This window comes from Haliotis asinina, chromosome 16 (assembly GCF_037392515.1).
Source record: "Haliotis asinina isolate JCU_RB_2024 chromosome 16, JCU_Hal_asi_v2, whole genome shotgun sequence".
NCBI classification, from domain to species: domain Eukaryota; kingdom Metazoa; phylum Mollusca; class Gastropoda; order Lepetellida; family Haliotidae; genus Haliotis; species Haliotis asinina.
This window is the reverse complement of record NC_090295.1, coordinates 2006165-2150343: the sequence shown is the minus strand read 5'-3', so window position 1 is coordinate 2150343 and position 144179 is coordinate 2006165. Positions and strand designations below refer to the sequence as shown.

The 144179-nt window shown below is 39.9% G+C and overlaps 1 protein-coding gene across 2 annotated transcripts; it reads right to left on the bottom strand.

The window, feature by feature from the left end:
• Positions 1–47662: 47662 nt before the first annotated feature.
• Positions 47663–86075, bottom strand: LOC137268613 (orexin receptor type 2-like). Of its 2 annotated transcripts, none has more exons than XM_067803188.1 (3): positions 86009–86075; positions 63479–63554; positions 47663–49817 (listed from the first exon to the last, which is right to left on the bottom strand). In XM_067803188.1, the coding sequence occupies exon 3, from the start codon at positions 49786–49788 to the stop codon at positions 48511–48513; it is 1278 nt and encodes a 425-aa protein (XP_067659289.1). In that variant the 5' UTR covers positions 49789–49817; positions 63479–63554; positions 86009–86075; the 3' UTR covers positions 47663–48510. The 2 variants fall into 2 exon arrangements, with proteins under 2 accessions (XP_067659289.1, XP_067659288.1); XM_067803187.1 differs by lacking the exon at positions 86009–86075 and adding an exon at positions 74479–74737.
• Between the last annotated feature and the right edge of the window lie 58104 nt (positions 86076–144179).

Here is a 144179-nt window from a genome sequence, read left to right as displayed (position 1 = left end):
TTTCAAAATCAAAAATGTTATATATCAGTTGCAGTAGTGCCAAGACCGAAATTCAAACAATTCCAAATCACAGTCCATGCACAGGGCTTGGCATGACCAGTTGATTGTTGAACCGGGACCTTCCAACCACCCGTCTAGGTGAAGTCAGGGCCAAAGCGGGGTGTTGGGCAATAGGCACAAGGTTCCAGGCCCTCAACCACCAGGATCTCTTCCTCCACCGACACAGGGTCGCAACCCACGGCAAACGGGTTGGTGGACCAAATATTCCCCCCGGATCCACACGGGGTGTTGGCGAGCATTTAGCGTTTCCCAGCATCCACCACGAGGACGTGGCTCGCCGCGGGTGCCACTTTTTACTAAGAAGTAACAAACGTGAAGTCTGCCAGGCACAAAACGGAACGGTGGGTGCAGTAAGTGCATACACATGTGCAAAAAGATCTAACAAAATATCACACAATTAAAAGTATGGATGAGTATTTATTGTGTAGTTTACCTTTCACCCTCTGGTGCATTGCGTAACTAACACTTGATTTACACTTGACTAAGAGAGTGTGTGCAACACAGTGAGTGAGTTTAGCTTTACGCCGCACTCACCAGTATTACAACTATTTGGCGACGGTCTGTAAACAGTCGAGTCTGGACCAGAAACTCCAGTCAACAACTGCACAGCATGCGCAACTGGGAACCGATGACATGTGTGAACCAAGTCATTGAGCCTGACTACCTGATCCCGTTAGCCGCCTCTTACGACAAGTATGAGTTGCTGAAGGTCAAGTTTCTAACAAGGACCTTCATGGGTCGTGTCCGAAACAGAAGCCTGGCGAGGAAGTTAGTTCATGTGAACCGTCCATGCCAATGTCAACAAGTTAAATACACTTCCTCCATTACTACATAAGCTTATATGAGAAGCTCCTGACAGCATGCACTATCTCTACAGTCTGAACAATTAACAGTTCATGGATGACATCAACAGGTCATTCCAGTTCAAGAGACAGGAACATTAAGACTGACATTAAGACCCTCCACTAACTGAGTAATGTGCTAAGCGCTGAAACTTGAACTGAAACGACCTGAATGTCACTGATTACATTCTGTTGATCGTGATGCTATCTGAAAATAATACCAGCACGCAATTTGACTGTAAATAATCAAATCAACAATATTAGAAACTTAGCTCAAAGCGAATTTGTTTCGCATTCAATCCAATTACAGGTCATTGATGTACAGACCCAGTGTTTACTTTTCAAACACCGCGGCCAGATAAGTGACCAGTAAAGAGGCCGTTACAAGGCCTGGGAGAACTTTGGTCATATCCGCCTGATGATATAGCCTGATGATATCCGATCGCTGTGTTGCTCAGTCCGGTAACTGATGGATACATTTCGGCTAGCATAAACACATCCTTAATTTAAACACTACTGTTTATGTTTATGACAGCTCCAGTCTTGTTTTATTCTAAAGAATTAACTGCTTTTGTGTTTTCAGGTAAATGATGAGCTAATCATCTAGTGATTTGTTTGATTGGCATTATTAAAAGCTGGTGAGTGATAGGAGGGTAAGATTCCTTATGGATAACAACTTCTTTATTACATATGATCCTTATACCGTTGTGAAGCAAGAGTGGAGTAATACATCACAGAACAGACTTATATACATGGACAGGGATAAAGCAATAACAACATGTAGGTATGAATCAACGGCGGAGGATTAACAACAAGAACAATGAATGGTAGTAATGATGTGGCAATAAGAGGAAGCCAATAGTGGCTGTAACAAAGTATACATGACTGATAGGGTAATTAGTGGTGAAAGCTGGTGAGCTCTAATCTCTTATTTTTATCAAGCTTTGAAAAGCAAGCCCTCAGCACCTCGACCATCAAACCTACTTGCTGGTACAGAAAGGTTGACGATACCTTTGTCATCGTATGTCAAGACCAAGACCCAGCTACCCTCCTGCAACACCTCAACCAACAGCACCCCCGGGTCCAGTTCACCTTAGAAACAGAAACAAATGGTCAGCTTCCCTTTCTAGATGTCCTTGTGACTTAGCATAAATTGCACTTTTACTATCGATAGTTTGGAGCTTCAAACGATCTTGAAAACTGTAGTTTGCAGTGTCAGTTACCTTAGGAGGGACGAGATCGCTCAAATATTTTGGAGTGAAATTATTAACCATCTTATCGAAAAATGTAAGTTTTTGGATGTGTCTACGAGTACATAGTGGTTGAAAATTTGTCTCATCATAAATTTTCTTATGACTCGTATCGCGAACAGCACCGCAAATAGTTCTAAGTGCATCAAGATTAAGTTTTTCAAGTGTTAATGCTTGCTGTTTGGTACAGTTGTCCCAGATGTGACAACAGTAGTCGAAAATAGGCAAAATAAATTGTCTGTACATTGTTTGCAAAGTTTTCCGTGTGAAACGATATTTAAAACCTCTAAGACAGTTTACCATGGGTGCGACCTTTTAGCGATGCAGTTAACATGGTCTCTGTCCAGGAGCAGTCATGCTGTAAAGTAAGTCCCAAATGTTGATGGCTATTAACACCATTAATGTTATAACCCTTCATTGTTAGATTTAGTTTTGGGCTTGGCCGCACTTACGAGAGAATTGTATAGAATCTGTTTTATTCGGATTAAATGTACCTTGCCATTTGTTGGCCCAATCAGAAATTTTACGAAGATCATTATTAAGACACAAAGCAGTTTTGGCAGGATCGTCTATTATAGCATAAAGTGATGTGTCATTTGCGAAGAGACGGATATTACTGTTAATTCCTTCAACAATGTCGTTGACATAAACTATAAACAGCAGGGGTCCTAGGACAGAGCCTTGTGGAACGTATAACCATTTATAACGACTAGGTTTTTTTTTCAGTATTCATAAAACACTAGCTATATTCAACCGGAATATTACTACATGTGACAGTGAGCAATAAACAGGACAAGTGCTTAGTCATATGACCCCAGTGCAAGGTTGGGAAGGAAACAGTGCAAAACCGTCCAAACGGCTGTAGTTCATGAATATGTCAAAGGCAATTCAACTATTGCAGCTTAAAACAGGTTTACAATCATCACAATCTGCAGCTGGTTAACATGATGTGTGTTAATGTTCTCAAATGGATACACGCATGAGGACATTTTCTGTACGATTCAGTTTAATTTGAAAATGAAGTAAAATATACTTAGTCAATTTTAAGATTTGCAGTTTCTTTTAAGAATATAGTTTTTTTCCAATATTCCTAATAGACTTACTTATATGAACTTATCGAAAAATGTAAGTTTTTGGATGTGTCTACGAGTACATAGTGGTTGGAAATTTGTCTCATCATAAATTTTCTTATGACTCGTATCGCGAACAGCACCGCAAATAGTTCTAAGTGCATCAAGATTAAGTTTTTCAAGTGTTAATGCTTGCTGTTTGGTACAGTTGTCCCAGATGTGACAACAGTAGTCGAAAATAGGCAAAATAAATTGTCTGTACATTGTTTGCAAAGTTTTCCGTGTGAAACGATATTTAAAACCTCTAAGACAGTTTACCATGGGTGCGACCTTTTAGCGATGCAGTTAACATGGTCTCTGTCCAGGAGCAGTCATGCTGTAAAGTAAGTCCCAAATGTTGATGGCTATTAACACCATTAATGTTATAACCCTTCATTGTTAGATTTAGTTTTGGGCTTGGCCGCACTTACGAGAGAATTGTATAGAATCTGTTTTATTCGGATTAAATGTACCTTGCCATTTGTTGGCCCAATCAGAAATTTTACGAAGATCATTATTAAGACACAAAGCAGTTTTGGCAGGATCGTCTATTATAGCATAAAGTGATGTGTCATTTGCGAAGAGACGGATATTACTGTTAATTCCTTCAACAATGTCGTTGACATAAACTATAAACAGCAGGGGTCCTAGGACAGAGCCTTGTGGAACGTATAACCATTTATAACGACTAGGTTTTTTTTCAGTATTCATAAAACACTAGCTATATTCAACCGGAATATTACTACATGTGACAGTGAGCAATAAACAGGACAAGTGCTTAGTCATATGACCCCAGTGCAAGGTTGGGAAGGAAACAGTGCAAAACCGTCCAAACGGCTGTAGTTCATGAATATGTCAAAGGCAATTCAACTATTGCAGCTTAAAACAGGTTTACAATCATCACAATCTGCAGCTGGTTAACATGATGTGTGTTAATGTTCTCAAATGGATACACGCATGAGGACATTTTCTGTACGATTCAGTTTAATTTGAAAATGAAGTAAAATATACTTAGTCAATTTTAAGATTTGCAGTTTCTTTTAAGAATATAGTTTTTTTCCAATATTCCTAATAGACTTACTTATATGAACATGTATGTCAGATTCTGATTAGGAAGACCGGTGATATACGTTGATTATGCAACCTGAAGCCTGATGAAAGATTTACATTGTTGTCATAGTTGATTAGTTTTTACATCAAACAACTCTCCACATAATCATTAGCTATATCACGGGGACCTTCCTCGACTTGTGCATCTAATATATATCAGTAGAGTCGTTTAATGCGTCAGATGTCTTTTTCTATCATGGATGAAAATAACGACGTAGCCTACAGAATCGTGTTCGGAGTAACTGATACTTATTCAGTGAATTGAATTCACATTATTTTCGTAAGTGATTTTACTGGACGTCCTGTAATGACGAATTGATCGAAGTCGACGACGAAGACAAAAGGCAAACCTACATTCCATGGACGAATGTAAATTCTATCCTTGGATTCATGCTAACTTTATAGGATCAACACAAAAATATTGTTCAGTCTATTGTCCCTATGGACCCTAGACTAAGTGTGGTGATCTTCTTTCTACTGTTGGCGATGTATAGTCTATTTTGATATTGCATTCTCAAAATATCGTTATTAGTTTCAACTTTCCACGCTAGTATTAATGCTAACTGTGATATTCTAGCTGTTTTACTGTCCCAGGTTACAGATTTGTATAATATACATATAGTCCATTTCAGTGTTAAATGTTCTCTATACGATATGGCTGAAATATTCCCGATGTGACGTTAAATAATAACTCACTCACTCTATTGTGTGGACCAATAACATTAGAGAGGTTTTGGTTTAACATTTTCGTTAGTAAATACGGATTAATGTTGATAATACATCTTTGCTGTATTAGGAGGGAACTACGTTACGTTTCTCGACAATTTGCCCTGTCTCTTTAACATACAAAATATGGCAAAAACATAGCAAAATACAGATTTTTTTGTCATCGAATTTCATCTAACTTTACCACCTAAAGCCTCACACGCTATATGATTACGCCCGACACAACCTGACAACTTGTAACCTGCGTTCCGCCTTCCATGTATTATCGGTACGCTTAGATGTTATGATGATCCACTGTTATTACTACTGACTGTTAGTATATTGATATACGTACATGAAAATGTTTCCTTTCACTTAATTTTCACGTTTTGCTTGTTCGATCCAATACAAGACACTATTATGGATGACAACTTCTTTAATTCTTTTAACACGACGTTTCAAGGCTAATTCTTGCCCCTTCGTCAGGTGGAAAATGAACATAGGTAACATAGCAGAATATATATAGGTATACATGAAGCCAGAGAGGTAAGATGTATATACAAGCACATAAATGTAATTAGGTATGTACAATCACAGAGGAGAGATGAAAGGAGGAAAGTTTTAACAGTACATAGTTGTTTACACAGCTGATAGATTGAGAGTCTATGAGTCCTTGTTGACACACCAGGCAGAGGGTAGGTACACGCCTTGATCTCTATTGATCTGAGGTTCTAATCTTCTGATGTTGATTGCTTCCCAAAGCTCCCTTCTCCGCCAATCACTGATGTTGGAAGCCAGGATCTCGGTGTTTTTCCAGTTGATGGAGTGGTTTGGATCGTTGACAATGTGTTCAGAGAGGGCCGATTTCAGATCTAATTTTCTTACTGAAGTTTGGTGCTCTTTGAGTCTGATGTTGAATGGTCTGCAGGTTTCACCTATGTAGCTGCTGCCGCAATCACAGTTTATCTTGTAGATGCAGCCTTTGGGGTTGGGGTTGGTTTGATCACTGCCTCCTCTTCCATTTGCTCTAAGGATGTTTTTCAGTGTCTTTTCAGAATAAAAGGTCACATCAACACTGGCAGTTTTTCTGAGGAGTCGGCTGATTTGATGACTTATCTTTCCTTGGTATGGAATGTTGACTCGGATGGGTGCAGGCTCGGGTTTAGGGAGGCGGTCGGAAGTAGAAGCCCAACACAAGCTGCCATTCCTAGACGTATCCCTTGACAACTCATCTGAGAAAATCGTTCCCACTGTCTATCGAAAGCCCACCCACACTGACCAGTATATCCACTACCTATCCAACCACCATCCACAAATAAAGCAAGCCATAGTCTCCACCCTAGCCAGACGTGCCAAAGCGATCTGTGACCCAGCCCACCTCCAAGACGAAATTGACCACCTCAAGAGAACTTTCATCACCCTCAATGGATACCCAAAACATCTCGTTGACCAGACTATAGCCACAACTCTCCAGCATCAGAACGACCGTCTCCCTAAACCTGAGCCTGCACCCATCCGAGTCAACATTCCATACCAAGGAAAGATGAGTCATCAAATCAGCCGACTCCTCAGAAAAACTGCCAGTGTTGATGTGACCTTTTATTCTGAAAAGACACTGAAAAACATCCTTAGAGCAAATGGAAGAGGAGGCAGTGATCAAACCAACCCCAACCCCAAAGGCTGCATCTACAAGATAAACTGTGATTGCGGCAGCAGCTACATAGGTGAAACCAGCAGACCATTCAACATCAGACTCAAAGAGCACCAAACTTCAGTAAGAAAATTAGATCTGAAATCGGCCCTCTCTGAACACATTGTCAACGATCCAAACCACTCCATCAACTGGAAAAACACCGAGATCCTGGCTTCCAGTATCAGTGATTGGCGGAGAAGGAAGCTTTGGGAAGCAATCAACATCAGAAGATTAGAACCTCAGATCAATAGAGATCAAGGCGTGTACCTACCCTCTGCCTGGTGTGTCAACAAGGACTCATAGACTCTCAATCTATCAGCTGTGTAAACAACTATGTACTGTTAAAACATTCCTCCTTTCGTCTCTCCTCTGTGATTGTACATACCTAATTACATTTATGTGCTTGTATATACATCTTACCTCTCTGGCTTCATGTATACCTATATATATTCTGCTATGTTACCTATGTTCATTATCCACCTGACGAAGGGGCAAGAATTAGCCTTGAAACGTCGTGTTAAAAGAATTAAAGAAGTTGTCATCTATAATAGTGTCTTGTATTACCTCACCAACTTCTATATGCCTTTGAAGAATTGTTCGATCCAGTTAACCGGACGTCTCGCTATACGGACGATTTTTGAGTGAAACAACAACGTCCGGATAAACGGGTTTCAACTGTATAATAAATTCTTAATGCCCAAAGCTTTTACGTTAGATTCGACAAAAGAGAATGTATCAACTGGCTAGAAAAGCGTCCTGTTGCCTCTATTACGTTTATCTTTGCTGATGTTTGTTTGATGATTTGCCTTGTCTAAACTTGGTCACTGACAGGCTCCTTGGCAGGTATTACAATGCAATGTTTGTATAGATTCGCTGCTTGCATGGGAGGAACATTCACGTTTTGTGTAAATTGTTAACTTATTCATTCAAATCCATGAATGGTCCACTTCTTTACAAGAGAGTTGTTATTGTGTGTTAGTATAGCGTCTTCGATATGTGCGTGAGATATTTTGTTAACTCGTCATGGGGTTAATACCGGTGCATATATGATCGAATATACATACACAGATGCTATATTTATCTGATGAAAGTATCTGAAATTATAATAAACCACATCTGAAAGTCTGTAACCTATACAATGTTACCGGATATAAATCAGTTTTTGCACCGCTCTCTCGGATACTTATGTGTAGTCGATATATATTTCGAGTGAGTGTGTTTAGTTTTACGCCGCTTTTTAGCACTATTCCAGCAATATCACGGCGGGCGACACCAGAAAATGGGCCTCACACATTGTACCCATGTTAGGAATCGAACCCGGGTCCTCGGCGTGACGAACGAAGGCTTTAACCACTAGGCTACCCCACCGCCCCTTTATATATTTCTAAGGAAAATACTACATTAGCAAATACATGAGACAGGTATATCCATGGCTCTATGTCAGTATGGAGAATTTGAAAGATGGACATATTTTCTTTTTTCTATGTTGGAACAATACACGTCACACTTTTAGTGTTTATGGTGTGTGTGTGTGTGTGTGTGTGTGTGTGTGTGTGTGTGTGTGTGTGTGTGTGTGTGTGTGTGTGTGTGTGTGTGTGTGCGCGGGCGCGCGCGCGTCTGTGTGTGTGTTCACTGCCCAGATGTAACTGTATTTGTGACTGTAAGCATTGTGTCTGGTTTGGGTCACTGCACGGTTCAAGCTGAAAATCGATCGACATCGTTGTAGTTCATCTCAGTCTATAGCACGATAATAACATTTTCAAATCGAGTAGATTCGAGTAGAAATGAATTTCAAGTCATGTTGCATATATGTCGAATAAATCGTTAAGCTGTATTGTTGTGCTGTCCTTATTTAACCGCTGAAACATGATGTTCAGTGCATGCCACTTGCGTACAGAAGCTCATGTAAGCGCTACGTTGATATTTCCTGGACAATGTCACAATCCCGACTTATGACGTGTTCGGAAGTTGTTTACGACATACTTGAAGCAGCCATTACATGGCGGTGACCACGAAGCATTTGCGTCAAAGCACATGGTTTTATTTGAAAACCAATTGAAGACCATAATATCGACAGCAGTGATCTCTTCGACAAATGTCAATTGTGCAGAAACGTTGTTGATGTCGATGAAAGCTCAGTTGAATCTGCCTACGTCAAACTCAGTTTCCAAGTGTCCTTAAAAGTGAATTGGATCTAATTGACGTACAGCAGGGACACGTCGGTCTAAACAACAGAGTGAGTGAGTGTCTAAGATGTTTCACTTTTCCAGTAGTTGGACACTAATACATGTTTCTTATGAAATCGATTCAGAGGTCTAGTTATGGCGACTGGACTGTCCAGTTATATATACATATATTTGCGAACTGATTCTCACAAATGCCTCAAACTGTGCAATACTAAGACCGGTACTAAAATGTACTGTAAAAATGCAGCCTGTTACACACCCATTGCAAAGCTAGATTTAACCGGTCATATTGTTTAAGACTTTCTAAAATAGCACCCAAGTGAAACGCCTCCACATATATGCCTGATCTTAAACAAAACAAAAGCTGATAATGACAACATGAAATGTTTTATTGTAAAACACAATTATTCAGCAACAGCATTTAACGGATAACAACAGCATTTAACAACAACACTTAACGGATAACGAGAAGACGCAGCTCGTGATCTCCTGTCACATGAATAACGTTTGGGTGCAGTATCCACTATTCGATAACCAATGCAGAATCAACTCGGAACTTTTACAACTTCATAATCCAGTATTCGATTACCAATGTAGAATCAACTGGGAGCTTTTACAACTTTCTGGGCAGCACATGTTGTTCAATACTAGTTGTAGTCAACCCTAGCAGTAATGCAGGTCTGAGCTTGGTGTCGAAGTAGCCGAGTCTTCCGGCGTCTTGATTAGGGATCCGACGTCATTCCTCTTACTGGGCAGCTGCCAAAGCATTCCTCATCAATGGGTCATTTTGGCGTTTTAGAATGTGATGTCCCACTTGGTCCCAAAGGTCCCCAGTTGGGGGCAGATTATGAAGTGCTGGGAGCTGCTTTCGCCACTAAAGATCACTCTTTGCCAGGTTCAGCACTGGCTGTGTGGTAAGTCCTTGTCCATCTCAACCTGACAATCACATCGTGCCAACGCTATGTACTTGAATACCATGATGGCTGAGTCATCTGGTCACGGTTTGTATGCTGACAGGATGGCCAAGTTTGTTGTCGCTTGATGACGTCACATAGACGTATCGCTTTCACAGGTGAAACAGCCGTAAGTGCCGGTCTTCTTATTGGGTAGTGACTTCGGTCTACCACTCTTTTTACCTGTCTGCAGTCCTGCCAGTGTAGACGTATGACAAGTCTGGCGATGGTGGATTTGCATCATGCCATGGTCCTAGCCACATGCACGTGTGTTGCTTCCATCTGAAGCATACTGATTGCTCTCTCACTCTGCCCTGTTTTTAAACGAGGCATGTCCCTGGTTGTCAGTCGAGTAACGTGATGCAAGGGAAAAAGGCTGCTGGGCTTTTTTAGCCTAATTTGACACGTTGTACACAGTTTCCATCTAACGCGTGTAAATGCGTTTTTCTTACAAAATAATTCAAGTGCACGTGTTCACTGGGAAAAGACATGTTGTGTTCCACAGATGTGTTTAAAGATGTGTTTTAGGTATTTTCAAACATGCTGCCAATTATTTTGACAATTTGCAAACTTATTTATTTTTGTGATGTTTCCTTGGGACATAAGTAGTTTTGTGTTGTGTTGCCAGAAACAAAGCAAGTGAATACTGAATAGCACGATGCGACTGTTATGGTCACAGAGAATATCGCTTTGGAGGTTATGCTGTGTATTTTGTTAATGTGTACTGAACGAGACAAATTCAAGAGGCACTGGTATACCTAGTGCACCGCTGGTTCTACTCCTATACATTGTGCTGGTCGATTCAATGGTGTGCCTTGTTTAGACAGTATGGTATAGACAAGGTCGGGAACCTGGTAGAGGGAACTTATTACAGGATCATACACAAAATATTTATATACATTGACAGGCCACAGGTCTGTAGTACATATATAGGGGCTGAATCACTATTAGGCAGTACAGAGAGCATTTATCCTGTGTAGAAAGCCATGGTACTGAAACATTGACAGGTGTTCATTCCTACGATATGTTAAAAGGGATGTAAATTTATAAATATTGTGATGTCCGCAGTAAAATGTCTTTTTATACCGATTTCCCAAATCGTGGTAGGCTGGACAGACACAAAGAAAATTGAATCTCGTTTCATCATGTCTCAAGCCACAAAAAAACCCCATCTGTATGTATGATGATTCAGCCCTCTCCTCCACGATGGAGTCTGTTGCTGCCTCAGCCTGATCTGGTTCATACAACCATCATTGCCATCATTGCTATAATCACTGCTCGTGTATTACATGAACTCCAAAACGTACTACCTGTACTATTGTAACATCATTATATTGACTTGTATTGATTAATGAACTTAGTTACCTTTAGAATGCAATTCCTAATTGCAATATTTCTTTGCTGTATGCTGGTTTTCCAGCAAGGGAAGAGATAGTAAACACCGCATAAGAAACTAAAATGTTCATGTTGAGAAACAATATTGGTGGACATATTGCTGTGCTTTCGACCCCTGTGGGTCTGAGTTCCAAGTCCGGCCGCTGTCTTACAGCGACATCTTAATATGACCAAACTCAAGGATGTAAAATCAGCCATGAGAAGGCGAATGACATGCTTGGTTTGTAGCATCACTAAACCATGTACCCTTGGTTGTCGCAACTGCTACTGCTATATGATTTGTGCTTCACTAGGTGCAGTAACCCTTGGTTGTCACAATTGCTGTTGCTGTATGATTTGTGCTTCACAGCAATCCTTGGCTGTCACAACTGTTGTTGCTATGTGATTTGTGCTTCACTAGGTGCAGTAATCAATGATTGTGATGAAGATGAGTATCATGTGTTGATGAAACGTCCTTCATATGCATCGGAAAAACACTACATACCAAGCAGCTATATCAAGAACCCAAATAAACAACAAATCGTTCATCTCCTAAAACTAAGAACCATAACATCCGTCTAACAATTTTTGCAAACAAAATCCAGGCGTTCTGTCAAAATGTAATTAAAGTTGTCATTTTGTACTATTGACCTCATGGACACATCTACGAAATAAACCTGTCGGTCTGTCTGTCACATGTTTTGTTGCTCTGTGATTTGTGCTTCACTCGGTGCAGTACCCACTGGATTCCACAATCATTGCTGATTGATTCTCATATAAGTACAAAAACCTTGTCAGTACAGACTTGAACTGCCATTACCTTCTCTCGATTTGAAATATTACGTAATAAACCTGCGCCCATTAATGCCATCACAGGTGTTTTGTTCTCTCTTGTTGTGTGCCAGAGATTTCACTTAATGCTCTGTTATACGACAAAATGTTATGGATGTCAACTTCTTTTTTGTTTTCACGACTTTTCTAGGCTATTCCTTGCCCCTTCGTCAGGTGGATGTTAACTAACATTTAAACAGGTCTTTGTTGGTGTACGTCTGCCGTTGGCCTTCAGAATGGTCTTCAGTGAAGCAGACAAGGGCAGCAACAGCGAGAATTCCCTTTTCATCTGCTATGTTTAAACTGTATATACATGCTTAAAATCATCGCTCGGGCTTCATGTACATTACTAGTAGTTAGCATCCACCTGACGAAGGGGCAAGGAATAGCGCGTGAAAACAATAATAAAGAAGTTGACATCCATATCATTTTGTCGTATATTAGAATGCCAACTTCTCAATGCCTCTGAAGAACCTAATGTTCTGTTGTTAACCTAATGCTCTGTTGTTAACAAATACGTGTTTGTGTACCAGGGACGATATACACTACTAATCGAGACTGCCAACCGTTCGTATAATCTAAAAACATTTCAGTTCTTTTCGAATTCGAAAATGAAGCGTAAAAAGTGACATGTGATGTCTTATAATGTAATTAATAAGTTCCGTTTCTTAAATTACGACTGCAATGTGGTTTTAAAATATATTATTGTCAAGGACATGTTGCGAATCTAATGACAACCCAATTCACAAGGAATGCATTTACTTGAAACGAAACCAAATTAAAAAAATGTTGTCTTTATAGCGTGTTTGTGACACCAACACTGCGTCCCACATTTTCATTAGCTATTTGGAACATCCGCAAACGTTTCAGACTTATTATAACAGGATTAGCCTTGCCGTAGAACCACACGGAGACTCACAAAAAGTCACTTTCCATTTGCATCGAATTTAGATTTCTATTTGTATGTTGCACTTAAAAACATTAAACATATTTTAATACCACATCCACAAGAGACTCTACTTAATACGAATGATTAAAGGGATGCTGACATTTACAGAACGTCAGGTGAAGAAGTGCAACAGCGCGAAGAACATTTCAGTATAGAGATGTGTGATGCATTAGCGACCTAAAGTGAGTTTATAAAAAGTATTATATGTGAAAGATATCTAATAATTGTGTTTTGCTAACCCTGGACAATGTACGTTGCCTTAGATGACTCCAAAATGTGAATTTATAGAAAAAATAATCTGCGATATTACACTTGCTGATGCTATGTCGTGATATGCACTCTTTCGCATTTACTCATTGTAATACAGCCATGCAATGTAATTGAATTGGACTCAACCTACTTAGCTGGATGTAAACCGCAAGTAAATGATACGCTTTCCATGATGTTTTATATACTGACTGGCATCAAAGGGACATCAAATGTATCTCAACTCAGATATGACATCAATCTTCCGCTTCATGACAACCTTCCTGAAAAAAGGAAATACACAAACAACGGTTGTTTGATCTTACAACATTCGAGGTCGATGAAAGGTTTTCGTGGTAGACATATAGAAGCTGTAAGTCCATGGATGGGGAATGCTTCTTTGTTACTAAAATACAGAGGATGCATTAACTTTTTCAGATTCACAGTTTGTTCATGTGTATCGAGGTCTACCTCTTCATCTTGTGTGCTAGACGTTATCGAAGCAGGATTTGGGACAAAACTTTTATAAAAGTGGAATGTTACTGCTGAATTCTTTAAAGTTACTCCTTGTGAGAAAACACTTCTTAACATAAAATAAATACATCAAAATATCTGAGACAGACAGTATTTATTGAATGTTTAAGGCTTATTTCATTTCATGCATATCTACATGTAAATAATAATGTACTGTTCGCAGTAGAAAAAGTTATCAGTTTGGAACTTTAACTAGGAGATACTCATATAGAAAACTTAAAAGTGAATTTAATGCAGAAAGTATGCCTGGAAACACTGAATGTGTCCAGAGTACCCCATTACTGGTCTTAAGAGGCGACCATACTGGGCTACCTGTTTGCCGTGGGTTACGCACCTGTGTCGGTGGAGGACGGGATCCTGTTGGTTGAGGGGAATTGAGGCCTTTAACCGTGCTCCATTTGCCCAACACACCACTTCGGCCCTTACATCACCTGGACGAGTGGTAGAACTGGCCCGATTCCATCGATCACGCCGTGCCAGGAGCTTAAATAATTATACTTCCTGTACATACTGAGATTTCATGTTGTTACTATGGAAACCACCAAACTCCGACTGTATCACACTAGTATTTTGCTACTCCTGTGTCAGAAGGCGGTGTCTCATGGGCCAATCCGGCATTAATGACCTCCGGGTTCTATTTGTCATCGGGTAATTGTCTAAGGCCGGACCAGCCTGACCTTTCACTCTGCGTCCTTTCTGCTGGAGTATAGCATCCTAGTTGCCCTGGTTGTGTTATGCTACTGCAATTCCGTCCCTGTTCACACTCCATGGTGGGTGGGGAGCAAGGGTGTCGAACATATTTTTCATTAGGACTGCCCAACTACCCACTGGTTCCAGATCAAAACCTAAAAGAGGGCCCATCTGATGAGGAATCCATAAACAGCATTGATTCTTCGCCACGATTTCTTGGTGTCGATGGAATAGATCGTACCCCCTCCCTCAAAGTCAAGCCTTTCATTATTTCAAAAACAACTGAAGGCATTTGTGGAACTGTTATAAATATTACACGTCTCCGGTCCGGTTCTCTTCTTGTGGAGGCAACAGTCTCAAAATCTTCTCAAGGCTCATCATTTTGCCAACTCTGAATTGTTGTATCAATCCACAGGGCCCTAACTGCAAGTAGAGGCGTCGTGCGTGATTCTGCCAAGTGCCTCTCAGAGATTCTAAAGACGAGATTGTGGCAGAAATGAAATTTCAAGGAGTAATGTCTATAAAGCGGTTTACACGGAGAGAAGGTGTCAACAGCATTAAAACAAACACCTATTTTCTCACTTTTGCTCTTACAAATATTCCATCTTCTATGAAAACAGGGTATTTCAATATCGGAGTTGATGTGTACATACCAAAGCCATTCTGTTGCTTCAAATGCCAGCAATTTGGTCATAGTGCTAAACACCCAAGTTTAGTTCCGGCGTAGTAATAAGCATGATGTCTCAGACTGCACTGACAACTTGATGCGCAAAATGTAAGGGTGATCACATGACATCTTCCAAAGCATGTCCTTCTTTTGTGAGACAAACAAAAAATCTGAAAGTCAAGGATAATAGCGACATTTCCCGAACGAAATTGGTTGATAATGAAGCATCTGCCTCATCCACTACTTTCACCTATTCCGTTGCAGTTTCCTCTTTCCCACTCAAAGTTGATTCTGGTTGTTAAGCTGCTATAAGTCGGACCTCAGATGAGCAAATTATTCTATATGAAATCAATACTAGAACTGCAAACACCAGAACAGCAATAGATCCTTTACCAGAACCTAATATGAGAGCCCCAGTCCACTCTTGTGTAGTACAACTACTAATTCTAAAGGTAACTACTTGAAGAGTTGAGATAATGATTTATGCATATATAATGACGGTTCCAACACATATTTAAATCCTGGTACGGAACGTATTCAGCTGCAGATGTATCAATTACAGACTAAGACGTATTGAGTGAATTTGAATGGTCAGTCCATGTTGACCTCTTTGGAAGTGACCATTTTCCAACAGTATTAAAACCTGTGAACCCATCTCATAGTACCTCATCCTCGAGATGAAAATTTAAAAATGCTAATTGTAATTTGTATCGCACTGTGTGTAGTAACATACTTAAACCTGAACATTTTGTAGAGGTTCCTGATGTCATAAAGTATTTCTCCGATGCACTCAGTAATATAACTGATGAGTGTATCCCAAAAGTCCTCTGCAGTTCCACACATACGAAAGCTATGCTTCACTAATGAGTGCAAACAGGCTAGGAATGCACGGAAGAAAGCTGAACTCTATTTCCGTCGCCATCCTATGGTGCATAATTTACATAAATTTAGAATTCTAAAAGCTAAAGCACGGCGTACCTTTAAACGCAATAAACGCCAGTCTTGGCATAGTTATGTAGCCAATCTAAATTCCTGAACGCCTATGTCCAAGGTATGGAACATGGTCCAGAAATTGAAAGGTAAAGGTTCCAAATCTAGCGTCCATCGATTATCATATTCAACACGAAGACCAATTGCTTACCGATAAATCAGATATTACGAGTAAACTGGATGACACTCTCGCCAAACACTCTTCCTCTACTAGTAATGTCCCTACATTCCAACAATATCAAAACAACAAGAAAAGAAAACTATTCATTTCAATTCAGATAATAGGGAAGGTTGTAATGAAACAGTTTCTATTCATGCACTCCATACCGCTCTTGATCAAGCTCATGATACATACATACATACATTATGCACTCCTGAAGCATCTACCAGGATCCTGTTTAGAGACGCTTTTATACATTTTGATGATGTTTGGGCATCAAGGAAATTTCATTCTTCATGGCGTGACGTTATAGAAGTGCCAATACCCAAAACCTGGACTTGATCATGCGGATCCGATTAACGATGGCTTTCAATAACTAGCTGTATTTGCAAAACCATGAAACGCAAGATATATAATCGACTTGCTTGGTGTATGGAAACAAATTACCCTATAACAGATATACAGTGTCGTTTCCGTAAAAACAGAAGTACTGTCGATCACTTAGTGCTTTTGGAATCATTTGTTAAAATCATTTGTTTTTTTATCTTAAAGAAACATATGACACAACCTGGAAATATGGCATACTAAGAGATTTACATGACTTCGGTTTACGAGGTCGTTTGCCACAATTTCATAGCCATTTAATTTAATTGACAGACAATTTCTAGTCCACGTGTGGTCTATCCTGTCTGAGCATTACAATCAGGATCGTGGAGTCCTACAAGGCAGCACTTTGTCCGTGAAATTATTTAGTATCAAGATTATCAGTTTGTCAAAAGATTCAAACGATTCAATCGATAGATTATTATTTGTGGATGATTTTGATATTTCTTGTCATGGGCAAAAATATGCATACTATTGAAAGGCAACTACAGTTGTGTTTAACCAAAATAAATAAATGGTGCCTTGGAAAAGTCTTTAAATTATATAAGAAGTTGAAGATACACTTCTGCCGTAAATACAAGCCCCACGAAGACCCAGAACTATTTTAAGTGGCAGCCCATTAATGTTGTCAAGGAGGCTAAGTTCTTGGAACTTATTTTCGATACACATTTGACCTTATTGCCACATATTAACTCCCTTGAAGGAAAATGCAACTCGATTTATTAAAGGTTCTTTCTAACTTAAAATGGGAAGGGGATCAAACTACTCTTCACCACTTATATAGATCACTGGTGCGATCTAAACTTGATTATGGGTCCATCGTATATGGTGGAGCCTGTCAATGCAACCTAAACCTACTTGATTCTGTCCACCACAAAGGCCTAAGATTTTGTCTTGGTTCTTTTAGAACATCCCCTATTGACAGCATTCACGTTGACGCCAATGGGCCTTCTCTCAATGAACGCCGTAAAACACTGCATTTTACTATACATTACAAAATTTTCGTTTAATGAGTCGGATCTTGCATTTAATTGTGTCTTTAGTCCCCTTCATAGTCCGGCGGATAATGGCCTGACAATTGTGCATTTTCATGTTACAACTGAACGTTTAGTTAAAAGACTTGATATTCGCTGGGATCTGTATAAGACGGTGTGCAAGAAGTAGGCGAGGCCATGGAGAGAGAAAGCGAGTTGAAAGTCATTTCTTCAATATTCATAATACTGATGAATGATAGAACAAGTGACGATGTGAATCTGAACAAAGCAAGAAAGTTCATGTCCTCTTCGAAGGTTAGAGCAATAGAAAAAGTACCTCCAACATCTGCATCTTTCAGCAAACATGCTAAGAGAGGGAGGACATATATGGTAACACGAAAATGCACAATTATGCCATTATCCGCTGGACTATTCATGAGAATTTGTATAACAAAAGGTATTCTCTTGTCCCTCCTCTTGGGCTCAGAATGAAACCATTCATTGCTGCTGCCGGCATTGAACTTAAACATTTAGCTCCTTCCCGACTTGGCAATTTCCTCCTTGGCAATTGGTCAGGCCAGTGGATGACCTAACATTAACTACATTTAAAAACCAGAAACTAATGAATTACAGTATAAACAAGAATGTGATCAGTTAAAAAAGGTAAATATAGCAAATTACAAATCCTTCTGGGAATACAATGGCCGATCACTCAACAAATCTGTGACACCACTTCTTATTCCTTATTCTGACTACACCAGTGATCTGATGCAGAAGAAGTGGGTCACCCATGTAGGTATAAATGCAATACATGAAATAAAACCATATATTGGTTACAGCTAATTGGGCTGTCAGTCCAGATTTGAAGAGGTTATTTTACGACGATGGCGTATTGACCGTACAATATATACTCATGCATACCTTTAAAAGGTGAGGATCCTCCTTTTTGTATCCCTTGTGATGAGATAGTCACGGCCAAGCATATCCCCCTTGACTGTGTTGAATTCTCCATCATAAGGGATAAATGTTTTACTGCAAAAACAGTTAAGGATCTTTTCAACACAGTTAGTGCTCATTAAATGATTGTTTTTTTTAATGGAAATTGATTTAATTCTTGAATTTTGAGTAATATGTTCTGTGGATAAATGTATTTTAATGATTAATAACTAGAATTGTTAGTGGCTGTACCCTGTGGAGGATGGGGGGTGAGGTATTATAAACTTATTGTAATCCTAAGAGGTACGTAAGTCCCTTCAATTCAAAGTCAGTTTAACTGTACCATACTTTCAATCGTAGTATATTTGGTATTATAATATTAGCTTAAAGTCACGGAAATCGCCAGCAGCTGAAGGGATGGTGTAAATCCAGCTAGGGTCCATGCAGGTAGCATAAGTACTGTAAGTCCCCATGTTCGCTGGTATGGTGATCTGTCAGTTTTGACGATCTATAGCCCGTGTTTTATACCGTATTGTCTTCTTTAATTGCAATGTTTTAGTTTTATATGTGGTGTTCGGGTATTTTTAGTGTCCATCGTCGACAGGTTTTACTCTTCAACATTTTTCCATGTTTATTATATGAATTGTTTTCGTCACGGTATGGCCGACATATTACCGATGTGACGTAAAATATTAACACACTCACTCCAAATTGTGGGGTTTTTTTTGCTAGTTTTATTGTGATAATTTAGTGTTTTTATGTCCTTCGATGACATTTACGTTCTTATTTTATTGATCATATTGATATGAATTAGATTGTTCCCGCCACGATATGGCTGCACTATTGTCGATTAGACGCTAAATATTAACTCACTCACAGTATGATATTTTGGGGCACCCTTAATGTTTTTGGTTACGAAAGTGAATCTGACGTGTAAGACTCGTCGTCTAGTCGATTGTTAAGTAATTCGCTCTCCATATTCTCCTTCCTTAAGAAAACATGATTGTGGGTTCGACTCCGGATTCGTCGTGGGTAAGTTTCTGGCTTTGTTACCACCATCCCCTGAGTTTCACCAAAGTGGTAAACATCTCAGACCTGCAGACAAGCAATGTTTAAAAGCGTGAGTTGTTGATATCATAGGAGGCACCATGAACGTTGTTGTTTATGCAAGTGTTTGATCGTAGGTAACAAAAAGTGATTAGTTATCGATGGAGATGCGAGGGTTTGCCTCATACTATAACCAAGGACTTTGCCACAAGGAGAGCAAATGTTCACAAATTACCTAAACTAGTATTCCGTATATTATTATATTTTATCAGACGTAGTACCGTTTTATGTCAATAATTATTGTTTAATGTCAATAAGGTCACAACAGTAAAAGTCACTTATGTTTTAACCTGAATGTTCTGTACAGGATCAGAAGACAGTGAACGTTAATTTACTATCATTAATGTGTGTCTTCATGCATGATGTCAGATTGGCTGTATCTGCTTGTTCAAGTTATCGAAATGCAACACTCCACACTTGTACCCCAACGAAAGATGCTTTCTGAGCCTCACATGGAAAGCATAACTAGATGATTTGGACGTTGTTCCATTTCACACTATTAAACGTTTTCGAACGATTTAGAGATAATTTAAGCAAGTTTAGAGGAAATCTTTCTTAGGCTACCGGAACACTCTTTGTCTGTCTTGAATTCATCGTCTGGATCGTCATGAACTTTTTCACGATAAGGTGGAATAGTGTTGACTTAATATAACAGTTCGGTCTCTTGTCTGACCTATGAAGATTCTACCATGATGCCATCCCTTGCATACCAGAACAAGTGTCAATAAGCATTCCATGCATAGGTGATGAGTGAGTGAGTGAGTCAGTTGCATGTCACGCCGTACTCAGCAATATTTTAGCTATATGGCGGTCTGTAAATATTCGAGTCTGGACCCGGCAATCTAGTGATCAACAGCATGAGCATCGATCAGCGCAATTGGGAATCGATGACATGTGTCAACCATGTCAGCAAGACTGACCGAGCCCACCCGATCCTGTTAGTCGCCTTTTACGACAAACAGAGTGGCCTTTTACGGCCTGGGTTGCTGAGGCCTATTTTACCCCGGGACCTTCATGGGTCTCACTGATGATGAAGTCGCATGCTTCGTTGTTAACTCAAGGTGGAAATGGTGGACCAAGGTTCCGTCCGATGTCGAAATCGATTCAAGAACATGTTCATCCCGGTGCACTGTTGATCAGATATCGTAATCCTTTAAATACATGGAGCGAATAACTTCTGCATTTTAGCACGGTTTATGTAATACTGTTGAGATAGATTGCCTGATGTTCTGCAGTTCATTCCATTTAACTCCCTCTAAGGACACCCCAAGTTGTAATGACATCATTGAACTATGTATTTTCATAACATAATGTTGCTACAGGAACGGTATACAACGCCTGGCCCATTATTTTGCTGTTGCTACAAGAACGGTATACAACGCCTGGCCCATTATTGTGCTGCTGCTACAAGAACGGTTTATTGTGCTGCTGCTACAAGAATGGTATACAACGCCTGGCCCGTTATTTTGCTGCTGCTACAAGAACGGTATACAACGCCTGGCCCATTATTGTGCTGCTGCTGCAAGAACGGTATACAACGCCTGGCCCATTATTGTGCTGCTGCTACAAGAACGGTATACAACGCCTGGCCCATTATTGTGCTGCTGCTACAAGAGCGGTATGTAACGCCATTCGTTTGGAATGGACGCTAAACATGAGACTCGAGCACGTGCTCTATCGCGGTATAATTAATATATTAGTTTAAATTTAAATTGCATTATAATAATTCCTAAAGTCGCCAACGGTTACTTGTTACTCTATACCATGACCTCCTGATGAAATTTTAAACATCAATTTCTTCTCATGTAATTTGTTGCGTTATATTCTGTAACCCAAAAGACAATTTTCCATGAACTGCTATAAATGTCAGTTGCTGTTCACATGTCGTTATTCCCAAGGGCAACCGGAACATTTCACGAAAAAGTACTTTGGCGACACGGCCAACGTGTTATCTGTTCCCCACGTTTGTATACATGCAATTTGCTTTCAGAGGCCTTGGGAAATCATTCCACACGAAAATGTGCAGTACTAGTCACTAATTGCTCTTCCTATTGATCCCAGTAGCAGCGTTTCTGTTTTTATGCTGTAAGAAAGTAAACCAAAACTCAATCATCAAACCGGAGGGCTATTTTTGACATTGCGTTTGCATTTTATAGTTCGTTGGTTTGTTGGCTGGATGGTTCTTTAAACGCCCCTCTCAGCAGTATTCTATAGTTTGTAAAGTGACCGGTTGTAATTAAAGTAGCCGCAAGAAAAGAGGATATACACACATCTGAAGCACAGGCAATGATTCCCATTAGGTACCATCAGTGGGTTAGTATTGTGATGTACGTTCAGTTGTTGGCGATCTATAGTCTGTTTTACATTGTATCGTCCTCTCTCTACATTTGATAGTCTACTTTATTTTTCTGTCCCTTGTCGACGGATATTTGAAATTGAATACCTTGTTTGCATGGCTATGCGGCTGTAATATTGCCGATGTGATGTAAAGGCTTAACTCACTCATCATCAGTGGGTCTTAACTTTGATAAAATTCATTAGTTTCAGTTCTTATACACATGTTCGCTTATGAACGGTGAATAATCCAGCCCAAAGAGTGAGGTGTAATTGAGGTTTATTTCATTTCCGTCAGCTTGAAACGAAAGCCTAGTTACTGTTACAGCAACACAACCACCTGCTATAAATATAAATGATACTCAGAACAAGTCAAACATAATGGATCCGTACAATACAACAAATGCGCCCAACAAACAATGTTGAAGAGTCATGGTAGAAGCACAAACAGGTTGTGCAGTATCTTTCCACGGTGATCATCATACACAAAGGCTGAAGTCATTTAGAAATTGAAGTATGGAAACGTCAATACGACGTTTCACAAACGGATCAGTGGTTTCAGTGAATTGTTTTATGTATCAGGATTAAAGACATCACACTACTAAAACTTCCATTAAGTACATGTTTATCTTTACCTGCTATCCTTTAAATGCACTGTAGAATTAACCCTAAATTCACACTTGACTTATGGGATGTGTTAAACGCATGCTGAAGTAACCTGTTCATATCAACAGTTTATGGCCATGTCACGAGTTGGATACACAATTGTTCCATTACAACGGATGTCTATACGGAAATCCCACAAAAACGTACAGCCTTTTACATTTGGAAACCTTTTCAGTTAATTAACAAATGAATGAATGGCGTTGTTAGCTGTATTATATACATTTATATCCATCTAGGAAAACAAAAACGATATTTATTTCTGCGACCATTCACTGATTCGGAGATGCACATGAATTCGGTAATGAAATGATCTGAAAAATGATCAAGGTTATTCCATGTTGATTGTGAAGCTTCCACTATAATCAACCAACACGCGTACGCAATGCGATTAAAAAGATTACAATAAACAAGGAGATTGGAAGCAATGTACAATTTGAAGTTTATTTACAATCGTATCATCGTCTGTAAGCCATTAATCCTTTCGTATTAGCGCTTTAATTCATAATGAATTTGTTTTATATTATAGATTCCTGTAGCAAGCCACTGGTGTACTGGGATTCTCATCCACACGCTGGCGTTACATGTAAGGAGGTCGTGTACATATCGGAATGAGCGTTGATGATAGCGACTCCAAACATTGTGATCTTCCGTCTGGAAACTGATAGATATATTTCGGCTGGCATTGCTGCATACTTACATTGGTGTGTATTGCTGTAAAATTCCCAAGGTGACATAAATTACTTTTGTGTTTTCAAGTCATTTGTGGTTTAAACGTCTGAGGACCCACGGCTGTTTGAATAGAGCTTCATCCCAATGATCGTCAAGTCACCTCAACGGCATGGCCGCTTCTCATGACATCACTGACTGAATTTCAATATCAAGACTCAGTTACGTCCGAAGTACTTTCAGCTGGAATTCAGTAAACAGGGCAAGTGTATGGCTATCGTGACTGTTTGAGCCTTACTGCTTGAGCCTGTGCTTTGCTCATCTCAAATCCAGAATAGATTATAACTCCCTTTATTGCAACTCGTTGAACAAACCGGTAAACAAAACTGAAAACAATTTCTTTTCGGTATTACTAAAGATAGTGTGAAGTGGCGGCAAACTTCAACAAAAGCAAATTTGAAGCGATTACTTGTTTACGCTGTATTTCATGCAGTAATTACCGTGTCTTTATTGCATCAGTCAAACAAGAAGTTCAGTGTCAGCCGTTACGACTTACAATCGGCTGGAGAAGCTATATCTCTATAAGGTGACTGGCGGACTGCATTCTCCCAGCGTAATAATACGTATATCTGTCCTTCTACTCCTGTTATCGCGCGGATGAAGTAGATTTGAAACCAGCAATGACGCTGTTCTTGGCATATCACGTATTCGACTCAATATTAATGCCAGAGAGAACCGATATAGGGACATTATACCAATGTACATGTAATGACATCACTTTTGAGATCTCAAGATATTTTTAATTCGGTTAACATTCCGTCCCAATGAACCTTGCTGAAAATCTTATGCACAACACATGTTGGGGTTGGGTTTTGTGATGGAGAGGACGCTGCCTAATATAAATATAATTGTAAACTGATAAACCTTTTATGTATTAATCGAACACAAACGCCACCGTTGCAACTACGGAAATGGTAGGCGTGCACTTACTAGTATACTTCATCCTGAAAGATTGACATATTTCGTCTTGGATTTACTAGTATTTGAATGCGCAAGATACAGACATTCGTCAAAAACGAACATGTCGTACAAATGGTCTCATGCTGATCTGGAGCTCTGTGGGGTAATGCCCGTGTTCACGGAGGTTTTAATGTGACCATTTGTATGTCTCCGTGAGTTGACAGCACGGCTCGATGTTCCACCTCAGAAAAATAAACAGCTATGGTTCTGAATTTCAAAAAAAACCTATTATTACTTTTACATTTCAGCATGTAAACCACAGTTTGTCCATTCCGATCTGAGTTGGATTATTGCCTTTCTACAGAGACAGCGCGAGGAAAACAAGGTCGAATTAAGCATTTTGATTTTGAGCTGTTTAAGAAGTGAACATCAGTTCATATTACAGCCTTTTCCAAAGGAATCGATAATTTGTTCAAGCTCTCAGTGCCTTTATTGCCTCGTTTGAACATGCTGTTCAGTGCATACAACTACGACTTACTATCAATCACTGAACAAGTTAAATGGCTTGAGTGAGGGCAACATGGATATTTCATGGACAGTACCAAGAAGCATTTTATATGTGCTTCTGTAAACACGTTTTCAACAGACATTAAAAAGCATCTTGATTTTGAAGCTACCATGTCTATGAATATGTGCGCATAATATCTTCCACAACACAAACATCCACATGAAAGGCAATGTTTTTTCGCCGTTATTATTGTTTCAAACCTTCTAAGCCATGGTCAATAGTGTGGTGATCTACCTTCTGTTGTTGCCGATCTTTAACCTGTTTTCATGTTGTTTTGTCCAAATAGTGCCAATAGGTTTAATTTTACACGCATTTTTCTATTCTAACTGTGATATTCCAGTTGTTTTGCATGAAAAACATATTTCATTTCAATATCACGTACGTTCTCGTCACGATATGGCTGAAATATTGCCATTATGACGTTAACTATTTACTCACTCACTCACATCTACTTAAGAGCAACGTTGTTGATGCTAGTATAAGTTCAGCTCGGTTTCCAAATACCCTTCAAACGACACGTGAAGTAAATATTTTCTAAGTACGGCAAGCTCAAGAATCAGGAGGAAGGACTCCATTAGATGTTTGATTATTCTAGTAAAGGTGGATTATTTAATGGTACCTGCGTTCTGGTGCGGTTTTGCGAAGTGATTCCGAACATTACCACAAACTGATCAGTTTTATTAAGACAAACACAATCGGCACTGAAAAACAAGGTTTCTTCAAAGAAACAATGCAGTCCCATGAACATGCATATGGTGACATCAGTTACTAATGGAAATGTCATCAATGTTGTTGTTTTCTAAAAAGAATCGAACAATATTCAATGTATTTCAACTTCCATTCAAAATTGAAGATTCAGAGTGAAATATAGCGCCATTGCCTTTGAAAAAGTTCAAACAAACCTCGTCCTCAAAATAGATTGCCGATGATAAGCAATATGGCTTTGTTAGACATATCGCAATGAACATTGTAGTCGCTTTCGAAGCAATGATGTGATGTTAATATAGGGAATTATTCAACTTGAGTCTCACAGAATGGTGTTCCACTTCAAACAAACACAAATTCCAAAATAGTTGCCCTGCGAGTATGCGACCCGATGCAGCCTGAAGAAATGTCACATTTCCATTACTAAAGAACTAGTCTGTAAGTTGAAGCGGATTGAGACATTCATTAAAAGTCTCTTCCCTTTGCATCGAATTTAGATTTCAGTTTATATGCTGCACTTGAAAATATTAACCATTGAATTTCTTTACCATTCACTTAATGCAATAGACTAAGGAGAGGTCAACATTTACTGAACGTCAGGTGAAGAACATTTCAACACAGAGATGTGTGATGCACGTGTGTTGCATTAACGGCCCCACGCTGATATATAAACTTTTAATCTGTGTCAGATGAAAGAGCTCTTCAGGTTGTATGCAAAATGTCCAATAACTCATTTCTTATGAGGCGATCTTGAGTAATTGGTATAATTTACAAGTTACATTTATTGAAAACTGTATGGCACAAAATAATGTATTTCCTCTTGTATGAAAATATCAAAGTATCTGACAAAAACATAAGAAGTTACTGCCTGGATTTGCAGATCAAGACTCTATTATCTAGAGAACAACATGAGTATGTTTAGTTTTACGCCGCAATATTACAGCTATATGGCGCAGCTATATGTAAATAATCGAGACTGGACTAGTCAATCTAATGACCAACGGCATGAGCATCGATCTGCGCAATTGGGAACTGATGACATGTGCCAACCACATCAGCGAGCATGACCACATGGGTTGGTGAAGACCTATTCTGAACCGGATCTTCAAGGGTCTTCAGATGGCAGTTGTGTCTGCACTGCAATGGACAAGTGTCATGTCAAGTGCTGTGACGTTGTAGTACCATTTGGACGTGGTAGTTTCCATGCACTTACAGAAAACGCGCATTGGTGACAAGGCTAAAGTGCTATCTGAAGCCTGTAGTCCACGTTTGTAAAACATGCAATTCGCTTGCGCGCGGATCTGTAGCCCTGTTCGCATATTACTCTAGCTATTTATCTCAATTCATACGCCCAGTCTGTTTCAAGGCTTATACCTGGTAAAACTGTAAATTATCCCTAACTTGTTTTTGTAGACCACAGTCACGGCTAAGGTATAAATCATCAACCACGTCCTTGAAAACAGGAGACAGCTTCCCTAAATCATGACGAATCGGTTCCTAGCTTTACAAGGTAACCCAGACAACCGGTTATACAACACACGGGCTCAATGAACCCTGAAAGCTGATTAACTGTAGGGTAGATTAATGTCTTCTGCTAGTGATGGCTGTTAGCGTGTCAGTTTGGTATATGTGACACTGCATTTTCTAGTTTGTAAAGTCCCCGATAGTAATTAAAGTCTATTGACAGAAAAATGGTGATGGATGTGGTGTGTTATACTTGTGGTGTTATACGCACATTTGACATGAAGAAATTCATTCCCATAAGGTGCCATAAATCTGTCCTCACTTTAAGAATAATCTTTAGTTTCAGTTCTTTTGCACATCTTCTTATATGAATAAAAGAGTGATCCGATCCCAAGAGGAAGGAAGGGTAATTGAGTTTCATATAAATGGCCAATATTGGAAAACCGCCCATGGCCAATTTATTTCTTCCAGATCATGTCAGACTCTCAGATGATGCATTGACTCAAAGAAAGAGATGCCATCAGAAAAGTGAAATTTGAATATCAGATACTCCTTTGATTGTCTCAAACGTTTTAAGCCTTTTTGGGTTCGATTATTGTGGAACGTGAGGACAAGTTACGGCTTTGAGTATGCTAGGATCCCATGTGGTCGATGTTGAATTTATTCGTTATCGTATCCCAATTGCACAGATCGATGTTCATGATGTTGATCTTTGGGGTTTCTTGTCCAGACATTTTTATTTACATTACATTTATTTTCATTTACAGACCACTATCATACAGCTGGAACATTCCTGGGTGCCCAGTAAACCTAACTTCACTCACTCACTATTCATCATCGGGAGTTTATAAGAAACATTTGAACACAATAGAAGTGTTACCAACAGGCTTACCTTTAACAGATGTAGCCACTACCACCACCACCACTGCTGCTGCTGCTGCTGCTACTACTACTACTACTACTACTACTACTACTACTACTACTACTACTACTACTACTACTACACAATGTTTTGTATCATTACAGAATTACAAGTACAGAAAAAACGGATTTTGCATTTCCTTCTGATCAAGCATAAATGGTAAAGTCAGATAGCACTGAAAACGAACAATAAGCATGTTTTATACGCAGAAAAGTGGTTTCAGTAGAAAGAAAGTGCATGGTTATGATTACGGATCAGAGATAACAAAATATGAGAGAAACTACCACACAGCTAAAAGTTTAATACGGGGATATATCTGTTTTCACCAGTTATCTTTAGCACGCCGTATAATTAACCCTCAGTTCACACTTGACAGAGGAAGTGTCTTAATAACGGAAGCGTGATGAAGTTATTGAACTCACTCGTCCAAACAGTCGATCCATGCCTGTCACCAAGTTGGATACACAGTTCTTCCATTACATTGACAGTGTGCATGAGAAGCTCCTCAGATGTGTGCAACATTTTACTTTCGTAAAACTTTGTAGTTAATTAACAAATGAATGAATGGCGTTATTAGTTATGTTATTTTGACATCCAACAAATAAATGATGAACATCATTTCCGAGACCCTAATTGAATCGTAACTGCTCTTGAATGGTTATGAAATGATTTGAAAACATGTTCCTGGTTACTTTCTGTTGATCGTAAAGCTATGTGAAATGCTATCCAGCGTAATTAAAGAGCATACCATACCACTGAAAAGATTCAAATCAACAACAAAAAATTGGAAACAATTTAACATGTGAACGTTATATCGAATCTCACAATCGTCAGTTAGCGATTTATCGTCTCGTTTTAGTGCTTCAATTCATAGCAAATGTCTTTCCTATTCACTCCATTTACCAGAACATCAATGGACAAATTCAATCTCTGTTTTTCATAACTCAAATGGACGGACGAGTAAGGAGGCTTGCGTGACCTTTGATGATGATGATGATGATGGCGAGACCAACCACCCAGATGGTCCGTCTGGTAACTGATCTATATATTACGGGTGGCATAATCGCATATTTGGTTGAACCATTGATGCTTATGTTTGTAACAGTGTCAACTTTGCCTAATCAACTTTGCTTAAGCAGAATGACGTGCATTCTTTGAATTACTTCTGTGTTTTTACGTCGTTACGGGAGCATTGTCTGGGGACCCGCAATTCACTGTACGGAATTGAATCCCCATCTTCGTCTTGCATGATGGCTCGCTGTTCTACAGTCACATCGACGGCACGAAAGTTTCTCAGCATATCACTAACTGGATTGGCAGATCGAGATTAGGTTATTTATTGTTGAACTTTATTTAGCTGGAATATTACTTATTTTTACAATAAACTGCAAACACAAGAACCACATTGCGAAGACAATAAGTAATCTTAATGTAAAACTGACATGCTCACAAGTGTCAGGGCCTATGATTTTTATTGCATCTAGCCTAATTTAGGTTATTACTCTCATTGTTGCAATTCTTTGAACAAACTACAAAACAACATCATGAAATTAAGCCATTTGTTTTAGGTGAGAGTAGTTAGTTATGGAAGCCAACTTCAGCGAAGGCAAAAGCGATTACCTGTTTAATCTGCATTACATTACATGCAGTAATTGCCATGTCCTTATTGCATCAGTTGCATCAAGGCAGTTAGCTTTCGTGTGTTGGTATTACTGAGCTAAAGAGTAGACACCTGTTGATGGTCCAACAATATTAAATTGTAAAACAAACGTCACCGTGTTCTGTAATCTGATTGGTCGAAAAACATGATCAAAGGGTATTAGATTCCCGGAAACTGCAAGACTAGTCACTGCGTATTGACACGTAAACAATTGTTTTGTTGCGTCATCAACAGTGGTGACGTCATTCAAATCATATTGTGACGTAAAGTCAGAATGACGTCACAAATGAGCAACTCCAGACGTTACCATGGGAACCAGCTGAAACGGCCTGCTGATGACACTTCACTGCTGTACCCGTGCTCGATGTAAACGAGTGCAGACAGTAAAACCCTTTGGTTTACTTTTGTGTTTACAATGTCGATAAACATCATGTGTTGGCCAATTTTCGGGTATTATTGAGTATTTGAAGCACAGGAATATTTCATTTGAAACCTCCGGCAGATGCTGTAGGTTCCGGAAATTGGCCAACACATGATGTTTATCTCCTAATTAAGACTTTGCATTGTCATGCTAATGCAGCAATATATGATGCTATTGCAAGATGACATGCATGCCACTGGTAACAAGCTATTCTACCATGACTTCAGTAAATAATGGATTGTGACTGGTTAATCAACGTCACTCAGAGGTAGATAATCACATCATTTACCTGTGGATTTCTATCAGTATCAGGGGCGTTGGTGATAGTCTGTTTACTGGTTAAAGCGTTCGCTCGTCATACCAAAGACCTGGGTTCGAATATCCTAGTAGCTGTACATTAATAAATGGGTATTATTCATCTTCAATAGGACCCGCGTTCTAGTTCTTCAGGCTAAACTCTCAAGCTGCTCACACTACTTTTTTTAGCAAAATGTATTTGCAAACTGATTCGGAACACCGCCTGAAATAAGTCCAAATGGGCAATGCAAAGATGCTCGGAACTTAACAAGTAGGTTTCTGAGGAATATATATATTATATATATATGTGTGTGTGTGTGTGTGTGTGTGTGTGTGTGTGTGTTAGTGTGGCAGGCACGAATTCAAATATTAATGGAAACTCCATTTGCCGTAAGTATAATTCGATAAGTGGAATGCAAACTCGTGAGTTCAAGCAGATACTTCTCTCAAAATAGATTGCATGTATTAAACGGTATTGCTTTCATCGGAATGTCCTAATGAACATCGTGGGGACTTTCAAACCCAGTTTTCATGAAATAGATCTAATACAAGTAATCAATCTCACACAATGTCTTCTACTTCAAACGAAAACAAATTCCAAAATACTTGCCATCTGAGAGTGGTTGCAACACCGACAAAGGGTCAACGACTTCCACATTTTCATTAGCTATTTGACGAAAGAAAAGCCGTAAACGTTGCAGACTCATTGCAAGAGGATTAGCCTTGACGCAGAAGCAAACTGAGACGCTCACAAAAAGTCACTTCCCCTTTGCATTGAATTTAGATTTCAATTTATACACCTGGAAATTAATCAAGCAACACCCCAATTTTTTCTATTGGAGCAACTTTGAAGTGTTCTGACAATCAAAATATGCCGGGTTGATATAGTTTGACACTTTTTTATTCAACAGACGATCTCTGACAAACAACTTAAAGGGAAAAAGTATCAAGACTTTGCTTTATTGCAACGAAATCCAAATTCTTAAAACTGTCTTAAATTCATGAAAAAATGGACACAATTTACTATTCATCCACAGACGTTGTTGTCAGGTGTATTAACACAAATGTCACATGGAAAGAAAGAACAGTCATCTGAGAGTCTGCACACCGACTTTCATCAATATCTAGTGTGTCCTCCCTGCGCACGCACCACCGATTCCAGACGCCTCCTCATTCCTTGGATGAGTCTCCGGATCTGATTCTGGGGGATCCTGTTCCACTCCTCATGCAGGGCAGCCGTCAATTCGTTGAGATTATGGACTGGTGGGTCTCTCTGCCTCACACGACGGCCAATAAAGTCCCACAAATGTTCAATGGGGTTGAGGTCAGGGCTCATGGCAGGCCATGGAATTCTGTCAATTGCATTTTGCCGCAAAAAATCATTTACAGCATGCGCCCTGTGAGGTCTAGCATTGTCGTCCATAAATATGGGTCTCGTTGCCAGAGGATGGTTCTCAAAATGAGGTACCACAGCCCTGTCAAGAACCTCCTGTTGGTAACGAACACCGTTAAGGTTGCCACGGATGGTAATGATATCCAACTTGCAGTTCATGGAAATGCACCCCCATACCATAACGGAACCTCCCCCAAAGGCCACAGTCTCCTGGATGTTCCGTGGAGCCATTGCTGTGTTCCTCTGCCTCCAGACCCGAGTACGACCGTCCACCATGTGCAGCAAGAACCGGCTCTCATCTGAGAAATGGACCTTCCTCCAAGAGGCAATGTTCCAGTGCAAACGGTCATTACACCAGGCCAGTCGGGCTGCCTTATGGGCTGGAGACAGTCTGGGTCGCTTGATTGGCCTCCTTGCCCGGTATCCTGCAGCTTTCAGACGATTCCGAACAGTCCTGTTCGAGATGGGTCTCCCTGGAAGCCACTCCTGTCTCAACCGAGAGCTCGAGTCGAAGGACCTGCGCCGTACAAGTCTCAGTAAAGCTCTGTCCTCCCGGACTGTGGTCTTCCTGGGTCTTCCTGGTCTAGGCAGGTCTTTAACTTCATTAGTGGCCCGGTATTTTTTCAAAAGTTTTGAAATTATGGAATGATGTCGTCCGATTTGAGTCCCGATTTGTCTTAGAGACATACCAGCATTCCTCATGCCGATTATTTGCCAACGAGTGGCCTCTGATAATTTCCTACGTGCCATGACATTGAAATGAATGAAAAACCGAATGCAATCGACAACCTGCGCTTGTAAACACCCCAGGGAAAAAGTGCATTTTTCGAAAGTTGAGGTTAAAGCAATGCACGTGCGCTGTGCAAGCTTCACGCGCGTCATATCAACCCATGAAAAGCTCATGCTGTATGTCAATACATCAAAATTGAATAATCAATCATCAAAATTACTTCGTTAAACTTTGTTAAGTTTTTATGTGTCTTTGAATTTGGTGTTGCTTAATTAATTTCCATATGTATATATGTTGTACTTAAAAACATTAAAAATGTCTTAATACCACCTGCACTACGGGACGCCACTTAATGCGAAAGATTAAAGAGAGGCTGACATTTACTGAACGACAGGTGAAGAAGTTCAACAGAGCGAAGAACATTTCAGTGTGGAGATGTGTGATGCATTAACGGCACCGCACGTGAGTGTATAAAGTGTTATTTGTGTGACAACATGTTCTTATGGCTAGATGTAAAGATGCCGAATAATTCATATCTTATGTGGAGATGTGTCTTGACTGATTCCGAATTTTAAATTTTATGTGAAAATATTCATGATATATCTTTGTTTTGGTCTGTTTGTATTACGGCCTTCGGACTGAAGAAAATCTGTTTTGTTTCACACGTAATTGGTGTGTTTTAACTTCACTAAATGGTGTGACAGATATTGACTGACATCAAAGGGACATTAGTTGTATCTGAGCTCACATGCTCTATTTCACTCTTTACCTTCATGTTCGCGTATCAGAAGAAGACAAAGCACACAAATATGTGATTTGTCACAGAAAATACAAGACTGTGAGGCTGTTAAACGGTTTTCAAAGTTGTAGAGCTAAGTCCACTGGAGTTCCCAGTTTGGATTTGCAATGTGTGCTATCACTCTGATGATGTTGTGTGTGTTGTTTTTTTTTTCATTTTGAACTGTCCGGTATGCCAAGTTTCAGGGACATAAGACATCAATACCAACGCCTTGTGTTTTCAAGAGCACATGTGAAAAAGAACAGGTATTTATATAGTAAATGCTTCATCTTAAAGTCACGGAGATGCTCCATATTTTTCTTTTACTGTACACTATTTGGACTTGGCCTCTATACTTCATCAATTGTGCATCTATTGTTATAAAATTATATATTAGCAATTCATGTCTCATGTTATCAGGCAGATAGAGTATTATCTGTTGGGAATTCCACGTTGGAAGGAATGATATATTCAGATGAAATAATCAATCAGAATGAGAGGTGAAATGAAATGAAATTAATTCTTTTCAGTCACCATACGATTTACAGAAAACAATTAAGTCCTTTGGAGAGTGTACAAATTTAATGTTTTAATTTACACGATATTTTGTCATATCAAGTAGGAAACATATATAAACACGGTTTGTATAATAATCATATTCACTATTTCACGTTCGAACAGAAACACAGATCGTGATTTTGTTTCTTATCACCTGTAGATGAACTGTGAGAAAAAGACATCAACTTCTTTCCACATTCAGTTTCTGTGACCTCAGGGGCGGCTAGAAGTGGGGTCAAGGTCATTGCTGATGCGGTGCTTATGCATTCACAGCTAATTCACATATGTGATGGTCCCTACTCCAATACTCATGGCCACTCACATGTTTGGAATAATACTGACTATGACGTACATGTAAACTACACTGACAAACTCAACAAAACATCACCTTCCTCGTTCCGCACAGCACTCATACACACACTCTATTTCCTTGAGAGTCAGCTAGCCTCTTTTTGTACTTAATGTATTGTAACAGATGTTATAAATCAGAGGAATGTTAAAAATTAATACTTTCATCGTATTCATTTTAGGAGACGGTTTTGGCAATAAAACTCATAAATACACCTAATACATTTTAGAACCCTTTCATGGACATTTCCTTTCATTATTTGTTCATGAACGTTAACTTATAAGTAACACCCTCAATATGTAGATGCGGACATTTTAAAACGGAATTCCACACAGGAAGAAGGCCTGGGAACATTCCATAGTTTAATTAAAGCTAAACTAGAATACTGGCATTGGTCCTGGTGTACAATGTGCGTGTGTCCATCGATGTATTTGAAAAGAACTAGCTTCATCAAAAAGATAGTTCTGATCTATTTTCGTCGAAAAGCGTTACTGCTGAGAGCACTTAATATTCTTTTCTGGGATTATCACATCCATTTGACACACGAAAATTGAAATATCCCATTTAGAGATATCGTTTGACACTGTAAGTAACGGAGAGGGAAATTGCCATGGAAACCAATTTGTGCACGCGTGCATTCATCATGTCAAGTTGAAGGTTTAATGAAACAGGAATTAAAAGTTGCTGTGAGTCTTGCCGTTTTAGGGATATAGGACAGTCGTTTCTTGTAGTCAGAGGAACGCAGTACAACTTACGTTACCGCACATCAAATGAACTCTTGTTCTGTTTTTCCTATTTGTTTGTTGTTTTGAGCCACACCCAGCAACATTCCAGCCATGGCAACCGTCTGTAAATAAACACGTCTGGACCAGACAAACATGGCCAAGGATAATAGAATGAGCATCGATCTATACAACATGGATACGATGACATGTGTCAGTCAAATCAGGGAGGCTGAACACCCGATTCCGATTCTTACGACATTCACCGGATGCAGAAGACCAATTATGACCCACACCTTCACAGGTAGTGTGCTTGTGACGAATCTAGGGTGTAATGTACTGAATTTGTCAACTGCATGAGAATTAGACCAACGCATGCGTTACATATTTTTAACCCGTGAAGATCTGTGTTAGAATTGATCTTCAGTAACCAATGCTTGTCGTAAGAGGCGACCTATGGGATCAGGTGGTCAGGCTCACTGACCTGGGTAACACGTCATCGTATTCCAACTGCGTAGACTGACGTTCACGAAGTTGATCCCTGGATTGTCTGGTCCACACTGGATTACTTACAGATCGTCGGACGTTTATATCGGGAATATGGATGAATGTAGCGTAAAACTATAGTCAGTCACTCACATGTGTGAAAATAATTAAATAATTAGTTACACGTTGTTAAACGCGTCATTTCGGGTCCCCTTGCCATATTAAAATTGTTAACAATAACAATTCAGTTCATTACCAAGTGACCGCTTCCTTAAGTAGTGGAGTGTAATGTAGTCTGGGTATCCAAAATCAGTGTTTGTATACATTCTAAATGAAACACGTGGCAGCAGAGAGCTGTGCGTATTCCATGACTAGGGTATGTCTTCCTTATACTACAGCCATGACGTCATTGGCACTTTGCCACAATCTCCAACATTAATGTGATGTAGAAGGCTACGCTGATATGTAACTCAATCATTTAATTTTATCTATTCCAAACACGTGCGTGTTTAAATGTACATTATGAATCCATGACATGCACACGAGTAATGACATCTACCTGTGTTCAGCATTACTTCTTTAATGCATACAGATTAATTATTGCATGTGAATAAGGTCACATAATGACGTTATAACCTCTTACTAATTAACCTCGATGTTCAGGACATCAAAGTGGTTAAGAGATTGTGATGCTAACAGTCTGTTGGAAGGGATGCAATTCATCACCGACCAAAACATGTTACTACAGAGCCCAAATCAGCAACCAGTAACTGTATATACAATATCATATAACATTATTCTTTGCTGTATTTGTGTCTTTGTAGCATGATGATCAAATATTTATATCTAAAAGCGAATATATAAGTTTAACACGACGCCACAGTAACACACGTCTATCAATGTCCAGCGAGCATCTCCTTCCCACTAATGACGCCATAATAAGAGGAAGCAATGGCATCATAGGAAACTGAACAAACATTATTGGCGTTGTAAGTATATGAAAATTGGAATGGATTGATGTTTGTCCATGTTTGTTACCGATCACTCAAGTTTGCACTGTTATATCTGGCATCCTTACTAAACCATTGGTGTCAACGGTTCTCCGATATTCGACAGTTTGTGATCCGTGAAGATCCGGGGTCTGGCCACGAAAGGCGACTCTGTTTGACGTAAGCGACGGCTAACGGGATCGGGTGTTCAGACTCGCTGATTTGGTTGACTCCTGTTGCGCAGATCTATGTTCATGATGTTGATCACGGGATAGTCTGGTGTATCCGTTTATTCGACAGTCGACTTTATCCGACGCTTCTGTTAGTAACAACGTAATACACGTAATTTAGTCTCATTCATTTAGTCAGATATCTCCGTTAAACCAAACCAAAAATTTGCTGTGCAACGGTCGATGTCGGATTAACGAGATTTGGCTTTAGCTGACATACCTGTGAGTGCGGTGCGAGTGATTTGTGGTGTGACCATTTGTGACCCTGGTTTCCACATTTCACCATTCACCTCTGGCATTTGAAGATGCTGCTATTTCGAGTACTTTATTCATATTGACATTTCATTGTCTTCTTTTCGCCCTTTTTTGGAAACTAGAAACTTGACACGCTCTGCTTCTGAAGTTTGCTCATTTTGAAAAAGGTCAATGAGCCCTGCATATTTTACTAAATAGTCCCAGCGAACAGTTTGTTCCACGTACTTCAGAATATTTTATGCAGCTTTATACTATCATCTACAATTCCCAATAAAAGATTTAACTCTCATGTATGAGGAACACTACTTCAAGTTGACCCTTGTATGTAATAACCTCCACATATTCCTCTCGATAGCAATGTTTTATCTTTTGGAAGCACGTTACATTAATGCGATTACTTTCTTTATCGTGTGTGTTGATAAGGAAGGCATAAAATGACATATCAAGGTGTCTGTTATCTGAATACATAGAGAGCAGCAGCGTGTGTTGTCATGAAGACGATTTCATTAGAGTTTTATTATAAAAAAGACGAACATGTTGGAAAGTTTAAACTTTTAAATATAAAACCTGGAACGCATTTGATCAGCTGTGAATAAAAAACGTATTTTATACATATACTGATAAAAAAAAGATTTATCGCGATATCTTTTTCTCTAAAATAATAACCATTGATGTTCTCAGATATTACACATTGCATATTTATAGTTGTATTAACTTCATTTTTCATAATTTTGTTGGTTTCACATCAAAGCATATTAATAAGCACTGTTTGCGGAGATCGAATGATAACTGTTTCCATGACAACGGTGTCCGTGGCTTTCTTCATAAAAAGAGGCGGCTGGAGTAGGCGTTCCTGTATGGGAATGTGTCTCACCGAGATAATTTCAGTACTCTTGAGTACTATTATCAGGCAAGTATATGTTAAACCAGTGTGGTGATAAATACCACTCAAAGTGTATCGAGGAATTACCACACAGATAACGAATTCAGTGTCAGATTCGTATATAGAGAAACTAGTGAATGTTTTACAGATTCAGAAATATTTCCTTGGAAGGATGTTATGATCAATAGTGAAAGGAAGGATGAATTTCTTTTCGCAATGTCATTTTAGAAAACTGTCATATGTAATTGTTCCGGCTACCCACAGGAATCAAACTACAGGACAACCCACCAATATTACAGTGATTTGCTCAAGTACCTACGTGAGAATTAGCAAGACTAAGCTAATCAATGCATACAATGCGTATATATATCCAAAGATGAGGCACTCGTGATAGCTACAGACTGTGACCTTGAACATCATTTGTACTCACCGGATTTGCCATTCAGCTTTATGTAAATGACAGTGGCGTCGTTCATATCGTGGATGACTTTAAGGGGAATACTTCTAATGTCTGCAAGATGCAGGAAATCTCATACAAAAATATGAGGCGAGCGTTTTAAAAAATATGTCAAGTTTGACCATCGTTGGTAGGTTCACAACATTTTAGCCTCTCATTTCAGCTTACCCGACACATCTGTATTGCCGTTTCCATCATTTGGCCATGACGTTCAAATGTTAATACAACTGTGGCCAAGTATCCCAACAGTCCGCCATCATCCATTACAACTTCACCATGGTCGAATTTATGCACGATTTATCCTTCTCAATTGTATGGGGAAGAGAAACAGATCAATACAATAATTCACTAATATAATTAATATCACTAATGCCATTGCTGTCATATCAGCCATACAAAGTGATAAGAAAAAATGTTTAAAATGCTTGAAAAGGTCTGATGTAAGAGGGTTGTATGGATTGTTTCTCTCGAACTTCACTAAGTTTTTTCTCGAATCTGATCTTTCGAAGAAACCTGAAAGAATTGTAAAGCTGTATGGTATAACCAACCGCAGTTAAACACTGAAATCATTTCATAATGACTGGTAAGTTACATACCAGTTTCAAAATTTGAAATCGTTCTGATCCTACGTCATTCAGTTTTATGATTTGGGTGACGTGAATGTACCTGATGAATACTCCATATTGCAAGTTATAGTTTCAGATGCTCATGACACTGTTTCCACGTTGGTATGATGGTATTGCACACTAAAGTAAGTGCGATTTAGCATCCATGGGATATAAACCATTTGTGAAGAAGGATCGACTTCGCCGTGCCAATAAAACACCTTCATAGCCAACTAATATCAGTTGTACTGACAACCTTTTGATTCGGTTATCTTAACTCCACATACAATGCATCGCACAATTCGTCAGAAATCATCAAATTTACACAAGTACACATAAACACTGCAACAGTTCTGAGATAAAATCCAGTTTTTCATCAACGGTTGACATATATTGGCAAATCGACCACGATTGCAAGCCTCCTTAAGTACCTGATCAGGCCAGATTTAGGATAAAGGATTAAATAACGTGTTATCGTCTAGTGGATCTTAATGGAACCGTTTTTATCGAGTGTTTATTTGACCAGATGAAGCAGGTTCGCCCCAGCCCCTATCTCTCCGTACTACCACAGACATAGATAATTACCTTACTGCATTGTGTATAAGGATGTTCATAATCGGTTTGGTCTACACTGCTGCAGCCAGAAGTAATTTGCGTTTTGGATGAAGAAGACAGAGCATGTAACACCTGTTCTAATGGCATTGCACTTTTTACCCATGCGACAGCCTCTTCAGTACCAAGTATTAGTACTAATGTCCAATGCATTGCACAACACCAGTCTACGTCTCATACGTTGTGCAAGAATATCAACCAACTCGTCACCAGACGCCATCACAACAATACATGCGACTGTAGTCAGTCGGAAGAATCCATTTGATGAAAGGTCTTTTCAGTTTGTCGGCCCAACTTTGTGGAACATATTACCCGTCTCTCTTCGACCAGTAGAGGCATTTAGTACATTCAAGTGCATATTAAAAACTCACGTGAATACGGAGTTCAAAGGCGCTCTCAAACAGTCGTCTTGAGACCGACTATCAGCGGTATGCATGGGTATATACCTTTAATGTGATGTGCTATCAACACTGGCCTGTTTTCGTTACCCTGCATGCATGCGGACTGGTCAGGAGGTATGTATACAAGGATATGTGGTGTCATAACACGCAGATACTTAATATTATATGAAAAACACTTTGATTCATGCAGGTTCTGGTATTACATGTTCGAATCCAATTCGACGAAGATTCGAATTAGAATTGGTCGTTAGCACCCCATGCTTGTCGTAAGATTCAACAAACGGGATCTGGTGTTCAGGCTTTTTGATGTGGTTGGCACATGTCATCGTATCCCAATTGTGCAGATCGATGCTTATGCTCATTTCTAGATTGTCTGATCCAGGTTCAGTTATTTAGAGACCGACGTCATATGCTGAGCTGGAATACTGGTGTGTCACACATCGTGTCCAGCTGTGTCCTAGGTAAGATATCATCTGCTACCTTGTCTCCACAGAAGTATGAAAACAATCAACTATTGTTTTCGGCCTTGAACAATACAAGACTCTTTGCTATGTAGCTAGAGCTGCAGGTTCATTACTTAAGTACCTGATTGCTTGTCATATCTCTGTCGGCAGTAAACACCAGTCAAAGCTTGCATGGCATTAGCAGCAAAGTATATGTTGATGTATTTAACAAATGTTCGGCATAAACAGTTTTCTGTTTTCGACATGTATTAAACCTAAACGAGGCAACCGATCTGCGCGTTTTCTCAACACACGCGAAGAACCTTCCTGCTAATTATCTAAACAAAATCCAAATGTATATGCTAAGAAACTAAATATGTCTGGACATGTGTTAATTGTTAAAACGTGTTTTGGACATTTTGTGTCGAAAACGAGAGAATGTTATTATGTCACATATACCATGATTTGTCGACAGTTTTACAGCTTCGTACAGACGGAATAGCAAAATTGTGACATTGCTTCGTTTGTGAGGCGGTAAAATAAGCAGAGGTCGGTGACCTTTACAAAGTGAACAAACTTGAGGATCAAAACATTCAGGAACGGGATCAAGGGAAGTTTTTCAGTTTCTGTGTTACGTTGAAGAGGTGAACAGCTTGTGTGACGGTGACAAGGGACGTCTATAATTAGTCCGACCTGGGGGATCTGTGTCGTCATCAATACTAGATATGAAGAGAATTCACAATCTAGCGAAGTCCGATGGTCGAATGATTTTGTAGAAAGTTCGATACATTCCAATATCACATTCTGTAACGAAAGAAACGTGAAGAATGAGCAACTCTGCTCCTACCAAGAAGCATCACTACAAGAGGTCATGTTCATTGCAGACTTCCCCACCACTGGAATGACAGTTCCGTGTACCCGAAAATGTCGTTACAGTGGTCTGTGTTCCCAAAAGATCAGCATCAGTAAATGAAGCATACAATGTATTACATTTATTAAAATTAAGACTATCAGATGATGAACGAGAGTGCTCTCTTCTGATTTTGTCGTCCCGTAAGTTGATCATGACTATGACTAAAATCCACGCCATATAGCTGAAATACTGTTGAGTGCGGCGTAAAATTAATTCACTCACGCTAATACCCATGGCAGCTTTGAGCTCCTTCTCCTCATCCAGCTCAAACATGAAGAAAACTGCAAGAAAACACATTTCAACTCGCACGATGACTTCAGCTATCGATAGGATTTGGGACATTCAACAGAACTAAAAAATGGTTAACGATCCTCAACCTCAACATAAAAGGGTGCACTATTGAACCTTAATCATTGTAATGCCATCGGGTATTTCAATGTAAATCACAGACGTCCGTGTTGTCAAAATACACAACCATGTGAATCTAAATTAACATCTGGTGAAAAAAGTCCACTGCTGTTGACTCCGACTGGAAGAGCGCATTCAACACTTATTTGCACAGTATTTCACGGAGAAGAACATTAAAGCCATTGGTACTGATATTGATATATGATAAACTAAACCTTGTATTTTGCCATGTTTTATTTTCTTTCATCGTGACATATAAGGTATTGTATTAAAATGAGTAAATATCGACGTGTCGGCGTTACTGATCTATAATGTTGTATAACATCAACACATTTACAACCCCCATTTACGTCAAATGTATCAGTTATGCCATTACGCCTAATGATGAAGCGATTCCAATGGCTACACTGTATCCGATCCTCGACAGAAATACATAGTCCGCCACACTGGAATGCGATCATATAACATACAAAACAAAACGCCTTGTTTATAAATCAACAAGATTTATTCAAGTGCTGTAGCAAATCACAATTTGTGTCCGGAAAAAGGCGCTTAGACAACACATTACAGGCAACAAAAACATGGATATCTAGTTAATATAGCCATACATTGCCGATTAGTACAAGCCTCCACGAGAGAACATCCCAGAAAGATAAAAGGAGACTAGTTATCGGTCATTAAACGTAACATAACACTTTAAGAGACAGAAATAGCTTGCGGTATCAATTTTTTTTCTATTAGAACAGTTTTTGTAGTCTTTTAAAACATTTCGTTCATGACGTAAGTGGTAACAACAAATTATTACCACGTGATCGGTTGTCAGTGTCTGAGACTGTCCACATGGGTACAATGTGTGAAGCCCATTTCTGCTGTCCTCCACTATGATATTGCTGGAATATTGTTAAAAAACTATCCTCACTCACTCACTCACTCACACTTTGAGACTCTGGTGACTGAACGCCATCGTGAAACAATTCAGTTGAACGTTGCAGTTTGAAACGAAACACACTCAATGACTTTAATTTGAAAGTGCTTCAATGCTACATTGGCCCGTGGACAAGAAACGTTTTTCGACGTTAACACGTCGCATCTTGTTAATTGAAATTCAGCTTTCCTGACATTGCCCCTCTCAAATTGCGTTGTAAAACATGTATCAAGTGAACAAGGTGTAACTAAGACCTCGTGAAATTTTCATGAATTTACTACAGTACCTAAAATTGTTTGTCACTTGGTTCTTACAACTCGAGATGAGTTGTCACGGCTACAATGGATGTTTTTCATGTTTTACGCTCGAGCTCACAAGCCTTAATTCCATTCTGACATTAAGCGAACGCTCGTTGTGGGATCAGATAAAATGCCTAATAACCCAATCCTAGAAATTATTCCGTTATACACCGTGTGTACAGTCCAACCAACAGTTCAAGATATTAAAACTTTAAACTGAAATAAGCATTCAATCAGAAACTGTTAACTGAAACGTTAAGTATTAATAATATATCACAAAAAAGTTACTTTGACACATATTTTTTTTATTTTCTTTATCCGTTTAAAGAATCTGGGTTAGTTAAGTAGTAATATTGTTCACTCGTTCAACTCGGGTTCGATTCCCCACACGGCTACAATATGTGTCCCTGTTTGTGATGTTGCTGTAATATTGCAAAAACAGCACTCACACACCTGTTTTCAATGTTTTGTAATATTGCTTTGAATAGCTTGAATTCTCAATATTTAGTAAAAAGTAAATGGATCTGACATGATAAACTACTAAAACAAATATGCATAGGTAGTATTATTTCATGTAACTTTTCGAATTTGAATCATTGTTGTCGATGTAATCAGTATATCTATGGTGAACGTGCAATGTGCAAACAATTCCGAGTGAATCCATTGTCATTGAGGACAACTCGCCTCAAAATATGTTTTCTTCAATAAATGCAATAAATTGTGTACGGGAAGAAATTCATGCGTTTCCTTTTGCATTAAAGATTCCATGCATCATTTCCAATAAAAGTCCGGGGGTTTCAATGCTCTTGCGACAGTTGTCAACCTTAAATTTGGTTATAGTCTAGACTTACTGATGCAACGCAACAATGCGATTGGTCATTTGGAGGCTGGGTGAACTCTGTCTGCGATTGCAAGGCAACTGAATGAGTCAAAGTACCATAGCAAGACTGCGGCATTGTTATCAGCAGCAAGGGACAACACGTGATCGCCCCAGGTCAGGTTGACCCCGTGTGACCACGCCCGCTCAGGACAGGTTTACTCGGCTTCGACATCTGCGGAACAGGTTCACCATATCATCCTCCACAAAGTCGGTAGTGCCAGGACTCAGAACAATTTCTGATCAGACTGTGAGGGACCGCTTACGTGAGGCTGGTATCGATCCAGAAGACCTTTGCGAGGACCTGCCCTTACACGTCAACATCGGCAACAACGCGCACAGGGGTGTCGCCAACATCTCCCATGGCCATTGCAAAAGTGGGGAACTGTTATCTCCACGTTACATGCTGCAACATTCCGACTGAAGAGCACTTGTATATCGACGTCGGAACGAAGGCTACGCTGCAAATTGTGTACGGGAAGTGGACAGATTTGGTGATGGCAGTGTCATAGTTTGGGCTGGCATCTCATACAGTGGCAGGACACATCTCATTCAGTCCGGGGCAATTTGACAGCTCGACGTTACCGTGATGAAATCATCAGGCCTCATGTCTTTCCTTTCATGAACCGTCAGAACGTCATTTTTTCAGCAGGATAACGCTCGGTCGCATACAGCAAGAATAACCAGGGAATTCCTTGCCCTGAACAACGCTCAGGTTCCTGATTGGCCCTCACGATCACCGGATTTTAACCCTGTTGAACATTTGTGGGACGAATTGGATCGTCCTGTGCGACAGCGTGACCCTCAGCCACAGATGGTACCTGCTCTGTATGTGGCCTTGAAAGAAAAGCACCAACTCATTCCCAGACACTTCATCCGGAATCTGGCCCATTCTATGTGACACCGATGCCAATCAACCATTGATGCTAATGGTGGCCACACAAGATACTGACTGCTCTGCGACCTTGACCTTGGAACACTTGTCATTTGTGACGTACAGTTTCTTGCAGCTTTGGACCGTTAATGTTCTTTCGGGTTTTCATCATGACTGCCCTCTATTACTGAACCTTAATTGTATAAATTTTCAGCTATGCGTTTCCTTTTTAATAGTATATCTACAATACAATGTTTTGCTGAAATGACGCCATGCTGACATTATCCCGATGTGGTACAATATGTTGATGCATTTACCGCAACGAATAGCATCAGCAGAAAAGCATCGCATAAATACTGGGTTTGATCTTAAAACTTAATCACGTGTATAGACATGAAGTTGCCATTTACGAGTTCTAGCTTTTGTGATTGAATTGGTGTACTGGTGTGACGCGTTACCCCACAATTACACCCATTTCCTGCGCAATCAGAGAATCTGTGACAGACCCTTACAATTCACCGCTTCCATGCCATTGACATTTGCAGTGACCGGTACCGTTGGCATCCATTAATCAGAGTCTAACAATACCAGTGAAGGGCCTCCTCAAAGGCTTCCAACGCGTAAAGCAACCCGAGTGTTACATTATCAACGGATGATTCCTATAATTGGAGCCACGGCGGTATGGTTCAGGATGTCTCAGAGATACTTCCAAACGTCCAAACGTCTTCACGACATGACAAAGCACTGGCGATGTTTCAGTGGTTCCACTGTAGCAAAGTGTAATATCCAGTGTATATTGCTGGAACACTACAACTGGCGACGCTCATCAACAAACTTTTAACAAACCAAAGCCATCAATTTCGCAATAACATTCGACGCGCCGTTTCTCGAAAACTACCAAATAACAAGAAATACCTAAAATGGAATACTTTGTTGTTCTGATTGTTTGTTCGTTGTCTACCACCGCAGTCAGCAATATTCTAGCTATATGGCGGAGCTCTGTAAATGATAAAGTCTGGATCAGACAATCCAGTGATAGACAACATGACCATCGACCTATGCAGTTGGGATAGGACTAATTTCAGTTATAGTGATATTCAGGCTGAGGTCGCGGGAGGAGGCTATTCAGCTTTTCAGATAGGTTTGATATGCACTCAGTATGAGAATCAGTCAAAACGATCGTGGCAGTGTCATGTTTGTTCATGAATCATCAGTATTATTTCAAACATTTCAAAAACTGATCTATGATTTGTCGTTAGTTTCAAACATTATATTAATATCACCTTATTACATTCTAACGTTACTTAATCATGTATGTTATTAACCACGAACCTATATCACGTTATGATGAAATAAACAGCGAAAGTGTGCACTTATTCGTGTGGTATGTTCCAACTGTCGTCTGTATACTGATTTATTGTTTTCAAAGTCGAATCGACCACACCACTTCTATGCAATACAGTATGTGATGAGCATTGATGAAAGCGTTGCTCGATCTGACCTTCTGATTTCATTCATGTCTTTCGCTTGAGAATAAAATGGCACAGTGAACTGCTTCAGAGTGTATAAAGTTTCTTGTTTCCGACTGACATTACAATAACACAAGCAATAAACATGTCTCATGGAGAGTCTTGTTTTCCGACACTTACACAATATTCCGGCAATAACACAGCAGGGAACACAAGAAACAGGGTTCACACAATGTACAGATGGGGAACCGAATCCGTGTCTTTAGGGTCCTAACCACTTGGCTACCAAGCAACTCCTTTATCATATGGGTCTCTGCTTAAACAAAGACGCTGAATAAGGTATATTCACGGGCATATTTAACATGTAGCACATATAACTCATAACCGGAAAATGAGTGACAATTCCAATTGATGTCAGCGCCTTCGCAAACAATAACAACAGATTAACCAGCGTCAGTCATCTACATCATCATCAGAAGCCGCACATCTCAACACTGTTCAACTGACATCACAAATAGACCATATAACGTTGACGCTGACAAGGAATATCAAAGAATATCAATATTCTGCAGCATATCAAATATATAGCACATAACACTCTATCCCAGTGTGTGAAATATTGACTAATGGACGTCTGTGACTTCATGACAGCTGCAAGAAAAATCCGTTTGAGCACATAAGAGGCTTAATGGCACGAGTAATCGACACATTATTTATGGGGCAAATGTTTGATCTCTAATGAATAATGTGTTGACACCTTTCAAGGAAAATTGCTTTGTTTATAACATGTTATACCCAGCTAATCTGTTTTCATAAAGAAAAGTTCAATTTAGTATCAAACGTTTGAAAAAAGATTTCTCTAATGAATAATGTCTTGACACCTTTCAATGACAATGGCTTTGTTTATAATATATTATATACAGCTAAACTATTTTGATAAAGAAAAGATGAATTCATTATCGTCTATCAACATGTATGAATCAACAGAAGCGTCAATATAGTGTGACAGATGAACGTCTCAACAGGAAGTGTTTCGTGACAGGAAATGACTTAATGGGCAACGGAGCCTGTGATATCAGTAGTAATGAGGAGCTGTTGCGCAAAATAAAGATTCTAAAACAAACGATTAAATGATATCAGACACCACCCTAACATTAGGTGCAGATTTCATGGCGGTGTTATTGCTTACTTCCATTTACTGACAATCTAATGATCCACAGTTATTTCAGCTAAAACAATCTCATAATTAGCTGGAAATGAAATGTCAGTGCATCATGCCCAAGAGCTGTAAAGTAAAGATTCCTTTAACGGTTAATTCTTCGTATCATGTTTTATGGCCCCAAATTAAGTTTGTTTGCATATTGGCAGATATTTTACAGTACACTTAAAGTGTTGAACATCGCTTTTAACAAGATGCATGTTACGTCAACAGTGCATGTTACGTAAGATCAGGTGTGATATTTGAGAAATGTACATTATAAATCACAGAAACATTGAATAACAGTACTTATGATCCATACATATTTTCCTTTTCCTAACTATTTACATTTTGTAAATGTACATTCAAATATCAAAATATACATAACACAGCAGGATAATTCATCGGTGGTTTTATAATTCTGTGGAAATAAAATTCGTAAATGGCAAACAATTATTGGGTAACATATTCAGTTAGAAATCCCGAATCAGGAACGAGGAATATAACTTAATTATTGCAGTGATTTACCAACCTGGTCGGATAAATAAACATATACACAACTGAAAACTAAAGGGATCGTAATGACACTAAGAACATAAAATAACATTGAAAAACATTTCACACTCTGAAAGCGTGATCATTACAATGTATATTTACAACAGTCGACGTGTCACTAAACGGAACATCATCATATCCAGAGTAGGGGTCACACACTGGCAATGTGATGTTAAATTTAGTAACAATTTCATTTTTTCTAGCATTTTTGGAAAATATAGATATGAAACAATACAAATGTCTCTAGTAATGAAGTATTTCCCTACAAGTAAAAGTGATTCTACGTGAGAAATAAAATTATTCCAGTGATTCTTGGTTTATACAATCATGCTCAGTCAAGTGATTCGTAACACCGATTAAACTCAGTGATATTGTATAATAGCAGGCTTAATGTGATATATACAATAAATGGATCCATTTAGTTATAGAAAAGCTTTGGTATGTACATCAGCAACCGCCTAGTGTCTAAGAACAAAAATAATATTCAGGTTCGGACTCTTTTCGCATGTCGCGGAACAGAGTGATCCTTGTCCATTCCTGGTCGAACTTCGCAGTGGATCCAGATCTCAGCGATGAAACACAGCTAAGTCCGTAACGAAAACATAACAGACAATCATACAGGCCACATAAGCCAGTTAAAATCTAAGAGTTTCGTGTGTCTCATTACACAGTTTTCTCCTTCCTGAACCTATTTACAGCCTCTTATCAACGCCCTCAGATCATCTCTGAATGCCCGGTTCATGAAGGCATAGATTATCGGGTTGGCTACGTTGTTTAGGAAGTACAGGTTGTATACAATGACACTGAACTGTATAATTTGCAGTCCCATCAGCCATGATGGTAGGAACGAAATAACGAAGACAACGGTTACAACGAACAACATCGCGGCAGTTTTAATATTGGCATACAGAGTCTTCTCTCTAATGGCCGCTTGGCGGCTCTGAAAGGGACGTTTGGACTTCTTCTCGTCCGTTATTATGTTGTTTCCATTGATCGCCGTCAATTGAGTCTCCTCTGCTGCCGTCTCTACGCCGTTGACGCTGGTGTAGCAGCTCATCCTCTTCCTCTTGGATCTCCAGCGTCTTCGAACTAAGATTGATCTGTAGATGAGCGTATAAAGGATTGCCACTGCTATCAAACACAGTAGAAACGTTCCAGCGTAAAGTTTCTGGTAAATCCTGGTAAAATCCATGCTTAGTATTATGGCTCCGGGTACACACACGCCCAGGTAGACTTTGTGTATTTCAGTGTCTCTGGTCTCATTGTATTGAGGGTATCCAGTACTGTTTGTGACGTCGTAGCTGAGCGAGACGTTCATCACGTCGTAATATGTCTGCCTTGAAACGTCTGTTTCGTTTAACGTTTCGTTAAAGCTTGTTCCATTTCCTGGAGCTTCTAAAGGAATTTCGAGCCTTTGGAGTTCATAGACTCCGAAATTCAAAGCAGTCATGACGCCAAGGAGAGCACTAAGAATTGTCAGCGCCACGCAGGCAAATTTTGCACGCTGCACGGTCAGCACGTGCAGAAATGGATGACAGATGCAGCAGTAGCGGTCGAAGGCGATGGCCGTCATTATGAACGCAGACAAGGGAACGTTTGATGTTATGCAAAACATGTACAGCTTACAAGGGATATCGTAGACAAATTCATATTCCACCGATTCAGCAATGATTGTGTACGGTACCACCACCAAACACACGACAAAGTCGGTCGCAGCTAACGCCAGAATGAACACGTTTGATGTAGTTTTGTCCCGTTTCTTAGAATAGATATAAAACGCTAACGCATTGCCAATGACTCCGAACACTGTAAATAGTGATAACATAACGATCACGATGATGAAAGTGGCTTGAGAAGTTTCAAATTGGGAGGCTTCGTCACTTTGTGGCACAGGCACCGCTGACGTCGTTGCTGACAGCAGCGTCGTGGCGTTGTTGGTCATGTTGGAGGCTCCGTTGGTTGCCATGGTGAAAGATCTTGCTTACCACATGCGATCTGCAACAAAAACATAATAGTTACAGCTGTAAACCAACGTTGATGTCGTATATTTCAAGTCAACGTGGAGAGACAAAATGCTCAGTATTTAGTTGTTAGTAGCGTGTTTGACATATGAAAGATAGAGGATTTTAAGTCTCTTCTTGCAGTTATTTATAAAAAAAAAATATGAACCAATTTCTTTGACCCTCAGATTACTTTCAAGATCCTATTTATATCATGAGAATGCTTATAAATCATTATCAATTCGTTTAGATATCAAGTTTTCGTCAAAGGGTAAGCGTATCCTGGCACACTGGTTGCACCCGTCACCCACACACTAAAGTGTAAGTCAACTGTTCATATAAAAACTTTTAGAAATCAGTGAGTAAAGTTAGTTTTACGCCTGTGGGATACGATGACACCTGTCAACCAAGTCAGCGAGCCTCACCACCTGATGCCGTTAGTCGCCCTTGATGACAGGGTCACTGAAGATCAATTTATGGGTCAGTGAGTGAGTGATGTTACTAGTTTTACGCCACCTTTACCTATTTTTCAGCAATATCATGGCTGAAGACGCCAGAAATGAGCTTCACTTATGATATATACCTGGAGAAACCCACATGCCGAGCGAACGCTTTCACGTAGTCATGAAACTCGAGAAATAGATTAAGCGTTTAGGGGATAATTGCCACTTGGCTTGTGAGATTTGTGGTACAAATACAGCCTCAGTGTTTAATGCACGGTAAAATCGTTATCAGAGTTTGATGTTCAAAGATTTATTGAGCATGATCTCAGCTATATGACTGATCATCCGGTCCCGTTGTTCGGGCCATTTCTAACTCAGGGAATGAACCGAGATCGGTGAGTAAGTGAGTGACTTTCGTTTTCCCTGCTATATATTCCAGCAATATCACAGCAGGGGACACCAGAAATGGACACATGTGCCCATGTGAGGATTTGAACCCGGGTCTTCGGCGTGATGAGCAAAAGCTTTAACCACTAGGCCACGTCCTCTCACCCGAGACAGACATGGCAGTTTCAGAGACGTGACAATACCACTAGCTAGATATCAAACGAATTTTCTGCTTCACTAATTACACTCGACGTCGGAACACATCCATGCCCTGATGAAAATGGAACGTTAAAAGACATATTCTGCTTTGTTGTATAACAACAACAAAAGTAGATGCATAAAGCAAACTGAATATTTATTGACTGAATTCTTGAACTCAGTTGAGCGAATCTGTAATATGTTTTTCCCCAATGCAAACAAAATACCCATTACGATACCATGTTCAATTTTCTGCGATCATTAAGACTACAAGTATGATTTGATTTGCTGGAGTAAAAAGAACTGTGATGACCATGTACTAATTACCAAACCATGCTACATCGGAGAATCAATGACGACGTAACTTTCTGTCAGCGAGAAACAGTTTCAGCACCATACTTTCGCCCCCATATTGGAAGAAGATTGCGAGGGTGATTAAGAGAAATGCGATGTGGCCAAATTCATGACAAGGGCAAATTCATGGATGTGAAATCAAATCTGGAATGTATCGTATTACACAAACTGACAGGACTAACACAATTAAAACTCATGGCATATGCTACATACATGAGTCTTCCCGATCGCTGTAAGTCCAACTTATTATGCATGATGGCGTCCATTAGTAGGCTCCTGCGTCTAGACTAACTACCGGAGTAAATTGAAGATGCTTGTATCAGAACTTGACTGTCGTGTTTTCAGATTATACTAATTACACACCATTTCTGCCAACTAGCCAACGCCGGGCGACGTCTTGAGACATAGCAGCAGCGAGAACAGACTGAGTCAATATTGTCAATAGGTTCCAAAGCACTCTGAATATTGCGAATTTTATTGTCGATTTCGAGTGTGCTTTAGAATATGGTATTGGAAGGGATCGATTAGTGATGGCCTTAAGCAATGCATGTGAATTTGTATTATTTGGATAATTTCATCATCATCATCATCATCATCATCATCATCATTCCGCCTTAGAGTGTACGTAAATCTAAAAACTTAAAAGTGAATTTAACTTTACCTTACTTTTAATGGTAATTAAATTTGTCATGTTAATACTGGCTAAAATTGTGATGGTGATGCACCTTCAGTTGTTGGCGATGTATTAGCCAGTTTCTATATTCTACTGTCCAAATAGTGCCACTAGTTTTATCATTCCATACTAGTTTTAGTTGTAATTGTGATTTCCTATTCAGCTTTCTGTCCTCTGGCGACAGTGTTTTCTATCCTACACATGTTACATGTCAATGTCCAATATGTCCTGTCCCTAGTATGGTGATCTACCGTCAGTTGTTGACGTCCTATAGCCCGTTTTTATATTGTATCGTCCTCTACACTTAAACTGTTTTAGAGTTAATAACTAGTTTTCTGTCCGTGATAATATAGTTGTTTTACTGTCCTTCGTTGACAGATATTTTACCACTCTCTCTTATGTATAATATTAATGGTGGTCATCACAACATGGCTGAAATATTCCTGGTGTGGCTTTAAATATTAACAGCAACAACAACAACAACAACAACGTCAGTAGCAGCATGCACTTCCTTATGAACAACAAAACCATTTTCTCACTATTTTACACTGCATTGCACATATCTGTGTCAAGGTCATTTTAGATGATGCTTGTTGTATAGATGCCGAAATAGTCTCATTTTTATGACGTCATCAAACACCTGCGTGACCTCATTTCGCGGAAGTCAAAGACCGCGTACCCCTCATGGGAATCGGTATGACACATCGCACCATCATATCACGCCATTCATTTGGACCAGTCACCGTACAGTATCGAACTCACTCAGGCGCTCCAATGACCTAATTTTAACACCTCACGGCTCACACCCCGCCGGTATGACACATCACGCCATGGCATGACCCCATTGATTTGGACCAATCAGCAAGTGTCAATACTTACTGGTCTACAAACCAGTTTCATCCGGTTTTCCTTTGAACTCCACTGACAATAATCACCTGACTTGTCTTTACACCATGTTTACGTATTGCCCAATCACCTTTTCTGTTGCATATCTCAAAGTGCGCGACGTTGAGGTATGGTGCAGTCTCAGCCTGCAGCCGAGAGAGCTCACTCAGCCAAGTGGTCATGATATCTCCTCAAATCGTTCTCTCGCATGTCATATTTTCTGCCTGCTGTGGTTTGTTTGGATCCATACATATTCAGAGATGAAGCATACATAGATGTAAAGGACACATTTGCCATACTACATGTTTAAACGAATCAAAATGACTTGCCGTTATGCCATGGTTACTTTCCGTATCCTTATGGTAGCCTGCCTGGGAATGTCAACATGTTTGTTTCATGCTAAACCAGTGTATCCAGTGCGGGAGATGCGAATTCAAGGATGATATTGACATGTAAAACCCAAACCTCATATGTTTGTGATTGTATGGAATGACTAAACCACCAAAGTACATGAAATGAAAATACACATCTGTGCATCTCTCAGTCACTGCTACATATTAGCACCGACAAGTCTTGGGTAGACAAGTTTTATCACAAACCGTTCATGCACTGCCCCGAGCTAGACTAACTGGACAGTATTGCCATACAATAACGAGTTTCAATTAGTTTAATCTTTAGGGTCGGCTTAAAGCAATGCTAGGCTGTATTTAAACATGTGGTGACCCACATTGCTCTAGCGAGGAGGGGCTGTCGTGTTTCTGTCGACTGTTACACTGGCGACAGACAGCATTGAGTGTATGCGTATGAGGCCGTTCGCAGTGTTACAAGGATAGAATTATGAATTTTCTCTGGCTAAATAGGATTGAATGAACGCCTCATGATAAGACATTTTAAAACAAATATAAATGGATCAATTGAATACACTCATATAGTGATGTATAGCTTTTGTTGTAACTCAGTCCTATAGCTGCCGTGTACGTGCGCTTCCTTAGATTTCCATTGGGAAAAGTTTTATGGTGTCAGACAACGCATTGGTGTAAATAGTTGCATGTTCCCATGCTCAATGGACAACTCCATGGGGAGCATTCACTTGGCACACACCTTGTGACTAAAGATGGGTACCACACAGAAACTCAAAAGATATATAGATTTCGTGGTTTATTAGCTCCGTTTTCAAATGAGTAAAACTATGGGATAGGAGCACGCCAAGTAGTCTACTGTACATGTCATTGTCCTTCATCATCCTCCTGTCCTTCGCTCTCTGTCTCAGATAGGGTGTCTGTATCATCATCATCCTCAGTCAACCCTTCCACCCAAGCCTTGTATTTGAACAATTTGGAAAACACATCATCATACATATTATTGCTATCTTTTACTTCTGTTTATATTCCTTGGGCCCCACTGCATATGATACAGATAAGTAATAAAGCGAGCATACGTCTCCTAAAACGTGATCCAGGTTAATTTTTTCAGCCTGGTTTGGATTACGTCCTCGATAAAACCTCTCTTCGCGTACAGCTGGCGTTTCTCATCCAGTACATCTCTATTCAACTCACGTGTACGTGAATACATTTCCCGGACACCTTGCTCTTCGAGATCAGCCATCTTACTTTTCCTGTTGTTGGCATTGCTTAATGATTCATCATCATCATAATTATCTTGTTCTATTTCAGGACATTGCTTGTCGTGTAGATGTCGTTGTAAGTTATGGTTACTGCTAAACACTTGACCACAATAGTCACATTCTGACAGAGAACGTGGTCTCTTCACATCAGAGTTGTCTTCCTCAATTTCCTTTTAATTTGGGGTATTCCAGGAAGGCCCCTATTGGACTTTTCGGGACACCAGTTTCGCCTGTGTTTTTGCAAATCAGAAGGATCTTGAAACATGAGTCCGCATTCATCACAAGATGGCATGGCTGAGAGTTGTTCTTCGCGCGTCTGCTCACGATGAACGTCGAACTCTGACTGAATCGTCCTAGCTCGGAGGTTTACTTTTAAACTGAACACATTAGGACGAAGTCGCAAATGGGGAGGTGTTTGGGGTTTTAGATCAACCAGCAAGTGTCCATAAGGCTTCTGGGTAGCCCTTTGAAACTGGTCCATGAAATGGTCTGTGTTTCCTGGATACATCTGTCTCGCCAAAGTCATGATGGGTTGTTGATCAACAGGATTATTGAACAGAAGTAGATAGTGACAGTTCCTTCGTTGTGTGGGATCCTTACTATAATATAAGTTTTGGTTCAAGGCAAGTACTGAGAGATTCCGATGAAGACTTCCTTTCGTAAACAGATCGGTAATGCGTGGATCTTTGCTGACTGTGGACATTAAGTCATCAAGCACAACGCCGTTCACCACCTGGGGGTCCAGAAACGCATCCTTTTCCAGGTCAGAAGGAATGCCTTGATGGAATTCAACGTAGGGATAAACACGTCTTTGAATGACTTTATACAAGGGAGGACTGCCATCCTTTGTAGAGCCATAGAATACTTTCGGGATATGGTTTAATGTTCAATCTTTCTAGAAGCTGCTTCACCAAGTAGGTTTTTCCCCAGGAGGTGGGCCCAGAAACAATCATGGTAAACGGGTGTTGCAACCTAAATTCATCACCCAGCTTTTTCTTTTGCTGCTGCTGCTGCTGCTGCTTGAGATGATCTCCAGAATGCTTTGTTCGAATCTGGCGGGACAAGTCATGAGCCCAAACATATTGAGCATACTGGACAGGAATACATGTTCACACGGCGATAGTCCTACTACAAATGACACATTTAGCCTTTTGTCTCTATTTAAAAACCTGTTTTCATTCGTTTTGTGAGCACTGATTCCATGGTGTTTTCCCTATGGACGACACTTTTTTCCTTCAACTTAGCTTTCGCCTGTTGAACGACTTGTGGGTGGGAGACGTGAGAGCAAACGTCTGTAGACGTGGGTAGGTCCATCTTGACCCCTTGTTGCTCGTAATAGATCACATAGTCGTCTACATTGGTCCATTTCTTAGGGTCATCCAGATAGGGTCTCCAGTATCTCCTGTCCATTTTCTTGTTGCAGTTGAATACTGGCGGATGAAGTGTCAGTATCACAGGTCCACAGCTAAATGAAGCTAGATTGCCCTCGTAACCCTTTATGTAGAACTCCCCTCGTGTTCAAAAAGGGTCAGAGCGTGGTTTCAATCCACGTTCCTCTGGGTTATGAGCCTTGTGCCCTTCCACTGCGCCACTCTGCTGTACTTGCATCTACCTTGTGTTAGGACATTTATATCAACCAATGACAACCAAATAGTCACAAATACATCCAGTCTATCTCTTAAACACGTAAATCCAAATGACTACCCCAGCGGGCCATCTCTTTTTGAGGGACTCCTACCAGGGCCAAGTACGGACAGTTTGGAGACCACTTTTCATGTTCACTCCAAGGATCATCATCGACTTCCCAGTTCTTGAGAATGACGCCACATTGAACACACTTGCAAGCATCTCCTCCGAGCAAGTACAGCCTGGGCCATGTGACTAGGACTCAGTTTCATCTTACAGGCCAAGACTGAAAAGAATTCAGCCGTTCTTGGAACTGTGTTTGAGGTTTGAGAGAGGTACTGTCCGTAGATAGGTAACGACCATCATCACATTCGGTCTTGTCTGTCTCTAGTCCCAGCAATGCCATGGCCTGTATCTCTCCGCATTCCTCCAGGGCTTTGCAGAACAGAACGTATGCTTGGGGGCCTCGTCTAGGTAACATGGACAGGAGTTCTCTGACCCGATCAAAGGACTTCTCAATAATCTCAGCTTTCATGAAGATGGTAAGCACTCCAAACTGTACCAGTCTGTCGACAACTTCTTCTACTCTCTGTATCACTTGCACGAGGCCAGAATAATTCTTCCTCAGAGTATCCCGGTGAAGGACTTCCATTTTCAAGAGGGATAGAGAGAGACCTGGATGTGATGTGTATTCAGGAATGAAACTGATATATGATCCAAAGGTGAAAGGGGTTTTTATATTCTCACTGTCAAACCGTATGAAACCAGTTCATCTATCTGTATGGTTGCTAGGTGTCAGAACTAAAACTATACCCCTGACTGTGAGGACCGCTCAAGGTCGTGGTGAAAAATAAGGTTAGTGTTTTCCAAGGTCATTGACGACATGAGGTCACGCAGGTGTTTGATGACGTCATAAAAATGGGACTATTTCGCCATCTATTCAACAGATGCTGACAGGCAAAGAAAAATCCCCATCTTTAATTTAACAATTAATATTTCATTCCATTTTCAAATATAGATTGCCAATACGCATGTGCAGATCTTCATTTCAAATTAACCGAGTGCTTTGAAAATCTTGAAGTAAATGAATCATTTATTCGTAACAAACATTTAACATTTCTTAATTGAACTATTAGCTCAGTTTATGATGCATGAACAAATAATGCGTGCATTATTCATAGTCCAGCAAGAAAAGACCCTAACGATCATGATTGCAAGTCGAGTTTAATCAAACATACAGCTGTCGGGATTATTAGAGGTTGAGCTAGATGGATATCGACTGTACTTCACCACAAGATTAAGGTAAATAAATCAGAAGATAGAATCTGATAATACAAATTTGGCCATGATTATTTTCAGAAGCAAATGAATTGAGCTGGTTAGCTGCGGTCACGAGTACACGAAACCAATATCAACTTTATTATATTCGCGGCCACGGCCGTCAGATTGCATTTCGACCGCAAGTGACACCGATGTAAATGTTAAATTTTTATTATTTATTCAGGATCCCATTGATCAAACTGTCGAGATTTAGATGAAAAGGGTTTGAGATCAAAGACAACAAGCTGGAGACTGAATGGTATGGTTTGTAGAGAAGCGAAAAGACCGTAAGAGACACAGGTAACGTGCGTGAGGACAGGCGAGACTCCCATTTGTCAAAACTGACAGAAATGCGTTATGAGGTTGAAGAAACTATATAGCCTATGAATAGGCTGGTTATCTTGTGTTGGTTATCACCGCTCTCAGCATTTTTCAGCTGTTTGATGACGAATGACACGTGAGGATTAAAATAAGCCTTTTGTGCTTGTTATAAGAGGCGACTAACAGGATTAACTAATTATTAATTATTGTTTACTAACATCACCATAGTGGGAATAATGATGAGTGAGGCGTTACATAAAAAAAAACAACAACAAAAAAAACAAGCCATTGATGGCAAGGTGAGGTATTCTGGAGTGAGTGTGGTTTTACGAGACATTTAGAAATGTTTCAGACAGGAGACACCAGAAATGGGCTTCACACTTTGTATCCATGTAGAATCGAACCCAGATCTTTATCGTGACAAGCGAACGCGCTCGCAGCTCGACTACTCCCGTAGATCTAGAGTGAGTAAGTGCATTTAGTTTTACGCCAATACGATAGCAATATCACGGCGGGGAACACCCAAAATGGGTTTCATACATTGTACTCATGAGGGTGGAAACAATATAGAGAGAGGGTTTACGCCAATTCCAGCAATATAAGGTAGTTGGCACCAGAAATGTGCTTCACGCATTGTACCCATGTGCGGAACTGAAAGTCTTGAGTGAGTGAGTTTGAACTTAGGCCGCTTTTCCAGCAATATCACTAGAAATAGACTTCACACATTGTATACATATGGGGAATCGAAAGTTGATTTGGAGGAAAACAAATGATACAGTAAGTGAGTGAGTGAGTGAGTTTGGTTTTTCGTCGCGTTTTGCAATATTCCAGCAAAATCACGACTGGGGACACCAGAAATAGAGCTCCGACAACCAACATTAGTTGCTGTTGACCAATTCTTAAGCAGAATTCCCAACCAACGGGAGACGTATAAATTATGCATAACAATAAAGAAAATCCCCTTTACATTGCAACAATCAGGTTGTCTATCAATGGAGTTTTTTAACATTTAACCATTGTTACAAGGGGACTCAAGCAAATTGGCAATCCTAGCGAGTTAGATTAAATTCGCTCAACACCACACACGTGTCAAACGCCTCAAATGCGAAGATGTAGATCAATCTAACTGTCAATAGATATCCTCATTAAGGAGGGACAGTATCACATAGGGGCCTAGTTGAACCATCTGAGGAGCACAATCCCTCTCTAAGGCACTCATGGGAAAGTAAGCACAGAGTCCAGTCGCGTGAGATGCCAGTGGTCGTTGTGAAGATTTGGGGCCCATAGGGAAACCAAGGACCAAAATCTATCCCAGGTTGCCCTGATTTTGTTTCCAGGTCTTTCATACATCATGCCGACAAAGCACAGTTTGTTTATATACATACATACATACATACATACATACATACATACATACATACATACATACATACATACATACATACATACATACATACATACATACATACATACATACATACATACATACATATATACATATATACATACATATATATATTTTACGAAACACAAAAATCTCAAACCAATATATATTTTTTTTATGTCAATTGATGTGTAAATACATATATGTTATGCATCATACTCTTCTTTGGAGAAATACAACTGAACACACACACACACAGAGGGAGAAGGAGAGAGAGAGAAAACTGTTTCATGACATGTGACTTTCTTAGCTTCGATTATTCAGTAGATACCTTAACGTTAATGTTTACACTAACATGTTTGAACACACACACATATACACAGAGAGAGGGAATGTTTTATGACATTTAACTTTCTTAGCCGCGATTATTCAACAGATACCTTGAAGTTAATATTTATTAATATTTATTTACTAAGAATATTTTTAACATGTTTGACCACGATAACATACATATTCGTTCATATGAACGAATGTGACCAAAAAGAGTCAGTATGTTTGATGTAACTGAGCCGTACGTGACAAAGAGACATCTCTCCATCATCAGGGGTGTCCGTGATCTTGAACCAAAGGAGAACAAGTCACGTATGGTAACAAATACCTTGACGTAATCCAAACACGTAACAAGTCAATAAAAACTCACTAATCACAGGAAACCGGAAACTGACAAAATGCGGCCATAGCGTGGGGAAGAAGAGAAGCACAAACATTTGAGGGAGCAGACGACTTCCGGCCAACGATTTTATGGGAAGGACAAAACGAAGCAAAGTTCAACTGTCAGTGAGACAGAAGTTTACTACCGACGCAAACGCATTACCAATAAATAACAAGGTCAGTTTTCTTGCAATTACGACAGATTTAATTCCCTTTCCTTCTCGAAAGTGCTTTTATTATTACGGGTATAGGTTTTTCATTTCATTTGATGGCCGGTTCTGTCCTCGTTCGGCTTAACAGCTTTCCGCCCGAAGGCATTGAAATCTGCGTGTTTCGAAGCGTCCAGTGCTGGAGGACTTCCGTTTGTCCAACAGTAATGAGTCCAGAACATACACGGATCTTGAATCACTTGTTAAAAGCGATCATAAATTGCCTCTTGAGTTAAGACATCCTCTAACACATGTTTCCTCCACAAGACCTTTTATAATATTTATTTGATGAGACTTTTGTTGAGTGTCTCCACATATGGCTTTAAGATAAATATTTCTACACCAAACAAGCTTCCAAACGTTTCTTCTTAAGGAAAAACTAAGTTCTTTCAATTTCTTTTCGATTCATTACATCGATAATCCTGACAAAAAGGAGTATTTAATTTTTTTAGTTGATATCTGATAACATTGTTACAAGCCTCAATCTATTGTATTTATCGCGACATCTTTTCATCGATTTTGAATCTGATAAAGAAAATAGAACCTTTGATGTCAACATTCATGACAATTCTTATTCTGATGCTGATTATATTCAGGTTTTTGGTGCAAGCGAAGAAGAACTGTATGGCAATATCATTAAGAACATCCGTGGCTGGAAACTTTCATATACTGGATTTCCTCTTCACAGCGCATATTGTTAAGGGAAGATGTCAATGAAAAAAAACAGAGTAATTATATTGTTCACGCGTTACATCCTGTTCATAAGAATGCGTTACAGTCATGTTTGTACGGCATCCCGGGACCCGTTTCACGAACCTGTCTTAACGCTACGACTGCCGTACCTCCCACACTGTAACACACGATGGCTTTGTGAAACGGTAGCCTGTCCTGAAACAGATGCCATTTTTTCACAATTGAAAACTGTGGTATAGAAATATAGTTATAATACGTGCAATAAGTAACGGATGTACGGGCAAAGAAAGTTGAAGGCTATTCGCGTAGCAAGCATGTATCAGAAAAATGTGATTCCCTTGGTAAGTGTAGATCGGCTGCGCCACTTCGACCTTATCACAACTAAACTAGCGGCCAAAAGAAACGCCACCAAAATAAAGACGACTGCAAATTGTCAAATTAATTGAAAATAGGTAAAACACTTATCTCGAAGACAATATGGACCATGGGATGCTGCATATCCAACATCTTAAGACTTGTCACATGTCTACGAAAGAATGACAGAACTGCAGACAGGCCAAAGTGTGACAGACGGAAGGTCTCTAACCAACATGAAGATCGGTGCTGCGCTTGCTGAACCGATACGTCACTATGTCGTCATCAAACGTTAACAGTATTGGGCATCCAGTCAGCAGACAGCTGTGTGTGACTCCGCATACATGGTCTCTCTGCCGATAGACCTTTCAAGGGTTTCACGTAGGCGTGCCAACACCGACGTGCCAGATGGAGAAGAACCAGTACTGTGCCACTCTGGCAGCAGCGAAACTAGCGAAGAGTGAACTTGGGTGACCAAAGCAAGTTCCAGCTCTTCAAGATCTGTCCCCATTTGAGCACCTTTGGGAACAACTGGGACGTCGTATTCGGAAACGTCAAAATCAGCGATTGACGAGGAACGCTTTGGCAGCTGCTCTACTAAAGGAATGGGGTCGGATCCCTAATGAAGACGTCAGAAGACTCGCCTTCTTAGTTCGACACCGGGCCCGGGCCTGCATCAGTGCTAAAGGTGGCCACACCCGGCATTGAACAATATGTGCCGCCCAGAAAGCTCCCAGTCGATTCTGTATTGGATAATGCACCTCAGTGTCATTCATGCGAGGTTAGAGCTGCGTCGTGTTTCTTCTTGTTATCCATTACGTAGTGTTGCTAAATGATTGAATTTTGCAATAAAACATTTAATTTTACCATATTTAGCTTCAGTTTTGTTTTAGACCAGAATATATTTGGTGGCGTTCCTTCTGGACGCTAGTTTATATGATGACATGCCATCGTACCCCATTTGCATAGATGGGCCGATTCTCAAGCTGTTTATCACTAGATTGTCTCGATTATGCACAGAACGAGACCGTATGGCTGGAACATTGGTGAGTTCACAATCACAATGTGATAAACATTTAGCCATGATCCCCAGTAATATATCAGCTTGACACATGTGACATTCTATACGAAGGGTCTCCATAGATACCCTGGGAGGAGGATGTAATTATGAACTGTAAGATAACTGGTCTTCTAACTTACAAAGTTATATCCTTAAAAGGCGCGAGGTTACAATGACTCTGCACCCAAACAAGGCCTATAGAACCAATTCCCGTCGTGACGATCTCCCATGGGAGAGCATATGTACTCTTCCTCAACAAGGCCGTGCTGCGCGGAGACTTGACAATGAGTCCGTTCAGTGATGCTGCGGGGTACTTGTTTATCGCTGAGTGAACGTAGGCATGTTCAATCAAAGTCAATGCGTACGATGACAACGCGAGGCTTTGATGTTCAGGAGAGATTCTGTTGAGTGGACGACCTTGAATTCACTCGACACGGACAACAATCAACGACCAGGTCCTGGGGAATGTCAGAGTCATACACTTTGCGCTGCTGCAGTGTTACAAGTAACTTGAGTGGAGCAAGTACTCTGCTGGTTCTAGGACAAGAATAATTACATATCGACCTCTAGCTATTGGTATTGATAAACACATAAAGCTTCACATTAGTAGAGTGCAATCAGAGTATCACATTACTGTTTCAATACCTAGGACGAACTGGATTCATACAACACTCCCTCGCACAAATAAATGTGGAGAGAACTCATTTTACTGAAGTACTTGGTGTAATATGGCTTGTTTTGTTTGTTGTCTAATGCACTCTGCACAATTGCAGATGTCACAATAAACAATGGAATGTTAAGTTTGTGCCAGACAATCCGGTTTGATGTTTTGAGGCACGATCTTTACCTATTTGTTATTTTATATTCCTTTGTCCAAATAGTGCTACTAGTTTTAACTTTCCACGCTAGTGTTAATTGTATTCCAGTTGTTTAACTGTGCTTTGACGACAGTTTTTTATATAATATATACATATTTCATTTCAATATCAAATATATTCTCGTTACGATATGGCTGATGTGATGTCAAATATTATCTCACTCATCCACTTTGCCTATTTGAACCATGACATGATGTCAAGGAAACAAATGGAGTCATAGTATTCGATCTGTTCTGCTTTATCATCATCATCATCATCATCATCATCATAATCATCGTCGTCGTCGTCGTCAACGACGATACTGTCCTCCTCAATATTATTATCATCACCGCATCATTATCGTCATCATCACCACAACCTCTCCGCCGTAATATTGCTGGAATATTCCTAAAAGTCGGCGTCAAACACGACTCACTCACTCTTCTACAACCATCGTCATCATCGTCACCATGAGCAACAGCATCAGCATTATCATCATAGACCAACACCAGCCATACATCGTCACGACGTCAAAATAGTTACATAAACATACTTACCAACAACACTTTTTTCCTCCAGCTGATATGGTTTCCTTAACATCCACTTTTATTGCCATCCCGGTGCCAACCGTTGCTGCGAAACACAATTTCAAGGTGTTACAATCATAAAATAGCGTTAACAGCTTTCTGTATTGTATGGTGCACACATCATTACACTCATCTTTGAGAGATATGTCAAACTATTTTGAAGTAAAGAGCTGTACTGATCCGTGGATATTTCATTTCCGATTTCTTGTTTTGTTGTGTGAAATACAACAGAAAGAAGCCTATCCATTTTAAATATTAATAGCTTTGTCGGAGAAATCTGAATAACATTATAGTGAAGCAATATTGTTAGACGAACATTAGGACTAGTTGAGTATGAATCAGGAGGGAGGTATTAAATCAAAACAACAACGTATTTGAGTTTTGAGTTATGTCTGTCTCAGTTCAGTCGGAGTATGCAGGCCCATAGTTACACGATAGAGGCAGCTGCCAACCTAGATTTCTTTTTCTACAGCTTTTTATGCATCATATTATTGACACTCCTTTAGCATTGACAGTAACTCCCTATTTTAAGAAAATGATCGACGACGCTGGTATGGTTTTACCAAAAGTTTTACAGTTTAGCCATGTGGGGAATCTTCAGAGTGAAAAGTGAGTGAGTTTAGTTTTATGCCGCCTTTACCAATATTAGAGCAACATCACGACGGAGGACACCAGGTGTTGCGGGTTTTTTCTTATCTAAACATGAAATGTCAACGCATTTTAGACAGACAGGTTATATCAACGCATATCTTCCTATATGTTCAATGTTAACGGGCATAACCAGTCTACAAAGTGATCCCACTGATCATAAAAGGAATACAGTGATCCACTAAAAATTAGTGACGATAAGAGGGTACCGCATCCTGCTGAATCGACACTAACCAACCACACAATAAGCATGACATAATCGGCCTTTGAAGTGTGAGTGACTGAGTTCAGTTGTAGGCTGTCCTCAGCAATATTCCAGCTATAAGGCGCTGGTCTGTAAATAATCGTCTCGACCAAACAATCTAGTGATCAACAACATGAGCATCGATCTGTGCAATTGAGAACCGATGACGTGTGTCAACCAAGTCAGCGAGTCTGACCACCCGATCCCGCTAGTCGCTTCTTATGACATGCACAGCCGTGTTTTGTGGCAAGCACGGATTGCTGAAGGCCTATTCTACCTCGGATCTTCACGGATTCGGTCTTTGAAACAAAAGGGTCTCGACCAGACAAAGTAGCTATAGGTCTGTACCAGGTCGGAATACGTGAAGATCTGGGTTAAAATTGATCTTCAGTAAGCCATGCTTGCATTCAGAGGCGACTAACGCGATCAACTTCACTGACACGGTTGACATATGACATCACATCCCAAATGCGTAGATTGATGCTCGTGATGTTGATCACTGGATTAACTTGTCGAAACCGCTGCCTTATTGCTTGACCATTACTGAGTGCGGCGTAAAGTAAACTCACTCACCCACTCACCAATCTGGAACTGACAAGCAAGTAACATGAATGATATCGATTGGTTTTGTTGAAACTAAACATGATACTATTAATTTTGAATCCACCGAACACAGTATAGACATTCCGTATCTTCAGGGGGATCATTCATTGATGTGTACATTCCACTTTCTTCATGACAGCTCATGCTGATAGTGATAATCGATACATTACAACACATATGACTCTACCAGTGAAGTAGAAAGAAATCAATGCATGTAGATATTGATCTTGTGCTTTGAAGGGATACTGAAGCGTGTGAAGTTGTTTGGGCATAGATAACTCGACAGCTGTCACAGTCTCGATGGTTCTCACTTACATCAGCAGGTTTATGGTGGAGGGCTCTATCATTACCATCGGTGCCCAGTTATGTTTGGTATGGCATGGTATAAGAAGACTGAACTGAGAAAATACTACCCATGTTTAGACTCATCAGTGTGATCCGTGAAGATCCGTGAGGGACTTGATCTTCGGTAACCCTTGCTTGTCGTGAGAGGCGACTAACGGGATGGGGTGGTCAGTCTCGCTGACTTGGCTGACACATGTCATCAGTTCCCACTTGCGTAGATCGATGCTCATGCTGTTGATCACTGGACTGTGATCCAGACTTCATTTTCTGAACCATACAACTGGAATAGTGCTGAGTAAAACTAAACTCACTCATCCACTTACTCACAGGTGTTGATGTCGCCATTTATTTCAGTCAGTTGTTCTAAAGCAGATTTTTCAAAATAGTTCATATTGTTTAAAAGTACTGTTTACGCATGGACTCATGTATTGTAAAATAAATTCGTAAAACATCATTGTCATGAGTTCAATAAACAATGAAAATCCTCGAAAAATGGCGAAACATGCACAGTATTTGCACATGCTTTTCGGCAGAGTTGATGAATGATCCTCGTGTAATTCTTATGCATACGATTTGCAGTTGGTTCCCCAAAGTTAGGGGCGAAATTCATCTTCACTATCACCATATGAATATATACACATTATATACAGTGAAAGTTTTAAGTGAGTCTAAACTTTTGATGGGTAGAATATATTGTGTCATCGCTCTAGTTTCCATTGTTTTGGGAGTGTGTATGGTTTTACGCCGCTTTTAACAATATTCCAGGAATATCACAGCGGGGAACACCAGAAATGGGCTCCCACACACTGTACCAAGGTAGGGAATCGAACCCGGGTGATTGTCGTGATGAGCGAACGCTTTAAACACCACGCTTCTCCAACGCCCTTCACCTATTTGTAATGCGGTGGCGTAAATCAAGTATCGCTGCGATTATAGGCAGTCGATCCCTATGCTCACCTCGTACGGCAAGCTTGATTTGCTGAAGACGTATTCTAAGCTGGATCTTCACATGGGGCTCCGACGACTAATAATACTGACCGGGAAAAACTAATTAGGTGATGACGTAATGACCTATCAATAAGCTGATGGGAAAGACCAGACACAAACTGATAGCATTGGTCTAACACAAACTGATAGTGTTGGTCTAACACAAACTGATAGTGTTGGTCTAACACAAACTGATAGTATTGGTCTAACACAAAGTGATAGTATTTGTATTTGTCTAACACAAACTGATAGTATTGGTCTAACACAAACTGAAAGTATTGGTCTAACATAACCTGATAGTATTGGTCTAACACGAACTGATAGTATTGGTCTAACACAAACTGATAGTATTTGTATTTGTCTAACACAAATTGATAGTATTGTCTAACACAACCTGATAGTATTTGTCTAACACAAACTGATGGTATTTGTCTAACACAAACTGATCCGACATACACTGCAGCTAAAAGTGTTGTTCTGGAGCAGACAGGCTGTATTGGTCGGATACAAACTGATAGTATTGGTCTAACACAAACTGATAGTATAGATCTGACACAAACTGATAATATTGGACTGACATACACTGCAGCTAAATGTATTGATCTGGTACAGACTGATAATATTGTTAGACACAAACTGACAGCATTGATCTACACAAACTGATACTATTAGTCTAACACAACTTGCTTGTAACCCGCTGGTAGTGACATGATATGACTTGCTTGTAACCCGCTGGTAGTGACATGATATGACTTGCTTGTAACCCGCTGGTAGTGACATGATACGACTTGCTTGTAACCCGCTGGTAGTGACATGATATGACTTGCTTGTAACCCGCTGGTAGTGACATGATATGACTTGCTTGTAACCCGCTGGTAGTGACATGATATGACTTGCTTGTAACCCGCTGGTAGTGACATGATACGACTTGCTTGTAACCCGCTGGTAGTGACATGATACGACTTGCTTGCATGTACAAAACTTCCTACGAGGTGATAATAGCTTATGGCAGTTGTGGTGCGGAGGTTGTAGAATGGCACCTATCTGATGGCATTGCTGTAACACAACACAATGACCTGACACCACAACCTGACAGCTATACAAACCTGTCTCGACACACGTGGCAGGTTTAGACCCGAGGCAAACTCATGATAATTTATTGGCAGAACAAAAAAAAAAAAAAACAGCGAGAGATTGAAATAGGCATATCGCTCCTTTGAACAGAAGATAATCAGAACCAACATGGGATTGGAACTCACGATCAAAGGTTTCTTTCTCACCTAGGGGAGGCAACTCTACGCGGTACAAAGACGACGCCGGTGCTAACTCGACACTTCTTCGTCCAGATGACATGAAATGCTTTGGGTTCAGCAGAGCGCAGACACACAGACAATCAGAAATGAAAAATGAGATGGTAATGAACTGACACGAATGCCAGTAATGAACTGGCAATTTGGAAGTCAGAATAAATTAAGATGTACGACATTTAGTGATGACCTGGTATATGCTGTTTGGCGATGCATGGGATTCGTTTCACGCTGATTTTACCAGTGTTCCTGTCATTATATATTATTATAAGTCGTTGTTGTGAAACACCCGTGCACGATTTTGCTGCTGACACATCCAGAAATTGACGGATTCGAACCCCGGGTCAAAGATTAATTCCATGTCCAGGCATTGTAAGGCATTGTATGGCGTCCCCTGAGGCAGTTAGGCCACCATTTTCCTCGATTTAGCAACAATTTAGTTAACTCATAGTTAACTTAGAAATAAACTACTTTTGCTATTCAGTTGCGAACCGACACACATGCTATACAGTAATGATCTATAGGAAATGTTATCCCGTGATGAACTGACATGTTATTTAATAACACGTGGTATGTCAAGATAAACTAAGACGTGCCTTGGTGGCGAACTGAATCTGAATTACTTAGTATTGAACGAGTGAGGGTGTTATCAAGAAATGAATTGTCACATATGTCAACTAGTAGTCACATACGTATGATTGATTGATGAACTGACACGTTATTTAGTGCTAAACTGGCACATTATACAGCAAAGAACTGATTCGAAACTTAGTAACGAGCTGACACATTATTTGATAATGAAGCGACATTATCTAGTAATCATGTGTCACGATATTAGGTAATGAACTGACACGATACTAAGTAATGAACTGAAACGACACTACTGACACAATATTAAGTAAGGAACTCACACGATATTAGCTGATGAACTGATAGCATATTTGGTAAAGAACAATGAAATACATTTTCACGTAAAAACGCTAGTGAATGTGTTATTCATTAATAAACAAAAACCGTGTTATCATTCATACACTGACATATCAGCTCATGGGTAGCGACACGGACAATAATTACAGACACTCTTGACACAGCTGATGCAAAATCAATACTTGCATTCTGCTTATGCAATACAATATGCAGTGACAAGAGACGCAGACTGAACCTGTTTGTTATTTGAAGCCGTACAAAGAATACTAGATCTGTATAACGGTCTGTACATACTGGAGTCTGGACTTGACTAGCTACTTGAGCATGTATCATCGTATTTCGATGGTCACCATGATGTCTTTTAACACAGGCGACCTGGAGTTTACCGGGACGAGTGAGTGAGTTTAGTTTTACGCCGCTTTAGCATTATTCCAGCAATATCACGGCAGGGGACACCGGAGATTGTTTTCACATAGGCAATCCAAGTGGGGAATCGAACTCGGACTTGTTACGTGATAAGTGAATGCTTAATCCTCTAGGCTACCCTACCTTCTCGAGGGGTACGAAACCTAAGTAATTGGCAATGTAATGGTTGAGACACTGGAAGCTGAAAAGATTCAATCAGACAGTCACTGTAACTGGAACGACACCTCGAATTGAGAATGAAACCTGGAGCTTCTTTAAGACGTCCAGACCAACAAATCAAGATTGAAACTATTACCCCCACGACTACCATCAATCCCGCTCATCTAAGGAAATAAGAACTTTAATTTGCCGCTTGGCAATACTCGTTCCTGCTCACCTCGGTACACTACGCCGTTACTTTCAGACACACCAAACACAACTTCCATCACAGTTAAATGCAGGCACATACAGAAATAAGTTGCCCTAAGGTTTGGGAAAAGTCAATTACCATATTCATGTGTGTCGCGACCGACCCTGCATTGGAAGACATGCTTATCGCGCCATTTACTCGGATTTAATGAAGATGAACACTGACTTGAAGTCTCCAAACAGTTTAATAATCTTATCTATCATTACGACATCACGCTTATTTCATCCCCTCGCGTCTCAGTCAACCGCACAAATTTCATAGTCTCTCCCTCCCAGTTTACGAACAAGGGAGGTTTATATATCGCCTCTCCATCACCCTGCTCTCTCCGCATCAAGGGCTGTTTCCACAGTTACGGAGCCTCAAGTTCCTAAACGACTGACATATATCTCTATAGCTCACTACGCACCACCACTTCCATGGTCGCGGGTTAACTCGGGAGGCAAAGTGTTGGCAATTTCTGTCTGTTTTTACACTTACAGGCGTCTTCAGATCGTTGGAATGGCTTATTTATCTCCTCTTCAAAGACAATACTGTTTATTTTGAGAACATCTTCCAATATTTGCTTTTGAGGAGGTCTTGTTTGTTTTTTTCACAGAGCCATTAGTTTGTAAACAGGTATTCTTTACCTCGGTCTTCGTATACAAGTTAACATATACGTATAAAAACGTAATCTAAAAAAACTCGTTATTAACCACATGACACTCAACAGCCGGACAGAAAATAATTTAAGAGACCCCCGCGTTGCATGAATGGTAGATGTGAAAGCAGCATGAACTGGTCTCTGGATAGTGGTGTATTCGACACAAACGATGTTCCATGACCTCCCAAGAGGCGACGGTTTTAACACTTGACCAATCGTAATTCGTTCATCAAAAGCAATTATTAAAAGTTACTCATGAAAGCCCCAGTTACATTTGATCTTCAGCAACCCATATTTGTCGCAAGACTAACGGGGCCGAGTGGTCCGGCTTGGTTGACACATGTCATTGTCCCCCAATAGCTCAGATCGATGTTCATGATGCTGATCACGGGGTTGTCTGGCAAAGACTGTTACTTTACAGACAGCAGGCATGCAGCTGGAATATTTCAGTTGAGTTAAGCGCTAAACAACATTGATGAACCTTTGTTTGGACCAGCAGTTTATTCACATGCACAGAGAAACGTGTCATTTTGAACCCGGGTCTTCGGCGTGACGAGCGAATGCTTTAACTACTGAGCTACCCCACCGCCCCTGTGCGACTGGACAATGAACGGGCAACTGTATTTCAGGTTATATGACACAGACTGGGTCCAAATGAGTGTGTGCGGACAGAAGACCGCGACAATTTGGCAACAGGTGTTGCACAGGGTAAGAGTAGGTATCGAACTTCGTTCTGTACGATTTATTTGACAGGCTGGTGATGTATTAATACTTTGTAACATGTGCCCTGCCGCATACATGTTCTAAAGGCAACTAACTGGCGAGGATATGATCGAATCTACTCAAAGCTCGATTCTCTTGCTAAAGTTACCCGGGTAGAATTTGGCCTAGATTTTCAAAGCTCTCTTAGCGCTAAGATAGCCGTAAGTTAGTGTTAATGGTACTTGGTGTAGCACTGGGGGCTAGGAAAATCTAGGAATTCAGAAACTAACGGGACTGGATTGTTAGGTTCACTGACGTGTTAGACACAATCATGTCACCGTATCCCCATTGCGTAGATCGATGCTCATGCTGTTGATCACTGGATTGTCTTCCAGACTTGATTATTTACAGACCGCCCATATAGCTGAAATATTGCTGAATGCCGCGGTACAAGACAATCCATTCAAAACAAATTCTTATGAAATCCTGTAGACAGTGTCGCATAAGAGATGAAGTGAGGTGAGGATAGAACGGCTGTGTGTGCATATGTGTGTGATTGTGCGTATGAGTACGTATGTGTGTGTCTTCGCCTTGCTGCTGTTGCCAGACGTCCGCTGGGGCATTTATAGTGGATACATGCTGCAGGTTAACATGGACACTCCACTCAGGAATACTACCCTCTACCGTCCTGTCGTTATTCCATTCCACCCCTTTAATGGACCACCAGGAAGGGTACGAATACCTATCACGTGTATCCTCCGTTGGTATGACGCTGCGGGGATCGAACTAACAATCTACTGCTCTGCTAGCAGACGATTTGTCGACTGAACAAAGGAGACGCTCAAATGAATGTCATGTTTTCTCGTCATCGTATAAGTTCTGTGACCAGAATTTTCCTAAAACATTAATATACCGTAAACTGTAGACACTCGGAATATCCCCTTTAAAAATTGGGTTGGATATTATTCCGCAAGCTGTACGTGAAATCTGCAAATGAGTGAGTATGGTTTGCGCCGCTTTTATCAATATATCAACAATATCACTGCAGCGAACACCAGAAATTGTCTTCACATATTGTGTGTATGTTGGGAATCGAACCCGGCTCTTGATCGTGGCTAGAGAACGCATTAACCACAAGTCTGCAACTAAAGCTTGCTACGACTACAAATTTTCCAAAGCATACATCCCTTTAAATATACTGTCGACGTTAGAAACAAACAGTTCGTGAATATTTTGTTATTTAGAGTTGGTTGTAAATCATTAACAAAGAAAAACGAATGATTGTCATATTTGGCACTTTCAGGATACAAAGAGTCTCAAACGAAATAAGCATATTGTAACCTTGTTTCCAAATACAAATAAATCACTCGTACTGTAATCCATCTAATCTATGTAATCAGTAACAATGTAATCACATGAAATGAAGAATGCTTCACTGAGCATATTGTAAATGAATACGGATTGACCTCGATATATTTTGTAATTCCTTTAAAGTCAATGGTCATTGTAATTCGCATGAATAGATGTTGTTGTTTTACTAGCATTCATCAATTCATGTTAGAGGCCTCTACCGCCTGACTTTCGAGAGTGATTATTATGAAATCCCACCCAAACTCCGACAAAAACTAGTCGTGGTGTCAATTCATCAGGGGGTAGTCGAATCTGGTTTAATCACGATCAGAGTGCGACAAATTGCATTAAGAATTCTTTAAAAAGAAACTGCTTAACTGCCACATATCCTGAAGATTAAGCTGTTCGTTGCTGGCTATTGTCTCTGTACCTTGCAATATCGTTTACGATCAGAAGTTTCATTCCGTTGTTGCCATACACCGTTCCATTATATTGAAGCCTACATGCCCGCGTCTCCAATCTAGGGCGTCCCAGCAATGGTGGCAGAGTTTTTAATTAATTTCGTTTGATCCTCAATACCAGATGTTCGATATGATATGGTGATCGTCATGGTTAGTACCTCGGGGTTACAGAAGCTGAGGGATACAGGTCGTGATACTCTCTATATAATTATGTCCCTTGGCTACAGTAATTTTAGTTTTCGGTTCCGTGGAAGGCAGATATTTTTTTCATTTTCTAATCTTCCTGTTGAGTAACTTATCACGGTTATGGTGGAAATGTTACTGACACAACACAACACAACACAACACAACACACCATAATACTATAACACGCATTCCATAGGGCTACAAGGTATTGGTGACGAAACCATCTCGTACAGTAGCGAGAATTACATGATACTATATACAGCATTTCATTACTGACTATCACACATTGAACAGACACAAATCATTTTCCGTATTTTCTAACATGTTTAGGTTCAAACATTGACACGGTTTACCGCAAGTTGTTACTAGAAATGTACCATTTCACACTAAAGTATGTTTGGTGATGTGTTTAAATAGGTTGTCTAGTAATATCAAAGAAGTTACACATATTCTGGGTCATAAAGGACTTTCACATTTTTATGGGTATTCATATTTACATCACAAAAAAAGTTCGAATGTCTTCTGTAGATATTCACCCAACCGAGCATGTCTGTTCATGCAACCACGGAGGTGAATTAGAAACAGAATGAATCTCATTTGGTTCTATTCATGAGCGGTAACAGGTGATGGTTGTCTGTATACACAACTGTTCTCTTAACACCAAGGACAGCGTCAACAACAATGGACGCACATGCATAACTGTAACCACCATTCCAGCGCAAATTGTCTATTCAATATATGTCGACTTATTCATGAAAGCAACAGGAAGAAAAAACCGTGTTATATAGTACATGCATATCAATACGCTTGGCGATAGCTCCCGCCCTGGGTTAATGTCAGACGCTAATTATTATCCTCATGAGTCGATAATGAGCTCTGCAAGATGTGATCAATGCTTGGCGATTCTTGGACGCAGATGGCTGTCTGACCTACGAGTTCATGTTCTATGTCGTAGATGACATCTACAGCTGAGGGAGCAGGTGCTCGTAGCTCCTTTATCCATGGTACAACCTTCCACCATCACGTTTTTCTCATACAGATTTTATTTAGAACTCTTTCATATTTGTACGACAAACATCTATTGAACATTAGACACCATAATACCATCTGATTATGATATTACTATATACAACAGTCACAGTGTGGGTGGAAATCCCATCCCCAGATTCATAGCACTGAGAATAGCTATATGCTTTTATAAAAAGAATTGAGCATTTACAAATAAATTCATTCCAACAGGGCTTTGTAGACTATGCGTATGAACAAATTGTTTAAGCGTTGATGTTTCTTTCATGAAAAAGAATGTTAAAATAATAAATGTTACTAACAAATTTTCTGTTACAGCCATATGATGTGAATTCTTTATTGAAACTGAAAAGCTTGATATTGTTGAACTGGTTATAACTCTGCACAGTTATTATACAAACAATGGAGAAACGGATAACAATATTTCTTGCATTCACAACATCAACAATGTTCTTAGTTGCATGAAGACAATGCGAGCGTCACTTTACAAGAAGTTCAACCATACCTTTCAGCGTGTACACCAAGCATGCGTAATTCCTACCCATGTATTTCAAAGAGAAAGTAAATACACAGTTTATATGCACAAGAGATGATAAACCTTATTTGAAACTCCTTAAAGAGTAATGCAGGTAATGTACGTGGCATAAGTCACTATCCCAGCTCAAGAAAAGCTTTTAGTTGGACTGTATTGTCCATTGTGTTTACATACCTTCAGCCCAAACATTGCCAACATTAGTAAGCTCCGAATGAGAATCCATTAATTCCAAGTAAAGGGAAGTTGTAAATTCCACTGATGTGAGCCGATCGGGATAAGGCAAATTAGGAACAGTCTTGATAGTCCAACTCTGTACAAGAGAATAAGGCTCAACAGCCGGCGCTCGGCTGCTGCGGAACGATCGATGCCAGTCATTCTATAGTCAGAGGGATTTGGTGGGAGGTTTCATCGTAAAGAGAAACTTGGTTTCAGCATAGGGCACTTTACATTTGCACGGAGAGAGGGACGAATCGGCGCTTAGAGTGATACTTGACTATGCTAAGGAGCGTCTATTTAAACATACTGAGTACTGAAATGAGAAGAGGCGAGCGACTCGACTTTGCGAGTTACTGGTAAGATAATTAGGGGTGCTGGATCATAATTGTAGTTTGGATTTGAATAATAAGTACCTGTTCTCTTTGTTAAAATGAATTCCTTTTGGGTAGCGTATATTTATGCTGTTGATCCAGTGGAAAGAGTTCAGATGATTGTCGATTTAACCCAAAGATAGTGCAATTGATCACGGGGTGTTTCAGCGAATTTGCTATTGTAAGCGTTTCAGGATCAGCTTTACATGAATTAGAAAAAGTCTACAGGTATGGTGATGATGGTGACGACGCGGATGGTTAATTCTGAAAGTAAACACATTTCCACTTACCGGTGATTGATGAGGTAAAGAGTTATTATTCATAAAGTCAATGCCCTTTATCCTTAGACAGGTCTTTGTACAGACAAAACATACTGAATATTCATAGATTATAATGACACACCCGTTCTTATAAGGCGAAGGCTGTCTAAAACTGTAAATGCGGACAATTCTCATCTCTTGAGACTCTCTCTCTCTCTCTCTCTCTCTCTCTCTCTCGTCTCACTCACAGTAGATACTTACCTAGTATAACAGAACTGTACATTCATATCGGCCTTATAGTGATTGGTATTCCTTTCTCAGAGGCTGGGCATGGGGGAACCTGTTCATGGTGGTCTTTCGTGGCATTGAATAGTTTTAGCCCGCGGCATAGCAAAGTGCTATGGTTTTGATCCATGATTTGCCTTAAAATCTATTCTTAGTCAACTTTTTTCGCTGATATGTTGTCACTTTGTCTGAGCCCGCCAGTTATACACGTCTGAGATATACATCAGTGGATGCTGCGCAGAGCTAGGATCATGATAATAATAATAATCGTCATGTGAATCATCATATGACTCATGTGAATCAGCACGTAAATCACTGGATTGTGTGGTCCAACCTCAGTTATGTACACCGTTATCGGGATGAATCAGGGCTTAAATTCCATAGTAACCTGATCCTGACGCAGATATAGGAGGCAACTATGTCCAGCCAATAGCGTCATATCAGACTACAGGGCAGCAGCACCTCTTTGCACTGTGTCCTTGACCTCGACATTGCACGCTTACATCACCCCGCCCCCCAAAAACCAATAATAATACCAAATACAAATAAAACATAATATGTAACCTGAAAATCAATTTCGGTGTAGCATTGGATGGATATAAGTTCGTATTGCATACTGCCAATTTCTATATACCTTTCTAGTGTTTGCTCATTTGTATCAAACGAATACGGTGAGATTTACAATAGCCTAAAATGTCTGGCTGAGAGTGTCTGAGCTTATCATCTCTTTTGTGTACATTGTTCTTTATGCGTTGACGAAATCAAGCAAGATATTGAAGATTGATGGATTTCACAATGATTTCGTAATTAACAGTAAATAAACCGCTGGTGGTGAAGATGAAATTATTTCATTACGGATGCAGCTGAGACTATTTGCTCTCGACGAGATTGGACGAAATGAATTTGAAGATGAAACGTTTATTATCAATATATAGGATAGATTTGTATGAAAAAGAGATTTGTTTTTAAAATATTTATGGGCAACTTGCTATCATTTCACAGTAATTCACGAAAGGATCAATCGGTTTGCGATAGAATGGAATTATTCAGATAAGGACTTTGAACAATCCAAGGGATTGGCCACGACTGTGTACAAAGTTATGTGTCATTTCAGCGCCGTGACTGGGGCTCGTTTAGACCAGCGTGTTCGATCTTACCCAATGTGTGGAAATACGGGAATCATGCTCGTCGGTACGGAATGACGTGATGCAGTTTTTGTTGATATACAGTTTTGTGTTAACTCATCACCTGCTAATACAACTGACCTGACACATCAATTTTTCTATTTTAAGTACTGTTAAGATACAAGTTTAACATTTCGTTTTTGTAGCTGATTCCGTCTTTTGCACTCACCAATCAGTTTACATTACAAGGGAAAACGTAAGACGGTCTTTGCATAGTGTGAGTGCATGATTTAGTTTTTGTTTCGTCACACACTGTTTTAATATTAGAACAGCGGTTTGTAAATAATCGAGTCTGGACCCGACAATTCAGTGATCACTAGCATTAGCATGGACTTATGCAGTTTGGATACGATGACGTTTCAACCACGTCGGCGTGTCTGACCACCCGATCCTGTCTGTCGCCTCTTACGAGGTTACTGAAGACCAATTCTAACCGGGGTCTTCATGAGTTCTGCATACTGTGAGCAGGTGAGAACAGGTATCGTTTAACACTGTGCTCCATTTAACTGGTATAGACTTGCAAACGACAAAAGGTCAAACAAACGAATCCACACCATTGTTCACTACGTGATGAGTAGAACAACGCCTTTGAGTAATTGTTAACCTGTCTAATGAAGTGTGGATTGAGTTGAAATAAAACTTAAACGTGCTGAATTTGAATCAACAGTCAAGTCATGGATAAAGTATATTCACATAAAGTTTTAGACTAGAGTACATACACAAAGTGGATAAAGCTACCTGTATCTTTAGGGACCTATATCACGACCTAATAGCCGTATCTGGAGGAAATGGACATGGTTCGCTTCCTTCTCTTTGTACCCGCCGTGAAACCCTCGACCCGTGAGCAGGAGTTGAGTTGACAAACCGAGAAGATCCAGGTTAGAATTGGTCTTCAATAACCCATGTTTGTCGTAGGAAGCGAGTAACGGGATAGAGCTGTCCTGACTTCGTCGACAAATTTCATCGTATCCCCCTATACGAAGATCGATGCTCATGTCGGTGATCACTCAATTGTCTGGTCCACAACTGATTGTTTACAGACGGAATATTATTCACAACAAACATACAAACAAAATCAAGACGAATAAGACAAAACAAATGCGGCGTCAACCAGTATCAATATTCTGACAGTATATAACATTTGATCTGCTGTGAGTGAGTGGGTTTGGATTTACACCGTTACCGAAGATCAATATTCTAGCCGGACCTTCACGGGTCTGGTCAGCTGTGACCATCTGCTAAGAATATAAGTGTTTAGCTACTGACATTTGTGCAGATATGCTTTAAAACCTCTCTTCCTCGACGCTGAAGCCATCACCAGGCTATTTATCTACATGGTGACAGATGTCATGTACGCATGTTTGTTTTATCGGTTCTACATATAATGTCTTATTTAGACATTAATCAAATTCATCAGTCCCCGCTTCCCTATCAGCAGGCACCAGATTGTGATGTTGACGTTGACGTTGATGTTGCTGGTCAGGAGCTAAGCATCCTATTCAGATAAAGCATACCACAACAACCTGTTTCACTACTAACTAGCCCTGCACATGTGTCTACGGTAATATTGATAGTGGTACTGATAATGTCGTAAAACCAGAAATAGAAATAACACGTTGTCCCTTCACCAGACTGGTGTTGCACTGTCTTCTTTGTAAATAGAATTACTGTACACACATGACCTTCACCTTCAGTACAACCTTGGAGCAAGGTTAAGTGCTAATCTTTTCAGTTACCTGTATCAATACATTTACGTCTTTCACTGTTAGGTCGCTTCCTTCCCACGTACTGTTGACATACTGCCCTTCCAGCTATATCATCATTCACTCAGTTCAGTTGTAATGTGTCTACTTTATAACATGCCTAGAGAAAGTACTGTAGGCATATTAGTATTACAACCTTTATAGTCTCCCCGCTGTGCTAACAGATGACCGTCAGCATCAGAATCTAAAACTTTGGTTGTCAACATATTGCCACATTTCTAAGGTATATACATTACCAGGCTCTTGAGCAACTGCTTGTCAACAAAATACTGAGAGGAAAATTGAAATGTTATTAATGTATAAATAATTATTAATGTAATCAACAACAGCATGACAAAGAACAAACCAATTAATTAATCATGTAAATCAACTGCATTGGCGATTGTTGTTGTATACGACCAGATGGCGGCTTCATTGTCCAATTAATATGGACAATTAATATCTCCCTTTATCATACATAACCATGTTCATCTGTGAAGCACTTTCCATGCATCAGACCATGCCATTTCATTATTTTCTTGCATGCATATTTCGGTTGTTCCTACACTGGAAGACACCTTTCAATAATTCGTGACTGCAAGTATACAATATGTATTTCATAAAAGAGTATAAGGACGTGTTCTCGTCCATCTGAATGAGCCAAATTGCTATGGCCGTTCTGTCTGCTAACAGCGATCAGATATCTGCGAAGACTTGACAATGTTTAGAGTATGTAATCATTTTCAGTCAAGTACATCTGCCTAAACCGTTCTTCATTCATTCCGTGCACAGGTTAATGGATTAAGGACAAAGATATTACGTAACTGATGCTCTATAATCAGGTACATTTTTCACACATGACTTCCGCAAGTTCGGTAAACAGCTCATGTCGATAACCTGATTACTATAAGTCTTGTTTATGATAATCATGATTATTAGTTAAACTCAACTGGATTATAATCATCCTTGCATGTTGACTATAGCCTGCCTCATAATTCACGGGCTTTTCTTTATAGTTTGTCAGATATATCATTGATGTGTTGGTTGGCGCATACAGTTTACACGCAAGCATACTTTACTAAATGATGAATGTCGGCAGTCAAAGTTTTCCCAATAAAGTGATCGCAATTTAGCGGTAGGCTTGTGGACGACATGTTGAAATTTGGGGTATCACTGAGAAGCAAATGTCCAAAACGATTCTGTATGTTCACTTGCGTAAAAATATATTATAATTATTGACTGGTTGTGTTTGTTTTGTATTTGTTGCTTTTTATTCTTCTTTTTTAATATGTTTTTATTATTTTTTTATTTATTATTTTTTTTATTATTGTTTGTGGTTTTGAGGGTATGTATTTATCTGGTTTATTATTTGTTCGGTGTTTGGGGTGTTTGCTGATGTTAAATTAACGTCTTGCTCTCTCATTGGTGTCAGAGAGTAATTTACAAAAGGAACATTCTTTGTATATAGGCTTAGTGGTTTAATTGAATTGCTATTGTAAGCGGCTGAGAATGATCACATAGGCTTTGTCACCTTCATTTTTATTTCTTATTCACACAAAATCAAAGATCCACTGATACTAAATGGTATGACATATTGACGACATACTGGTTTGCATCAAAGTAGCAAATAACACGGGACAATGGGGTCATTGACTCAGTTACGGCTAATTGGAGTGTAGGAAAATGGGATTCAATTTATTGGATTTACGTTATTGCTACTGATGCGTGCACAGACTCGTCTTAACCGAATCTATCGATAATCGATCGATATTCAATGATAATCGAGCTATCCTTGAGAATGAAATCGGAAATACCTTATTCCATACGCTTACATTGTGTTTTCTGATGAGACGACCCGTGAAGATCCGGGTTGGAACTGATCTTCAGTAACCCACGCATTGCGTAAGGGGCGTCGGACTAACGAGATCAGGTGGTCAGACTGGCTGACTTGGTTAACACATGCCCTCGCATTCCAACTGTGTAGATCGATTCTCATGTCGTGGATCATTGGATTGTATTATCCGGGTTCTGTTACTTACAGACCGACTCCATGTTGGTAGAACAGCCCTGTGGACGGCGTATAAGTAGACTCATTCACTCGGATGCGTCCATGATGACCTGCTTTCATTTTCAGCCAGCTGGCGTTAACGAAATTAGCGGCGCCCCGAGGAACGCCCAGTTTACCTAACACTTGGTCATATTGTTCTAATACTGCTAAGTGTGCAGTTGAAAATCAAACCGCGATAGGAATCGCCTTGTAAAGGTTGTGTAGATTTTAGAAAATTGTTTCCATAATGTCTTATTGAATAGACCACGTCTACTTGAAGGCATGATTTGATAAAAACCGGGACGGTGGCACTTCTTTGCTTGCCCTGTTCAAGTGATTACACTGAACAAGCTCTGTACCTTCCCAGTGGAAGCAAATGCCTATCAAATAGGATTTACTTACATTTACAAGCGTTCCAGAGGTCATAATCAATGACAAGGCGTTTTGTGAGAGATGGGTAACTGCATTATGTGGCCTTGTGCCGTCAGGATCCAAGCCTGGAGCTTGTAAAGGGCAAGTGCCTATGGTCCAGGTAGTGTCTGCAGTGATGTGACAATTGTAATCTCATCAAGATGTCTGAGACAAACACAAGTACCACGGTATCGGTCCTATATTATTCACTCCATTATTCAGGCTTTAAACATTCATAGTTCGCTCGTGGACTTGACATGTTTCTGTTTGTGTTGCTTAACACTGTGAAAAACAACCCGTTTGTGACAGGGAAGTTGATCCTCTAGTTGGCATCATGAGCCGGCGTATTGCAGCGTAATGCATGTGTTCCAATTTCAAGAAATGTATTTTAGTGTGTATTGTTCAATCTGGATTGGACTGTCGAGAACCACCACGTCCAAACTCGCCATATGACATACTGTTTAGTTGATAACATGTTCTACTATGAGTGAGTGAGTAAGTGAGTGAGTAAGTGAGTGAGTGGGTGGGTGAGTGAGTAAGTGAGTGAGTGAGTGAGTATGGTTTTACGCCAGTATTAGCAATATTCAAGCAATATCGGGAGACACCAGACATTCGCTTCACATATACCGTACCCATTTGAGGAATCAAACCCTAGTCTACCTGGGATGACGAGCGAGCACTACCCAACTGCCCCACATGATATAAATGTTATTTGTTTGGGGACGGGGATTGAGAAAATAATCCTTGAAAATCTCAGAAACGATTGATACGCGCGATTCATTTACTTTTCATATGGCCATATTTTTGCATTCTGGATGATAAAATATACGCCTTTAATTCACTAAATCTCTGTAAATGGTATGAATAAAATTAATGAATGTATTGCCAAGCAATATCTCAGAGGTCTGTATGTGCATGTAATTGACGCACTAAGCCACGCACTAAGTCGTTGACTGAACGAGTTACAAATTATAGACTAAGTATAATGATATTCTAATATTAGGATAGAGGGTAGCACAGTGGTTATCTCGTTCGCTTGTAAAGCTGAAAACCCGTGTTCGATTCCCCACATGGGTATAATGTGTGAAGCCCATTTTGGTGTCCCCCGCCATGATATTGATGGAGTATTCCTACAAAGCATCCAAAAACATATTCATTCACGCACTCGAATCTACCTTTAAGGGGATTCATTACAAAATGTATTTCAAAAACAGGTCATATTCGGCTAATGAACAACTGAAATAGTTTAAGAAAATAGTTTTCTCTTGAAGTTGGATGGAACAGCTCTAATACGATGTGTGAACCACAGGTATTCGAAAGCACCGGCATATATTTCTTAACCCCTATGGGACGCAAGTAAACACCAACAATTATGGCGGTTTGCCGACAACGCACAGTTGGAATGAGGGAACACTGTCGTCAGAAAAAAATTCAGGTTATAATTTTTGGATTTTAAGTTTCGTTTAGAAACTTATTCAAAACGTTTCAGTATTGTTACGATTACATAAAGAGCGTTATCGATATTGCATTGCTCTATTATTCAACCGTCGACAGATTTGCGGTGATTATTGACATAAAAGACTGATGAAATCAATCAAATACCAATCAAAATGTATGCTCAGGGACACAATGGAATTGAAACTCAGTATTTTAGAATCTTCCATCAATCCTGCTTTTTGATTGATCCTTAAGCGGAGGTGGGTCTACATTAAATCTCAATTTACAACGTTATTGACGAGCACTTCCACGCAAATGAAATGTTACACTTTCTTAATGATATGATATAAGGACAGGGTGGTAAACATTATGGCTTTGGTACAAAAACTGGATCGTGAATTAAAGGTAACAGCAATTGATCCCGATACTTCCCCCCGCTATTTCACAAGCATCAGAGGGATCGTCAAATAGTTGTCAGATTGTATGTTCCGGGAGTAAGCCATGTGCTTTAAGCGTACGCTTGACCACGCCGAAGAACTGGGTTCGAGTACTTACGTGTCTTTATATACTTGCTTATTTCAAGCGTACTCCGCCGTGGTATTAATGGAATATTACTGAAATTACGGTTGGATTTTATTTATTCAAACATACACACACACACACACAGAAGCACACACACACTCACTCACTCACACACTCACACACTCACACGGACACACACACACACTTTCCGATACGTTTGGTGTGTTTGTTTGTTATCTAACGCCCTGCCAAGCAATTTTCCAGCTATTTTGATCTGTAAACAGTGATCAACAGCAAGAGCATGGATCTAATTGTGTCAGCCATTTCTGCGAGCCTGTTCACGCGGTGCCATTAGTCACCTCTTACGACAAGCATGGACTGCTATTAATACCCATATCTTCACTAGTCCTTTCCCATATGTACTTTTCCCAGTTATATCAGGGAGTGTCAGCTTCAGGGAAAATGAAGAAACTATGTTCTCAATTAAGATTAAATTCAGTTAAGATTAAACACAGGTTCCAGTTTAATTGCTGGTAGTACGAGAAGACTTCATGAAGTGGATGGTTAGGCTCGATTATTGTTGACTGCGATGAACCGTATCCTGATCTATTTTATGCTAATATCAACCACTGGTTTGTGTGGGCCAGACTAGACTATTTACTAGCGAAACGGTCATGAAGACTTTTTCTGAGCGTTCGCTCGTCACGCCGAAGAGCCGGGTTCGATTCCCCACATGGGTACAATGTGTGAAGCCCATTTTCTGGTGTCCCCCGCCGTGATATTGCTGGAATATTGCTAAAAGCGGCGTAAAACTAAACTCACTCACTCATTCACTCACTCCAATGAAAGAGGAAGTGTCTATCCCCGAACAGCTGTAGTAGGCCAGTGGTGGAAGTGATGACTAGTCAGGCCGGAGACCCTGGTCCCATTCTCACATGTTTACTATATATGAAGCATATAGATGGTGTTCCCCGCATTTATATACTGGAATGTTGTTAGAAGTGGCGTAAAACTATGCTCACTCTTCCATTTTGAAAATTGAAAACGTTTAAAACTAAGGCTCAAGGTCATGTAGATATTTCACCACTGGGAACTAAGAAACGACAATGGACGTGAAATCTGCCAGACCAGACGGACTGCAGAATATGTTCATGCAATTGCATATAATCCAATATCTGACATTAGACATATTTGGCGCTCATTATAGGAATTCTCTAAGGAGATATAATATAATGGTGCCTCTGTCCCCGCCAATACAGATGAGACAAGTCCTCGTCAGATCCCGGTACCTTTGAACTGATTTATATCTGAGAACAACTGTCCTTGACTTCTGCATGGATATGCGAAAATCCCGGCTAATAATGAATCGATTAATATTTCCGCTTCGTAAATGCTGGCTCAAGTCGTTTTTTCATCTATGCAATGCATTTCCACCTAACGCAACTGAATTAGAGAATTAGGTATAGACCGTGAGCTAAAACCCTCTACCGTATGTGCGGCGTTACCTGTTCTCAATCTTTCAATAGACGCCAGGCATGTAGCAAGTACTTCTGGGAGTACAATGACGTCCATTTGCGACCGATCTCTCTGTTTAGACGCACTTAGACCCAAATCCGATGCAATGCCTAAATACACCCTCTATACCGAAGAGCGGTTAGGTAGTCCTGTGGTTAACGCGTTCGTTCGTCACGGTTCGATTCCCCAAATGGGCACAATGTTTGAAGCCACTTCCTGGTGCCCCCCGCCCTGCTATGGCTGGAATGTGGCTAAATACGTCGTAAAACTAAACTCACTCACTTAAAACAGACGACTATCTCCATTCTACAATTTAATCAAAAATACGTAAATCAAGCTGGAAGTAGCTTCCACAGCTGAGGCCATTAAATTTTTGTTATTTGAATCGGATACTAGAAGTGTCGAAGGTCATTGTTATTATCCTAAATTTAGGAACTTCCATGTCAGATATGAAGGCAATGTAAACAGTAAAACTTTAAGTAGAAAATGTAACTTTTCTAGTTTCGTCAATCCTTTGTTAATCAAAATGGTGGCCACAGCAAATTTATAAAGCGTCAAATACCCTGCTGCAAATGGCTTTAGATAACATAATCCGGTCAGTGAATCACTTATAATTCTCAGCTCCCTGGGTTCATATTGTATCACATCCCAAACAGTACTGGAAAGTTAACACGCCCCTTCACCCCACCGGGTACCCATACGCTGCCGTACGATTCCTGGTATGTTAGTGTTTTGTTTGACGCACAGCCGAAATGGCACAGGACAACAGTCACATTATTCTCCACCCTCCTTGGAACCTATACACTAAAGAGTAACGGAAACATGGCACTTGTCTGGGGAACAGTCCAAGCTGTACTTGTAAGTTAAAAATCACACTACCCGTCATCTCACCAGGTTCCCATTCACTGCTAGTAAACTTAGACATATTGCAAAGAAGTCTCTTGTCTCAGACGACATAACAAATATTAGAAGTGTTTCAATATGGGCTGCCTCGAAGGCCAAGAAACTCTCAGGTCCTGTTATGCAGAAACTAGTATTTGAGTCATCTTTGGGGGCTTCCATGATGTACAGCAAGACCTGCTCCTGGTAACGCATGTTTAAAGTCTGTATTGCTGTTACCAATAACAACGTACAACTGAGAAATGACTTATTAAAATATCTTTACTCTCAACCTGAATAGGAACTGGTAGTCAATATGGTCAGGACAAAACCATGCAAGGTTGCCTCCCTTAGAGTAGCAGAATACTATGAGAATCATAGAATTATTGATTGTCCACACTATTCCAATACCTGTGTTCTTAACCAAAGTAGTAAACGTCAAAGCTGTACATGAACATGGAGGAGGGGTGTGGTGGCCAAGTGGTTAAAGCCGTCGCTCGTCACACCGAAGAACCGGGTTCCATTCATTCACTCAGTCATATGAACATGACCATAATCAAATAGATACAAAGGTACCTATTTGAAGAAAATCTGACGTTTCATCTAATGTACAATCATATTTGAATATATTGTTATCTCCTTTCATAATCTAAACACATAGCAAACCTAGGCAGACAATAGGCCAGGATAAAAGTGCTGTAAGAAATAACGACAGCACCAGACCGGCAGCATCTCCAGCGACGTACGACGTCATGACGTGTAGTCGCGACAATACAAGCGAACACGGCAGTGATTAGAAAACCGGCTTGTTCCCGAATCAGTGGTGTTTACTCACATGTTGAAGTGCCGCACTTTCAGCAAAGCCTTGTGAAATTCATCTGTTCAGTTGAACCTAAATGTCGTTTACTTCCATCGTTGGAACTATTTCATGGTGATCGGCTCTGGAAAATAATAACACTACCATATAGTAGATGCTATACTTATTATATTAATAAAAACACCATAATACACGGTGAAGTGAAAGACTATATGCATATGCCGATACCTATAAAGACGGAAATAGACTCAAATCAGTAGTAGTTGAACATTTAATCATAAAGCTATGAATATGGACTTTATATTAATATTCCAAAACAATGACGAAAAAGCAAGGGAAGGGTTGAGCTCGTCTAATGTCTTAAGATCAATATTCGCCAAAGCAAAGGCGCGTTTCTGTCGCTATTAATTCCTTCTAAAAGGGAAATAGTTCTTATCAAAGAAAGCCACGTTCTGTTGAATTACAACAAGAAGTGAAAGCGGGAAATAAACTCGGAAAAAGAACATAAAAAGTATCAGCGCTTTGTCTTGATTCCTTAATACCTAAACATATTGGCATGCAATGCATTATATGCAAAGGAGAGTATAATTAGTTAGGACCGGTCTTACATGTGCTTGTTTCTCACACGTTCTTGCCCATACGTCATTGTTCGCTGACCTACTCTGCGGTTTCTTAAGTGAGTGAGTGAGTGAGTGAGTGAGTGAGTGAGTGAGTGAGTGAGTGAGTGAGTGAGTGAGTGAGTGAGTGAGTGAGTGAGTGAGTGAGTGAGTGAGTGAGTGAGTGAGTGAGTGAGTGAGTGAGTGAGTGAGTGAGTGCTTTAAACAACATTCCGTTTCCATCATACTTGGACTGATTCAGGTTCCAGATATTTTCTTCACAACATCGACCAAGGAAAGGTGCAGGCGAAACTAAAACGATATTGCAGGAAACCGTTCCTGTATGGCCAGTCCTTACCTATTGTAGTTAAAGCATAAGGACGTATCTTTCTTCCTGGGATCGGGCTTACTATACTAGTTTCTGGGGTGACAAATGTAAGTCTATCTTTGCCTTTTAAGGAGATCAATCAGGAGTTTAAAATCAAACCCGAAATAAGAGGCGAGATCACTTGAAAAATCCTCGAACAGGAATTATAATATATATATTCCACCTGACAATCTTATTCCATAAAATCTTATGTTATTATAAACAACGCTGCTACAGACTGTAAACGGTCGAGTCTGGACCAGGCAAACCAGATACTAATATCAAGAGCATCAATCTAAGCAATGGAGCAATGAAGGTATGCGACAACCACTGATGCAAACCATCAGTGAACTCGAGACTTATAATGTTTCATGTGTTGCAGGAGAACAATTCTTACCCGGATCTTTACGGTTCTAATCATCGGTAGTTCACGCGTGAAGAATTCCATTCATTACGTTTATACAATACGAGCCATGCCTGACTAAGGGCATGTCATTACAATGACAATCACCCTACAACACACGTTCATGCAGATCAGCGTATCTAGCTTCACGGCTCTGTGCTGTAGATCCGTCAGCCAGGAAGGTTTGATTGTCGTCAAGAGTGCAGCTATAAATACATTTACACAATACTCATGATCGGTTAAAATCCCTTTAGACTCCAGGATCTATTTTCAATTCTGAAGTTGTATATCTTGCAACAAAATATCGATAGAGTTATTTAACAAAATCCCTCCGCAAAGACATCAAAGGTTCGTCTAAGCTTCACCACAGGCACTGTGTGGTGTGGTTATCAGGTTCACAAAGGTACCGTATGGTGTTATAACTACTCGAGTCTGATTTTTTAGTTAAATCCTTGCAATTCCGATGCCAAGTTTTGTAAGTGTCTGGAGAGACAATGTTAAGACAGAAATGTCACTCAGTTATATGTAATGAACATGTCAAAATTGCACATGCAATCAGGGTGAGTTAGGTTTTTCGTCGCACTCAGAAATATTCAAGCCACGTGATGTTCGCCAATCCCGTGATAAAAAAAATGAGCATCGATCTCTGTAATCAGGATACCATGACATGTGTCTACTAAGTCGACAAGTCCGACCACTCAGACACATTATTGTCCGAAAGCCTCGTAGACCTACGATATTCGTAAGTCTATGGTGCGACTTGTCGTAACGTTACGAATGCCTTGTGGATCGAAACACAGCTCTTAACGTTGGGTGTTGAACAGGGACTTATTCATAGACTCAATAACAATGGACAATGACGTATAATTATGTTATGGTTTAAAGAACGTAAACATAACTGAGTTACTAAAGGTAACCCTAACTTCAGCTAGATGCATAAAGACTCCTTTAGTCACATATTCTGTAAGGAGAGGGGGCTCGAAAATAATGTCCACAAATATAATAGTCATACGATTTTTGTAATGTGTATGGTACTGGTAATTGGTAAAGTTGATCAAATTGAAGTCACACTGCAGCTGTAGCGGACTTAGTGACGGTAGATGTTACTACTGACGACGATCACGAAGACGATGAAGTTGACGAGTCTGGATCGCTATTATTTTGGCGTGACGGGCCAACCACAGTTGAACCACAACCAGTTTTACAAGCAAAGGCAGCAGCAGTAGCAGTAGTAGTAGTCGTTGTTGAGGTTGTCTCTGAAGATGAGCAGCGAAACATGTGTATTTCCCTGCCCATCTTCTTTGGGTACACAATGACGATAGCATATGGAGAAGATACATATCTGACGAGTATTGACGTGGCAAGAACCAGCCTGCACCACGATAGTTTACAGCGATGTTCCAGACACTCTGTAGAGAATATATACAAAATACTGTTTTGATCATGAAATGATACATGTGTGCGTAACGACCTGTATCTGCACGTGACGTGTGTGGTCTAGAAAGTGTGATGTAGATTTTGTTGTATTTTTTCCACTGCACCTCAGTGAAAGGATGTTTTGTACACCGCACACAGAAAAATATCGTTTTCGTCGTAACTAGTGGTGTAGCCTGGTGATTAAAGCTCGTCACGCTGAAGACCACGTGCACGGGTTCGATTTCCAGTGAGCACAATGCGTGAAGTCCGGTTCTCGTGTCACTCTTCGTGATATTGCTGGGATTTCTAAAAGCGTCACAATATGAGAGTTTTTTTTTTGTTTTTTTTTTGTTTTTTTTTTGTTTGTTTGTTTGATTTGTTTGTTTGTTTGTTTCGTCTTTTTTGTTGTTGTTTGGTTGGTTGGTTTTTTATTCTTCTTTTCGTGAAGGTGTTTGTCCCCAATGACAGATTCGCAACGCCCCCCTCCGTCAGGAATAAGGAAAAGTGTCTCTGTCGTTAAGTCTTTAGTTCTAACAAGAACATTCATATTTCTCTTCTCTATACATTTTTGTTGTTCTGTTTGAATGATTCTCCTCCGCTCCCAGCCGAAAACAATCCTTGCTTTCTTCATCAACAACATTGAACGTCATCCCCTTTTTTAATCAGGTCCGAGTTATGGTATGTTTTCCTGACCATGAGGAATTTTACCATCAGTGGATGAATTGTCCAGCTCGCCATTAAATTGTGTTGGAGTTGTTTATCGCTAGCTGTAAATTGAATGTATATTCTTTCCTTCCTGAGGAAGTAGTATGTCAGATGGGTTGTTTACTTTCCAAGATAAATACGTCTTCTTTCCTTCTTCAAGCAGACGATGTTGTTTCTCTGATGAAGTTGTTTTGTCTTCTCCTCCGAAGTGAATATCTTCTTTACTTCTGGAGGTGTATATCTCCACGTGTTGTTTTGAATTACGCTCACTGTTTCAAATGAGCTCATTTTTACAGCAAGCATAATGTACTGACAATTTGTTCAACTTCAAGTTCAGTATACCCTCGTTTCTTTTTCAGGCATATGTATTTTTCTTGGAGTTGTAGGTCTTCAGCTGCCAGTGAAACAGACAATCGTATTTACGTGTCCAGTCAACAAAGGGGTGTTCTGTTACACTGTAAAACATACCTGCCATTAATCTTAAGAATACTTTCACTGGTAAAGCCACGTTATTGAACTGCCGAGATGTCATTAGGTTAAGTGTTGTGTAATACAGCCGAATGTGCCATTTGATCAAATGTAACAAGGTAACCCCCTAGGAGCCAGAGCTGTGTCGGTGCCGGTGTCGGTGTCGGTGTCGGTGTTGGTGTCGATGTCGGTGTCGGTGTTGGTGTCGATGTCCATGTAGGTGTTGTTATACGACGACATACCTTCATCTGAACAACATGTCTCCTTTTGCACAGCTGCTGTTAGCAATACAATATATGGACTATGTATGTTCATATTTTCACACGTGAAAACAAAACCTAAATGTCCTATTGTGATGCTAAACTTCTATACCGAGGGATTAACGACATCGTCTAAACAAGAAATGGACATTTGCAAAGGATAGATGCAGAGATGTCACTGACCTGTTAACACGAATCCATGACCAATGTTATACACAACAATCTGTAACTAAGCTCTCTGACGTGGTTACACAATTTCCCTCTCAGTATAAAATGCACCTAAATGAGTATATCTTAACCTTGCGTCTTCGTATAATACGCGATAAACATGGCTCGTCAGTCTGGTAGGATTAAAGCTAGTTGGATGATGGATATTTCCGTAGTTCTGATCGTGTTTGATCCCGCAGTAGGTTACTTTGCTGTCTGGAAATACAGCCAACATTGAGTTTCCTGGTCGATTTATATCCGAAGACACATAGATTAGGTAGCCTCAAGAGACCAATCGCCCATTAGAAGCTTTCTTGTAGTTCATCATGTAATCTTGTTCTCCTTCTATTCGTTATTATACATTCAAACATTCACTTAAAACCAGAACATAGATCTTACGTATCCCGTGCTCCACATAACTTATCCAAAGGTACAGGCAAACCGTACTGTAAATAATGGACAATTAATGTTTTCCTCAATGCATCTTCATCTTGCTAATGGTTCCAATGGAGCATACACGTCCGTAGATACAATCAAGGCCTATCTTTACATCGGCCCTGGGAGTAGCCTGTAGCTGTGTGGTAAATGACGTCCGGAGAATGTTGGTACTGCAATATCCTGCTCATCGATACAACAACTATCTGTGTTCATTAATTGATATATCATAAAGGGTCTTGTTTAAGATTCAGGAAGGTGACGGGATGGTGATTTATTTCAAAGCAATAATCAGTTATGATGGTAAATTATTTGTCTTATGATTACATACAAACAAATCCGTTCACTCGACATACAGTTTGATCTGCGGTGTGTGTTCCTGTGCATAGAGCTCAGGTCAAAAGTCTGTTCATGTTAATCAACGTTGAGCTCGGACAGTCCTTGGATGGGTGCTCGTGTTTGGCAGCTTGACTCCTGAGAGTTTACTGAGGGTTCCTGCCCCACAACTAAATACATGTGATACATGTGGTCTCACCTTAGGCAAGTGAGTTTGTTCAAAATTGCCTCTGTTCACCCAGCAGAAAATGGGTACCCGGTGACTATAATCATGTGGCGTCTAACAAGCAGCTTGGGTTGTCCGGGGAAATAATATGCCCGCTTTGACTGTTAGCGCTGTGAGCCTTCACCTCGTGAATGAAGTTTGGCGCAATATAAATGCACATATTATTATGATATTATGAATCGTGAAAGGTGTATGTTTTGAGTGTGTGAGTATGGTTTTATGCCGCTTTTAGCAATATTACAGCAGTATCACGAGAAATGAGCTTGGGAACAGAATGCGGGAACCGAACCACGGCATTCTTCCTAACTAGAGAACTCTCTAAATGAGCACGAGGCAATTACACCGCCCCTGCATATTTTGAAATATTGACGTAGCATATATTCTGTGGAAAACAACATCGCCTCCTCTACCAGATTATCATACACTCAACAAACTATCATTCATGTGCATTTGTACATGTATCTGATGTCTGTTGATTAAATAAACGTTAAACAAATTCGTGTCATAGCAAACATTTAATGAGGGCACGGTATGGTGCTGTCAACAAGAAGTGACCTTGAGCTGTTACAGTTTTATACAAAAGTCCTAGAGGTGTGATATGTTTTGCATGAGAAGCTCATCCCCTTCAAGACGTATTGCACTTATAAACCAGCAACTGATCTGAGCACAGCTGAAGAAAAATACTATCATCGTCAAAAAACATATTCATTGCTTCGTCATAAATCCCTTTTCAGATGGTGTTGCCAATATCATTATTAAGTGGTTTATGTGTGTGCTGTTCATAACCAGATATGATTCCATATAAAACTGATTGAAAGAACGCACAAACTGCATTTCGTTTTGCCAAATAGAAGATAAAAAAGAAATTAATTGCATTTCTTTTCACGTTTTGGCACACAGACACTATAATGAAACACGATGGTAGAATCCTTCATAAACACATCGTGACTTCTTCAACATCGAGCAAAAAATACTGACAATGTCAAAGAGTTCTGTAAACCTGACTTGGGTAGGACTTTCCAATCGCATTTTTATTGCTTGTTGTCAGCATGGAGACGAAAGATCGGCTGCAGATTCATTTTTGTACAAATCATGCGTAAATCAATTTATTTCTTTGTGTGCAATTATCCGCTTGTCTGCATTTGCATCAGAATCCCCATCTGTTGAACGCTTCTCAGTGGGGATCTTTCTAGAAATTACGGTCTATTCAGCGGCTCATTCTTACTTCTGTAACATTTTAGCTCAGCAAAATTATACGTCTGACCCATTCCATGAGACACACAATCCTCATAAACAGCGAAAAGGAAATATAATAGCGTATCATCAGTAGAATGGTCACATACGGATTCTGACTAGGTCTGAATATGATCTCCCCATCATTTGCAAGGTCTGTTAATGAACACTCCCTTCCGGCGTTGCGGTGCCACCGGACATGTTTCGAATGTAAATGGCGCGGTCACAGACAGCCGATGGGCACTCTGAAACCATACGCTGTCGCGCAGGTTACGGTTCAACAAAAAGGAAATTACCTCTATTAGTTTAAAGTTAGATGCAATCAAACCTTTCCATGTGTCAAATTTTCAGACAGGTATGTGATTATTTCCACCATGATGCTAAAGTGCAAGCAAGGCTCCATCACTTCCTCTATCCTTTAGCCAACGTCTTTTGTGAGGCGTTAACTGGCACAAACACGTTATTGGAACGTCGGTCCTGAATGAGACCCGGAGCATTGAAAGGACTCCCTTCCCCGAGGCGCTAGTGTTTCTCTGATCACTCCCCAGACACCTCTGGAATCCTTTCCCCTAATTAAACGACAAAAACGCGACAAATTTTCAATTAATTAAATCCTACTTTACCCTAGATATCATTGCTGGCCTGGAAAGAAAATCAGCTGTATGCTGAATACTGTGATTATTTGAGCGAGATCGATGCTTCATTAAGCCGGCGTCTATCTCTATGATAGGCTCTGGACTTTAACACACTTCTTCAACCACCATACAAAGGTCCTCCTTTTGCTAATGGTTGACAGTGCCTAGATCAGTTCCGATTCTATGGACCATCAGATCTTTTCCTTCTGGATTGTTTGCATTCTGCAGTGTGTACTAGATATTCTTTGATGATAACATCTAAAGGATATACGATGAAAAGACACATGAAATTTTCAGTAGTTCCGATGTCAAATTGTGATTCAAACAATCTGAAAAAAGCAATGTCGTAAAATCAGCATTACTTGATTACAGCTTCTTTAGGGAAAAAACAGGTATTCTAATTTTAAATGTGGCTAGCTGCGTGTTTGGGAATTGAAAATAGGGTCAGTTGAATCCTTTTAAACATTACCATGCTGCTATAATCTGGCTCATCTTACTTAGCATCTCCTAAAATGGAACACGTGTGAATAAGAAAATATGATAATTTTAAACTTTAATTCAAGGCACAAAAGGCCACCAAATGTCGAAATGTCGTTCTTTATGACGTTAGTTGATCTTGCTAAAACATCGGATCTGTGTGTCTAGGTCACACACGAACGAAAACAGTCACCAATTTTGTTTCCATGAAGCAACGCGCACTTACATACTTGTATCACTTTGTCATTTAATTGATGAAATTTAAAGTAATTTATTTTTATCATTGTTTATTTTGTTTTAGCCCTATTTGTGTCCCAAACACAAAAAGGTTCAGCGAATGCTTTGAAATGTGTTTTGTGCTCACCAATTGTATAGTCGAAAATTAAACGTCTAGAAACATTGAAAGAAATACGATTATCTCCCTTTCACAATCCATCAGGATCTCGATTCTCGTTTCTGAAGTTTTTGGCTGATTAACGGTCTGAATCCAAACGTCTCCCCGATCTGGCCATTAATCTTTCCGTAGTACTGATGTATCTTAGACACTATTTAAAGTGACCTATATTTAGAAATAAGTGACTTTTATTTCACTATAACCTCTGTACGGATAACAACTAGTCGTGACTGTCTCAAGAAACATGATTCAATTATTGTAAGCGTCGATGAACTTACTGATGGCATCAGGTGTTGTTGAGACTAAACTCCACAAAACCAATACAAATCTATACGTTTATTGTATGCCAAGGTGATCCATGATGAACAACGATATTAAGAATCATTATTGAAATTTTTCATCTTTACAAAGCAGTTTTTCACGAGATATATTCTTCACTTTGAAGAAATAGCCAAACGTTTTTGTGCAGCTGCATTGTATCAAAAGGATACATTCTGCTGTTCAAGTATTGACCTTAGCTTCTGGCATACGGCAACATTTCGATATCAGCATTCAATATTACAACGGATATATCAACGCGCAGTGTGTAATATTCCCCTCCGATCGGTAGTATCCTGAAAAGCATTATTTGATTTTTTAGAAGGAAAAATACAGGCTTCGTGTACTTATTTACTAATAACAACAAGAAACGTGATGATTAGACCGCATTGAAATGTCAGTGAGAAAAACAAGTAGAAATGTTATCTTGAAAAACTACATTGCTTCAAGAAATATGGATGTTAAACGTATTCCATTGATGCTTTCCACAGAGACGTGCATATGGCTGTGTTAGAGAGATTTACCAAATGGAACTGTCTTTGATTATTTTCGCGTTAAGACATTGTAGGAAGTGATCAATGTTATTCAGGGGGTCAGTGAGTGTATGGGTCTTTAATACTGATACTTTGTCGTAAGATAAATAGACATTGCATACTCCCAAAGATTAAAATGTTCTTGAACTTCGCGTTGACCTTCACATCAGTACGAACATTCGATATCTATACCTTTGCCTAGACACTCAAGTCGGATTACAAACATGTTGGACCTGACGTATGCCAGTAAAGACGAGTCGTGACGGAAGTTTAACTCAGGATATTAGAAACTTGCGTAAGTCAGGAACAAAATATTGATCAAAGAGTGGTAATATTTTCAAGTCTTTCGAGGATCATTCGTGTAATAGTTTAGTGTTCAGTCTTGTTTACAGATCATCTGAATATTAAGGGTAATATTTTGTGTTGATAAAGGCATCGGCGCTGTTTGATTTGGCATGTTTTAACATGGAACACCATGTTGTTGACCAACAGATTTCAGATTTCAGGGGTTTTTCTGGTCTTTGCAATCACAGGTAAACAAGGGCAGGTGTTCGAACAGATGTCAAATTTGAACATTTTATTGATCTAAGTACCTCGAAGTTGTTTTTTCCACTTTGTTCATCAGAAGCGTTTGTGGGCATTAGGGTTGGTTAGTGTTGTTTAATGCTGTAGTCAGCAATATTCCTGCCATGTGGCAGCGGTCTGGAAATAATCGAGTCTACACCAGACAATCCAGTGGTCAACACAAGGATCATCCCCCTACGCATTTCGGACAGTGTGTCATGACATCTGTCTGCCAAGTCATCTAGCCTGGCCACCGATCATCACATTAGTGATATCTTACGTGAGTGAGTTTAGTTTTACGCCGCACTCAGCAATATTCCAGCTATATGGCGGTGAGATCTTACGCTAAACATGGGATGCTGAGGGTCAATTCTAACCCGGAATTTCATGGTTTGGGGGCACATGAGATGCCTAGTGGTAACGGAGTAGCCGCCCCTTAAATTTGGATTCAATTCGCCGTAGGATTGCAGTGTGTCGTTCATTTTCTTGTACCGGTAATGTTGTAAAGGTTCAAACATATATGCGCTCACTTTACAAGTACTTAGATCACATTTTGAGTTTAACCGCTTGTACAAACAGTGTTGCCACCTACTGTCAAGAGTACTAATTTTAAGCATGGGAGAGTGAGTGAGTTTAGTTTTACGCCGCGTTTAGCAGTATTCCAGCAATACTACTGCATTGGACACAGAAATGGGCTTCAAAGATTCTACACGTTTGGAATCCATCCCGGGTGTTCGGCTTGGCGGACGAACTCTTTAACCACCACCACCGCTATTCTGGACAAGAGCTCAGGCTAATTGAAGGGGTGTTATGGTCAGATTTGGTCGTTTGGTTAGAACAGTGTTTTCAGTTACTGGTTGCGTGTATGTCATTTACCGGAATCATTCTATTGCTCACAGTGGTTTGTTGTAAGAGGCGACTAACGGGGTCGGTTCCCAGTTGCGCAGCTCGTAGCTCATGCTGTTGATCACTGGGATTGTCTGATCCAGCCTCGATTATCTACACACCACGGCCATATAGCTGGAATATTGCTGAGTGCGGCGTGAAATTAAACTCACACAGTGGCGTAAAACAGCCTGCATATAGTCACTTCATTGCACCTATTGTAGGTATCTCATTATTTTAGTTTTATTGAAGTATGCATTGTTCTGAAATTTACACTGTTAGCAACAGGGTCATTGTGAACTTGGGTTTGTGAGCTTTGATTCCGAGAAGGATTATTGATGACTATCTCAGCGTAGTTTCACCTTGACTACTTTTCTACACGGTGCATCAAACCGGGTGACCTCATCATGTAATGGAGCATGGACGCAGCGGAATCTTTTGAAACGTGAACTTCCTATGGTTCATTACATTTCCCCTTTAATATTTAACAGTTTTGGGTACACGGTAACGCTGGGGTCGTTAACGAGATAGTATGTTAGGAAACGTGACAGTTTGTGAGTGAGTGAGTGAGTTCAGTTTCACGCTGCACTGTCATGAAATATTTCACCGATATGACGACGGTCAGTAAATAATCGAGTCTGGACAAAACAATACAGTGATCATAGGAAGAGCATAGATTTTCGCAAATGGATGACATGTGTCAAACAAGTCACGAGCCTGACCACCCTATCCCGCTGACCACCCGACCTTGCAAAAAGTATAGGTTGCTAAAGATCAGTTCTAGCCCACATCTTCACGGATCTGGGTTCAAAGAATGCCTACACTTGACTAACCCCCACACAGATTCAGTTTTAGTGTAAAGGAAAACCAGTATCAACAGCCATTCACTTTATTTGCCTTAAAAAGGAATTTACTCCCGACGCAGCCCAGCAGTTCCTCTGCGGTTGCCCGTGAAAACCAGACAATCAAGTGATTGATGATATAGATGGCATCTCAATGTTCGTCTCAGTTTACCAGGAGTCTGGTTTATAAAATGATAGAAGTATAGATCATCTTTTCTTCCGGCACGGTGTTTGTGTGGGAGTGTTAAGCCTCCAACGCTCGCTTTGTTATGGACTCTTGGGAATACAATTGATAGCCTTTACCCTTTTCCACGTTAGATCTACTTCCGCATTTAACGGTTGTCTGATGACATTACTTCTCAAGATCTTGAGTTCCGGCTGGCCACAAACTAAATATGAACGTCTAAATGCACATGTATCTTTAGTACCACAAGATCAGTGGGTTGATGTCCAAACCATTTCCATTCTCAGCTCCTTGCGGAGTACACAAATAACTGTCACTGAGGCTTGAATGTTAGCAGTCACATTACGATCTCAACAAAATCTTTCTGTATTGGTTTCAATACAATAAACATACTAGAATTAGCATCAGCTCAACAGATACGTATAGTTTTCCATGTGTTATAAGGAGTAAAAAATAACATCAGCGCAAAGCAGGTACAGATAAAAAAACACTGATTCTGGATTTATGGTAAACCCACAATATGCAATGAATTGTTTGTTCACATATATCCATAGCAATGACATATTAGCTTAGCAATGGAACTTTATTGGATTGTCATATAATTGCTAAGAATCGAGGGCTGAAAGCCAAAAATGCAGGGGGCTTTTACCTTTGGAAAACTGAAAAAGATTTTTGAGGATATACCTCAATAACATAGTTGTGAGCAAGTGATAAAACCTCGTCCAAAACCCAACTTGGATTACCCAAACCTGTCAAGGTCTTTCTGTTGTCCCTCGCCACGATAGAGCAGGGATAGTGTTAAAAGCGAGTGAAACTACACTATCTTATTCTCTAACAACATGTGGTTCTCTTACATGTATGAGTGCATCTTACATATATATATAATTTTTGTATCAGGGTTTATGTATATATACTGAGCCTATATATGTATATGTATATATATATATTAATTCCACTTTTCATATAAACTTGAATTTTCTCAACTAAACCACACTGTAGAATATAGATTCAGTACATGGACAATCTGAGTACCAATAAGGAATACAATGCCTTCGAATGGCAATTTGTACCTAATCATTTCCCTTGTTTTCTCTAAGGTCCTGACTATTGTTGACAGCAGGATTTCCAACCATGGAATCCTTCAGCTGGTTTCAGCGTTCGGCTATAGCAGTCCAATATTTGTATTGCTTTTCAATAACCGCAAGGAGATAAATATTAACTATGTAAATACTGACCACCTGATTATTCTGTGGACGATCATACAATCGATACCTATCGCCAGAAGTGCGTATATTCTTTCAATTAGGAATGTTTAACCGAAGACGATGGCAGAAGAGTCAATACAGTTTGTTTTCAGGATTCTGCCCCATTACAATGACGATATTACATTGCTTGAGTTAACAATTTCTTGTGTTTCCTTCATTAGTCTCAGATAGGTAAGATGTATATATGACTGATTTTATTCATAACACTTTTCAGTTTGGATAATTGTTCCACAGATTTTTATATTTCAGAAATGTACTACATATATCAGTTTCAATATTTTTGCAAATTGCAGTCAGACTGTATGGGAGTCATTGTGATAGAAATGTGTCAATGTCGTCAAAACAGACCACCTATAAGTCCCAGTCCAGTTATTCCATGATATGGACGCCTGTGCTTAATGTTTGGCATATGAAGAATTGGGTTAGAATAGATTTTCAGCATGCGACATTAGCTGATTGGTGCTTGTCAGAGTATCCCGAATTTACAAAATCGATATCAGTCAAGTTTAAGGGATCAATGATGAGACTACCATGAAATAGTCGGATACTGCAGGTGCTTGAATTAAACAACACAAACAGCTATTCTTTAATCTCTCCATGTATAAATCACCGAGGCAAAATAAACTTCTATTCATACCACAGTCTGTTAAGTGCTACCTGCCAGCACGACATCAGACACAGTGGTCATGCACATCAGTGTTTGGAGTGATGACGTTCTCATGTCTGAGTATTCGGTTTCGTGTACGTTGTATCCTTACAATTAGGCTCCATGCTGATCTAGTAATTCATCAACGGTCATCAATAATGATGCAGTAAAGCAGCCTCCCTGGTAGGAATAAATGAGAATATGAAACTACACTGAAGAGGCCACTCCAACAAACAATCCAGGTTATAAATTGCATGTTATCGTCTTCCAGTGTCCATACGCAGTGTATTAACTTCAATGTGTGGGCAGCAATTTTCAAAGCAATCTGGATTCAATTACGTTATTAATGCATTTTTTTTGTTTTGTCATTTGGAGTGGGTATTGCCGATTTAGTTTCCATATAGTCATAGTCTCATGATATAACACTGACTGAAGGCTAAGGTCATTGGGAATCCTGTATTTCATTATACACATTAAACATGATGTGCTTCAGAATGATTATGTGGTGTTCCCGACATGCTAAATCAATGAAAGCTCTCACCTGATAGCATATCATAACGTATTTATTTATAAAATGAAGTATACTGAATGAACATCATCTATTTATCGGTAAATTGGAATGACATATATGGTGTCACGGATGCGACAGGTAGAGCAAGACATGAACATCTGATGGTCCGTAATTCATGGAATATATTTTAGTCCTGGATCCAGTTATTGGGTGTGAAACTAACTACGGCAGTTTGCTCTGCCTGAAGGAACGTTTTCAATATTTCAAGTTTTGGCATACAGTTAGGATTCTGTAAAGGTGCTTCACATATCAGCACACCAAAGTAAACAAACACATAGAAAATCACTTTAATGAGGATAACGTGTGTCCGAAAGCACTTCTTTTTTCAACACGAGCAATATTCGATAGTTCTTCCAGGAGAAGCTAATGCAAACTCGTGCATTTATAACAAATCAAACTTGGCAATGGTAGTACGTCGGATGAAACCTCCGAATGAAGTAAGTGTCAGCATTGCTATTTCCACCCAGGATCTACGAGAGAACAATCTGCAAATAGAGCGCTAATGATTTCTCAGTTATCCAGAAATAAGTCAATTTGTTGAACACCGACTATAAAAGAGACCAATAATATCATTACACGAAAGTCAACCCCTAGGATCGTGACTAGCCTGGAAGGGCTTTTGTAACAATGGCAGATGACTGTGTTATTCCATATTCCGTATTAACAGTCTATACGTGGCATTGCTCGCACGTCAAAGGAATTCCATTAGACGCAGGTCGACCTTGAATAAGCCTTAAGTGACTACCGTATTGAGAGGTTTCTGGAACCTCAGAGCAAATATACACTCTCTGTATCAAGATGGCATTTTGCTCTGAGCAAATTTGTCGATTTTTCTGATTTACAGAATCTTTAGCTCGAACTGGAAGCTGAAAACTTTACAAACAATAAACAAAAAATATGTCAAAGAGGTGAGGATTCGTTTTTGATTTAAATTAATTACTGTTAAAAATGGAGGAGTTTTCTTTCTGTTCAGATAAAGGCGACTAAACCCTTTCATATGCCTTTTACATGAATCTCTGCTAAAAGTTGAGCCGATTGTGCAGTTGTGACTATATCATGAACATATATTTCATCAGAACTATTCTAGCTGTGTGATGTTGTTTGTAAACAAATCGGGTTTGGAGCATACAATCCAATGAGAATTCATTTGATGATCAGACTGTTGTTGTAGTGCTCTTGGAATATCTTGTTTATAAGCTCTTAACATGTATCAGATATGCTTATTACAATGTGAATAAAAACAGCTCGATGTATATGGAACATGATATGGAAATATACAAACACACACATGTCAGCTGGGCTGTCCATGGAACACACGCATCTTCTTTGAACATTTACGGTTCACGACAGATTCGCCCATGGCGACTCTTGAGGAACAAAATTATCTGACCTTTGTTGGAGCATCTGTGCAGATAATTACACGGGGAACTCTGACTGGACAGTAACCCTACAAGTGACCCTCTTAAGGCGCCCGATGCAATCATCCTCCTTCAAGTTTGAAAATGAAGACAACATCTGATACCTTTTGATAGAATGACACTTGAGTGTGTGGGAAGAGATTACCCTTCGGGAGAGGCGTGTGTACAGTTGGGAGGGTGGGGGGTGGGGGGAGGGTGGGGACGGTGTGTTGCCATAGGTCATGTTGTTTGTTAAACAACATTATTACTGGTACAAAAGATATCCTGCACGTTTCCCCACGGAAATTATCTTCACAAAGTTCCGATTCCAAAAATAAAAAAACGCCATTGCAGGATAGGCTGCAAGAAGAAGCGATGGCACTTGTCATACAAATCTTTTTCTTTCCAGTTTTGTAAGGTTTCGCTGTTGAAAACTGCATATGTCATTTCGAATTAAAACAGTTTCTACTTCAACAGCATTTTAATGAAAGGTGAGAATTCGTAAAACTTGACGTATTTGAAACTACAGATTGGAAGTACGTTGAATTCCACATGTCCTGGGTCAATATCGAGTGATAGATTCATAAAGTCTCATTGTTACACCAATGGCCGCAGTTGGATGACCCTGGGTGTCCCAAAGTCTTTCATGTCCCAGTCCTCCCACGCATTCCCCGTAAATGAAAACATGAACCTACACGTACCCAGTGCCCAATGCAAGTGGGAAGATCCTACGTCCCAGTGCCCAATGCAAGTAGGAAGATCCTAGGTCCAAGTGCCCAATGCAACTGGGAAGATCCTAGGTCCCAGTGCCCAATGCAAGTAGGAAGATCCTAGGTCCCAGTGTCCAATGCAAGTGGGAAGATCCTAGGTCCCAGTGCCCAATGCAAGTAGGAAGATCCTAGGTCCCAGTGCCCAATGCAAGTGGGAAGATCCTAGGTCCCAATGCCCAATGCAAGTGGGAAGATGCTAGGACCCAGTACCCAATGCAAGTGGGAAGATCCTAGGTCCCAGTGCCCAATGCAACTGGCAAGATCCTAGGACCCAGTGCCCAATGCAAGTGGGAAGATCCTAGGAGCCAGTGCCCAATGCAAGTGGGACGATCCTAGGTCCAAGTGCCCAATGCAAGTGAGAAGATCCTAGGACCCAGTGCCCAATGCAACTGGGAAGATCCTTGGTCCCAGTACCCAATGCAAGTGGGAAGATCCTAGGAGCCAGTGCCCAATGCAAGTGGGAAGATCCTAGGACTCAGTGCCCAATGCAAGTGAGAAGATCCTAGGACCCAGTGCCCAATGCAACTGGGAAGATCCTAGGACCCTACGAATGCAGTCAACATAATTAACTCCACAGCCCCGCATCGTATAACAAATTCAGCCGTTGCACGTTCCACAGTCGTCACTGACATTAACGCTCAACAAACGGGTTATCGCCAGAAGATCGTTAGACACTCGAGCAAAGTCTAAATATTTATCAAGTTATTTTCATGATCCATTGCCCACGAATTAAAAACAAATCTAACATTTGCAAGTGTACATGTGTAAGGATGAACCTACACAGCAGAACGTCAGACCTAATTAGCTTCAAACGAATCTCCCCTCTTTGAAGTAGGATAATGCAAGTCTGAGGCAGTTACTGGACGCTTTAACAAGACTGATGGTCCTACTACACCGAACATTCCAACACCATCAAGACAAAAAGATTGATGACACTGAAGCGACCAGGTTTTACATAGAGAAGATTATATACCTTACTTGACAACACCATACTGTGTGAAATTTGTAAAATATTATTTACACTTTGATGTCTTCAGAAGAGAAATACCTGACTAATGATTCCTTTATGATAACATCTTACACTTGTTATTAAATACAGCTGTAAGTAATAATACGGATGTTCTGATCGAATATTGAGCCAGTTCTTCATTCTAACATACGGTTGTACTATCATAAATAATGATATATTGCCTGTATAAAAGCTCACATGTACCTCATAACAAGAATAAGAGCTTCTCGTATCCAGTGACTGCCTCCGTGGTGCAGCAGTTAGATCGTCCGCCCCAGGAGCAGAGGGTCGCGGGTTCCATGCCCTCCCATGTCATACCAAAAGACGTTAAAACGGGGCCTGAGTGGGGTATTCATGTTTAACTGTGACGAGGTATCTCAGCGAGCTAGCGCTGTAAATCTGTGTTTGGACAAACAACCACACATACACACGCATGCACGTCATCAAGTGCGACGTTTCACCTCACCTCTGTTATCCAATAATTTCCAGACCCTTGTTTGTAATGGAAATAACCCCCTGATAAAGTAAGCAGCTGTACAAATGTTGAAAAGTCGTTCAAATATTTATTCATACAGGTAATATTTAGTACAAAAGGTTCGCCAAAATCAAAGGAGGAAGTAATACATAAATTCCACCCAAACAGACGGAAGTTTCGGTCAAGTGAACGTAGTTAAAGAACAGCGCAATAGGTTGACCCAGCTTGTGACATGTTTAAAAAAAGTCAGTCAAATGGGAAAGAGTTAGTATAAAGTCTTAAATAACATGGACAATGTAACAACATAGGAATGAAATGTTTGCTAATCCACCATGCAACTAGCAAGAAACAGGTATTCCGTTCTATTGATAAGACTCAGAATCAAAGGTTAAGGAGTTGTTCACACAACTGGTAAGACGCTTAACAATTGAAAGGTTTAATTAAACAGAAAAGGGAAATGCTTCTACCAAAATGTAACAGGCATGTTTCACCCAACAGGTCGCAGTCCGTCAATACATCAGTGCATGCATAAGACTGGGTGGCCCTCTGACAACACCAACTGTTATTGAACCTTGAAATAAGGATGACAAATGAACACATACGTGAAAATCCCTCTGAGTGAGGGGGGCACACTCACACACTATAGTTATTTCAGATTAACGTGGGGCGAACATAACAATTAGCATTTGGGTGAAACGCTCGACCACCGGTAATGTGCTGTCACCCACGAAATATCGCCATTGCCGATATAGAACCACATTAAATGACACCAGGTCTGCTTTATCACCCTACACTATTACGCGGAGGAAATAGTGACGCAAATTGCTTTAAAATTCGTTGCACATTTACAACCTGATAAATGGTTAAAGAGATCTTTTCGGGATCTCGATTTTGATTTCAAAGATCGATACTGAAAAAGGAATGACAACAAAATGATGTTTGTTAGAAATCACTATACAAAGACGTCATCAAGTTCCAGAGGAGACGTGTACCATCAACTGCATACAACGAACTCAGCCTGTCTGACTTTCAGAGAATGATTGCCAGCCTCACCCTTGATAACAGTTACGTTAACATACTTCATAAATATTTATATGTTGGCTAATAGGGGCCTCGGGAATATATCCATGCATTGTCAGAGCGTGAAGATGTATCTTATGAGTCAGATACAAAATAGACAGAATGGGGATACTTTTGGCCATGATTATTTTTTGATAAAAAGTCACGGCCCCGGGGTTATATTAATTTTGTAATTCGATACCGTCTGCTTCAAAGATCTCTGAAGAAAATGCATTTTTTTAGCGACTTGAAAGTAAAACCTAAAGGCATCGACGTCAGATGTGACATTCGATGATAAGGCTCGTCATTCTAACAATCCTTGTTTCCTTCTTGTTTGACATGTTGAATTCTTGATGGTCAGGTTCTCAGAACATTCTGAAACATTCTCAAACATGAACGTTTCATTTCAAAATATCAAACGCACCGAAGCTTAGAGGAATTAGGTATTTGTTCTCCAATATGCCCGGATGGAACCAGTTTGGTATGTTATGGTTCTTCTTTTACGCCGCACTCAGCAATATTCCAGCTATATGGCTGCGGTCTGTAAATAATCGAGACAGGACCAGACAATCCAGTGATCAACAGCAATAGCATCTGTCTACGCAACTCTGATACAATGACATGTGTAAACCAAGTCAGCGAGCCTGACCACCCGATCCCGCTAATCACCTCTTACGACAAGCATGAGTTTATGGAGGTGCGTTTTAACCAGATTCTGATTCTAATACTATTATTTCCTATGAACAGGTAGCCTTAGGGATTCTTCAGTTCGAATCTCGGATCACTCCGATTACGTTTCAATACGTCTCGACTTCTTCTTCATTCAGCGGCGGTGTGGTAGCCTAGTGTTGCAGGCGTGCGTTCGATGGGTACAATGCATGAGCCTACTACTGTTGTTCCCGACGTGATATTGCAGGAATATTGCTAAGTGAGTGAGTCATTCACTCACTCACCCTTCCCGTATTCCAAGTTAGTAATGGTCTGATACCTACATCACTTCCGGGGTTCCGCCTACTGCTAGAAACACCTGACTGACACAGTGATCAAGTCCACGTGAAGACCGCCGCCGTATAGCTGTAATATTGCTGAGTGCGACATAAGCCTAAACTTGTCCCGCTACATGAAGCCAGGCACCGCACAATAATGCCCAAGACCCAACGTAACCATACTTATCTACGCATTTAAATCCCCAATACCCGGGGTAACAGTTTAACTTTTGTCCTTCAATCACCTTATTCCACTAAATCAATATCCAATGAAGATTCTCACAAAACAAGAGCTTCTTTATAACTAACCATTACGTCAAAAATACTGCCGCCTTTAACGAGTTAATGCCTTTATTGTTCGGAAAATGCCTGGCGTTTTTATCACTACCATAAGAGCGATGACGTACAAACATCAAAGAAACAAAAGCTGTCATTACCAAATAAATCCACGCAAACAAGCCTGTCATTACAGCACACATATTGTCTTACACCTGAACGGTAACACTTCATGGTCGCTATGTCTTTAATTATGCATTACGTGGGGGCTCCGGGTGCCGTATAACCTGCACATAAACTTATAAATGCTTTAAGCATGTCACTTTTTCTTTTACAGCAACAAATTTGAGTTTTAGCACGCTACAAAAGCACCGCGTTGTTCTTCAGCTAGTTCTGGCTGGGATCAGCCCAAGCTTCCCTGAGGGTATAGAATACTGCCATCATGCAGGCATTTATTGCATTGCAGGCATTAAGGTGTTTACGATCAATTTTCTGTCTTGCCTCAAATCATGCGCTTTCTCAAGTGGAAAAGAGCATCAAAGATACATTAAATGTGCGGCTATCAAATGAACTGTTAAACGATGATTTGGCCATATTATCCAGAGACCTGCATAGATGGCTATCAACACACTGGACAAACATCTCGTCTCGATTCAGTTCACATGTGCGCTGTATGCTGAGGGCGCATAGGGTGTCAACGACGGTGTTATTCTCTATGGTAAGATTTGGTGATCACACACAAAAGTAACATAAATTGAAAGTAAATTTAACTGATCTGGAGCTTTTTCTATACATAGCTTCTTGGCGGAAAAAAAGTCTTTTATGTTTAACTGGTCTCCATTGCGATTGTGACATTGACGAACATTTGCCCAGCTACTGAAAGGGCGACTTATCAATGAACCGCAAAACACTTGTCCATCGGGGATTTACATCAATTACAAAACGTTAAATCTTAACATTAATCCGTGGTGTTTATAACAAGTAGTTGCCTTGCAAGATCCTGCCAGTGATAGGAATGCATGCTTGGCTACCTGCATACAACGGGAAAACTGTTACCAGTTCAAACGTATGAGAAGCCTGTGCTTCAACATTTACGCAAATTTATGTTTAAATTGAAGTTTGGAATGTTGTATATCAGGTATCGCTGGTGAAGGGGGAATGCTGGAAATTACATTTATGACAGAGTGAGTGAGTTTAGTCTTACACTGCAGTCAGCAATATTCTAACAATATGGCGGCGGTCTGTAAATAATCGAGTCTGGACAAGACAATCAACAGCATGAGCATCGATCTACGCAACTGGGATATCATGACATGCATCAACGGTTGATAATTTACCGTGACAAAAAGTGCAAGAAATCCCATGTAAATCAGCACAGCAGACCAAAGACAAGTCTAAAACATTCAAATATTGTATTATTAAGCAAAGAGAGCAAGTTATACAAAGTCACAAGTCAATTTCACAATACCGATTCCAAATACACAACAAATGAGACAAAATCTAACGCAATGGGTCACAAAATATATAGTCAACTCACCAAAGTCTTAGTGCGAGAGAGGAACAGTTATGCAGAATGTAACACAGCGAGCGGTCTTACAGCAGCTAATATATATAAAGCGTTGGCAGCGATTGATGATGTATACTCCAGCAATGTGTGTCCGTGTCGGTCCCAACACGGCAACTAGCCTTTATATGTATGTTCAGTCACAGTTTCAAGACTTTCGAGCACTTACGAACATCGCTAACACCATAGAATACTCTAGCAGTCTCCCGGAAATAACAAATAATCAAAACAAACTCAAGAGGAGGTAACTCTAAAGCACTTGCGGAAGGCCTGCTGCCAAAATCCTAAAAATGCTGACCGTCTATTATACGAAATGTGACCCATCAAAAATATTATTCAAAACACTAAACGTTGTGACACAATAATAATTATTACTTAATTAATAACAAAATGTACAGAAAATACACACTCTTAACACAACCAAATCAGCGTGCCTGACCAACATGTCGCATTGGTTGCCAAACAAGAAATTTGTGTATTATTATAACTCATGTATGTGCATGGCTCCCGATGCACCAAGCATTCGTAACACTACGACATTCATAAGCCTGTGGTATTCTATAGAGTTAGGACAGGTCGTAACACTACGGCATTCATAAGCCTGTGGTATTCTATAGAGTTAGGACAGGTCGTAACACTACGGCATTCATAAGCCTGTGGTATTCTATAGAGTTAGGACAGGTCGTAACGTTACGAACACATTGTGAATCGGGACCCTGGGAAGATTGCTTTCTAGAAGATATTTCCTCGACACTTCAGCGACTAGCATTGTTGATACGATTCCCTACTTGGACTTGCAATAAAAGGCAAATGTGCAAACATGTAGCCTCATACAGAACATTTTCTGGATCAATTTTCATAACCATTTAATTTTATCATGAACACATGTTCATAATAAGCTCGGAACCGTACTATACTGATTTCTCTCCCTTCTATTTGTTGTGAAACTGCACGATTATTACTAGTAATTTTCTCGATCAATTTTCTTCACCATTTAATTTTTTTTTTCACGAACACAAGCTCGTGAAAAAACTTTCATAAGTAGTACTGCTAGTAGACATCAACAAATATGTCCGGTATTTGTAGTTGTACAGTGCAGATCAGGTATGATGGAATGGACATACAAGGGACCGTGGGCGGGCGAGTAGATGGAATTTCAACGCTCCTTTGAACACTATTGTAATCATATCATGACATTACAGGATAGAGTGGGAGGACACACCGAATCGATAAACACATAAGACACTTATCACTTCGGGAAACCAATGATTTGCACGGGTATTACTGACAGTCTATGAGTAGTGATCAATCGAGCCACGATCATCGAATTCTTGCACGCCTCGGGGAAGACAAGAATCGAATGATCTTGTGATACTTAGAACATATAACAAACAGCTCAACCGTGAAAGTAACCATCAATTGTTTAATTGCGGGAATACAACATTTTCTGTTCAAACACCAAGGTCACCATATGAGTATCATAACCATATATCAGCTACAATGTATTATTTACTTAGCGCAATAAAAATATAAGGCGATGTATCTTGGAACAGTGGAAGCTCTTCAAATCGGGTTTATGGCAGATGCAAACTGACATGAAACAATGGTGCCCTTACAGTGACAAGGTATTGATATTAATGCACCAGAATTGGGGTTAGTCTTTCAGGCATACGATGTCAAATGGACTCTTGAACTTTCTTTCTGGACGGAAATATTTGCCCATCAAAACACCCATGACAACATTCCCCTGCTATTATTGATTTCATCTCAGTGTGAGTGGCATACCTTTTATTCTGTGTCATGGTGTTGACAAATGATTACTGCTTTATCAAAAAGCCAATCCTGTCGAGGAAGAAAAACCGAAGTGATCTACGTTTTCTATTCTGAGACAAAACCACTGATCACCGCTCCTGCACAATATGCAGATTTGATATTTTCAACGATGGTCAAAAACAACTAGCAGATTCCAAAGTTAGGTTAATAACGTAGGCTCCGAATATAGACTGTGAAAATAAGCTCCAAACAAGAGGGTTCTGATAGCAGGCTTAGTCTGAAGGTTGTGAGTGGCTGAAAAGTAGGCTCTGAAAGTAGACTCCAAATGTATGCCGCAAGTTCACTCTGGTAAAATAGTCTTCGGTTGTCGGTACAAGGATACTGTGGTAGGCTCTAACTGTAGGCTTCTAAAATGGGCTTTGTGTTAGGATGTAGGCTTCATAAAACTGGTTACGAATTAATTCACATCTTAATTTAGCTGTTAAACATACTCTCTGCAACACTCTCAGACCTATGCTGGTGTATTTCACTAAAGCGATAATCTTCTCTAGCTGTAACACTATAGCTAGTGACCTATGCATTCTGCCCAAGGAGACAAGATCAGTGGTCAGCCTGACCTTGTCAGTGGTATTCTGTCTTGCTTGCATGGGCCTTTTCAATAACTGGATTGTCTGGTTCAAACAGGATTATCTTCAGACCGCAGTCGTTTAGCTGACCCCAGCTGTGGCACTAACTTCTTCAAATGTTAAATATATAATGATACAGCAAGGTCTAAAAGACAAGGCGGCGGTGGAACGGTTACCCATCTACGGAGCACATTTCATTGCCGAGAGATACGCCCCTTGATTCAAAGATAATCCTATCGGATCACCGCCATGCAGTCAAGATTGTACAGTCATGCATTACTGTATATCCAAGAAAACAGCTTCCTTACATGATCATAGTCTTAGGTACAGGTAGAGAGGCTGAACCTGCATTTGCAATCTATAAAATAGCTCCGAATGTGAGCAGATTCTTTACATACAAATAAAGTATTTATTTTTATACGTTCCTATACAGACCATAATCCTCATTCTTACATAAACATCACCTCAGTTCCTTCACCACAACATGCATCTTTTACGTGAAACCATTGAAACACGTCCCTCTGCCTGTAATAGAAAGTTCTTGTTGAAAATAAGATTTGCTTTGAAGTTTCAGGAAGCACTCGCATCATTGTAATCGACTTCATTCCAAGGACATGACCAAGGAGGTCTACCTAGAGTGTACCTTCTTACATGCCACGGTGAGCCTTCATTAACTATAGGATGAAACACCTGTGGTCTGTATGACAGTCTGACGCAAGCGCTCGAGGGCGCCATCGATTGTGAAACCATGAGCTCCAACTAGCCATGCGACCATGATTGATTAACAAACGGGGAACTTCCGAGCGCTCAGCTCCATCACGTGGTCACATCTTAGGATCTTTAAAAGCCAAATCCAGGGAGCTCTTCCTAAAGTGGAGGGGACTATGGAATTATTATTTTGGGAAGAACCTACATGTTAAAATACTGGTCAGGGAGGCACAGATAAATACCACGGTTCCATGTGCCAGTGGCAAACCATAGGGACCGATTCAAAGCCGAAGGGTTATAATTAAATGGACCAATTAGCCTTGTGCACAAGCTGATTGACCTGGCTTATCGTGTGACATGGTGCCCTGACTCGAGGTGTGACAAGCTAGGATCTGGTTGCAATGAGTTCAAATCCAAGAATCTTGACTTTTAAGCACCATTGATGTTTTCGAAGGAAACTGCTACTGGCTCCCAAATGCTGAAACGAATTCCTGTCAATCAAATATATTAACTTTTAAAAGTGGATTTAAGACCGATTCACACATCCCACTTCGGGCAAAAATTATCACTGATATCCTTAAGAAACTACTTAACACTTTTAATGATTATGAGAAATATGTACTGCAATATCCACTGTGGCCATCCGAGCAAGACAACTTAGGAATGGCCAACGAGTCCTCATCTGACAATCAGAAGTAAATACGTTACAAAGGTATGTTGTACATCACTCGAAAGATCTCGAGGAGATGAATCCAGAAAAAATGTGCCAGTATGTTCAAGTTTTTCATAAGCTCACACATTCGCTCTGAAAATGCATTTCTGCAGGAAGTTCTGACAGATATTTTTCCTGAAGAAATTTGCAAGAAAAGCATGTGTTTTGAATCACAATCGAATTGGTTTCTAGTGGCACCCGTTGCAACACACGCTAATACACGCTCTGGCAAATCAAGTGTTCAGCTAATATGATACATGAGCATAGATTACATTCAAAATAGAGAATTTCATTTGACATAAAAGTATAAACATACACCTTTAGCAATGAGAGTCTTATTATTATTATTATTATTATTATTATTATTTATTTATTGTTGCAGGTTTCATTTTTGAGTCACCAACTTCTAGAATGCCGATCAAACAATTCAACTGACATTTTTCACTGATGAATCAAATGTGAACATGTTCTTTACATGTCTACCAACGGTTTGAGCAGGAATCACATGACACTCTTTCAAACATTTCAAGATAGAGAATGCTCGAAGACCAAAAGCCGTAGGTATCTGAACATAAAGAAAATGTACCAATTTACCATAGAAAAGGTGACGTCATCCGTCTTGTCGTGCAAACTTGACGAGAACTTTCTGTCATCTTCATGCATTGGTCTAAATATGAACAGACCTTTCATCAAATTGCCAGAAAGTCGACCAAGCCCCCGCACTTTGTTTCACTTCATGTAGATAGAGCAAGCATGCTGTCGATTGATGCTGGAAGTCTAGATAATGGTCGATCAGTTGTGATATGCTCAGCTTGTGTAAACAGAAAACGTTCAAGCACATCTGTATTCGGTCTGGAAGCACTTAAGGGTTTTTACCCTGAGGCAATAACATACAGACGCTTGCTTGTCAGTTTTGTACAAAGGGTAAGGAAACAGTCCCTATGTAACCTAGACATCAAGTGACTGAATATTTTGACACAAGCTTCAGCAGTGGGGTGCATTCAAGACCTAATCTTTGTCATCTGACAATGTGTTCACTCTGACTATATATTATCCTTGGAGTCAAAAGCATTCACAAATAGTGTTGCACTCTAGACTGGTGATATTTAGATTATAGAATTCCGTTAAAACTAAATATTATGAATACACCCGTCCACAGCATGTATACGGCATATCTCTGAATTAAACATATTTTACAGAAGAAAAGTTCATGGATATAGTTTTGAAAGAAATTGAACAGGAGCCCAGGGACACTGGCACATTTTCCAAAAATTGCGTGACAAGACCTCTTGGTGAAATGGTTTTACAGGGTGTAAATTAAAGGTTTAACAGCTCCTTAATTTAATCAGTTTAAGCACCGTACACTGATTAAACATATTATCTGTTGTTTTCTTACAGCAAGGGATCCTTTTAATCCCATTCCAGATTCGGTTTTGCGTTTCAACACTGAATTGGTGGGACTGCAATTGACACATTCTACAACATAAAACACCTTTCATCAGGGAAAGGCCGCGTAACGTTTGACCATAAATACGTTATTTTTTTAGTCTTCAATAATTGTGGAACACAGTAGTATCCCGCACTTGCCAATAGTGCGATCGATTTTATAATTTGATAGAAAGAACATATTTTTGTACATTTTGAGGTTGCTATGATTGTGAATGTATTTCTCGATTTGCTGTAGTACCGGAGTAATGGAGCACACATCAATGTTACAAGTTCTAGGATTATACACATTCACAATGACCCTGTTCTATGACAATGACCATGTTCTGTTATTACTGAACATACCCGGATCACGGTCGAGGCAATGGCCCTTTGGACAATGTCCAGTACATTCAAGTGGCAACAATGGGTAATTATCGTGTATACATGTTTGTTGTTTATTTGTCGTTCAACACCACGAGATCATATCAACATGTAACTCAAAGCAACCTTTAACATCCCCAAGAGAACCAGTCTCGCTTCAAAATGAAGTTGGCTGCCATTAATAATCCCTTAGTGTTTGGTCGACGGACGCATGTTATCAGTTACAGCGAGGTATTACGTTATTCTTGTGTCTGTCACTATCAGTGCTGCTCGGCAAGAATAATGGCAACGATAAGCAGAGTTGGGGGACATTACATGTAAATGGACGAGATGTGTAGACGGTCGCATTGATTCTGTGTATAAAGGTTGTCAGCGAGTTCAGATCTCACCGGCTTCGATGGAAGGTGATCGATTCAACAAACACTTGTTACCATCATTTGTTCGCTATGTGGGGTACAGTGCACTGTGAAACTAAGTAATTACTCAGAATGTTAAAATGACTAACGCGATCTCAGCACCATCAACGTATCATAATGCAGCCGAGATGTTTTCTTCATTGAGGTTGTGACAGGATATCAATGCATATGGCATATTTTAGTGAGACTGACGATCTTCCAACCTTTAATGCATAAAGACACTTAGCGGAATGGCAGATAAAACAAACGCGTATCTTCGGATACGCGTTGGACTAACCACCTCAGCATGTTGAAGTGGATATTTACATTAAGGGAAACAACAGACACATGTATTTTATGGTTTCATACCACTGAGCCATGGGCTGTTTATTTAAATGTGGTTTTTGACGAATGCCTCATGGGATTCCGAGTGGAGACTGGTACCAAAGCTTGATACAGGAGTGAGTGAATATGGTTTTACGGCGCTTTTAGTAATATTCCAGAAATATCACGGCTTGGGACAACATAAACGGGCTTCACACATTGTACTCCGGTGGGGAATTGATCCCGAATCTTCAGTGTGACGCTTTAACCACAAGGCTACCCCAACGCCCTGCTTGATATAAGTAAGAGGCGACTCATTTGTTGGGGTAGTCACTTGTTGTATAACAGGGGTTTAGGTGAGACAATGACGCCTGTAACGTTTAATTGCGTTGTTATGATACGAATTTGATGGTTAGCTAGTTCAAATTTCAAAAACTCTATCGCAATAAGAAATCTGCGAATGGAATACATGATTCCAGTTGTGCCATGAGCAAGACCTTATGAATCGCTTTCAAATACAACCGGTGAAAAGAGTGCTAACACGTCACCAACTCTTATGCACGGCTTGGTCATGCATCTGTTGAACAATAATATCAACAGACATTGAATGAAATGGGGTGTTATTAGCCAACAATGCGCACGCCACCCTTGCGCCTTCTCCTGAAGAGACATGGCAATTGCAAGGTGCACGGCGCCAGTCATCACTTTACCATTATACGTGCTCAGTTGTGTATGATGACATATTACCTTGGCCCATGTAAGTATATACAACATCAAACGATGCAAAAATCAGAAATATTGACGAAAAATAGAATCCATTGCATAATGAACAGACACGAATCACAAATGTTGTTTCTTTACAATATTATGTACAAGGTGTTCGCCAAGGATGGTGTACGTTGCCCCATCGCTGGTAATCAAGTACATGTCAGTTTTTCGACTTAAAAGTCATAGTTTTGTTGAAATAATTACTGTCGTCCTTGTTGTCACTGACGCGTCATTCACATGTCTACCATAACAATGCACATAGCACGTTAGCACTGGTTTTATAGCAGGACATGCGACTTACAGCTGCAACATATAATGTAGGGGAGAAAGGCACAGTTTTACTCACGTACATATTTTGAGTCGAATAAAAAGAGTGAAAATTCGTCAAGTTATAAAGTGACTCTCCTCTGAACTGTTAAAAGTCTACCTCAAATGACGGCGTTTGGCATCACAATTTTAAGCAGCAACGGAAATATTCAAATTTACATATTGTTAGGTACAGTAGCACATACGAGTTGGATCTGAATAAATTGAATTTAGATCCAGCTTTGAACGAGTGTCATGTAAGAACCGGTCTGATATAGTGGTTGCATTGACGATATTGATGCGTTTCTTTCTGTTTACAATCTCGTGAAAATCCAGCCTTCTGCACACTTATCGATGCAGTGACAGTGCTACAAGGTGCCAGTCACAGAACCTAATGGTAGTAAGCAGCTCGCCTCTCAGATGGATGTACACCTACCACGTCAGTGTTTGACTTTCCAAAATGATACACATCAGCATTTCGTCTATATTGTGACAAACATTGACAACAAAAATATAGTCTGGTTCATAATTATTGAGAATTTTTCTTCTTACTTTGAGCTATCCTAACACCTCAACTGATTCACTGATACTTAAAACTAAGTAATGGTATAAAGGAGGTAACTCATCTTGGCCTACTGAGTATAGTATAATTAGAGTTACCTCCCCTGAATTTGTAGCAGACGTCATTTTCCTCAGCACTGTCAACAATGTCTGCTGAAGATAAAAGAAGGTTGATTTTTGAGTTGTGTAATCAAGGAATTGATGATGTAAATACATTGGCAGAGAGAACAGGAACTCCTCTTTCTACTGTGTATAGGATTAGGAAGAATTTTAAAGAGGGAAAGGATTTTGGGCACCAGAAAGGAGCAGGGAGACCCAGAAAACTGGACTTCTCAGATCGCGTCCGGCTGGAAATTTTAGCGTCTAAAAAGCAAAGGGCAAGCATCTCCAACATCAGGTATGAAATGATAGAAAGGGGATCAACAGTTGTATCAAAATCTACAGTTAGAAGAAATTTGATTGATCTTGGATGGGAGAAAAAGACTGGAATTCCTTCTCCTCTCATGAAACAAGAACATAAAGACGGGCGTGTTGAGTGGTGTTTGGCACATGAAAACTTTGACTGGGAAAATGTGATTTTTACTGATGAAAGCTCAATATGGGTATATCCCAATAATGTGAAAATATGGACAAAGTCTGCGTCAGCACCGTTGTATCGACGACCTAAATACAGCCCAAAGTTTCATGTATGGGGAGGGATATCTTTATTAGGAACGACCCCGCTGTGTGTGTTTGAGGGAAATCTGACAAGTCAACGCTACACTAACATATTAGATAATTTTCTCCTTCCAAGTGCACATGTGTTTTATGGGAATGACTGGATTTTGCAGCAAGATAATGATCCTAAACACACCGCAAAACATGCCAAGCAGTGGTTTCAGGAGAAAAATGTGACTGCATTACCATTTCCTGCATATAGTCCTGACTTAAATCCCATTGAGAACATTTGGGGGATGATGAAGGAATGTGTGAATCAAAAGGGGTTGACAAAAATTGAAGACATGAAGAGAGAAGTGGTCCGATACTGGGACAGTATAACTCACGAGACACTAACCTCTCTGATAGGAAGTATGCCTACCCGTCTTAGACTGTGCCGTGAAGCTCAAGGAGACTTGATAAAATATTAAATTGTTACCTACACAACATGAAAAGGTCAGTTCACTTTCACAATACATTCAATTTTATCTGATTTGTTCTCGTTTAATAATATGAAATGCTTTAGCTATTCTCAATAATTTTGAACCATACTGTATATTTACAGTTTTCGCAATTCTGTCATTTCGAAGGACAGTCCAGTAACTAGACTATAACATGTCTCATAGAGTACAAAAGAATAAGACACTAACAAGACAATAAAAAGGGGCTGTAATGCCAACACCCATATATAGTGCACCACTCAAGGAATCATGGGGTCTTCAAATCATTTGGTTTTGTGTACGGTTCCTCGACAGGATGTGTACGTAGTTCTTATTCTCGATCTACACTTTGCAATGAAAACGGTGGTAGACATAAATATTAGCTGCCGATGGACTACAAGGCAGGTATGTCTATAGATAGACTGTCGGAAGGACCAAACACACAATATATGTATGCTATCTGTGTATAAATACAAACAGTCGTGTCTACAAAGAGGGTGAGAGTACACGCATTCAGACTATTTTCGTTTGGATGAACACAACGCTTGAAGCGTTTCCACGCAGAAGAAGACACGCGTTAGGATTCAGAAAACTTGGCAGTGTTATGGCACAAAGCACAAGAAAACTGCAGTGACGGTCATATTTGATGTAACCCAACAAACGGGTTGATTTGAACAACTCTTCTTGGACGGCACAGAGATAAGGGCGAAAGATATTGCCAGTGGAAAAAACAGCTGATAACATTGGTGAAATATATGGTTTACTTAAGCACATGTTTCTTTAACATGAACGAGGGAGTCATCTCGTTGCTTATTATGAAAGAAGTACACGCGAAGACAAGATGGTGTATCTGTGCATTAGACAAGCTGACATGGGCAACAGTATACCCTCAGACAAGTGCAGAAGCAAAGATCATTATCTGGGCCTTTAGGAATTTCATGTGTCATTCCTCAGCCGGAGAAGCAATCTCGACCTCCAAGAAGAAAGTAAAAACGTTTCAGGACATAGGGTCGTAGTCATTCTTTCGATTTGTAACATTGTTCCTTGGGCCCAATCTAGAAGTGTTATGGATGCAATAAGACAGCATTTCAGGTTTTCGAGTTTTGATTTGATGTCTCCGACGGCATCTGATGTCAAAGATTATACTGTGAATTTAGGTGGGTAAAACTACAAAAAGCATCGGACATCTATATGTGTGTGAGTAGAGGATGACATTTATCACTATCTGCTGCAAGGAGCTGCGCTAATAGCCGTTTACAACTGGAACACATTTGGCGCGATGATGATCGGTGAAGATCGGAGTTTGAATTGGTCTGCAGTCACCCCAGCTTTCGTTAAAGGCGACCAATAGGACCGGGTGGTCAGGCTCACTGACCTGGTGTATACATGGCATTGTATCCTACTGATGAGATCGATCACATGGCGTTAGTCACAGGATTGTCCTGTCTGGACTGAATACATTCCAGAAAGCTAAGCGTTGTGTTAAAAGAAAAAGAAAGAACATTTTTTAATTGTGTTCCGTTGTATATTAACAGTGGCTATTTTTGGAATTAATATCTCAAACGCATGAAAAGGTATTTGAAAAATGCGCTCCTTGCACTCCAGACACGTACAGAGAACTCGATGGTATCATACCGGAACTAACATTAGTTTCGTGGACACACGGTGTTACATTGGAATCACGTGTATTATTTTTTTTTACATATACGTACTTTTAATATTACGAGAAGCAGGGGTGATACGACTGGAGAGGTAATAATGCGAAACACTTCCGGTCTTCACTTCCAGGAGTGTCAGTAGGCTGGTTCCTCATGCGGTATCTGAAAGGGCAACAGCCTCTCGGAATCTCATGGGAATTCCTTTTGGGATGTAAGCAAACACACAGAACAGAATGGATCACCATCTATTTTGGTAAGCCAGCATATTTTTAAAACCTTGCAACCAAAGGAATTCATATCGATTTCATATCATCCCCTGTGTTTCAGAAGGATGCAGTGTATTATAAGGTTCACGAACCGAAATCCACGAAATATCATGTGTTCTCACACGAAATATAAATTCCTGTGAATCGGAGAAACCGACATATTTAGTGCTGGAGAATGCATGGAGATTATTTGCGTTGATAGGAGTTGGACAAGATGATCTGTTTAGTAGGAACAGCCCGCTGTTTTATTAGCATGGGTACGGATGTAATGAATGAAAATACATAGACAAGGGATGTAGAAATCGGTGGGGGGCAGTTGTAATTTCTGGGGTATGGTTTCATATTGGTTCCGCTATTACCAATTTTCCGGTCACTACCTCGGTGCAGTTTTATGGCAGCTGCTAGTCCTCTCGAACATTGAACAGAAATTATCCGAGTCTACAGCGTGTAACAGTGACTGATTTACGCAGCGGAGAACAATTGTGATAGATCTGTCCATATATTAGTGCCTGTTAACGGGTCTTGACAAGCCAACCACGTGAATATTAATGCGGCTTACTGTCTGCACGAAATCTGGTTACTACAGTGAATTGATCCAAGCCATCTCTCCTCTTAAAGATATACATCGAGCGATACCAAAAGACTGGGAGATCTAGAATAACATGTGACCATCTCATTAGACAGTGGAAGGTCCTAAGATATTATAAATGTATTTTTTTTGTATATGTAGATGAAAGATATTTCCTGAGTCATATATACAAACATGGTGACGATATATATATATATATATATATATATATATATATATATATATATATATATATATATATATATATATATATATATATATATATATATATACACACACATATATATATATCAGTAGGGAATTACTATGACAAATGTTCTAACAGACAGCTCCATCAATAAGGTACATTTGAAAGTGACGTCAAGCATGTGCAACCAGGAATAAGTGGGTGTGCAACGTTTCTGTTGCAGAGCACCTCACTTTCATCATCGTCTAAGCAATTAGGATAACTTAGCATGAACACAAACCTGTGACAGCTCGATAGGCAGTGATTGAGATTATACCCACTATTTCGCGTGATACCGCCATTGGAATTTCTGTAAGATAATAGGCATCGGTTATTGTGTGGCGCGGGAGGTTTTGTCATTATCAAGTCAAGCTTCATGTGTCACGGACAAGATGTTGAACCATCATCTTCTATATGGATCTTCTTTCAAACAGTACAGCTGCATCAGCAGGTCACGGTGAACTCCCCACATATAGCACTATTATATAAAAAAGTAGATTGGGGTATTTGAGATCAATGAAGAAAGACGTGTGTGTGCATTGATGGTCTGAGTTACTGCTACTTTCGAAAATAAATATTGAGTAATTGAACTGAAGCATCAATGGAATTAAGTCTAACGGGTGTAACGTATTCACGTCTTCATTCAACTGCCATATCCCCTACGAACAAAGTAATGACATTTGTATTAAATTATCATCTAATATCCATCTAAGCATTGACAGAATGATCATACTATTTCATATAAAAAACACTTATATATGTTTGCCCACACCGTCATGTAACTGTGATGCTAAAGTCAGCAGCGATTGAGAAACTCCCGACAGGCGCTCTGTTGCCACAGTGTAACTTTGCAGCCATATTGCCGAACTAAAGTAATTGATTAAGACCAAAAAAGTTATTTTCATCAGAATCTGGTGCACCATTTGGGGACATTGGTTATAAATATGTCATAATGTAAATGAAAAGATATTTTCGTTTTGTATATTAGCTAGACAGAAGCGCTTTTAATTAAAGACTTATCTCGCATGCAAGGAGAATCAATATTGATGATACAACTAATGCAGTATTAAAGCAATCCTCTAGGAATGAAAATATTTCTGCGTGTCACTGTCCAACATTACAGTTACCTTTCAGATGGTATATGACTTAATTACCGCGGTAATTAAGACAGCAACTCAACGAAACCATTCCTAAATCACTGAGAATCCGTTAATGTCAGAACAGACAACAACAATCTAATTTGGATCCGCTATTGCATAATACCACTGGGAGATAGTAATGGTTAAATAAGCACACTAAAATAATACTCGCCAACATTACGACATGTTAATTCTATTCGTTGAGGATTTATTGCATTCGGTGAGCATTGATGTACATTTATATGCATGGAGTCTTTCACATTTGTTTGCTGAATGTGGATTTTCGTCTAATGTAACGGCCAAGTTGTTAGTGTTCTCCAAGAAATCAGGGTAAAATTAGGTAGTAAATCTTCTTAACGTAAACTAGGACATTTTCACAGCAAGCGTTAGAGATTCAAACCTCAAATAACATATTCGCTAATACTATTTCGTTACGCTAAGGCTACCGTGTCAATCGTTGCAAGAATTACTAATGTGAGCCATCGACTCGACGCGTGCATCATTCTGCATCTGTTCGTCAAGATTTGCTTCGGTTCCCAGCAGAGCATTGTGGCAAGCTTCTAGTCAGACGGTGCTCGATATGCTGTCATTAATACAGTTAATGACTCCCACACTGACTAGAGCTGGGATATCAGGCCCGTCCATTACCAAGTAGCTACTATTCGCTACTATAGCTATTCTAGAACGATGTAATAGAGATACCCACATAGACAGACAGCCTTCCTCTTTGATTTCAGAGAGGCCATACAAACGAGAGCACAACACGAACTGCACAGGGCAAAGAACAACCGAGAGGTGTCCAACGCTTCATCACAGAAGTAAAGTTCAGAGATACGACATATTATAGAAGGGATGAGATGACGGCGCGTTTCCAAGAGAAAATGGTATTCCAAAGAGTTTTGGTACATTATTGTTGATCATCCTTCGGGGGATCTTTGTCGGGAGGTAGTTAATATCACTTATGGAGATAAAGAAGAATTTTGAGTGTAGACAGTTGAATGATGACAAAGATTATCGTTTCATTTGGATATTTGGAAATTTCAACAAAGTCGCGCAAATGATTAGCTACATCACCTGATTTGTTTTCTTTGTTGAATATGTTCGCATCCTTGTACATCCACGTTCATGTCAGTCCTTTACGTCACAATAAGACTCACACTGAATATATTCCTTACATTCTAGAAACATGTACGTTTCATATGTTTACAATTATCACCATTTTGTTTGAAATAAATGTCAACCACAAGTGCTTATCGCTGGTAATTTTCAGCTCCATACATCGACATTTCATGCCGTGTCCAGCTGAACCTAAAACTATATCAATTCATTTTTACTTTCAAAGGCATGTGTATGTCTGTCGCCATTTTCATGTGAGGAGTGTAATACACATGTACATTACTCGCGTCAGTTCCATACAGTGAATGTAACAGATCTGATAACACCAGCGCTCGAGAACAGATGACGCGAATAGCAAGACAATTTTATTGGATAGCTCACCATAACACAAAAACTAACATGGGGATCAAACATCACTTTCTACATTTGATCATTTTCAAGGATGTAAGGTCCTTAAAGACAAGTAATAGGGTTTAAGATTCAACACTGAGATGTCTTTACTGCAATGTAATTGTGTATTGAAAATGATGAATGAAATTGTTCATAAGTGGAGTAGACTGGAATGGCCATTATCACCATGTGCTGCAAGCAGGATGTAGGAATTTAACAATCGACAGGAGTTAAACTACCAATAGCAAACATTTTGGGAAATCTACGCTAATCTGGATCTCTGGATTTCATGTTCTTTTGTCCTTAAAAATTGTTTTATTTTACAGTTACATGTTAGTTTTGAATCGTGTTTGTTGCCTGTAAGTAATCGGCCACCTAGTTACTGAAAAAAAGGACCGCCGATCCACGCCAATGGAAAAGGAATGCCAAAGCCAAGGCCGTAACCCAATCCAATATGGTCTAATCCTACAACCAGCAAGATGGCCTATTTTAACCCGGATACACGGGTTGGATAAACGGATTCCAACCCGCTTTAACAGACCTCTACAGAATTCATACCATTAATTGATTACTCCCCGCCAAAACTACGGTCTAAAGACCAGTGGACAAGCATTTGCTATTCAATTAGTATCATCACAACAGAGGGACGCTTTGGTTGAAGGCAATGGTGCCCACGGTCATCTGTGTGCCAGTTACTTCCTGTTTGCTCAGGAATATCCTGCGTCAGTGTGTAAAGGACACATGTCAACACGTCCACAGGTCCAGTTATTTTAGGACTTGTTTAAGACAGGTGGCAGAACATGGTGTACAGAATTGGCAATAAGCACAAACAGAGACATTGGTAAAAGGGGGAAAGATGTAAACACGGAGACATTGGTAAAAGGGAAATGGATGTAAACACGGAAACGGTCGTAATTGGGAAATGAATGTAAACAAGGAGACATTGGTTAAAGCGAAAAGGATGTAAACACAGAGACAATGATAATAGGGAAATGGATGTAAACAAGGAGACATTTGGAAAAGATGTAAACACGGAGACGTTGGTAAAAGGAAAAAGGATGTAAACATGGAGACAATGGTAAAAGGGAAATGGGTGAAAACACATACAGAGGCAAAGGTAACAGGGAATTGAACGGTTACACAGAGACAGTGGTAAAAGGAAAATGGATGTAAAGACAGAGACAATGGCTAAAGGGAATGAGTATGTGCACAAGCAGATACTGTCTTAAGATAGATGTGCATAAATACAGATACCGACACATACCTGACAGGGTTCAGGCACAAATTGAAAGAGAGACAATGTCCTAGGTACATGGTCTGATAGACAAACTGTGACAATATTCCTAGTAAATGCAGAATCCGTAATCGGAAATACGATTCTGAACTTATGAGGCCTATTTATTGAGAAATCCGATTAACATGACATTTGATCATCACATTTGTGAAAAGAAAACTATTTTTTTTAACTTTGATAGTATTTCAGCTTAAGCGATTAGACGAACGGAGCCTATTAACATTTCCCAAAGCAGAGAACTCCATCGGATCTCGGTAAACAAAAACCAAGAAACATAAATGTTATAGCAGGTATTTCATTGCTGGTGGCCAGACAGATTCCAGATTTTAATGTTAATAATTCTGTTGGATAATGCTTACGAAGATTCGATGCATGCCGTCAGTTTCAAATAGTAAACAAACCACTGACCGTAGGCTGTCGATTTACATGCAAAATCACCTCTTACAGCTATGTCTAGCGCGCAAAACCGGAAATATCGTTTTGCTGAGATGCCATGAATGCCGTGATACGACAAGGTCCGAGTATACGCCTTATTTTACGGGTATGACGTAAACTGTGACGTGTCGTGTGCACGTCGTCTTTGCTGCTCAGTTTACTCCTGGCCGACTGCGACGCTACATCGCATCTCTGCTTAGGAATTACCAACCATCTCCTCCAAAGCCTCCTCTCTTTCTGTGTCCTGGTAAATGACTTTAAACACAAACTGTGACATTGCCCCTGCCAAATGACTTTAAACACAGACAGTGACAATACGCCTGGTAAATGTCTTTAAACACAAACTGTGACAATACGCCTGGTAAATGCCTTTAAACACAAACTGTGACATTGCCCCTGCTAAATGACTTTAAACACAAACTGTGACAATACGCCTGGTAAATGCCTTCAAACACAAACTGTGACATTGCCCCTGCTAAATGACTTTAAACACAAACTGTGTCAGTACGCCTGGTAAATGCCTTTAAACACAAACTGTGACAATACGCCTGGTAAATGTCTTTAAACACAGACTGTGACAATGCTCCCGGTAAGTGACTTTAAGCACAACCTCTGACAATACTCTTGGTAAAAATGACTTTAAGCATAGTTTATGTTTGCTTATTGCTGAATGTCCTACTACCAAGCATACACTGAACACGGCGATGTGTCTGGTCCAGACGAAGTAGTGACATCTCGCGTCGTTACGGTTCGACGTCGCGCAAACAACAGGTCCGGAGCCTGAATTCATTTAGTTGCCTTAGCATATGTTCTGGGAAAAGAATACCAAAGGTTATTCCTCTCACATATATACTACTTTGATGAATTGTAAAGATAGTGATACGAGATGAATAATTTCCATGTAATACATTTGCATTTTTCACTTGATCATCCATCACTGTTTCATCATGAGTACGTCTCACGGTTCTTCAGTCACTACATACAATGTGTAACATTATGACAGGAGGCTGTGTAGTCGGACAGACTTGTTTTCCCAGGAAGAAAAAAATCGGCTAGTGTTGTTCAAGAGCATGTGATGATAAGGACAAACTGACCAGATAAAAATATGATCGTGTTGGCGACCACTAGTGAGAGGTTAATTGAACAGATAAACATTTATTTGAGTTGTGATTTTTGGCCAGCTGTCAGGAGAAATGCTGACTGGTCACTATGTCGGCAAGCTGTACAGGGAAATGCTGACTGGTCTCCACCTATTGCTACGTGTTGCTGGGGAGCGGTCCCCATGTAAGCAGCATCGTCACACAGCAAAAATAACCTGGTTTCCGCAGTGCGGAAACCTGATGGAAAGTGGACTGAAACTTAAGTTTCCACCAAGAATCCAGTGAGTTTCCGTTCTTTTACACTGAGTTTCCGCAATGACGGAAACTTTCAATTACCCACTTTCTAAGGGTTTCCGCACGGTATCCGTTACCCATGCTCCAACAAGTTTCCGTTGAGTTTCAGTTAAGTTAGAGATCCATCAGGTTTCCGCAGGGTTTCAGTCACCAAGACTCCATCAGGTTTCCGCAGAGTTTCAGTTATCAGGACTCCATCAGGTTTCCGCAGAGTTTCAGTTACAAACTGACCTACATAGTTTCCGCAGAGTTTCTGTTGCCAGAAAACTTTCCACAGCATTTCATTTACTCGAGTCACAGGAGTCATTCAATGTGTGTCATTGCATATAACATTCTTGTTACTCCTGGTTGGCAAAGACAATATAAGGAGTTTGTGTACAATCATCGAGTATACATAAAGAAAAACAAAAGATACAATAAGATTCACTGTTTTATTTTCAGACAAATATGGATCAAACATATATCTAATAAATAATTAAAAGATATAGCACTAAATAACAGATCAACATTTGTAACTTATGACAAAAATATTTCTAAAAACATGCTATAACAGTTGCATCCCTTGACTCCTCCTGCACCTCCTCACGCTGACACAGAAAAACACACCCCAGTCAGTCAATGCTAAACATATAATAACACACACCATGCAATACAATACAACAGTGAAATAAAATGCAATAAAGAACTTAGGTTAGTACACAAAATGTATTTAAAGTAAATAAAGGTCTCTTTGAAAATAGATAAAAATTAAGATTGAATAAAATTGTATTAATTGAAATACAATCAGAATATCAAAACTATTAAAGTTTTACATTGAGAATAATTCAAATTTAATTGATCACAGATAAAATTGCGTTCATGTGATCGGTTAGCTATTTACTAGCCCACTTGGGCATCCTTCAGCGGATATCTCTGTCATTCTGGTTGGATGCCGCATCCTGGTCTTAGCTTGTTGGCCTTAGCTTTGGTGGTGGCGTTGAAAATTGTGGCTGAGTCCAGTGCAGACGTCTTGAGTTTAGATTCCCAGGTAAAGGGGTAAGAGAGCAATAAATTGGCATCTTCTTCATCACTCACAACTTGTGAAGTCATTTCCAAGGTAAGTATAGTTGAAACCCTTTCCTTTCGTCGATCTGGCCAGTCAATAGTATTCAGGCTTTTCATGCGCAGTGCAATTTTCTGAAAATTAAACAAAAATCAATCAACAGATAAACCATAATGCCAAGATGGATTGCAAATTAAAAAGGAAGTGTCGTGAAAAATCATTTACTTCATTAATCACCCCAGCACAAGTTAAGCAGTTCATCACATTTAATGACATATCCTATTTTCTTTTGGACACACAATCTGTTGCTCTGAAGTGACATGTAGTCACTGAAGTGTAGTAACATGTTTATATATCATCATTAACTGACTTGATTCTTATGTTATGATTTATGAAATTATGATCTGAATCATGTGTTACATATCTTAAGAATGTAAAAAGCAATAATCCATAAACGTTTTAAATGTATATTTCCGGAACTTAGAATCGGTCAGACATTGTAATGAGAAGAGTTGCTACATGTTAATATTCGAATAGATATACTTACAGATTTTTTTTTTGGGGGGGGGGGTTGTTTTGTTTTTTTGCTGCTGCTGTTCTGTGTGACACTTTCTTTCCGGTTTCTTGTCTGCTGAGATCATCACGCCTGTTCCGCCACACTCTACAAAGCGCTTCTGAAAATAAATGTTTAAAGTACTATACAGCATGTTTCACACATTTTAGTTCATGTGTTAGGCAAAGGTATTTATATATGCCATGCTGGCTGGGTTACTGAAGTTAACACCCATAAATCTGTCTTTACACTATTAATTAAATCATTAGCTATTTATAATGACAGGCAGGTGAGTACAAATTACCTTCACAAGATCCTGTTGACCATCCTTGGTCGTGATATAGTCACTTGTTTCTTTGACTACTATATTCATAGAGTCCTCGTCATCGGCTTTACTGAAATAAAAACAAATGTCATTTTCCTTGCACTTCATTCAATCATGCATCCAACACAATGTCTAATTAAAATTAAAGATCGTCAGTGAAAATTATACAACCAAGTAAACTACAGATTTATCACTTTGAATACATATATTGTTCTGAAAGTTTACCATTTTGTAGTTAAATGATTTAAAATAACCTCCAAAAAGGCTAACCATCCTTTGTGTTATTTCATGCAAATTCTATGTACATCCTGTTTGCCAAAGTTATGCAACCGGTAAGTGAACAACTGACATAAAGATCATGATAAAAGAAGTTTAGTTATATCACATGACATAACCTTGCAGCAATTAAGCATTGTAAAATCAAGGGGTCAGTTTGATGGCAATTTCACACAGGTGTAATGTTAAACTGATTTAGTTTACCGGCTATTCAAATCCATTTGCAAATGATACTTTCATGTTTTTTTTCATTTTGAGAAAACGTACGTAGGGAAGTGAATTAATGAAATATTCAAAGTGAAATTACCTAGTAACATGAGCACATACCTTCGATAGACAAGGGTGATCCTCCAGGAGCAGTCGTGTCAAGATTTTTCTCACAACAGCCTGAAAGATTAAATCAAATACGTTAAATATATCAGGTATATATATAACAGGTATATATATGATTAAGCTCAACACATATGTATTGAATTACTGAAAAATTACATGAAATTTCAAATGTATCCTACGCAAAGCTAACAGTTTCTTATATGAATTTAGTGTTTGCCTCAAATAGTTCAGAAACACATCAGACCCCTCTGAGCGAATTTGGGGGTAAACAATTTCATTTCACTAATGATCCTGGATTGCATTTAATAAATTACACCGAAATGTTGCCATTGTAAAAACCCATCATTTTTATCATTCTTTAAAATATATCTGAATTGGTGAAATATATCTTGCAACACCCAGTAAACCCATGAGTGAACCACTACATATGGCGGATCTTTGTGATGCAGATCGTAATTCATCCCCTCCCCTCCCCCACCTTTTGTGCAAGTGTTAACCGAGTTGCAACGCTAAAATTTGCAAACTATTAACAGGAGCACTAAAATCAAAGTCTGCCCCTTTAAACTTAAATAAATACTTGTGGTTAGTACTAAGATAGTTACTTACAAATACAAGCTTGGTGCATTCTATACCATGTCGATCTATTGAAATGGAATATAAACAAACTTATTTTTCAGGCCTATTTTACGTAGATTTTACAATAACATTTAAAAATAATACGAGCGAAAATATACATTCGAGGGATAAACTTTAGAATCTATCCGGATTTCTGTCATTAACGCAATAATTCTTTAAACGTTATTTGACAATAAAAAACCCTCGGTCTTACCTGACACATCCGAGGTACTCCGAGTTTCTCGCATCCGTTTTCTGCCTTCTTCTCCAAGTCGCGAATTCTTTCGTCGAGTGCTTTTGGGGAAAGTGAGGTGGCCATGGCAAAGTTTACATGACGCAGCCATCTTATGCTTAAAGTTTTGAAAATAATTGCTAGGAAAACAAATTTGTTCCTACCCGCCAAACAAGATGGCGTCTCGCTAACACTCACGGGAAATACACAGTTTTGTCATTGTTTTTTTAAAAATAAATGTAATGTGACCATTTCACAGTAGATTTCCGCGTTCTACAACAAAAGAGGAAGGTACACCCTGTTGTGAGTTGTTTTTGTAACAATTAGATAGTCTCGCGTGGACGTGATCCTGTCGCCATTCGTTTATTTGTTTACATTGCCGACATCAAAGGGGAGTGTGAAAAGTGGAATTCAGCGGATTGAATGTAAGTATTCAAAGTGACAACAGTGGGCAGTTATGGTTTTAGCAGTCTTTTCATCGCATTAGCGTCACTGATTGTTTTTTCTCAGTGTCAAGCATCAATATGTAGGCCTTGTGATTATTAACAGTGATTAATTGTGAAAACATGTTCACCTTACTTTAACAGGCCCGAGCGTCATGAGTCCTACTGATTTAGCACTCATGGGGAACTTTATTGTGGCAAATAAGTTATTTTCTAAAATCCTGTCAGGAGAAGGTAGTATCCGGATATATTTCTGCTGGATGGACCTCCCCCCCCTCCCCCACGTACCATGTAAGTAATTTACGCACAGTGCTCAAAACATGCACGGGGGTTAGAAATATTAACATTGTTTGTTCTTTTCAGTTGTACACCCAGATCTACTATCCCTATCTACCCTTTAAGTTAACTTGATGAATACCTTTACTACTATTACTAACATAATTTGGTGATGTGTCACAATTTCTTTCAGACCTTAATTCATTTGTCAATGTGAATGAAGAATGAAGCACAATCCCACTGACCCTTTGGCTATGATTTGTACATGCATAATTTCTATAGACTATTCGTGGCACTTTCTGCTGCAGGGACACAGTTCTTTGTGGACATTGCGACAAGTAATTGTCAAGAAAGACAGCCTAAAATCACGAGAAATAAGTTTCAGAAATATGGTTGGTTTCTACAATATTTGTTTTAACATGGGTACCCAGAGATATTCCGTATATATGTCTTCGTTATATCTATTCATACAATCTGTACTCCAGAAATATTTCAACCAAGTCACATCATACATTTATTAGTTCATCAAATTATGTAGTATCTTATATTCTGTGTCAGTTCTGTGTATCCAGTTGTACCAGTTAATCAGTTTGATGATTTGATATTTGTTTTATAACCATTAAAACCTTGCCCATCAGTACATGTTGCATGTGTTAGCCCTACAATGCATTGACATTATTATCACACCTCAAGTTTCATATTTCTGAAAGAATCATTGTGTCAGTTATTTGATTTACAGATATGGATTGTGGACCAACAAACTCGGAGAATGACAAGACGCCTTCATTGGTATTTATAATTCACGCTATATTATCTGTTATATGCCCGGTAAGGGAATCTCTTTTATAACAATATTATTCATATAGCTTTATAATGAAGCAGACACTATGTAAATACATACAACAAACCTTTGTGACCTCACTCAAAGTGTAACTGTACATTGATTCAAGCGTAATATATACATGTATTTTAAATTCCAGGAGAAATACGGCTTTTCTGTCCTCACTGCCGGACGTCTGTTTCAAGAAAAACACGTTATCTCCATCTCCGTAACGACAAGATGTTTGTTAGTTTGTAAAGATTTTTCGGGTGAATGACAAATGTTTCATCAGCTTAGTCATCAAAGAATTTTTAGATTTCACTAAAGATCGAGTTTGCACTGTCACTTTGCTATCCATGTTTAATATATTTAATGTATGTATCATACATGTAACTGTAATAACTGAAAGTGAGCAAATGGTAATACGTATTTAATATTTGTAATACATGTTATCTGCATTATCATATATATTGCTGTGTTTCATTCATTGGAAATGTTAGATTTTACAAGCTTTTCTTCAGTGAATTGTCTCTCAGTTGAATTGATGATTCAAACTGAATGTCCTTTTCCTTTCTAGACACTGACAGTGACCAAGATATTAACAGCACATTCAAGGTTTGCGAGCTATTACCACCACAATGTGAGAGCCTGATTGATTCGGATTCAGATGTTTCGCCAGATATTAACCAGGACTCGCATACACCAACAAACATCTACAGAAGAACAAAGCACTTTGTGTAGTGGCTAGCTCGTCTTCAGTGTGCCTACTTCCTGAGCAATGCTTGTGTGGAGAGAATTCTGTTACTCTTCTCTGAGCGCGCCAGTTTCTTAATACAGCGAATTGTGTACTACTGCAACTGCCCTGTTGCATTAAAATGTGACCTTTTCTAAGAAATGAAACAGTTGAATCATAACATTTCCAGAGTTTGTTTTTTGTTCAAATAAATATGTAATAAATATAACAAGATAATACAACATATTTCAGCTTTCTGAACTAAGCGAACTCTCATTGTCATCTTCCTTGTACAGAAACCTAGCGGAAACCTACATTACCCAAGATCCACAAGGTTTCCGCAAGACCAGAAACTTACTCACTCCAGCTATAAAGGTTTAAGTAAACTGAAACTAAATGGAAACTTTCAACTATAGTTTCAGTTGACGGAAACATGACGGAAACTAAGACTTGTTAGTTTCAGTTGTGGAAACTATGCGGAAACTCTCATTGCGCGTTTCCTGAAACTGAAACCTAGCGGAAACCTACATTACCCAGTATCCATCAGGTTTCCGCAAGAACGGAAACCAAGTTATTTTTGCTGTGATCAGTGAAGTCTATGATGAGGCAACTTGAGGCACAGAAGGACGCTGAACACGGACCAACAGACAACACCACCAGTGAAGTCTAGCAGACCAGCTGAGCAGCGAAGTCCGAAGGACAACCTTGGTTAGACTTGTTCAGCGCCTGAGAAGAGCCTTGCCTCTCTCATAGTCTCCATCACATCATGATTGTTGTTACTATTGACTGTTGCAGTTATATATACGTCGTGATAACAGAACAATGTTGAAACTTTCATCCTTCGTTGTGTTATCGTGCTACAAATGGTACATAGAGTGTACGTCATGGTAAGACTGTATCTACTGGAGACAAACCAGAGGCTGATGATATGAACAATGATTCCGTCGATGCTTCGACAACACTGCGTCATACACGATAGTCGTTATCAGGGATTTATTTTACATGCTCAAATCACATTGGATTATTTCCAGTACATGATAAACTATTCTTCTTGGATTGACAACATTATTGAAGATATCTACAATGTGATTATTAATACAATTTCGAGATCTATTCTCAGACCTGTCATCCAAACAGTTTACATGGTTCTACTTCCATTTTTTCTAAAGATATATCATTTTCACATAATCGATTGCAGTAATACATATATAAACGACCAAACTCTTTCAGGTTCTCTCTAAACAATAAAGCACATTTGACTTTTCATCATGTAAGATAATGATAAATGACGTCAATTGTCCCTTAAAAGATTCCCTTTACAAATGCAAAGAGAAATGTGATATTGACGAAATAGTGATGCTACAATTGTCTGACTAAAAATTAACCAGGTTAAAATATAATGATTTTCACATGACTTACGCGACCAGATACATATAATATTCCTGTTTAGATATTTTGCCATTTGAAGTAGACACAAAACGACCCTGGCAGCAAAGAAATCTTTGGCTTTTCAATCTTCGAGTCTTGAAAAATAATCCAATAATCATCTGTGACGTTCAATTCCAATTACCTAAGAGATCGAATTAGCACAAATTTGTTTAAAGACACACCGGAACAGATTTGACATGCATTCCCAAGAGCTAGTAATGTAGTTAGCTTGAGAAATGAACAGATATATTTTTTCCGACAATCACGAAGGGTCTCTTCTGGAACTAGACGAATAATCAAACATACTTGTGTGTATACTACTCAAGATTGTCTAAAGATATCTGCATGCAGAGATGAACGGTTTTTTTGTGTACGGGGATCATTCGTTTCTCGTTAATCCAAATGATGTATCATGTTTGTCAAAGGCTTATATATGCCGGGAAATGTTTTGCACATATACCAACCACATATATATTCAGGGTTTAGATGTTAGGGGTATTTGTTATCAGATGAACACCTTGTCTCAACGACCAAAACAGTGAGTCCTATAGGAAGGTGTGGTGAAGATACCTTGATCACGGCGTCAGGACCAGTTCGTTATCAGATGAACACCTTGTCTCAACGAACAGTGAGTCCTATAGAAAGGTGTGGTGAAGATACCTTGATCACGGCGTCAGGACCAGTTCGTTATCAGATGAACACCTTGTCTCAACGAACAGTGAGTCCTATAGAAAGGTGTGGTGAAGATACCTTGATCACGGCGTCAGGACCAGTTCGTTATCAGATGAACACCTTGTCTCAACGAACAGTGAGTCCTTTAGGAAGGTGTGGTGAAGATACCTTGATCACGGCGTCAGGGCCAGTTCGTTATCAGATGAACACCTTGTCTCAACGACCAAAACAGTGAGTCCTATAGAAAGGTGTGGTGAAGATACCTTGATCACGGCGTCAGGGCCAGTTCGTTATCAGATGAACACCTTGTCTCAACGACCAAAACAGTGAGTCCTATAGAAAGGTGTGGTGAAGATACCATGATCACGGTGTCAGGACCAGTTCGTTATCAGATGAACACCTTGTCTCAACGACCAAAACAGTGAGTCCTATAGAAAGGTGTGGTGAAGATACCTTGATCACGGCGTCAGGACCAGTTCGTTATCAGATGAACACCTTGTCTCAACGACCAAAACAGTGAGTCCTATAGAAAGGTGTGGTGAAGATACCTTGATCACGGCGTCAGGACCAGTTCGTTATCAGATGAACACCTTGTCTCAACGACCAAAACAGTGAGTCCTATAGAAAGGTGTGGTGAAGATACCTTGATCACGGCGTCAGGACCAGTTCGTTATCAGATGAACACCTTGTCTCAACGACCAAAACAGTGAGTCCTATAGAAAGGTGTGGTGAAGATACCTTGATCACGGTGTCAGGACCAGTTCGTTATCAGATGAACACCTTGTCTCAACGACCAAAACAGTGAGTCCTATAGAAAGGTGTGGTGAAGATACCTTGATCACGGCTTCAGGACCAGTTCGTTATCAGATGAACACCTTGTCTCAACGACCAAAACAGTGAGTCCTATAGAAAGGTGTGGTGAAGATACCTTGATCACGGTGTCAGGACCAGTTCGTTATCAGATGAACACCTTGTCTCAACGAACAGTGAGTCCTTTAGGAAGGTGTGGTGAAGATACCTTGATCACGGCGTCAGGGCCAGTTCGTTATCAGATGAACACCTTGTCTCAACGACCAAAACAGTGAGTCCTATAGAAAGGTGTGGTGAAGATACCTTGATCACGGCGTCAGGGCCAGTTCGTTATCAGATGAACACCTTGTCTCAACGACCAAAACAGTGAGTCCTATAGAAAGGTGTGGTGAAGATACCTTGATCACGGCGTCAGGACCAGTTCGTTATCAGATGAACACCTTGTCTCAACGAACAGTGAGTCCTATAGAAAGGTGTGGTGAAGATACCTTGATCACGGCGTCAGGACCAGTTCGTTATCAGATGAACACCTTGTCTCAACGAACAGTGAGTCCTTTAGGAAGGTGTGGTGAAGATACCTTGATCACGGCGTCAGGACCAGTTCGTTATCAGATGAACACCTTGTCTCAACGACCAAAACAGTGAGTCCTATAGAAAGGTGTGGTGAAGATACCTTGATCACGGCGTCAGGACCAGTTCGTTATCAGATGAACACCTTGTCTCAACGACCAAAACAGTGAGTCCTATAGAAAGGTGTGGTGAAGATACCTTGATCACGGCTTCAGGACCAGTTCGTTATCAGATGAACACCTTGTCTCAACGACCAAAACAGTGAGTCCTATAGAAAGGTGTGGTGAAGATACCTTGATCACGGCGTCAGGACCAGTTCGTTATCAGATGAACACCTTGTCTCAACGACCAAAACAGTGAGTCCTATAGAAAGGTGTGGTGAAGATACCTTGATCCCGGCGTCAGGGCCAGTTCGTTAAACGTTGATTCTAGACGTATGAATATTTCAAAAACAAAACGATGAGAAAAATAATGCTGGATGCAACAAGTGACTAGACTTTGCATGTATTTATGACCAGTGCCGCCCGTGAGGCAGGACCGATTTTAATATATGTATCGAATGGGCGTTTTTTTTCTACCCAGTGGTTGAAGAAACAGATGTTGAGATATGAAATCCGTCCCATAAAGCTGACCTCGATGTTTACAGATACGATTCGTTGTGACTGGACAAACAATGCTATCGCTTGGGACTCACGTGGTATATAAAATATTTTGTCAATACATATTTGGCTGTAAAATACGTGCATTCAAAATTACTGTGGTGAACACTACAAATGGGCTTTACATATTGTGGGGAATCGAACCCGGATATTCGGCGTAGCGAGCTAACACTTTAACCACGAGGCTAGCCCTCTGCCAACAAGATGACTATAACTTCTTCGTCTTCTTTATCCGGACATCTGGACAGGAACTTTGGTAACTACAAAGATTTCCTGATTTGTGTTTTCCTAAATGATTTGGACAGGAAGTAATCTTATCCGAGAATAAAGAATACCAAACCGTGACGCTTTCTCAGCGGGATACTGACTGCCTGAAGGTCGAAGAGGGGGAGTTGTTGCAGCTTGTACGTAGGCATACAGTTCCTAAGTAATAATGTGCTTGAATTGTCAGCAGTGTAAGTGTTATTGAGCGCCGTTGTTTTCATCTTTGTTGTAATAGTAATACTTTGCACAGAACCTTTGCACAGTCAGGCCAACAAAAATTTTATGGGATCTCATCTAATATTTGCGAAGGTTGTGAGCTGATATAGTTTTACGCCGCTGATAGCAATATTCAAGCAATGTAATATCGGGGACACCAGATATATGGGCTTCAGACATTGTGCCCATGTGGGGCACACATTGTACTCGGCGTGAGGACCGAATGCTGTAGACTACTAGAGTACTGTTCACGGCTGATAGTGTAGACGTATAGTTGTTTTGTAAAACGACAACGAATGTGATTTTGTCTTCATTCATATTCTTTTGATCCACTTCATCCTGCACCGTCTTTGGACGGACATAAACACGATACAAATACAGTTAATGACAACAAGACATCCTATTACATAGCTTTTTACAAAGCGAATTTAGCATCACAAATTTCCAGTTTAGAAGTAGTGATATTCTTGACAAGGTAATTTTTTTTAAAAAAAGACATAAAGTAAACAAGGAACCTTTGAAGAGTGAGCGAGTTGAACTTATGAGAGAACAGTGATTCGAATCCACAATATAATAGGTTTTGATCCGCCAAGGGGACTTTATTTTAAATTCCTGTGTATTACACAACTGGGCCGTCATTGCCCCAAATGAAATATTTTTGAAAGATTAAAGCGGATTATCCCACTCTGAAAAGATGTTAAGGGTAATCAACAGCTGTAACGATCGTGTCTAAAGTAAAGATTCTTCTAATTATAGAAATTGAATAATTCTCTCATTTATTCGTTCTGAGAACTTTTGTCAAATGTACATGGAAGAGGTTTCTCTTCTTGTAATAATTCCATGGAAACCTATTGATCATCAATACTTCTGTCTAAAATGTGACTATTTTGTACATCAGTTTCAAATTGTTTATATTGATTCATGAAGGACTTTCCCATGACGCCAGTCGAGCAGCGTTTCACGGTTGTCTTGCCTTGATTCTCCCCATCTCGTCTCCAGAAGCTAAAACGGCTTTGATATAGTGCGACATAATTTACTTTGCCGGACATTTCCAGTCTGGTCTAGGGAACCCATTTCTAAACAATCTGCCATCATTATATTTCCCATTTGTCACGCGCGCGGTATAATCAAGATGATTATACTTACTATTTATTTCTCTGCAAGAAAACTGATTTGAGCACACGAGTCTACTACTGTGACGCTTCTATTGAGACAGCTGGACGAGAAACGTTGGCGGTTTTGTCGCGCGATATGTTAAAGTCTGTTCGTGAATGATATGATTGTACTGCAAGCGGTCCAGAAGAGAAATAAACATTGCTGTAAATTTGTACTGCAGACGTGGCACCCACATGAAAATAAACAAGTGTAACTTTCTTTCATTTGGCATCAGTATCGACCGCTGCATTTCGCACTGTAAGTTCAATATAATCTCTCACCTGTTATTTTATTCTGGTGTGTTTTCCACATTGGGTGAGCCCACTGCTTGAGTGTCTAACAGTGTGCGATATAAGGTGGCTGATGTACCCATGTCTTGTTCAAGATTACTGCAGTTAATAGCTACAGGCATGTACGTGTGTGCGAGTGTTTGTGTGCATGTGTTTGTGTGCCCTTTGCGTGTGCATCTCTGTTTGCGCATGCGACCATGTGTGTGTCTGCGCGTGTGTCAGTGCCTTTGTGTGTCTGAGTCTGTTTTTGTGCAATGCGTGTATCTGTGTTTTAGCATTTATCTACGTCTCTCTGAGTGCGCGGAATGTCTGTCTGCATTTCATCTCTTAGTGCCTCCTTACTAATGTGTCTCTCTCTGTGCCTCTCTGTATATATGTGTTTCTTTGTGTGCCTCCATACACATTCAGATGTCCTTGTGCCTGTGTGTGTCCTTGTGTTGGTGGTGGTAGGAGACGTTGTTCCTGTGAAGACTAAAGTCAGTTTTACAAGGTAAGCCGACGGAAATGACCATGACTCCACCTTGTTCTTGCTCTTCTTGAACAATCTTCTATCGCCTTTTCTTTCAGTGACGCCTGGGACTAAACCACCGACCTTCTAACATTGAACAACAATCTAACCGCGGGAAATGAATTATCCTTACACCATTGCTTGGTGGGAAGAAATTAATCCAGACCGTTTGTCACACTGGTAAAACCTACGAGCACTTGACAGTGGTGACATTCGGAGAACAGATGGAACTGTTCAGTAGATCATTGGTTTCGCGTAGGCCTAAGAGACGCAAAGAATTGAGACGCGCCAGAAACTACTGTCAACAACGTTAATGTTCCTTGTGTACGTTACACAAGTTGGCTGTGCGACTATCTATCTACATAGATTTTTATGCTGCGTAGACAGAGAGCGATCGTAAAATTCCAATGTAGATGTTGCCTGAAAGCTGAGATTCACGTCTGGGAACTCTTTATCAGCATGCTGAGGTTTCATATGACATATATCCTTCTCAGCTCATTACAGGCTGTTTTGTTTGCTGTGACTGTGATCATGATCATTGATCTGCGCAAACGGAATACGATGACATGCGTATACATATATGTTTTGTTCCTGAGGGAAGAGGTCATGCCGAAGATGTGGATTCGATCCCCCACAAGGAAATAATACCTGAAGCCCATTTCTGGTGTCCCCCGCCGTAATATTGGTAGAAGGTAGCTAAACGCGGCGTTATACCAAACTCACTCACCCTTTAGGGAAGAATAAAAACTGTAACGTGTGTATGTTCTTCTCGTTGTGTAATATGCTGCTGTTAAAATAGTAATAGTAACTGCACAAAATTTATAAATAAGCAGACAAGAGATATCTTAACTGAAATAAAACCAAGGTCCCCTATCGATCGTCTAAACAAATTAACCGCAGACTATCGTGCCATATTACATTCCCAAAATACAACGCATACGCCACTACAGTATTATCAATTGTCATAAATTGTTAATCTTCATCGTTCGTTCTTTATGGACATTTTACAGATATCACTATGTTCAAAATAGCATACTAAAGACATCGTCCTTTAAATATACAGGCCGTGAATCCGTAACGTTAAAGATGTCATGAAGGTGCTGGAAGGTCGATAACGTTTCTCAAGTTAATGCGAAAACAGTGTGTTTGTAACCTTACCTTGATAAGGTTGAACCATTTCTCTCTTCATCATCGGCATGTTTGCTACCATCCACACAGCGGAGAACCAGGCACTTATAGGCGCTGAAGTGTCTAACATGTGTCATGTTCAACATCTTACACCTTCCTCGCGGAGAAATCACATGGTGGTCGTCTTGGATGGCTAACCGCTGTTGGTAAGATGTGCCACAAAGATTAGGTTTCCTTTCAGAGTATCCTTGATTATCGATCTGAGGTGATTTTTGTGGTTGAATAAACATACAGTTTTTTACAGGTACCTTGAAGTAATTTCCTCACTGATGGCCACGTTTGCTTTCAAAGAACCGTCAATGCTCAACCAGGCGTTCTACAGACAGGAAGAGGGTCTTCGACATCAGTAGTTAGAACCTTTCAGAACTGGCAAAAGACGTTTGTGTTTTCCTGATGATCGTGCACACGTGCACATATCTTCATCCTTCATCAGTGTGCATCTTCTTCATGTACATGAATTACTAACACCCCTCAAAAGTTTATCCCTTCAAACATTTTGCTCCTTTAAGGTTCTAATCTTTTTTACTCGATTCACAGGTTGGTTTTGGTTAGGTAATTATCTGTGAATTTAGTCCACCCGTTTTCGCGTCTAATTATCCACGCTTCACCAGTACTTTGGTACGCAAAGATCACAGGGTCTTTACAAAACTGGAAATATGGAAAGAGCACGTCGAAATTATTCCAGAATCTGTAAAATTAATTCCCTGATGAAAGTCTTGTCTGATATATTTATCTGTCAAAATGCTCCTAGACATTGCACTTTACCCCGACATGACGACCATGTGAAAGAAATAACAGAGAAATGAGATTATTAATTTTGCAATATGACATGTACAACACGTATTGCGTAGCGTTGCTCATAGCAACGTCTCTACGAAATGCCATGTTGAGGAAGGCACGCAATCTATGAGTCCATAACATCGTTAACTTTCCTAATGATATCAGGGCAACTTGACAATATGATTAAGGCCTGGTTTATAAGACCGCAGCAGTTATGGTGCGACTGGACAGTCTAACGTGTCATTTCATATCTACAAATATCGTATGATACACTGGTTCTGTTTTTATCAATAACCGCTGCATCACGAATAGATCAGCCAACGTAACCACTAATGAAGCACGAATGATGTTTTTTTTTCTAACGAGACAAAAAACATTTCTATAATCATAAGACACATTTGCCAAATATGTTTTGCCAATTGTATAAACTGCAACCATATATTATTCCTCAAAATATACATGGTTGAATCTTTTTCAGAGCAGTTGTCTTGCCAACATTTAAATTTGACCCGGCGTGATACTGCTCTAATATTGCTAAAAGAGCCGTAAACCCCTACTCACTCACTCAATCACTCACTCAATCAATCACTCACATACATATTCATTCTTCTTTGTAGAGCGTGTGTTTATCATGGCATGGTTTCAAGTTTCCGTTCACCCCGAATATTTTCACTTGGGTTTCGTCCAAGTAGTAACCTTGTAAAGGTTTTCTTCCACATTTAGCGTACTCGCTGTGATAAAACTTGAAGAATGTTTTAATTATCCGCCTTTTACTTGCCTTAATCATTGTTTAAATTGACCGCCTTTTAATTCCTTTTATCGTTCATATAATATTTTACACAAAGAAGCAATGAGGCATTTGATGTGAATGTTAATGTTAACAATGTGAAAACAGTTGTCTCCAAACAAAAATACGGAAAAATTGTGATGACATGATAAATGATCAGCAAAATCAAGATCAACTTTCAATAAAAAGTTCAATCGAAAGTTAGATCGCAATTAAACGATCTTCAGATGTGCATTGATGCCAAAGTGATACAAATAAGTTTGAGAAACTGATGCGTTATTCCTTTGCCTTATTGATATTTTGGAAGAACTTAAATTGCTTCCATCATAAAAAAAACAAACTTTTCATTATTTCATTTAAAAAAAACACGAGTTCTTGTGCCCTGTCCTTCACCGTCCTTCTGGCACACATCCCTACGGGTACTATACCAAGACACGCCAAAAAGCACGTACGAACCTTATCGATGAACGTCAAGGAACAATGACTGTTTCGCTTTTTCTAACTTACGCTATAGACGTAAACATTAACCGGAAAACGTTTGATTATATTTTACGACTCGCAGCAATTTCTTGAGTTGCACATGAGCACATAGTCCGTCTGGGCCAGACGTTTATCATCATTGTTGAGCAGACATTGATTATATCCAGAAACCACAGATATTAGAACAAGCCACCTGCTGTGAAAGAAATGGGTTATGTCAAGATTGTTTGCATCAACCAAGAGTTACTTGATGTGGGATCTCAAAATACATGGCCTTACATTAGCTACACGTAAATGTCCAGCAGTTTCAGAAGTTACGTATACTGACGACCAAAAGAAACTTGACCGCTGTAAAAGTGAGATTGAAAAACTTTAACTACACACTGCTATGCTTTATACGTTGTGCTTCTCGACTCGTATAAATGTACGACGTCGTTCAAAACGGGGCAACATTATGTATTACTTAGAGTTGAATATTAGCGGCATCGTCGTCATTGCTGTAACCAATGCTCTTGTATTGTACTGCCTCTATACCGCCATAGTGATGCATTGTATGTATTCCCTGTCAACCTGGAAATTAACCCGTAGCACAATACACGGGATATATTTTACCTTCATATAACCTACGAAAATATTGAAAACGCGGACTTCATTATGATTACGGGCGGTCGTGAGACTTTTATATTGATAAATATGGCAACTGAATGCCGCTACACACGAATAAGGAGAGTGTACCCTGGCTATGGTACTGACGAGAGACCCTTTTGTCCAAATGTGGTTGTGATTGCCCTCGAGGTCAGAGATTGGTCAGGCCAAGAACAGACAGGCGGAGTGTCAGGGTGTACTTTCGTGCCTCTTCCTAATGGTCCTGACAACGGCGTCATCACCGACATATGTCTTGGTTCATATGGTGACTCGACAGACAGTGACAAGGTGACAGGGCTGAAGGAATAAGAAAGTACAGACTTTATAAGGGGCAGTTATCAACTGCGGAATATCGTTGTCAGAGACTGAATACCGCTACTTGACTGACAGAGTCGTCTCCACTGATGAAGGTCGGTTCTGTTCAGAGTTGGTGAAAGTGTGTTAACCACCAAAAGGATGAACCAAAGGCCTCTTGATTTAGGAGTACTTGCCATATGGTTTAAAGGCTGTTCTGGTGTGGTCAGGAGAGAACACCACTGGCCAATGGAAATCTTACACACAATGAGATTTCTTCCGTGTTATATCTTCTTTTTCATTCTGGAGTACAACGATTCAGGGCTTGTTCTTGCCCCATCATTAGGTAGAACTGAATAACGGCTAACTCTGACAGCTGAGGGTGGCATTCTTCGTTCACTGGCTTACAAAATCACGCGATGTCTTTCATCTGCAACCCGGTTAGACGATGTTTGAATTGATCTTCAGCAACCAATGCTTGTCGGAAGAGGCGACTAACGAGATCGGGATAGCTTACGTGGTTGACACATATTATCGTATGCGTACATTGATACTCAAGGTGTTGATCACTGGATTGTCGGTTCATACGCGATTATTTACAGATGGCCGACATACAGCTGGAATGCAGGAATACGCCAGACCTCATTCATAACATAAAGTTCGTGCAGCCAACAGCATGCTGGCTGTCGTTGTGTGTATTCGGCTTCAGCCAGCTGGCAGGGACTGATTTAGAACCTTCATGAACAATGCCGGCGTGTCCAATCATCTGCAGAGCACTGGTCTCCGGGCACAGGAGAGATGCTGCGTGTCTTGTGAAAAAACATGCTCACCATACACGTTATTAATCTGTTGTGACGTGTCAGTGAGTGAGTATGGTTTAACGTCGCTTTTAGCAATACTCGAGCACTATCACGGCGGGGGACACCAGAAACTAATCTAAAACATTGCAACCATGGTGTCCTCCGCCAGAAACTGATTTAACACATTGTAACCATGGTGTCCTCCGCCAGAGACTGATCTAACACATTGTAACCATGGTGTCCTCCGCCAGAAACTGATCTAACACATTGCAACCACTGTGTCCTCCGCCAGAAACTGATTTAACAGATTGCAACCATGGTGTCCTCCGCCAGAGACTGATCTAAGACATTGTAACCATTGTGTCCTCCGCCAGAAACTGATCTAACACATTGTAACCATGGTGTCCTCCGCCAGAAACTGATCTAACACATTGTAACCGTGGTGTCCTCCGCCAGAAACTGATCTAACACATTGCAACCATGGTGTCCTCCGCCAGAAACTGATCTAACACATTGTAACCATGGTGTCCTCCGCCAGAAACTGATCTAACACATTGTAACCATGGTGTCCTCCGCCAGAAACTGATCTAACACATTGCAACCATGGTGTCCTCCGCCAGAAACTGATCTAACACATTGCAACCATGGTGTCCTCCGCCAGAAACTGATCTAACACATTGCAACCATGGTGTCCTCCGCCAGAAACTGATCTAACACATTGCAACCATGGTGTCCTCCGCCAGAAACTGATCTAACACATTGTAACCATTGTGTCCTCCGCCAGAAACTGATCTAATACATTGTAACCATGGTGTCCTCCGCCAAAAACTGATCTAACACATTGTAACCATTGTGTCCTCCGCCAGAAACTGATCTAACACATTGCAACCATGGTGTCCTCCGCCAGAAACTGATCTAACACATTGCAACCATTGTGTCCTCCGCCAGAAACTGATCTAACACATTGTAACCATGGTGTCCTCCGCCAGAAACTGATCTAACACATTGTAACCATGGTGTCCTCCGCCAGAAACTGATCGAACACATTGTAACCGCGGTGTCCTCCGCCAGAAACTGATCTAACACATTGTAACCATTGTGTCCTCCGCCAGAAACTGATCTAACACATTGCAACCATGGTGTCCTCCGCCAGAAACTGATCTAACACATTGCAACCATTGTGTCCTCCGCCAGAAACTGATCTAACACATTGCAACCATGTGAAAAATCGAACGCGGGTATTCGGCACCACGTGCACGAGACAACGCTTTCACCTCCTCGCTGTTCCACCGCCCCTGATTAAACCTGAACGACTTCAGATGTGTGTGTTCAGGGTCCTTTACGATGAATACTTCGTGCTTCCCAAACCTCAGTTCGGTTGTGTCACACCTTTGCTGTATGATTGTCACTTGAAATGTTTATTTCGTTTTATCAATACTTTTATTTGTGACATGTTTCAGTTTAGTTGCTTAAACGAGACAAATGTTTCGCTTGTAAAGTTTCTTTTGGCCGCCAGTTTATATCCTTCTTTTCCATCCTTCTGCGACCCTACAAATAGCAGTTGACGGTACCGATCATGGAGCTTTATTTCTCCATATACTCAATGCCAGTATGTATATTTCACCGTGACCTGAGAGGTAAAATTACGACCTTTGATCTTTAGTATAAGAACTTCATCATCATCATCATCATCATCATCATCATCATCATCATCATCATCACCATCATCATCACAACAATTAGTATTACAATTGCCCCGTGAAGATTCGGGGTCTTCAGGAACCCATGCGTGCCACAAAAGGCAACTATGCTTGTCGTAAGAGGCGACCAACGGGACCGGGTGGTCAGGCTCGGTGCCTTGGTTGACA

Bases quoted from the DNA above. Each gene is read 5' to 3' on its own strand.
- LOC137268613 (XM_067803188.1), bottom strand. From the start codon at position 49,788: ATGGCAACCAACGGAGCCTCCAACATGACCAACAACGCCACGACGCTG.